A 144,179-nucleotide genomic window follows, 5' to 3' on the forward strand; every position below is an offset into this window, starting at 1 on the left:
CCTCCTTGCCGGTTCTAGAGGTAGAACACTGGAAGCACTCTCTGACTGGTCTGGATAGGGTGAAGGAGTGGTCATAGCTGCCGAAAGACGAATCCGTCCCAATTGCATAGGTTCCTCCAGAGAGGGCGGAGAATCCTCTGGTAGAAAAAGAAGGTCCCTGAATTGTTCGTGTCATCTGGTATGACCCTCTCATGCCCATTCTTGGAGTCAGCGATCGATCTTCCCTGTAAGGTCAATGAGTCCTTTGAGGGAGAGAGGGAGCTCCCTGGCCGCTAACTCATCCTTGATTCGGGGTACTAGGCCTTCAAGGAATAAGGTATTTAGACTATTCCCGTGCCAATTCAATTCTGTGGCTAAGGTACGGAACTCTATGGCATACTCACTCAGAGGACGAGATCCTTGTCAAAGATGGAGGACATAAGAGCCCATATCGGGTAATCTGCTGGGTTCTTCGAAAACCAGTTTTAAGGCTGAGATGAAGTGAGGCAGGTTAGAGAGCAAAGGGTCGGAATGCTCCCATAAGGGAGAAGCCCAGGCCAAGCTCTTACCATCCAAAAGTGAAAGAATAAAGGTTGTTTTCACTAAATCATCAGGAACAATATCGATTGCAAGGAGAAATGCATCTGGCATTGATTTAAAAAGCCTCAACAACGCTTCAGATCTCCGGAATAGCGAGGCGTAGTAGGCAGCGAAATCACAGCATGAACGGAGTCCAAAACCGCAGGTGAAGTAGTAGGTGGAGAGAGTGGAGTCTCAAGATGCTTCAAAAGATCCTGTCAGAGGGTCAGGTGGTGGACGTCCGCCATAACCAAGTCCAAGAAGGTTTGAAGACTCTGAACCTTTTGAAGAAGCGCAGGAATAGACTGGAGAACTGCCACATCTCCTGCTTGGGAGTCCAGACGAGCGTTCAAGCGGTCAATGGAGGTTGACAGTGCCTCCAGGAATCTTTGTTGCTCCTGACTCTTCTGGGCCAAACCAGGAATGGCCTGCAAAGCATTGAGCTGAGCCGAATCCATGAAGTTAACAATTTGTTATGGTTTTGAGTTGTTTGGTGGATTCCTGTGTGCTGCAGAGATGGTGACGCCCACGGGGAGGAGCCCCGCGAGGAACTGCAGTACCAGGCTAGACTCAGTGTGCACAAAAGGCCCGATACAGTAAAAGTCATGGCGCGCACAGGCCACTCTCTGGCGCGCGCGATTTAGTATCGGCCCATGGTAAAAAGAGGCGCTAGGGACATTAGCGCGTCCCTAGCGCCTCTTTTTTGACAGGAGTGGCGGCTATCAGCACGTTTGACAGCCACCGCTCAATTTTGCTGGCGTTGGTTTTCAAACCTGCTGACAGCCACAGGTTTGGAAACTGGACGCTGGCAAAATTGAGCGGCGGCTATCAAACATGCTGATAGCCGCCGCTCCTGACAAAAAAGAGATAAAGGCCTGCAGACCCAGAAGGGCGATGTGGCATGCTACGGGCGTCTTCAGCAGTCTTCAGCAGTTCGAGAACGCCCGCAACCGGGGAGGTAAGCATGTTCGGTCGTGGCTTCCGCGGTCGACGGACGTAATAGTATGGCTCAGTACTCGGTTCATCCGGCTCAAGCTGCCATCTGCTCGATTCGCACCTCGCTACATTGGGCCTTTCTCTATAACCCGCTGCCTGGGACCACTGACTTACAGCTTGCAGTTGCCAGCTTCTCTGAGAATCCATAACGCTTTCCACATATCTCTTCTGAAACAGCTCATCTTATCCAAGTTTTCACAAAAGATACTTGAACCTCAACCTCTTTCTGCAGAAGAGGACATCACCTATCAGGTAGATGACATACTAGATGTGCGGAAGCACGGAAGACGCTGGGAGTACCTCATATCCTGGGAAGGATATGGACTGGAGGAGAACAATTGGGAGCCTGCAAGTAACATCCTGGACAAGGATTTGATTCAACAGTTCCACTTGTGACATCCAAGGAAGGCAAAACCCCCGGGGAGAGGGCCTAAGAAGGGGGGTACTGCTGCACCCGTCGGTCGCAGATGGCTGCGACCTCTCATGCTCACCTCTTTTTTCCCTGCACCGGCTATCCTCGGACGAGTGGCAGTCTCCATCTGCAAATGCCGCCTTCCACTGCATCCCTGGGACAGCATGGGCACTGCCAACCACCATCTTGGATCCGGCATAACTTAGGGCATGCGCGCAATTGTGCCTCCTATGTACACATCATGGCAGGAACCTCGGGGGCGTCCGCTCTGTATGATGTCATCCTGCTGGTGTACTTAAAACTTTCATAGTTGCTGAATTACATATTTTGGTGGGACTTATTCCTGTGTCTCATTTACTTGGATGCCCTAAGTACCCGCTTCTCAGGGGCTTTTTTGTGTCCTGGCTATCTGCTCCTCGGAGGGCCTTACTATCTGGAGAATCTACAACTCACTTTTCGGGACTCTGCCTAGGACTTCTTTATAACTACCTATACAACTACCTATATACAAATACCTAACTACCTATACAACTACCTATACAACTATACGATTTATTCTCAATACCCAGACCCAAAAAAAGAGGCGGAAGCCTACTCTTAGCTGCAAAAAAAAGAGCAAAGACTAATCCCTCAGACCATGAAACCAGCTTCCAACCTCGAAATCGGCCTCTTCAAATCAAACCGTCTACAAATTTGCCTAATTTACTCCCCCCTCCCCCCCCCAGGGCTACTAGACTCAGATTCATCTCCCCTCATTGAACTCATCGCCAAACACATAAATACTGACTCCCCAGCTATCATCATGGGAGACTTCAACCTCCACATCGACACGATTCCACCTTCCCCAAACTGCGAAGCTCTTCTGTCTTCCTTCAAGGCCATGGGTTTTAAGCAAATTATCAATAGTCCCACCCACAAAGCAGGCCATACCCTGGATCTCATTTTCATAAACTCTGGCCTCACACTTACCTCTCCCCCCCCCCCCCCCCCCCCCGCACCCCAGTTCCGTGGTCAGACCACTCGATGATCACCACAGACCTCTCAATAAAGCATAACCCTACCATCTCTATCCCCAAAACCACCATTCACTTCAGAAAACCCTGTTCTATGGATGACCTCAGCTCCCTCCTGCCTACGGAACTACAAAACCTAAACCTCTCTGACGCAGACTCAGCCCTCGCATCTTGGCTTGAAATTACTAACTCCGTGGCGAATAAAATATGCCCTCTGATAACGAAAGAATTAAACCCAGCCCTTAAGAATAAAAAACCCTGGTTCACCCCAGAACTGAAGAATCTTAAACAAGAACTAAGACCCAAAGAACTCAAATGGTGCAAGGAGCCCCACCCAAGCTGCACTATCTGCCTACAAAGCTTCCATGCATACCTACAAGGCAACCATTCTACGTATAAAGAGAGATTTTTACGCCCGCAAAATACACGACTTCCTCTTTGACGTGAAGACCTTGTTCTCATACGTTTCAGACCTCACGAATCCCTCCCCACCCTCCATCCACGATGACCAAGCCCAAATTAAATCAAATGAACTTGCATCGTTCTTTGAGAAAAAAATCTCCAACCTCATAGCCCCACTTATCTCCTCCAACATCCAGCCCCCTTCCCGTACTCCTCCTCCAACAACAAGAAAGCAAACATGGAGTCATTTGAACCTACCTCATCCCTTGAAATCGAATCCATCCTCAAGAGCATGAAACCTTCTTCTCACCCGTCCGACCCCCATCCCTACAAAACTATTGCTCACAATTCCTAAAACCATCTCCAAACCACTGGCTGAAATTATAAATTGCTCCCTTTCCCAAGGATCAGTACCTAACACTCTGAAACTTGCTATCCTTAAACCGCTATTAAAAAAAACTATCTGAATCCAACTAAACCCACTAACTTTCGTCCCATCGTCAACCTCCCATTCATCGCTAAACTCATGGAGAAACTTGTCAACACCCAACTCTCAGACTACTTAGATGATCACAAGATATTCTTCTCCGCTCAGTTTGGATTCCGTAAATCATTAAACACTGAATCCCTCCTAATCTTGCTCACGGATAGCATACTTATGGGCTTAGACAAAGGACAACCGTTTCTACTGGCACTGCTCAACATCTCAGCAGCTTTTGACACAGTGAATCAATTCTCATCAACCGCCGAACTGCCCTCAGTTGGTTCAAGTCCTTCCTCAGTAACAGAAACTACAAGGTTAGTATAAGCAACAAAGAATCCCACTCCATCAGTACTACGCTTGGAGTCCCTCAAGGATCATCCCTCTCTCCTACGCTCTTTAACATTTATCTCCTACCCCTATGCCAACTACTCGCCAATCTAAAGTTAACCCATTTTATCTATGCCAATGACGTACAGATCCTCATTCCTATTACAGAATCCATCTCCAAAACCCTCATTTTCTGGAACAGCTGCCTACACTCCATCAACCTCCTCCTCTCCAGTCTCAACCTTGTCCTCAATACAACCAAAACTGAGCTCCTTCTCATCTCGCTGGACGACAACAACCTCTCTATCAACAACCCCCCCCCCCCCCCCCCACCTCCTCAACGATCTCAATGGCCCAAGTGAGAGACCTTGGCGTTATTTTGGACAACCGTCTGACCTTAAAAAAATTTGTCAACAATACAACTAAAGAATACTTTCACAAACTACAAGTTCTTAGAAAGCTTAGACCACTCCTCCACCTACACGACTTCCACACAGTTCTCCAAGCTACCCTATTCTCCAAAATCGATTATTGCAATTCTCTCCTTCTAGACCTCCCCGCTACTACCACCAGACCTCTACAGATGCTCCAGAATGCCGCCGCAAGGATACTAACCAACACTAATTGAGGAGACCATGTCACACCCATTCTAAGGAATCTACACTGGCTTCCCATTAATTTCAGAATCCTTCACAAAGCCCTCACCATTATACACAAGACTATCCACAAGCAGTCTTCACTTGAACTAGTTATCCCTCTTCACCTACACACCTCCACCAGACCGGTTAGAGCAGCATAAAAAGACACCCTCCACGCTCCTCCCACCAAGTCTTCCCTCCAAGCATCCATTAGGAAACGTGCTTTCTCCACAGCTGGACCCTCTCAATGGAATGCTTTACCCCCAGATCTACGCCGAGAACAATGCCCACTGACCTTCAAGAAAAAACTTGACTTGCCTTTTTAAACAAGCGTTTCCAGAAAAAACGTAAGTCTTGGCTTTTAAACAAGTGTTTCCTTAAAAACTTGTAGGTCTTTTCACTGACTCAAATTGCTCCATTGTTCCCCAATGGGTACCCCTTCCCCCCAATGGGTACCCTCCCCCCCCCTCACCCTTCCCTTCCTACCCGGCTTCCCATTCACCCTCACTCCTTGATACCACAGCATGTGATACATAAGATATAAGTTATTCTGGTTTTAATGAATCTCGTTCCCATTTTTACTCTCATTTAGTCACTTGGCACCTTCCCTCTCAAGGTTGTTCAGCTCTAGGTTGCTCTCACCAGGGTCCTACCCGTGTTTCTGGCCAAGTTATTACCCCCTGTTAAATGTAATTTTCTAATCTTCTAATGTTTGATGTAAATCGATATGATATGACCTGTCATGAATGTCAGTATAAAAAATAAATAAATAAATAAATAAATAAAAGTACATACTTATTGCTACTACTTCCACCATGCTGGAGAATCCCTATGGCATACCCTGTGCCTCAGGCCACTACAGTTCTCCCATCAGCGATGTCTCTTCAGCCCACTCTGCGCAGCAGAGTGCAACTTCATCATCCAGCAGTTCCTCAGGACTCCTGCACCTCTATTACCATTTACAGTACAGAATCCTCGGCGTACCCCACTCTGCGGGCCACTACCGGATCTGCACACTCAAGGTACTCTACTCTGCAAGAGGAACTCTCCAGCGTACCCCGCTCTGCGGGTCACTTCTAGATCTTACTGCTGGCATTACCATCACTACAAGAACTGTGTTTATATCCCCGCTCTGCGGGTTCTGCTATTCCTTCCTTCCTAATAAAGTCTACTTTACAGCTGTGTCTGACGATGCTGAGACCATGCCTATCAGTGTGAGTCCTGATAGGCATGATGACACCACTCCCTGTGGGCGGTGTCATCACTCACTTTGACCCACAGTTCACAAACATACCAATTCATAACAGAGACATTCAGCATTTATAACAAAATCTGGATCATCATTTGCATTTTACAATTTCATTGCTTAAACATGATAACAAATGTAGAGCGCATGCACAGGTGCTTTTTTCAAAGATGGCAGCAGCAGTTTCCCGTGGTGAAGAAACATTGAATACTGCAGAAATCCTAAAGTAGGTAATTAAGGATGATTTTTAAAAATAATTTTGATGAAAGTCATTTTTAAATCTAAAATAATTATTCATCTTCCAGAAATTATCTTGAAACAGTCTGTTGGCGAAACGTTAGTTACCATCAGCATTGGCAACACAGGGATTCGGCATTAGAGATATCCAGCCTGATATATTAGGGCATTTAACTCAACAGTTAAAGTTTCTGGGCTTTTTAGCCTTTCAACGTCTGGGAACACAGACAAGTGTCTACAAGTTCAAGCTGATACACAGTGAGAACAAGATAAGTTTCTTTTGATATTTTATATCTTTTTTGACATTTAACATTCAGCCTCATTATATTGGTCTAGCCAACCACACAAGCCAGTTTCATAAGCCTAACCAGGAAGACATTTACAGTTGTAAAAAATTGAATACTTCTTATTCATTATATATAATAAAAAAGAGAAAAAAAGAGAAAATAAAATTGTTTTATGTTTTCGATTTACAATAAAAGAGGTTAAAAATAGAGTTTTTAAAGACCTTTGCTTGATCTACCTATCTATATGCTTATGTTTTCCATGGAGAACTTGCATATAAGGTTCTGAGGTCTTTTTCCTCCTTATGATTAAGTAATCTCTAATCCATGTTGATATAATTTGCATTTTTTGTTTTAAAATATTTTGTGAAAGCTTGATGTGATTTTTGATTCCAAAATCTGTAACAGAGTTGACAGTTAGGAAGGTGTGGAAAATATGAGGAAGGATCTAGCAAAGCTCAAGGAATGGTCTAGAAATTGGCAGCTAAAATGTGATGCTACAAAATTCAGAATAATGCATTTTGGGTTCAGAAACCCAAGGGAGAAGTACAGTATTAGAGGTGAAATTCTTCTAAGCAGAAAAGAGGAGTGGGATCTGGGGGTGATTGTTTCTGATGATCCTAAGTTGGCCAGGCAGGTGGATAAGGTGATAGCAAAAACCAGAAGGATGCATGGGTGCATATAGAGAAGAATGATCAGCAGAAAAAGGGAGATGATATTGCCCCTGTATAGGTCCTTGAATAGACCTCATTTGAAAAGGATATAAACTGGTTGGACTCAGTCCAGAGGATGGCTACTAAAATGATCACTGGTGGTCTTTGTTCTAAAGCATATGGGGATAGAGTCAAAGATCTAAACATGTACATCCTAGAGGAAAGGCGAGATAGGGAAGATATGATAGAGACATTTAAATATCTCAAAGGTTTCCAAGCACAGGAGGCCAACCTAATGGAAAGGAAATTCTAGAACAAGGGGTCATGGGATGAGGGTGAAAAGGGAGTAATCTAAGGAAATATTTCTTTATAGAGAGAGTATGGATGCATAAAGTAGCTTTTCAGTGGAGGTGGTGGAGGTAAAAATGGTTTCTAAATTCAAGAAAGCATGAGATAAATACAGAAGATCTCTGAGGAGAGATGGGAATTGAAAGGACTATCTAAATTAGATGGCTGGGTAGACTAGATAGGCCATGTGGTCTTTTTCTGCCATCATATTTCTATGTTTTTATGAAAAGAAGCTGGCCATAGAGGCAAAGTCTCATAATAAAATCTTTTTAGAATATATCCGAATCAGGAAACCTGTGAGATAGTTGGTTGGACTATTAGATGATCGAGGACTTAAAGGGCCACGTAAGGAAGATAAAGCCATCATGGAAGACTAAAGGGTAGATTTAAAAAAAATACAAGTGTGCCTCCATGTGCACGCGCTACATGTTATAACATCCGGGCCGGTGCGCACAGTGGGGGGGAGATTTGCCCTATTTATGCACGACGACGAGTTTGGGCCTCCCCCAGTTCTCTCCCAGTCTGCATCAAGGAGCGGACTGGGAGGGAACTTTCCTACCCCCCTACCCTCCCTCCCTTTTCCCCAACCCCCTTTGAAGCCTCTACCTTTTCTTATTTTTTTTATTTTGGAACTTACGCCAGCTCCTGAGCTGGCGTAAGTTGCGCACACCGGCAGGCTGCCGGCGCATGATCCCCCGACACAGTGGCAAATGGCCGCTGTACAGGCGGCATCCACCTCCACCCCGCCCTGGACTGCCCCTCCCCACCCCCGGGACCACCCCTTGATAGAGGCCTGGCTCTTGTGCGCATAAGAGGTGCGCGCATGTTATAAAATACGTGCGCCGCACACACATACGCACCAGATTTTATAATCCGTGCACGTATGTGCGGGCGGCGTGCAGAAGGGGGGATAAAAATATTCAAATTCACATGGCAATGAGATTGGGGCTCCCCCAGTTCCCTCCCAGCCCGCTCCTACCCCCTACCCTAACCTCCCTTCCCCTCTCCTCCCCACCCTCTAAATCGCTTTTTTTTTTTTACTTTTTATTGTACAGGTGACTTCAGGGTCCGACCTGAATAACTTGCGTGCGTAGGCAGCGGGCCGGCGTTCAAGGCTCCAGGACAGAGATGAATGGTGCTGTCCCGGCCTGCCCCCTGGCCCGCCCTGCTCCACCCCCTGGGCTGCCCATTCCCGCCCCAGCCCGCCCATTTGGCATGGCCTGGCACTAATGCATGTATCTCCACTTACGTGTGTGTAGTAAAGAGCGTATGTTGACGGAGTATAGGTCAGACAAATCGCTGGGTACCTTGATACCCAAATATTTCATGCTACCTTTGACCCACTTCAGAGGGAAGGGGCCCTTCCAGGACAACCGTACCCTTCCACCCATGTCTAGAGTTTCGGACTTATGCTGGTTAATACGCAAGCCTGCATACTTACCATATTCCATCTGTAAGTGGAGTAATGGTTCCAAGGAGGTCTCTGGGCTGGTTAGGAAAATTTAAATATTGTTTGCAAAAGCTGTGACTTTGAACAGGTAGTGACCTTTCTGGAAACCTAAAATATCTGATGCCTGATTTATCTTTCACAGTAATGGGTCTATGCTAAAATTTATAATAGAGGGGAGAGCGGGCATCCTTGTCTAACCCCAAGGCCAATTTTCACATCTGCCGATCTGAGACCATTTGCTACAATATGGGATATCGGGTTAGCATATAAGAGGGAAATACAAGTAAGAAAATCTCTCTGGAATTCAAATTGGCCAAGCAATGAGAAAAGGTAAGGCAATGGCACTCTATCAAATGCTAATGGCTAACGCTGGTACATGTTGGAGGGTGCATGTGGAAAGGGCCATTAAGAGCTTGACCAAGTGGGAACAGGCTGCTCTACCCTTCACAAAGCCTACTTGATATCTGAAATGAGATGGGAGAGTATAATACCTAAGCCATCCACCAACACCTTAGCTAAAATTATAAATCACAATTAAGTAGGGATATAGGTCTGTAGGATGCTTGGGAGAGAGGGTCCTTTCCAGGCTTGGGCAATAGTGTAATGAGCTGTTTTAAAATGGGGTGAAAAGGATTTTTTTGAGTGCATCCATGAAAAAAAGGGTTAGTGGGTCAGCTACCTGAGTTTTTAGGAGTTTATAGAAGTCGAATGAAAATCCGTCGGGTCCAGGGGCTTTTCTAGGTTTACTTGTAGAGATCACATTTATGACTTCAAGAGACTGGATTGGTCTATTGAGGAAAAAAAAGCTGGGCATCTGAGAGTTTAGGTAGAGAAAGATGTTAAAAAAAAATACCTGTTCCTCTTTGGAGCCTCCTGTAACGGCATCTGTGTAAAGGGTTTCATAAAAGATCCGAAAACCTCACATATGTCTTTCTGGCTAGTTACTGTTTGGCCTTGAGAGGTCTTCATATGTGAGATAACAGTTTTCTTTTTATGGGAACAAACCAGATTGGCTAAGAATCTACCAGTTTTGTTTCCAAAGCAGAAGAAATTATGTTCGGAGACCTGTAGGGATTTGTTGCAATAAAAAGTTTAAGTCTTTCAAAATAGAAAAGTAGGATAAGTAATGTGTTGTAGAGGGATGATCTATCAATTTTTGTTTAGTTTCTTTAAGTTGGGCTTCCAATTGTAAAATAGCAGCATTAGTCCTACGTCTACGTGAAGCAACATAGGAGATGACTTAAGAACATAAGAACATAAGAAAATGCCATACTGGGTCAGACCAAGGGTCCATCAAGCCCAGCATCCTGTTTCCAACAGTGGCCAATCCAGGCCATAAGAACCTGGCAAGTACCCAAAAACTAAGTCTATTCCATGTAACCATTGCTAATGGCAGTGGCTATTCTCTAAGTGAACTTAATAGCAGGTAATGGACTTCTCCTCCAAGAACTTATCCAATCCGTTTTTAAACAAAGCTATATTAACTGCACTAACCACATCCTCTGGCAACAAATTCCAGAGTTTAATTGTGCGTTGAGTAAAAAAGAACTTTCTCCGATTAGTTTTAAATGTGCCCCATGCTAACTTCATGGCGTGCCCCCTAGTCTTTCTACTATCCGAAAGAGTAAATAACCGATTCACATCTACCCGTTCTAGACCTCTCATGATTTTAAACACCTCTATCATATCCCCCCTCAGTCGTCTCTTCTCCAAGCTGAAAAGTCCTAACCTCTTTAGTCTTTCCTCATAGGGGAGTTGTTCCATTCCCCTTATCATTTTGGTAGCCCTTCTCTGTACCTTCTCCATCGCAATTATATCTTTTTTGAGATGCGGCAACCAGAATTGTACACAGTATTCAAGGTGCGGTCTCACCATGGAGCGATACAGAGGCATTATGACATTTTCCGTTTTATTCACCATTCCCTTTCTAATAATTCCCAACATTCTGTTTGCTTTTTTGACTGCCGCAGCACACTGTACCGACGATTTCAATGTGTTATCCACTATGACACCTAGATCTCTTTCTTGGGTTGTAGCACCTAATATGGAACCCAACATTGTGTAATTATAACATGGGTTATTTTTCCCTATATGCATCACCTTGCACTTATCCACATTAAATTTCATCTGCCATTTGGATGCCCAATTTTCCAGTCTCACAAGGTCTTCCTGCAATTTATCACAATCTGCTTATGATTTAACTACTCTGAACAATTTTGTGTCATCTGCAAATTTGATTATCTCACTCGTCGTATTTCTTTCCAGATCATTTATAAATATATTGAAAAGTATTACCACTTTTTCAGTTTTCCAGAATAATTGAGGGTTGACCATAGGTTTTTGATTATGGGTAGAAAATTCTTCCCATCGTTTCTGCAAACATTTCTGAAAATCCAGATCCTTACATAAGAAGCCAGGGAATTTCCAAAAACATTCTGCCAGCTCCAAGACCGAAAATTGTAGGTCTATCCAAATAATTGCATGGTCTGAGATAACCTGTGGGCCAATAGTCACATTAGTTAAAGAAGATAAGTCATCTCTAGATATCAGAATATAGTCAATGTGTGATAGGGAAGCATCAGCATGAGAAATGTGCATGTAGTCCTTCTCTTCTGGATGGAGAATACATCAAGAGTCTAAAAGAGCATGTTCTGTACATAAAAAGGCTACTCCTTTGCCCTCTTTATTGGAGACAGGTGGTCCAGATGGGCATTTATCCAGCTGAGGATCATGTGTAAAGTTATAATCGCCAGCTACCACCAACGTTCCCAGAGCATGAGATACCAATTGAGAAAGGACATAAACAAAGAAACTATGAGAGTAGCTATTTGGTGCATATAGGCTGCATATAGTGATCTCTTTACCATTTAGCATACCTATTATCATCACAAATCTCTCATCCACATCATGCACCAACTTAGATACTTGAAAATTGGCAGAATTGTTAACCAATATAGCAACCCCCGCTTTCTTTCCTTTAGCAGGAGTGAAATGGCAGGGGCCAACCCAACCCTTTACTAGCTTCTGGCTTTCCACTTGGGTTCAAGTGGGTTTCTTGTAAACAAGCTACAGTGGAAGTGCATTTTTGGAGTTGATGTAGGACCTTCTGCTGTTTCATGGGGGAGCCAGCCCATTTATGTTCCACAAGATAATCCTCACTACGTCACCCAACTTAGCATTAAATAGTGGAACAAGAGAGTGGAGTAACCCACCACTTGATTGTACAAAAACCACTGCCAGTTTCTCCACCAACTGTCTAGGTAATAGGTATGCATTAATAGGTATTCTCTTGAGAGAAGATTATATGATACCCCCAGGGTAATGTACCAAGTCCTCCACCATGCAACCATCCCCAACCTTGGTCAGTTACTAAGATACTCTCTCACATTCACAGATCTCCCCCACTCAGATAAGCAAAATGTACACAAGTATCACCACAATCAGAACAAAATATAGATAGGTAAACATCCCCGCCAACCAACCCGCTCCCCTCCCTCCCATCCCCCCATCTCATCAGAAACTATGGAAAACACCATGAAACTGGGATGGGAAGTCATGTACTCAATGTGGTCGGGTGCCATGCCCCAAATGTAGTAAAGGGAAAAAAAAAAAAGAAAGAAGAAAAAAAACCTCTCTGTCAACAAGCTTGAAAACAGGTAATTGGCAATATAAAATAAAATAAACCAGCTAAAATTTTAAAATTAATATTGGCCATGTGACAAAGACCAAAAAGTAAATGGTCAGTTCCTTGTGGTGTTATGGTATAGCCTGTGAAGTAGAAAAATCAAACAGCATTAAGGAAATGGTTGGGATACTCAGAGGTTGGCTTAATCTCAGCAGAATTATGTCTGTAACCACATAGGTTAAGTATCAGTTCCATAGGTAATGTATGGGTCCGAAGTAGATCACAGACAAAGATCTAATTTCTGAAATCATTCGGTTGTGTATGGGCAGCCAACAAATGGCGCCTATCGAAGACCAAAAGCCTTATTTCCACTTCGGTTAGGGATGCTGGTAATACACTCCATGATAGAGAGTTATTCACAGGCAATTGAGTCCTGAAACATTATGCCTCCACTGCTGAGTCAAAAAATTTAAATCCATCAAAATGCCAAATCATTAGGTGAGCCGGGAATTGGAGTGAGAACTTAATCTGTTTCTTGAATAAAGCAGAACAGATCTGGGAGAATCCATGATGCATGGCTGGAACACGAGCAGAATAATCCTGAAATATCCTTACCCTCGCTGAGTTGTAGGAAAGCTCCAGCATTTTCAGGAAGGCCTGTAAGATGGCCTGCTGGGTGCAAAATTTAAGATTTTTGCAATGACTATTCATGGTCTAGGGTCCCGTTCCTTCCACAGTCCCAGCCTGTAAGCTCTTTCAATTTTTAGTGTAGAGTGGAGATCAGGAAGCTGAAGAGAGACTGGCAGCCATGATTCTAAAAAAAATCCCAAATTCCGGTCTGCAATAGATTCTGGAAGGCCAAGGAAGCGTAAATTAGATTGCCGGTTTCTATTTTCTAAATCGTGGAGTTTAGAGGACTATACTGTCACTTCGTTTTCAAGTGCTAGAATTTTGGCAGTAGTTGCAAGATCGTCGTCCTCCAGCACTGCCACCTGGCCTTCAACTTGTTCAAAACATGGGTTTAAGTCTGTCAGCACGGTTCGGACTTCGGTGATTTGCACTGAGATGGAGGCAAGTTTAATATCTAAGGCCTCTAAGACTGCAGCCTTGAGTTCTTCAGTCACATTCCCATTCTGGCCCTGGTTACATGTCGGGTCGGGTACAGTTGCCATCTTGGTATCGGCAATCTTAGTTTTCTCCTTATCTTTCTTGCCTGTTTTTATTGGCATCCCAGGAGGAGATCGCTGCATATAGTTAGCAATTGACATATAGTCCAGAAAAATATTGTGTTTGCAGACAAAAAAAATCAATTATACTTAGGGAATAGCCACTGCTATTACTGGCATCAGTAGCATGGGTTCTTCTTAGTGTTTGGGTAATTGCCCGGTTCTTGTGGCCTGGTTTTTGGCCTCTGTTGAAAACAGGATGCTGGGCTTGATGGACCCTTGGTCTGACCCAGCATGGCAATTTCTTATGTTCTTATGTAAAAGAGTTGGAGGCTGCAATGAAAGGGTATTAATGGAGCATGGCACCCGGAGCTCTTAGGAACACGTCCTCCTCTGCTCACCGCAGCACGTGAACCCTAGCTACCTATTTTATAAACATTTTGGGGTGGATTTTCAGAGCCCTGCTCGCGTAAATCCGCCCAAAAGCGGGCGGATTTACGCGAGCAGGGCCCTGCGCGCCGGGAAGCCTATTTTACATAGGCCTCCCGGCGCACGCAGAGCCCCGGGACTCGCGTAAGTCCCGGGGTTCTCCGAGGGGGGCGTGTCGGGGGCGTGTCGGGGGGCGGGCCCGGTCGTCGCGGCGTTTCGGGGGCGTGTCGGCAGCGTTTTGGGGGCGGGTACGGGGGCGTGGCTACGGCCCGGGCGGTCCGGGGGCGTGGCCGCGCCCTCCGTACCCGCCTCCAGGTCGCGGCCCGGCGCGCAGGAGGCCCGCTGGCGTGCGGGGATTTACGCCTCCCTCTGGGAGGCGTAAATCCCCCGACAAAGGTAAGGGGGGGGTTTAGACAGGGCCGGGCGGGTGGGTTAGGTAGGGGAAGGGAGGGGAAGGTGAGGGGAGGGCAAAGGAAAGTTCCCTCCGAGGCCGCTCCGATTTCGGAGTGGCCTCGGAGGGAACGGGGGTAGGCTGCGCGGCTCGGCGCGCGCCGGCTATACAAAATCCATAGCCTTGTGCGCGCCGATCCAGGTTTTTAGCAGATACGCGCGGCTCCGCACGTACCTACTAAAATCCAGCGTACTTTTGTTTGCGCCTGGAGCGCAAACAAAAGTAGGCTATTCGCACGCCTTTTAAAATCCGCCCCTTTACATATAAAAAATATAACTTGTCTGCATAAAACCCTGATTTATTCACAGAAGTAGATATATTTTGAAATATGTGTATATTTGAAATCACCAATTTGCCCTGTCCATTTCTATTTTACCAAGACTCTTCTAGTATTTCGCCCTGAAACCCCCCCCCCTCCAGTTCACTCAGAGAATCCCAACCAATGATAGCAAATAACAGTTGAGTCTGTTATCAGTTGAGCAGTAAAATAGCAGGTGTAACACTGCACAGTTGTTAAGTAAAGTATTCACACACATCTCTTATAAAATAGCATGTTACATGCATATCTCTTGGGCCCACCCTGGAATGTCTCTAGCCCACTCCTTTTTCGTGCAGGTAAATGTGCGTGCAAAAATGACAATATGTGCAATAATTTTGATGTTTATAAAATAGCATATATGTGCATACAAGCTACTTATGCATATATATGCTAATTTTCTACCTGTAACTCCTTGAATATTCACTCCAGGCAAAAGGGGTCAGTCAGAGATGTTTCCGGGATGGGGTTTTCATACCTACCTGGATAGCTGTAATTCAAAGATAATCAGTTTAATTTAGCTGGACAAAACTAGATGCTGCTAGAGCAGGCCTAATCCTGTCCAGCCAGCCCTCCCCAATCTTCTATACACAAAAGTCCCCCAATGCCCCCATCTCTCTCTAGACACCTGATAAAACAATGTGAACTCGCCTGCACCCTGATCCTACTCCCAGTCACCTAATGGCAGGCACATGATAAAAACAATTCAAATATACCCCTGATCCTTCACCCTCCCTCCTAATGGGCACATGGTATTTAACAAAATGACAAATTTATCTGTACAACACCTCAGTCCTCCTCCCTCCCTGCCACACCTGATAAAAAAAAAAATGAAAAGTGGAGTTAAACTCTCCTTCTGATCCATCCTTCTCCATACCAAGAATATTCCTTCTTCATTACCCAGAACCCAGGAAAGACACAACTAGAGCCAGCAGGAGGACTCACTGTATGTGCACGTGGCAGCTCGGCATCCCTCATTGATCTGACAAGAACACTGTTAGCCAACTCTGATGGAGGAGAATTTGGGGAGTTCTGGAGTATGGGGGAGGGGAGGGGTAGGAAGGAGGGGAGGGAGGCAGATCAGGGGGGAGTTTTAGCCCTCCCTTGTGTCACTTCTTTTAACAGGTGCAAGCAGGAAAGAAGATCTGGATGCCCACAGAGGAAATTTGGCATTTGTTAAATTGGATTCTCATTTGGTGGGAGGTTGGGGTTATGTGAGGATACATTTGAATTTTATTTAGGTTATATTATTATTATTATTATTATTATTATTATTATTATTATTATTAAAGGCAAAGATCTCCCTCTCTCCCTCCTGCCCCAAGAGCCCCCTAAATAGTTGGGAGTATAGAGCCCCTCTTCCCTCCCCCAGCCCCAAAAGGTATATGAAAAGTAATTGGTGTTCAATGTTGCCCCCAAATTCCCACTGACCCAATCCCCCAAATGTTAACAACTGGTCATCAGTCCCTGAAAGGGGCCCAGGGCACCATTTTTCATGTGATTGGGACAAAGTCCAGATTGGTCCCAGGCCACATAGTGAAGGGAAGGGTATTAAGTACCCTTGGCAAAGCCTACAGCCTTGCCCACAAGCTTCGCCCATTCCCACACCTTCTATAGACACATACAATTAAATTATTCATTTATAACAGATTTTACTTGAAAAAGAACATTCAAAAGTAATCTTTGAGGCAAAAATATCACTGACAGCATACATATTTTATTTACATGTACTGCTATGGTGCCAAGTAGAAAGCCCTTGAAAAAAGACCCTTGGAACTCTTATGGAATTGGACCTTTTGTAATGCATGATCGGTGTGAACTTGGTCCTCAGAAAGCCATGAATACACATAAATACAATTATAAGATAGTAAACCTCCCAAACCAAAGCAACCCTAACTGCCAGCACTCAAATAGTAATAACCTTATCTATGAAAAGGCAACACTGCACATTTTACATCTGGCTCTAGAATACCAATATACCTCCTGTTAGGAAAAGAAAACAGATCAGACTGCTTTAGATCCCTACACATAAATTACATGCCAGCAAAATATCTTACCTGAATCACATCTACAGAACACAGACAGACTCTAACCAAATACAGAATAAAGAGACTAGAAAGTATAATGTTGTGTTCCGCACCCGCGGCCGTCCATGGGCGTGGCCCCCTACCTCGTTCCCCGACCGGACTCTTGACCGCAGCGGGGCCGACTGCCCTGCGCCGGGCCTGGCACCCCCGCACGGCGCCGCAGGCCTCCGGGCTGGCCGCCGGGACCAGAACCGTCCCTGCTCCTCCCTCGCGGCCGACACCGCTCTCCTCTGCGGCCCGGATCCAAGATGGCCACCACCATCCTTAGGCACGAGGCCGCGCCTCTTCGCTAGATTTAAAGGGACCTCGTCCCTTTAATTGGCCACAGCTGATTCCTAATCACAGGGTCAGAGGAAGTATAAAAGGAGACTTCCTCTGACCTTTCCTTGACTTGGCAACGTCTCCTGTGAGAGTTGTTTGAGTCTGCTTGCCTTGGTGAGTTCCAGCGTCTTGATTCCTTGTTCCAGCTCGTCTTGGTTTCCTGGTTCCTGACTTTGGATCGGCAAGCGGTGATTCCTGGTATTGACTTCGGATCGGCTAGCGGTGATTCCTGGTATTGACTTCAGACTGGCTTTGGTGATTCCTGGTATTGACCTCGGACTGGCAAGTGGTGATCCTTTGGTGCATGACCCCGGACTGGTGAGCGACGACCCTCTGGCTTTCGACCTCGGACTTCCTTCTGACCATCGTCTCCAAGGGCCCAACTAAGTCCCAGCGGCCCGGGTCCCTACGGGCTCCTCCCGGGGGGACCGCGGGCTTCCAGGGGTGAAGCTCCAGTCAGCCCTTGCACCATACATTGCTGCTTGACCTCTCAAAGGTCCACCTAAGTCCCAGCGGCACGGGTCCCTCGGGCTCCCCCCGGGGAGACCACAGGCTTCCAGGGGTGAAGCTCCACCTCCACCATCACGCCTGTCTACAGTATCGAGGGTCCACCGGTCACATCTTCGGCTCCTGCCTCGCCACCCGACGGGAGAACCTTCAGGTCCTCCCCCAAGGTATTCCATGCTCCCGTCGGCCCAAGGGTCCACAAGCCTGAGCATAACATATAAATAGAAATGTCCTGAGAAGAAATGAACTGGAACCCAGAACAAGCCAATCTTTATAAGCAGAGTAACAATGAAAAACAAAAACATTACCATTTATCATAAAACATAATAAAATCAAGACATATAAAAGATCAATTGTATTAATGAAACCATAATCATAAAAAGAATAAATATTTCAAAAGAGTTAATGAATAGAATATGCAAAATTTCCCAAACACCAATAAAATATTTCAAAAGAGACATTAAACACCAAGTAATAATTAAAACAAGAATTTAAAAAATCCTTTCCTCTGTACCTGGGAACTTTTTATTTCCAGATGCCCTGAGATTGTTGTGGATTAATGGGGGAGAGGAAGGAAAAACTCAAATACAGACACACACATAACCCAAGCAGGTTCCCATTCATACACAGAAACAAGCATATCCCAGGCAGACTCCCAAATACACATCCAAATCAGTCTCCCATTCATACACACACATCCCAGGCAGGTTCCCATTCACACATACACATAAATACATCACAGGCAGGATCCCATTCACATATATACTCACACCCATGCAGGCAGACTTCTTCTTACACACAAACACACACACAGGCAGGCTTCCTTCCCTTTTCTCTCTCTCACACGCATATGCAAACAGGCTGTTCCACGACTGTCTCTGGCACTGGGCCTCTCCTCTTTTTTGGATGCTGGAGCCCACGGTCTCTCTTCATTTTGACTGGCGGTGAGTTAGGCTCCATCATTAACCCCATAATCTTCCTGCTGCTGCTGCCGCCTCCCCCCCCAGATGTGCCATCCTGTGCAAATGCATGGTATGCACATCAGGTCTGCATTTCACAATTCAAAATGGGTTATAAAGCAAGGTTCGAACCTTTCCCCCAGAATCGACCTTACCTTCTGGACAGAGAACAATGCCATCTTTTGCAACTCAAATGGTGGTGAAAGTGGAAGGAATCTCCTCTGCGGACCCTGGAGAGGGAGCTCCAGATACGCTTGGGGAAACAACCTTAAGCCCTCCCTGATTGTCCACCCCCGCCACTGCCAGCGATGTGCCATACTGTCCGAGAAGAGATACAGGTTGATGACATCAGCCCCGTGACGGGAGGGGGATCTCGAAACGGAGGGCTAAACCTGCTGCTGCAACTTTCATCTAGCATACTGGAAACAGTATTTCTGAGGGAGGCTGCAGGACCCGAGTGAATACCTTCAACGGAAATTTCCCTGGAGGAGGAAGGGAAGATCATGGAGGCAATGATGCTGGACATCCCGAGTATGGTCACGGTAGGAAAGGGGGTGGAATTGTTTCAACTTCCCCCTAAACCTGCAATGGTTACTTTGGAGGCGATGTGGGATCTGGTAGTAAGCCAGGGTGGCTTAGTGAAGGATTCCCAGAACAAATATGAAAGTTTAACTTTAAATATACAATCTCTTAATTCAAATTTGGGTGGCCAGATACAAGAAATACGAAAACGGACTAAAAAGATGGAACAATCAACAACTCAAATGTCGGCTTGTAACTTAAAGTTGGTAAAAGATTACTGATATCTATCAAGGAGAGCTGAACATTTAGAAAATCAAACATTTAAACTTGTGATTCTTGAACTTTCCACATGTATTGGGTGAAGAAATACATATTAACTTAAAAATATTCTTTACTGAAATTCTGAAATATGAGAATGAGAAGATTCCAATGTTAAATAAAGTTTTCTTCATTCCACATACCAACAAAAGAGACAATCCAGCCCAAATAGAAGTTCTTTCTAATTTAACACGATATCTTGAAAATTCTTTAGTAGAAATTATAGAAAGATCCACATTATGTGTTTCCTTTATAGTGGAAAGTGATGTTAATGATGTAATGGAATGATATTTCAAAAATATTAGCCTTCATTTCCATGAACAACCATTGAGAATATTTCCTGATCTATCTAGGGAAATTCAATTGAGGAAGAAGGATTTTTTAATAATGCGAGCCCAAGTGTTATCTTTAGGGTATACTTTTATGTTAAAATATCCCTGTAGATATTGAATTAGAGGTAATGGGGAAAGTTTTATTTTCATATTTCTGGAACAACTGAAATCCTTCATGAATGCCAGGAATGTGAATGCTATACCTGGAGAATAAACTACAAGATAATCAATATTGAAGAATCACTGTAACGTTAAGCCAATTTCTTTTTCTATTTCCTTTATCTCTCATTATATTTCTGGGCCCCATTTTAAATTTTCCTGTTCTGAAAATTGATGTAACTTAAATGTTGCTCTTAATTGATTTGCTTCTTTATTTTTGTTGTTCCATCATATTTTCATTTTTCTGTACGAAGTAAGTAATATGCTTGTTTCAATGTTAAAATTAATAAAGTGTAAATTTAAAAAAAAAAAAGGGTTATAGGCCTCAGGCTGACTTCCATTACTAATGATGCTGCTGCTGCTGCTACTGCTGTTAGTGCCTGAAGCGCATTGCCATTTGAAGCATTTGTGACCCCAGTTGAAGGTTTTATTACCCCATTTGGGGTCCTGACTATTCATTGTTGCGCTCAGGGATGGACCCTTGTCCTGGAGCAGTGGAGAACAACTCCCTGGGAGGGACCAGGAAGGAAATTCCCCCAGGGGGTGGAGCACTGGAGGAGACAGAGGCTAGGATGAGCTTCACCACTGGAAGTCCAAGGTCCACCCAGGAGGAGCCTGTAGGGACCCAGGACGCTTGGACTTAGGTGGGCCTCGCAGGGTCTCCTGGAAGAATGGAAGTCTGGCGTGCCCACAGACAAGAAGGGGAGCGTGGTCAGGCTCAAGACTGGAGGTCAGGTGGAACAAAGAGGACCAGAATAGCGTAGGTGATGACAAGACTAGGAACAGAGCCAGAATCTAGAGACGTGGTCAAGCAGGCAGAGGTCAGAGTCCAGGAGTCAGTCCAAGAAGTAGTCAGCAAAGCAGAGGTCAGGTACCTGATGTCAGATGAGGTCAAAGGCAGGCCGAGGTCAGAAGGCAGGCAGCAGGCAGATGAGTCTAGGAACAGGCTGAGGTCAGGCAGCAGGCAGCAGGCAAGCAGGTCGAGGAACAGACTGGAGTCAGGAGGCAGGCAGCAGGCAGGCAGGTCGAGGAACAGACTGGAGTCAGGATGCAGGCAGCAGGCAGGCAGGTCGAGGAACAGACTAAAGTCAGGAGGCAGGCAGTAGGTAGACAGGTCGAGGAACAGACTGGAATCAGGAGGCAAGCAGCAGGCAGGCAGGTCAAGGAGCAATCCGAGGTCAGTACCAATAAGACAGTCCAGAGGTACTGGGGGAAAGGACAGACGAATAGGAACAGAAGGACGCTGGAGTTCTAGGAAGCAGGAAAAAGGCAGGAACAAAACTGGAACAGAAGGATCCTGGAACGAGATTTGGAACAACACTGGAACAAGGTTCAGACGCAGTGACAATCTAGCATAAGCTGACCTGATTGCCAAGGCAAGGAAGTACAAGCAGGGACTTCCTTATATCCGGGAATCAATCAGGGTGCGCTGCGGAGCTAGGATCTGCCCTTGGCCCTACAAGAGGCCGGGTGGTCTGCGCCCGTAGGGGTGTGGCCAACATAGCCGAGGACACCGAGCTCCGGCGTGAGGCCTGATGTGCCATGGAAGGCCCAGCGACCGCCGCCGTTGGACGCCAGGGCCTGGAAGCACTAGCAGCTGCCACTAGGGAGGCAAACCCGGGACCTGCCATGGAACCATGAAGGTGAGCAGGCCCATGCACGGGCCAGGTGCGGATGGGGTGCGTAACAGTACCCCCCTTCTAGGTCTCCCCCTATGCAGCCGTGGTTTGTCAGGGTGAGTCCTATGAAACATTTTCAGGAGTTCCTTATCAAGGATATTGTGAGAGGGTTCCCACAAATTCTCCTCGGCCCCATAACCCTCCTAGGCTAGGAGATATTCCTATTTTCCTCGACGTCGTCGAACATCAAGGACCTCTCTTACCTGGAGAGAAGAATCAGGTTCTGTAGAGACCCATGGATGAGAGGAAACTCTATGTGAGGGCCAGGAGAGGACCAACAGCTTCAACAAGGACACATGGAACATATTATGGATACCCATGGCACGAGGTAACTGGAGTTGATATGATACAGCTCTCACTCTTCGGATTATAGAGAATGGTCCAATGTATTTCGGAGGCAAGCGATGAGAGGGAAGTCTCATTCATATGTGTTGAGCACTTAGCCACACTTTCTGGTCAGGATGGAAGAGGGGAGCCGGACGTCTATGGATGCCAGAGATACGCTTAGAGCGTTCAGCAGCTTGGGAAGGACGCTCTTTAACTTGATTCCATACTTGACGAATGGTGTGAGCCATGGATTGTGCCCCTGGAGAAGGAACGGTCAGAGGAACTGGGAGAGGGAGTCGAGGCTGCCATCCGAATACCACGGAGAATGGAGAAACATCGGTGGCTGTCGCAACATGAGTATTGTGCGACAGCTCAGCCCAAGGAAGAAGATCAGACCAGTTATCCTGCTGATCATTTACATAGGAATGAAGGAATGTCTTCAGGATCCAATTGGTCCTTTCAGCTTGACCATTGGCCTGGGGATGATAGGCCGATGAATAACTTAGGGAAATGTTAAACTTCTTACATAGGGAACACCAATACTTGGCAGCAAACTGTGGTCCCCGATCGGAGATAATCTCCTTGGGGAATCCGTGAAGGTGAAAGATGTTCTTCAGAAACAGCTTCGCCAATTCTGCGACTGAAGGAAGGCCAGGCAGAGGGATGAAGTGACCCATTTTCGAAAAACGGTCGATGATGACCCAATCACGAAATTGTTCTGGGAAGGAGTTAGGTCCATAATAAAGTCTGTCGAGATGCTAGACCATGGCTCGGTAGGTGTTGGAAGTGGTTGAAGTAAGCCCTAGGGCTTTCCAGTAGGCGGCTTCTGCTGGGCACATATGGGACATAAGTCCACATAATTTTGAGAATCCTACACCATATTGGGCCACCAATAGTGTCTTCGCAACATCTCTAAGGTCCTGGCATGACCCTGATGGCCTGCCAACTTGGAATCATGTGCCCATTTCAGAACTCATTCACATAAGCTTCGCAGAACGACGGTTTCCCAGTAGGAACTGTAGTAGTCACAGCAAGGAATATACAGGCAGGATCAATAATGAAGCTAGGAACGTTGGGGATATGTTCAGGTTCGAATAATCTGGATAGTGTGTCAGCGTGAGGGTTCTTGGAGCCTGGGCGGAAACAGAGGACGAAGTTAAATCGTTCGAAGAAAAGTGCCCATCGCGCTTGACGGGGGTTCAGGAGTTGAGCCTCTTTAAGGTGCTCAAGGTTCTTATGGTCAGTGTAGATGGTGAACTACAGCATTTAACATGATAAACCCCAAAATACTACTCAACAGACTGAAAGAAATAGGACCCACTAATAAAACAATAAAATGGTTTGAGTCATACTTAAACAATAGATGCTTTCAAGTGCAAATCAAAAATACACTCTCGGACAAAGCCACACTCCTAACAGGTGTCCCACAGGGATCAGCCCTGTCAGCTACACTCTTTAACATTTATCTCCTCCCGGTATGTCACCTACTAGCTGAGTTTTGTAAGATTTGCAGTGGCCGAATCATAGATTGTGGTAGTCCTAAAAGTAGGGTGTTACTGTAATCTGTGCTTGCGAATATCATTTTATTTTATTTTAATTATTTAAGGCTTTTATATACCGACTTTCTTGATACAAATCAAATCAACTCGGTTTACATCGAACTAAGCAGAACAATAATCAACCAATTAACAAGTGACACTTTAAAGGAGCATAAAAAGTTACATTATAACAAGGATGCCTTGCCTGTAGAACTGTGCGGAAATTGTTTAGTGTTAGTAGAGGTTTAAGTCTTCTCAGGATCATTAGTTTCGTGGGGAAAACTGGCTCAAGACAGCTCCTGCTTTTGCCAGCCATAACTTACTCCACCTCTGTCAAGGGACAAGGATCCTTTCCGAGTATACGGTGGAGTTTAGGACTTTGGCCACGGAGCTTGGGTGGTAAGAAGATTGTCTGTAAGCCATTTTCCTAGATGGACTCTCCTGTGCCCTCAAAGATGAGCTCTCTGTCCGTGAGACTCCCACATCTCTAGAGGACCTGATTCCCTTGCCGGGAAGACTGATCATCGTCTCCGGCAAAGACGCCTATGGATGTCCATACCCGAGTGTTGGCCCCTTTCCTAGTCATCGTGGTGAGCGGGGCAACTAGGGAAGAATAATTAGCAATGAAGCTCCGGTAATAATTGGTAAAGCCAAGAAAACGTTGTGGTCTGTTTGAAGAGAACTATGAATTCTGATAACTTGGAAAGGATAGGATCAGAACGTTCCCATAGGGGAGAAGCCCAAGAAAGAGCCTTCCCTTCCAGACGAGACAGGATGAAGGTCTCCTTGGTGATTTCCTTCAAGAACAACGAGGGTTGCAGTGCAAACCGCATGAAGCACTGATTAATGAAGCCACGACAGGAGTGTGGGTCCCCATTATATCTGGGAGGTACAGGAAGTGCCAATGATGCTTTGGGAAGAATAGTGCCCGAGAGGCCCACAGGAGTGGTCAAAGCTGTATCTTGTAGCTGGGAATGAAGTTCTTCCACTGAAGAGGCCAGCATTTCCAAAGCTTGATGATGTTGTTTAACTGTGGTGGCCAAACCCAGTAGGGCCCTGGAGGTGGCAGAGTCCGCCGAGCCCATGGCCTTGGCAACTTGTTGCACTTGGGGGTGGACCCTTGTCCTGGAGCAGTAGAGAATGGCTCCCTGGTAGGGACCAGGAAGGAACTGCCCCCAGGGCTGGAGCACTGGAGGAGACAGAGGCCAGGATGATCTTCACCACTGGAAGCCAGAGGTCCCCCCAGGAGGAGCCCGTAGGGACCCGGACCACTTGGACTTAAGTGGGCCTCACAGGGTCTCCTGGAAGAATGGAAGTCTGACGTGCCCACAGACAGAAGGGGAGCGCGGTCAGGTTCGAGACCGGAGGTCAGGTGGAACGAGGACCAGAATAGCGTAGGTGATAACAAGGCTAGCAACAGAACCAGAATCTAGAGACGTGGTCAAGCAGGCAAAGGTCAGAGTCCAGGAGTCAGTCCAAGAAGTAGTCAGGTAAGCAGGGGTCAGGTACCGGAGGTCAGATGAGGTCAAAGGCAGGCCGAGGTCAGAAGGCAGGCAGCAGGCAGACGAGTCTAGGAACAGGCTGAGGTCAGGAGGCAGACAGTAGACAGGCAGGTCGAGGAACAGACTGGATTCAGGAGGCAGGCAGCAGGCAGGCAGGTCGAGGAACAGACTGGATTCAGGAGGCAGGCAGCAGGCAGGCAGGTCGAGGAACAGACTGGAGTCAGGAGGCAGGTAGCAAGCAGGCAGGTCAAGGAGCAAGCTGAGGTCAGTACCAGTAAGACAGTCTGGAGGTACTACCTAGTAGAGATGTGAATCGTGTGATTGATCATCTTAATGATCGATTTTGGCTGGGGGGAGAGGGAATCGGATCGTCGCGGTTTTGTTTTTTTAAATATCGTGTAAATCGTAAATCGGGGGAGGGGGGAAAACCGGCACACTAAAACAACCCTATAACCCACCCCGACCCCTTAAAATAAATCCCCCACCCTCCCGAACCCCCCAAAATGTCTTAAATTACCTGGGGTCCAGTGGGGGGGTCCCGGTGTGTTCTTCCACTCTCGGGCCACGGGTGCGTTGATAGAAATGGCGCCGGCACCATTTTGGTTCCTGTCCCCCGACGTCACAAGCGTAGGAGATCGCTCCCGGACCCCCGCTGGACCCCCAGGGACTTTTGGTCATCTTGGGGGGCCTCCTGACCCCCCACAAGACTTGCCAAAAGTCCAGCGGGGGTCCGGGAACGACCTCCTACACTCGAATCGTGTTGCCGTGTTGCCGTATTGCAAAATGGCGCCGGCCATACGGCCATACGGCCGGCGCCATTTTGCAATACGGCAATATGGCCATACGGCCGGCGCCATTTTGCAATACGGATTGGATTGGATTATCAACGCACCCGTGGCCCAAGAGTGGAAGATCACACCGGGACCCCCCCCCCCCCACTGGACCCCAGGTAATTTAAGACATTTTGGGGGGGTTCGGGAGGGTGGGGGATTTATTTTAAAGGGTCGGGGTGGGTTTTAGGGTTGTTTTAGTTTGCCGGTTTTCCCGCCCTCCCCCTTTCCCTCCCCCTTCTCCCGATTTATGATTTTTGACGATAAATTGGGGGAATTCCTATTATATATCACCTCTAATGATTTTTGACGATTTAAAATACATCGGACGATATTTTAAATCGTCAAAAAACGATTCACATCCCTACTACCTAGGGGAATGGACAGATGAACAGGAACAGAAGAATGCTGGAGTTCTAGCAAGTAGGAACAAGGCAGGAACAGAACTGGAACAGGAGGATCCTGGAAAGAGACTTGGAACAAAATTTGAACAAGGTTCAGACGCAGTGACAATCTAGCGTATGCCGACCTGATTGCCAAGGCAAGGAAGTACAAGCAGTGACTTCCTTATATCCGGTAATCAATCAGGGCGCACCACAGAGCTAGGACCCGCCCTTGGCTCTACAAGAGGCTGGGCAGTCCGCGTGCGCGTAGGGGCGTGGCCAACACAGCCGAGGACGCCGAGCTCCGGCATGAGGCCTGATGCGCCCTGGAAGACCCGGTGGCTGCCACCTCGGGACGCTGGGGCCTGGAAGCACTAGCAGCTGCCGCTAGGGAGGCCGACCTGGGACCTGCCGTGGAACTATGAAGGTGAGCAGGCCCATGCACGGGCCAGGCATGGATAGGAGTGTGTAGCAGTCATTTGGGAAGCCTTGGCTTACATTGTTTGCCTTCAATTTCAAGGTCATGGTATCATTCATCATGCAAACATAATCCAGGAGAATGCAAGATTGAAAACAGACTTCAGAGCAAAACATGTTTTTTAGGTTCCGTTTCTTCTCTGATAAATTTGTTGAAATAATAATAATTATATTAATTCATCCAAATAACAATTTTATCTCCAATACACAAGAGATGTGAAGACATATATCATCACAGCTGTGCACCTTATTTGCCTCTACCCTGCAATTATAGTGCAGCAGGGACCAAGGCTACATATAGCAGCAGCTGCCTGAACTACACATCCATATGGATCAAGAAACACATCCCTGGTTATATGGGTGCTGGCAAAAATATTTTAAAACAGTCTCCAAATATCTTCTGCTCACACTGCAGTCAACCTGTGCTTCATGCAAGGCAAAGATATGATAAAACCATAGGCTAAACTGGAACCAGTACAGAAGTCTTGGGAAAGAGGAAATGTTTCAGCATCCCATGTTTCTGGGACTGAGTGGGGTCTTGATGATAGTTTCTGCAGTTCTTACTGAAAACAAGAGACCACTTAGATCTCTCTGTTTTCCAAATGATAATACAGCAAAGGGCTACTTCAGTGGAGGGGACCTGATCTTGGGTGGGATAATTCGGATATCTGATGCTACCATCATACCTACGGAATATTATAGAACGTCCCCTGGTGCCCACAAATGCATTTTGTAAGTAATTTTCTAACCTTATTTGCATCTCTCTGACAGTATTTTATGAATGCTTTCATGTCCTTAGAACTATGGTTCTCAACCCAGTCTTCGGGACACTGAGAACTGGGTTCAGAACCCCTGCATTAGAAAATATTAGGCTCTTCCCCTGCAAAGTTAACTGAGAGTGAGTGACAACAATCTGTAAACTGAAATCTGTGGGGGCTGTATGCTAATGGTGTTCTCTTATTTTGTGTCTAATGGAAAAATGCTTAGTAAGTAGAATCCAGTGTTTGCTAAATATGAAGGGCATCACAGAAATAAGATGATTAAGTGTACAACATGGAACACAGCCATAGGAGAGAATTTCATAGGATTCATGGAGTTACCCAAAAGCACACGCAGTAGGTGAGGATAGCCTCCAGTACCAGCATGTAAAATCTTCTCTGTTTATTGCTCGGGTTTTGCCTTTCATAGGTACTTTTGTTCCCATGGATCTTGGATCTAATATTCAAAGGTCAACTGCCTTGTGGAGTTTTTCTGTTGTTGTTAGAAAGTATCGATGGACTGTACAACTGCAAAATCTCTGTGCAGAATAAATGAAATTGGTGTGCGTTATATTCCTGCTCTGCTCTCTCCCCACCCCCATGAATGCCTTCTGTCAATGAGGATAAAAGTGTGCACCTTGTGAAAGAATGAGCATTCTTTTATATGATCAAGATGATGAAGGGGATGGAACAGCTCCCCTATGAGGAAAGACTAAAGAGATTAGGGCTGTTCAGCTTAGAGAGATGGCTGAGGGGGGATATGATAGAGGTCTTTAAAATCATGAGAAGTCCTGAACAAGTAGATGTGAATTGGTTATTTACACTTTTGGATAAAATAAGGACTAGGGGCACTCCGTGAAGTTAGCAAGTAGAAGATTTAAGACTAATCAGAGAAAATTCATTTTCACTCAATGCACAATAAAGCTCTGGAATTTGTTGCCAGAGGGTGTGGTTAGTGCAGTTAGTGTAGCTGGGTTCAAAAAAGGTTTGGATAAGTTCTTGGAGGAGAAGTCCATTAACTGCTATTAATCAAGTTGACTTAGGGAATAGCCACTGCTATTAATTGCATCAGTAGCATGGGATCTTGTTGGTGTGTGGGTACTTGCCAGGTTCTTGTGGCCTGGTTTGGCATCTGTTGGAAACAGGATGCTGGGCTTGATGGACCCTTGATTTGACCCAGCATGGCAATTTCTTATGTTCTTATGTTCTTAAGGGCAGTTATAGATCAGGGCTATTTGACTAAGCTCTTTCAAAAATCGCACCACAGTGTGTGTGCTGCCATGTTTCAAAGCAATTTGACCTCTTCCCTGCTATAGCACTCAGGTGAACGCTGGTCAGAGAAGAAATGTAAAAGAATTCAATGTGAGGATAGATCAGCATAGGAGAAGACAGTTAGTCCTGGGCTGTGCCACATCTGAGTTTACAGCTCTCTGTTTCACACCCTTCTTTCAATCATGTTAGAAGACTTATGTGGACAAACCAAAATTAAGCATTCATAAGAGCGGACGTGGCTTAATAGTTTAGTTCTGAACATTAAAAAACCAAACTTTTCTAGATATCATGGGAAAAAACCTTTGCTGACCTTCATGATATACAATTGAATGATCAAGTTCATTCTCTTTCAAATAAGGTTTGTGATCTGTTATTTATGATGGACACTGACTTCACATTACATCCCCAGTTAAATGCAGTGCTGAAATCCACATTTTATGTGTAGGGGCACACATGCTCATGCTCATTTTATATCGTGTACTTAAATACACATGTACGATGTAAACTGCATAAATCTATGCTAGAATATTCACACGTGTTTAAAAGATACATGGAATGTACTTTCAACATACCCATATAATCCCTAAAAAGTGCTACTTATCCGCCTAAGTAGCACTTCTAAAGACTTATCTGAATAAGTAAGATAGCCGGATAAGTAGCATTTGAAGACTTATCAAGCTAAGTAACACCTTTAAGACTTATCCGGATAAGCGACAGCAAAGCCACTATGTATTTATTTTTTGATTTATATTCTGCATTTTGGTACTTCTAGCTGTATAAATCTTAAAAGCGCTATTTAGCCAGCTAAGATAGCTAGGTAAGTCTTCAAACGCTACTTATCTTGCTATATTACCTGTCCAGATAAGTCTAAAAAGTGGTACTTATCTGACTCTCTGGCCTAGTTGGATAAGTAACGCTTTGTTAGACTTATCTGGTATCTGACTTAGCCGGATATGTTACGTTTTAAGACTTTTCCGTCTAAGTTGCAGCTTTGTTGCTACTTAGCAAGATAAGTCAGAACTTGTCCAGATAAGTGCCTCTTTCAAGACTTAGCTGGATAAATCATATTTTCATCCGTATACGTAGCGCATAACTTCTATACTCACATATTTTTAGAGATGTAGGCATTTTACCTCTGCAATTTACAAACATTATTGCCCCCTGAGTTGGGTTTTATTCGTTTAAATCAGGATATTTCATAACATGCATGTGACAAGGAAATTACCAATTTTACAAATTTGTCTACCAGTTCTTCATGTCATCGATGCACTCCTGGTTCTGCAGTCTACCCACACCCCTCACCCATTCCATATTTGGGATTAAAGAATGTTATTCTCCCTTCCACAGATAATTAGCTGGTGTAAATATATGCAAATAACAGATGTACAGCACTTTCCCAGGATCTAAAATAGCAACTTGAACACATAAATGTTTGTCTCTTCCAGGAGCAGCCCTGGACCGCCCTTTTATTTACACGTACACGTTTGCTCAGGCATGCTTACTTATACTTGTATGTTTGGGTTTATTAAATACCATATACGTGAGCACGTGCTATTTTACATGTGTAAGTGCTAATTTTACACACATAAACTTTTGAAAATGCACCTTAAAATTTTTGAACAAATTGGACTACTGAAATTCACTTTGGGGCGGATTTTCAGCGCCCTGCTCGCCTAAATCCGCCCAAAACCGGGCGGATTTAGGCGAGCAGGGCCCTGCGCGCCGGTAAGCCTATTTTACATAGGCCTACCGGCGCGCGCAGACCCCGGGACTCGCGTACGTCCCGGGGTTTTCGGAGGGGGGCGTGTCGGGGGCGTGTCGGGGGGCGGGCCCGGTCGACGCGGCGTTTCGGGGGCGTGTCGGCCGCGTTTTGGGGGCGGGTACGGGGCGTGGCTACGGCCCGGGGGCGTGGCCGCGCCCTCCGTACCCGCCCCCAGGTCGCGGCCCGGCGCGCAGCAGGCCCGCTGGCGCGCGGGGATTTACGTCTCCCTCCGGGAGGCGTAAATCCCCCGACAAAGGTAAGAGGGGGGTGTAGACAGGGCCGGGTGGGTGGGTTAGGTAGGGGAAGGGAGGGTAAGGTGAGGGGAGGGCAAAGGAAAGTTCCCTCCGAGGCCGCTCCGATTTCGGAGCGGCCTTGGAGGGAACGGGGGGAGGCAGCGCGGCTCGGCGCGCGCAGGCTATACAAAATCGATAGCCTTGCGCGCGCCGATCCAGGATTTTAGTGGATACGCGCGGCTCCGCGCGTATCTACTAAAATCCAGCGTACTTTTGCTTGAGTCTGATGCGCAAGCAAAAGTAGGCTGTTCGCGCGCCTCTTAAAATCTACCCCTTTATGTTGTCCTGCCAAAAGTCCAGATGCATACTTTCTAAATAATCCAAGATTCTTCAGCCAGATTAACTATTGGTTGTCAATGTGAAGATCACATCTTGCTTTGGTTGTCGGAGCTACATTGGATCCCAGTATGTTTTTGAATTTGTTTTAAAATAATAACATTGTTTCAAAATATTACACAATGAGAACTCTTTCTTCCTGAAGGAGACATTTGAGGAAAATATTTTCCACCAGACTTTATGATCCACAGATATGTCCTTGTTATCAGTTCCCTCTGCAAGAAAGTGATGATCGCAAACAACTCACAAACGAGCCTGCTCAGTGGTGAGATTCACATTGTAGAATAAGCTCCCACTAGAACTTAAGACAGAAGCTGACAAAAATAATTAAAGACTTACCTGAAGAGAGAGACCTTTTTTTATGAAAGGTTCTCAAATTATGTTTTATTCTGCATCTGACTGCATGTTCAATGATCATTGATTTTCTATATGAATGAATGTTGTGTACTAATGTAACACATTATTTATAAAATATTATTGTGTGTGTATTAATTTGTGATCTGCTTAGAAAGATTGAAAGCTGAATTAGGAAGAATAAAAGTGTTTTAAATAAATATATTATATAGTTCTGACCTCAGTCTCTAAAAGCAGTCTGGTGTCAGATATCCTGCAGAAAGCATTAGGGTTGTATGTTGTTTATTTGATTTGCTATGCTTAACATATTGAACACTTTGGATTAGCGGGCTATCAAAATAAAACAGATTGGATTGGATTAGAAGGTGAGCTGAGGAGCAAGGATTGGTATTAGGTCCATCATTGGGACAAGCAAGGGAGGAGAGCCTACAGATCAGGATTGAGTCCATGTGTATTTGAAGGTTCTAGCAAAGGTGATGCAGGTTGGGATTGGGATGTACCAGCAGATATGGGGATGGGGGAGGGGTCTCAAAACTAAAAGCACAACATGCTGCAGTAGTGAGTAGAGGAACATTGGCAGACTTTGGTGATAGGGTTCTGTAGTAGAATAGGAGAAAGTGCTACAGCTCAGGATTATGGTGAATTTGCAGAGATTTCCCTAGTTTATGCTTTCTCTCAATTTGAATATATAAATCAATCATGATGTTTTCTAATATCTGTTAAACATATGTTACTTGTTCACAGATTGAATCTACATAACTATTGGAATCTGTTGGCCTTTTATTTTGCCATTCAAGAGATCAACCAAAATTCAGAGATATTACCAAACATCACTCTGGGTTTCCATATTGCTGACTCTTGCACTTCTGCATTTTTATCACTATGTAGTACTCTGACGATCTTATCAGGGGAAATGGACCCTGTTCCTGGCTTTAGCTGTCACCATCAAGGACAGGTGGCTGGTTTCATTGGAAGCCACTCTTCAATGATATCACATGTAATTGCAACACTTACAGGGATCTATAGGTATCCACAGGTATAGAAAGAACTTGTCTCCCTATATTATCTCTAGCGTTTGCTGAAACCTTGACCAAATTGTCCTGTTCTTGTTTTGTTAGCCTTTATTAATGCTGGTGATTTCTGGGTATGAGAGCTTACTAAATTTGTATATTTGTTGCAATAATTTACCACCTAGATTTAGGACATTATTAATCCTAGTACAGCCTTTACAGGAAATTCATTTTGGTGAACACCAAAGAAAAGCATGCCTAGGATAGCACAAGATACATCAGCAGAATCGAGGTTTTACCTGGCTGGATTAGACCACATGAACACAGCAGGACTGGACATTGCCAGCCAACACAGATATCTAAAGACTTGAAGAGGTCAATATCAAAGCCATTTAGATGGATAACCATATAAATGACAATTTTTAAAATATTTGGCCATTTATCCAACTAAATTATAGCCAAATAAGTCATTATCTGGATATAAATTGGCTGCATAAAAAAGAGGTATTCCGGGGATGAGTTAAATTATCTGGCTCACTAAGGGGTAGATTTTCAAAAAACGCGAATAGGCGTACTTTTGCTGGCGCATCAGGCGCAAGCAAAAGTATGCTGGATTTTAGTAGATACGCGCGGAGCCGCGCATATCCACTAAAATCCTGGATCGGCGCGCGCAAGGCTATGAATTCTGTATAGCCGGCACGCGCCGAGCCGCGCTGCCTACCCCCGTTCCCTCCAAGGCCGCTCCAAAATCGGAGCGGCCTTGGAGGGAATCCTCTAACGCCCTCCCCTCATCTTCCCCTCCCTTCCTCTATTTAACCCACCCGCCCGGCCCTGTCTACATCCCCCCCTTACCTTTCTCCGGGGATTTACGCCTCCCGGAGGGAGAAGTAAATCCCCGCGTGCCAGCGGGCCTCCTGCGCGCCGGGCCGCGACCTGGGGGTGGGCGTGGCCACGCCCCCGGACCGCCCCGGGCCGTAGCCACGCCCCCGTACCCGCCCCCAAAACGCTGCCGACACGCCCCCGAAACGCCGCGACGACCGGGCCCACCCCCCCCGACACGCCCCCCTCGGAGAACCCCGGGACTTACGCGAGTCCCGGGGCTCTGCGCGCGCCGGTAGGCCTATGTAAAATAGGCTCACCGGCGCGCAGGGCCCTGCTCGCCTAAATCCGCCCGGTTTTGGGCAGATTTAGGCGAGCAGGGCTCTGAAAATCCGCCCCTTAGTCAATTTTCATATCTTTCCGGCTTAGGCTTAGATTTATCAAAACACATGGGATAGGAAAAGGGTTTTTTTGGTAATAGCCTATTTTCACAATGTGTGTTATCTTAGTGCTTTGTATAGGTATTACTGCAAAGTATGTTAACTTTTCACTAATATCTACACAATTGTATTTTGCTACATGCAAAGTGCTCATTTCATGAGAGAGAGAGAGAGAAAGAGAGAAACTATTTATAGAGCCCTTGTAGTAGTTAGGTATTTATGCTACTATAGGAGGCCCACCTAGCAACTCGAGGTGAGGTTTAGGTTGTAGTGTTGGTGTTAGGGGCCCTTCTTATATGCAGAGTGAGACGCACGAACAGAACAGTATACTCTTGTGAAGATTTGATGTCCTTCGGAGTGAGGAAACTCACACAACGCTGACATTTGTACAATGTTCTCTCAACCTAGCCTGAGAACTGTCTACCTGGGTATCATCAAGCTAGGTTAAGCGAACATTGCACAAATCTCATCATTGTGTGAGTTTACTTACTCCGAAGGACATCAAATTTCACAAGTGTTGTGTTTGAGGCATAGTGGACCCTTGGTCACAGTGGACATGACTCCACCCATGGGGAGGAACCTGAGAGGAACCACAGTGATTGGCTGAGCAGTTAGCAGACACAGTATGGGACAAGTCTTTATTACACTGCCATAGAGATGGTAAGGTAGGAAGATAATGCACCGATCCAAGAGGTGCCAATATGCTCAACAGGCTCAGTAGTGTAGTCTCACCCAGATGTTCACGATATGCAGGAGTCTGCAGAGCAGGTAATGCCACGGCTGGTGGGTGGAGTTGGAGCACCGGTTCATGGAGGCACTCATGGAGAGCAGGCGTCTTCCTGAATGTAGAATAGTGGAACCGAAGGTCCGTCGTGCAGGATAGTGAGGAACAGGCCCTCGAGGAGTGAGAACCCGGTAGTCCAATCCTGTAATGAAAAGAGAGAGAGACAAGACCCCCGAGGAGCGGTTGTCTAGATAGTGAGGCCCCGAAGGGTAATAGAAGCAAAAGACCCCCGTGGAGCGGGTATCCAATGCTTCAGGAGGAGCAAGGCCCTTAGCAAGTGATAGCTTCTAAGCTGGCAGCTTAGAGCAGGCAGAGTAGCAAAGAGAAGACTGCTAACTCACTGGTGTAGCGGAAGAGGAGGCTTAATATACCCGGAGGTATTGACGTCATGCAGTGGGGCCGACCCAGCGGTTCCCGCCATGACATGTACTTGAGCGTCAGAGATGTGCGTGTTCGCACCCTAGGAGGCCACGGGAGTGAGCATGGCGGATGGGGATGCCCATGCTCGTTTGAGAACGTTGAGGCCCGCGGCACTCGGCACCAGAGTGCTGCGGTAAGGCAGAGCGGTCACAGCCATCTGCAACCAACGGATGCAACAACAAAAATGCACTGTTCTGTTCGTACGTCTCACTCTGCATATAAAAGTGGCCCCTAACACCTACACTATTACCTAAACCTCACCTCAAGTTGCTAGGTGGGCCTCCTATAGTAGCATAAATAGCTGCTTACTATAGTGCCACCCCCAGAGGTGCTTTCTCTCTCTTTCCTCTCTCCTCTCCCCAGGCCCTTCCCCTACTCTCCTCCCATATCTCAGGCCCTTTCTCAGCCTAAAAATGCCCAAAATGGAATTTGCAAAAAAATAGCAAATTGCATTATGGGCATATCACATGACATCACACTGCTTAACACAATTGAAAAAGGTGTAGTTATTTTCGGCATTAAAACTGCGTTATCATGCGTTACAGCTTGGCAAACCCACCCCACTTATACAGAATTCCCGCCTCCGACTCCTCCCCAATCCCTCCCCTTTTAAAAATTTGAATCGCACCATGCATTACGGCATTTTTCGCATGCCATAACACGATTTGATAAATGACTCTGTAAGTTAGCTGTATAATTTTTAGAGATGTGAATCGTGTGATCAATCGTCTTAACGATCGATTTCGGCTGGGAGGGGCAGGGAATCGGATCGTCGCGGTTTTGTTTTTTAAATATCCTGTAAATCGTAAATCGGGGGAGGGCGGGAAAACCGGCACACTAAAACATCCCTAAAACCCACCCCGACCCTTTAAAATAAATCCCCCACCCTCCCAAACCCCCCAAAATGTCTTAAATTACCTGGGGTCCAGTGGGGGGGTCCCGTTGTGATCTTCCACTCTCGGGCCACGGGTGCGTTGATAGAAATGGCGCCGGCGCTACCTTTGCCCTGTCATATGACAGGACAAAGGTAAATGGCGCCGGCCGTATGGCCATATTGCCGTATTGCAAAATGGCGCCGGCCATACGGCCAGCGCCATTTTTCATTACGGCAACACGATTCGAGTGCAGGAGGTCGTTCCCGGACCCCCGCTGGACTTTTGGCAAGTCTTGTGGGGGTCAGGAGGCCCCCCCAAGCTGGCCAAAAGTCCCTGGGGGTCCAGCGGGGGTCCGGGAGCGATCTCCTACGCTCGTGACGTCGGGGGACAGGAACCAAAATGGCGCCGGCGCTACCTTTGCCCTGTCATATGACAGGGCAAAGGTAGCGCCGGCGCCATTTTATTCAACACACCCGTGGCCCGAGAGTGGAAGATCACAACGGGACCCCCCCACTAGACCCCAGGTAATTTAAGACATTTTGGGGGGGTTCGGGAGGGTGGGGGATTTATTTTAAAGGGTCGGGGTGGGTTTTAGGGATGTTTTAGTGTGCCGGTTTTCCTGCCCTCCCCCTTCCCCTCCCCCTTCCCCCGATTTACGATTTTTGACGATAAATCAGGGGAATTCCTATTATATATCTCCTGTAACGATTTTTGACGATTTAAAATATATCGGACGATATTTTAAATTGTCAAAAAACGATTTTACATCCCTAATAATTTTAGACCTGCTTCGGAGCAGATCTAAACTTATCTGACCGTATGTGCCAGAAAACTTCCTATTTAGCTAAATATCTTTCAAAGATATTTGGTTAAGTAGCACTGTCAGACAACAAAAAAAAGTAAAGGGGATTGTGGTCTGATTCTTAACCTCTCTTCAGGCCATTTACCCCACAAACCCCTTCTAAAATATTCAAATCTGCTATGGTCAGCAGATTTCTGTCCCCCCTCTAATCCATTCCTTTTTAGATGTAGATATTAATTCTGCTTCCTCCCCCCACTCTCTCCCACCTACCTGCAGTCGCAATAGGCCGGTCCACATGCCACATGTTCCCGGGCCTCCCATTCCACTCCCTGATACTTAAAACCAACCCCTGTCAGGAGTGAGGTCTCAACTCACCTGCTCCTGATGGTCCAGGACTGGGTCTATCTGAAGCAAAACTGGAAGTAAAAACCATCAGCCCTAAGTTTGTTATAGGAAAAAAATCTATTCTTTTATCTTTATTATAAGACTTAGCATATCACTGGCTCAAAGAAAATAATAGCACCAAAATATAAACAATGATTGTTTTGTTTCTTGCTCATAAAATATCTGTGAAATTTACTAGCACAATAGGGTTAACAGCTGTCTCCTTTACTTCAGGGCAGGCTTATGCAGTCCCGGGCGTATTTTAAAAGCCTTGCTCGCGTAAATCCGCCCGGATTTATGCGAGTAGGGCCTTGTGCGCCAGCGCGCCTATTTTCCATAGGCCACCGGTGTGCGCAGAGCCCCGGGACATGCATAGGTCCCGGGGTTTTTGGAAGGGGGCGTGTCGGGGGCGTGACCCGATGACGCGGCGTTTCGGGGGCGGGGCGCGGCGTGGTTTCGGCCTGGGGTGTTTCGGGGGCATGGCCGCGCCCTCCGGAACCGCCCCCAGGTCGAGTCTCGGCACGCCAGCAGCCCGCTGGCGCGCGTGGATTTACGTCTCCCTCCGGGAGGCATAAATCCATGGATAAAGGTAGGGGGGGTTTAGATAGGGCCGGGGGGAGGGTTAGGTAGGGGAAGGGAGGGGAAGGTGAGGGGAGGGCGAAAGAAAGTTCCCTCCGAGGCCGCTCTGATTTCGGAGCGGCCTCGGAGGGAACGGAGACAGGCTGCGCGGCTCGGCACACGCCGGCTGCCCAAAATCGGCAGCCTTGCGCGCGCCGATCCAGGATTTTAGAAGATACGCGCGGCTACGTGCGTACTTTTGTTTGCGCCTGGTGCGCAAACAAAAGTACGCGAACACAATTTTTTAAAAAATCTACCCCTCCTTGTTTAACCCCACTGCATATAGGGACTTATAACTCCAGTATTGTTTGAGAAATCAGTAGGTTGTTTGCCACAATACACAGCATGGATATCTTTATATTGAACTATCTTAGTATATTCGTGGTAGGCTTTGGGGACTCTGCTTCCATATGGAGCAATCATTTTAATTTCATTGTTTTACCAATTTTGTCTTCTACGTTCTCTAACAAAAAGAAGAAAACAAAGCTCTTATTTTCCCCAGTTGAGCTCTTGTACTTAGGTGTGTGACCAGATTTAATAGTATGTCTGCTGGTTTGAACCACAAAATTGTGTGCAGCACACAAACTGGTTGAGACTATGGCTAAAGTAAGAAAACAGAAGAGCTCCTGTGTTTTATGCTGCTTTATTTATTTTATATTTTTTTAAATCACAGATCAGTTATGGATCTATGGACCAGCTCTTCAATGACCGGGTTGAGTTCCCGTCCTTTTATCGCACTGTTCCTAATGATTATTCTCAGTTCCAGGGTCTGATTCAGCTCCTGAACCACTTCAGATGGAACTGGGTGGGGATTCTCACATCAGATGATCGGAGTGATCAGAGGGGCAGTGAGGACCTGAAGAGGGAGATTATCAGGAGTGGAAACTGTGTGGCTTTCCTGGAAAAGTTACCTTTTGTCATACGTTATACAGCTGAGCAGTTCACAAGACTTAACCAGATTGCTGACAGAGTCTATAATTCATTAGCCAATGTGGTTGTCATTTACAGTACTCAGAATGGTCTGGCATTACTAATCTGCTTGATATGGTCACAAATTATTGCTGGCAAAGTGTGGCTCATTTCTGCTGCCATCTCTTACCCAAACATCCTATTACCTTGTACCACACTGAACGGCTCTGTAGCATTTGCCAGTCATAGAGGAGAAATTCCAGGTTTCCAGGATTTCCTCCATAATCTCCACCCATCCACATTCCCAGATCCCTCCTTTCTGCAGTATCTGTGGAGGGATGCATTCCAGTGTGAGCTACTGAACGGGACTGAACATTCAGATTTACCCAACTGCACAGGACAGGAGACGCTGTCTAACCTTTCACGCTGGCAGTTTGATTTGAATAATTTTCAGTTCACTTACAGTCTTTATGCCTCAGTCTATGCACTGGCTCATGCTTTGCACAGCATGTACAGAGCCAAGTCTCAACTTAGGGGGGATCTAAAACTGGAATTTCCACCATGGCAGGTAAACCCTCCTGACTGATTCTTTTCTAATAACTATAATGTATTTTTTGTATTTATTGTAATATTTATTTTGTGTAACATAGCTACTTGAGGGAGGGACAAATTGTTAAACAATACAGAGTACAATAAATTCCTATGCACAACAAGGACTATATGCATGGTCTGCCATAAATGACCCCTGCTTTCCACTAAGAGTGCTCAGCAGTTGTTGGTAATGGGACTTCTGTACCCTGTTCTCTCTTCCTCTTTAAGCCCCACTATCTGTATTTACCAGTCAGTGGGGGAGTTTGCCGCACTATTTTGTGGCTTCTGATTACATGGAGGTCCACCCCTCTCACCTTGACTTGGCTGCATGTTGGTCAGGACTACATGACCATGCAACAATTTCTGGATCTGATACCCAGCGTGCTATGTGGTACTCAGTGCTGTTGGAGCCCATGATCTGATTGACCAATCACTGGCATCCTCTGGGAGGGGCAGGAGGGGTTTTAATGATATATGGAAGCTCATCTCTCCTTCCCTTCATTCCCTGCTCTTGAACAAACAGCTCACTCCTCCCTCTACTCTACTGCTCTCTTTGGTTGCTTTTCCCTTTATAGTGAGTGGATCATGATTTACAAAACTAAATACATCCATGTACCTGCTCCTATGGAGATAGGCTAAAACAATTATACAATATAAATATTAAAAAAGCAATGCCTGTTTCTAAATAGTCAGGCTCACAATTTAAGAATGCTTTTTTAAAAAGATGGAACAATAGGAGAGTAAACGAAGAGGGTAGCTGGGAGAAGGTGCATTTACAGCATCTCTCCTGTGCTGCTTTCTTGCTGCTGTTTCATACCTTCATTTGCTAAATCTTCTCTTGTCTCAGCTGCCAACTGGTTCAGGGTGAAGACAGATGGCGTCAACCAAAACTTTGATGGAATTTTTGATATCTAATGGCCTGGCCAAGCTCTTGGTGGACTCTAAAAGATCTGGCATGTTAATAATTACAACCTATTGGTCAAATGGCGAAAGAAAGGGTGATAGTGCAATGGGGGTCCAAGAGATACTAATGTAGACTAGAACTGATCTCTATGACCCTGAACCAGCTGGCAGGGCATGGCCCGGTAAAAGCTGCCAGAGTGGGCTGTTAGTGCGGTGAATGGAAGCCGGGTGGGGCCCTCTTCTAGCAAGCAAGCCACTCGGCAGGGAAGGTTTGCAGCCACAGGAAAATCTGGAATGGAGCAACCAAGGTATTGCAGTCCCAAAAGCAGCAATCTGAGAGCATGACTGAAGGAAGCTGGCAGGCCCTGATCCAGAATCTCCAGGAGGGTCATAGGAGCTTCAGAAAAGCCTGGCAAGGAGTCAGTAGGCCTGGGCCGAGCAAACATGGAACCAGGAAGTACGCCGAGACATCGTCAACTTCTATGTGGAGTGGAGCTTTGTGGCCTTGTCATGAAGCGGCAAAACAGAGTACTCAAGAGGGCGTACTACAGAGTAGCATGGGCTGGACAAAGAGTACCAACAACTCATGGGGGATTTGGATGAGTGGTAGGCAGAGATGTTTGGTGAGCAGACTTAGTCAAGGCAATAGTCTGAGATTGGCACCACAGAGAGTTGGGAGAAAGACGCTGAGGGTGTGAGAAGTGTAGAAATACGTCTGTAAAGAACCCTGAGAGAGGGGGGGTCACAGAGAGCCCTAAAGTGAGCAACACAAACGGCCCTGGAGAAAGCAGTAGCAGGAAGTTAGAAGTTAGCCCTACAGGCGGGTCGGATGAAGACCTTGTAGGATGTCAAAACACTACCGGGACCTCCAAAATACCTCCTGTAAGAAGCCCAGAGAGACAGAGAGGGCCCAAAAAGGAAAGAGAGAGATGCCATGGCGAGCCCAGATGGTGGTGTTGCAGAGACTCCAGCGACAGAGGATACAAGAGGGTCTCAGTACCAGAAGCCAAGAAATGGGTACAGTTGGTGATAGCAGAACCAGTACGGTAGTTCCACAGTCAGTCCTTATAGCTCCATCAGGGTGGAATTCAAACATAGAGCCAGCAAAGGACTGAATTAAAGGACTCAGGATGTGCACTACATGAACGGCACAGGGGGGTGGTAGTCATGCTGAGGTCGATGGTAACTTTAAGAGAAGGGGACTGGGAGGTCTTGGACTCTCCTGGATGGGATGTAAGATATGGGATGGGGAGGGGTATGTAAGGCAGTGCCCCTAGTGTTCCCCTATTTACCTGTGCAGGACCAGGCTAGACTCCTGATCCACCTTAAATCCACTAAGGGAGTATGTTCTGTGGGTGGAATCCTGCAGGGCAGGTGGGTCTCAGGGGACATAGCCAGAGACTGGGGAATAAGAGCTGGGATCCAGGAGAGGATATAACCAGACCAAGCCCATGTCTCCAGGAGGAAGGCAGCTCCTGTATACAATACTGTCCAAAGTCTGAGCTGAGATAAAGCAACATACTGTAACTAAAGAGGGTACACTGTCTGAGGAGAACACCATCTATGGTGGTGCATGTGTGAAGTTATAATAATGTTATGCTGGTTGACCCTTGGACCGAGGGGGAGTTGACACTATCTGTGGGGAGGAGCCCACAGCTCCCCACCATCGGTAGGTGAGGCTGGTAGAGAGCAGAGGCAGAGCTGGAGCTTCACCACTACCAGCCCTCTTTCCCCTTGCGTTGAGCCCTTGGATGCCAGGGCTGGCTGGACTTAGGTGGGGCCTCTGCAGCGAAGGAAGTCCCGGTGAAGAGATGAAGCCGGTGCTCAGGCCGAAGTCTGGAACAGTGAAGCTCATGGTCAAGGTCCAGGCAAGGGTCGAGGCAGGCTCATAGCTTGTGGTCAAGGTCCAGGCAAGGTTGAGGCAGGCATTGTAGCTTGTGATAAAGGTCCAGGAAAGGGTCAGGCAGGTGGCATAGCTCATGGTCAAGGTCCAGGAAAGGGTTGAGGCAGGCAGTGTAGCTCGTGGTCCAAGTCCAGTCCAAAGTCAAGCCAGGATCAGTCCGAGGAACGAAGGAAGGAGACATGGAACACGGAAGACCGGATGGAGCTCAGGAACTCAAAAATCAGGAACTCAGGAAGGCAATCCACACTAAAGAGAGAAGACATTGCACAGATACAAAGAGAAAAAACTTTAACAGCCACCTGTGAGATTAGAACTGAGTGAACTGTGCCAATTACCATTCAGAATCACCTTCAGTAAAGAATATTTTTCACAGTCACCCATAGTCTCCAGTGTTGTTTGTTTGGCACTCACATTCACCAAACTGATAGGAAAGGCATACCTCTACCAGGGAAAAGAATTAGTGTCACCCCTGCTACCTAGGGCCTGGAGGAGCCATCCTCCCATGTGTCATTAAAGAAGCCAAGCCCCAGGGAAAGGGACTGTGTGAAGGAGTTTGAGTTAGCCATTGGCACCAAGAGTACAAGAATTACTTTTATGGCCCCATCGGTATTACCTGAAGAGGGGGTTACACAGACATAAAAGAGAAAAAGGCTGACATGGAACAAAGAGTTTATGATTCTCAGGATGATTTGCAAGGCGTGGCCACAGAACGTGCAATGGTGAAGTTGGCACTAAAAATGTGTGAAGAGTGGCTGGAGGACCTGGAAAAGAGTTCCCACTGAAATAATTTAAGATTTATTGGCATTCCAGAGAATGCTCAGGACAGAGAACTTAATGGCTTAATGGAGGACAGGCTGCAAAGCGAGTTGGACCTAAAGACACAACATGGCTGCTTTCGAATTGAGCAAGCACACTTGCTAGGTCCAGTGAAGGAACCTGTCCACCAGACCATGATTGGTAATAGTGCAAGTCCAAAACTTTGCACATAGTCGAGATGATCCATGGTGTCTGAAGTAGAAAAAAGCTTATTTAACAGTAATAAAAAGGGAGTGATCTTTCAAGAATACTCACCTAAGCTCTCTGCACAATGCTAAGAATTTTCTCCATTGTGTCCCATGTTGCATGGTCTCAAATTGAGATGCTTCCTACTTTATCCTGTGCAGTTATGGGTCCATTATCATGGAGAAATCAAATAGTTTACTTCTACCTTTGAAGCCAAAGAGTTTGCACTTGAAATTGAGAAATCATTGCAGGAGTCTTCCTCTGGGAATCAGCCTTCAGGATGAAGGTCTTGGTGCAGTGTTGTATGATCATGTGAGATTGATGCTTTATAACTCCCAACATGTTGTCTACCAGGTTTTATAATTTGAAGGCTGAACTGCTTTATGTTCAAGATCTGCTATGAAGCATTTGTTCCAACACCTTAAAAGATGTTTTCTTCTTTTTTGACTTGTTACTACATATTTGGATCATCTGTGATATTGTACATTGGGAGGTGATTTGGCCTCAGGAGAAGTTCTGGTTAGAATATTAAAGACAGCAAATGAAACTATTAGGAAAAATTGTAATTTTTGTTTTGGACTGCAGTTTCTTTTTGGATTGGGTTTTATTTTGGCTTCAGCATAATTTATGCACAGGGAGCATTGCCAAGACTTCATACTTTCCAGTTTCTGCTGTGGTTTTATCTTGGTATGATATGTTGGGTCTAGACTATACAGTATTAGGGGACAGTGTTAATGAGAGGTCTGGAGGTTATAATAGATCATATTTGGGAGTGTCGGGAGAATTAGTCTATTAGTTTAAGTTGTATAAAGAGGTTGCAGGTTGGATGGAAAGGGTCCCTAGGTGTTGTCAGTGATCAGGATCCTTTAGATAGGGAGAGGCAGAAAGGTAGGTAGAGTTGGAGGGCAAAAGGGAGAAGTAATGTGGGAGGGGAGGGATGGGGAACTGGAAGGGTGGAAGGGTGAAAATAGGGAATTGGTGGGTTTTGTGGTAGCAGTAAAAAGTAGGGATGTGAATCGTTTTTTGACTATTTAAAAAAATCGTCCGATATTTTTTAAATTGTCAAAAATCGTTAGAGTGCGCGATACAATAGAATTTCCACTGATGTATCGTGAAAAATCGTTAATGGGTTAGTGTCCACTAACGGGAGTTATTTGGGGGGAGGGCGGGAAAACCGGCACGCCAAAACAACCCCTAAACCCACCCCAACCCTTTAAAACTAAACCCTTACCTTCCCCCACCCTCCCGAACCCCCCCAAAACCATTTTAAAATTACCTGTGGTCCAGTGGGGGTGTGGGGAGCGATCTCCCGCTCTTGGGCCGTCGGCTGCCACTAATCAAAATGGCGCCTGTCACATGGTAGGAGCACTGGATGGCCGGCGCCATCTTGTGCTCCTACCATCTGACAGGGGCTGACCAATGGCACCGGTAGCCCCTGTAACATAGTAAGGGCAAAGGCTATAGGCGCCATTTTGAATACTGGCAGCCGACGGTCCGAATGCAGGAGGTCGCTCCTGGACCCCTGCTGGACCACCAGGGGCTTTTGGAAAGTCTTGGGGGACCCTCCTAACCCCCACAAGACTTGCCAAAAGTCCGGCGGGGGTCCGGGAGCGACCTCCTGCACTCGGACCATCGGCTGCCAGTATTCAAAATGGTGCCGATAGCCTTTGCCCTTACTATGTCACAGGGGCTACCGGTGCCATTGGTCAACCCCTGTCACATATAATTCCATTACATTGGTTGAAACAAGAACAGGAAAAGGGGATCCTAGGCCTTCCAAATGTCAAATGATATGATCAAGCTGCTTGGCTAGAATTCTGTGAGACTGGCTGCTTCCCACCTCTGTGTAATCTAATTTGTGTATGGATTTACTTTATGTTATGTGTTACATGCAGCAGCAACAAACTGTTGATGGGTGTGCGAGATAGTGTTTTGATAGCTCCCATGTTTATGGAAAAAAGTTATGAGAGTTTGGGGGGGCGGAAGTTTGGAGATCTCTCCTTTTGTGTATATTCAGGGTAACAAGGACTTTCCAGTGGGAGATAATGTAAACATCTTTTTTGATCGGGAGAAATTGGGGAATTACTCATATACAACATGTTTTGGGTATTGATGGTACAATTCAGCCCTTTCAGCAAATAAAAGAGCAGTTATCTTTGAGTAATGCAGATTTTTTTTGCTACCTACAATTAAGGCATTCTGTTTGCTTTTTAAAGAGAATTTATCTTAATCTCACTGTTGGCTCTAACCAATTTTTTTTTATAAAGGAAACAGATAAAGTTTCTCAAAACTACATAAGGTTTTTCAAGAAGCAGTTATTCAATTCAAGTCTCAAATTAGCCACGTCCTGGAGTAGGGAATTTGTCTGTTTCATCTGCAGATGCTTTACTGGGTTGTTTTAAAAGAATAAGAGGCCTCACAGGGAATGTTTACTTGAGAGAGATGTGTTTCAAATGTTTATGTAGGGCCTATTTTACCCCTGATAGAGTGCACAGAGCACATTTGATAGATACTGAATTATGTGAAAAATGCAGGGCAGGCCCAGATTCTTTAATACATGTATTTTGGACATGGCCTTGAACAAAAACATTTTGGTGTAAGGGGGCTTCTTATCTTGGTCATATTCTAGACCAAAGTGTTCCCTGCAGTGCCGATATCATTTTATTTCACGACTTTTCCTCACAACTGCAACTGAGAAATGAAAGGGAAAAGATATTTGTGAGGAAAGCTTTTCTTATGGGCACAAAGTCAATCTTATCCATCTGGAAGGGTTATGATGGGCCTTCTTTTTGGCATTAGCGCAATCAACTTCATTGGTTGATGAAAATGGAAACTCTTATCAAGTTGCTCTTTTTTTGCCCATAGAAGATCTTTTTTGAATGTTTGGCATAAATATGTACAAAATGTATCCCCTTGTGCTAGAAGTTGTCTTCTTCATTTTTAAGATGGTTCCCTGCTGGAATGGCTGAGCTACTGGGAGCATCGGTGTTAACAGGAGGCTTGTTTATTTTCTCTTCTTGTGGTTGGCAAGGGTGGGATAAAATGGGAGATTGGGGGTACATGAGTAGTGCAGTGGGCTTATGGTGCTGTGTGTTTACTGTATGCATATTTCTCATTGAACTGAATGATAATGTTTTTGTTGTGCCTGTCGGTTGTAGACAGCTGCGCCCTCTGTTGCTCACCTTTTTTTTCCCAGCTCCAGCAACTCTTGCTAAGATGGCCACCTCCACCTCTGAACGCCGACCTCCCTGTCATCCCTGGATGGCGTGGGCGATTGCATTTGCCATTTTGATTCGGGAGTAACCTAGGGCATGCGCGCACGTGCCAACCCCTCTCTTATGCATGTCATGGAGGAAACCTCGGGGGCGTCCCCTCCACATGACATCACTGCCTGGGTGTATTTAAACCTACCGGACCTTCCTTCCTACAAGTTAGCAAGGACTTCCTTCCTGCTGAATTCCTTTACTTTGCAGATGCATGTTTGTTCCAGTGTTCCTGTTTGAATGCCTTAGATACCTGCTCCTTGGGGGCCTTGCCGCTTTCCGGTCACCTGCTCCTCAGAGGGCCTTCTCTGTTCCAGTCTCTGCTTCTTCAGAGTGAGTACTGCAGGTACCCTGCCTGTCCCTCCTGCCTCGCTTGTCTTCTACAGTGTGGATTCTCGGCGTACCTCGCTCTGCGGACCACTACCGAATCTACCTTCCAAGCTTGTCATCTACAGTGTGGATTCTCAGCATATCCCGCTCTGTGGACCACTACAGACCTACACTAAAGCAAGCACTTGGAGAAAGCAGATGCCAGCACACCCCGCTCTGTGGGCTGCTACTGGATATCATCTCTGGGTAATTCATACTCTGGACTGTGCCAAACTGCCCATCCCAAGGGCAATCTTCCTCAAAGCAGTATAATAAATATCCTTTTCTCTCTGTGTCCATTACTGCTGAGACCTAGCCTATTGTGCGAGTCCCCACAGGGCTCTTCCCTGTGGGGAATTTTGTATATATATTGTTACCCACATTGAACTTGTGTGAATCTGTGGGCTGTAAGATTGTAAAATAAATAAATACCCTGGTGAGGGATTGCATTGGGCATAGAATTGATATACAGTGCATGGTATCCAGACAGTCCTGAGTCTGAAGTAATTGTCTGCACTGATTTATGAGACTTAGCAGGTGAGCAAGGTCACCTAGAGAGATGCACTGTCCTTAATTGTGAGCTTGGCATTTGTGTCCAGGGTAATTAATTTCCATGGATTATGAAATCCTGACTCTAATTATGGAGGGTGTAGAGCATGATCACCCTGCAGACCCATTTCTATGCTTTCCTGTGCTCTTGTGATGCTTTATCTTTCCATGCTTTTATGGTGGTGCAGATTATGCTGTGGTGAATATCTCTACAATGTGTTTATCCTTCTGAAATGTATGTTCTCTTACTATTTTAAGTCAATGAGGTATCACATCTACTCACATTTTTTATGCTCAAAAACTATGTGCACATAGGGCCGGTAACTTTCAAACAAGTGCACGGGTACACATGGCGTGCATTCGTTGGCTCGCACCCAGAGATGCGTACATTTTATAATGTACACGTATATATATGCACATTATAAAATAGCCTGGATGCACGTACATGTGCACTCTATTTTAAATGGATACATACATATACACGCAAATCTTGCTTCTACCGCATAAATGGGGAAATTTTACGAGGGATGCGCCCCGACACCATAGCTAGTTTTCCCAGTTCATTCCCAGTTCCACATTTAAGAGCTAGAACCTGCACCCCCTCCTAGTTTAATAGCCTCACTTCTATCCTGTTAGCCCTAACCCGTAAAACCCAGCTGACTAGCCTAGATGTTTTGTTTTATGACTTACATGTCTTCCATAGCAGTAGTAAAGTAACGCTGCAGGGGATCCCAGCATGTGCCTGGGAGCATAAGTATTTACGTGCACATCTCTTGGCCAGACCACACCCATGCTCTGTCTCCTTTTGGAAACGTTTTTACTTGTGTGCGCAGTGGGAGAGATGCGTGTCCTTGGGTGACATTTCAAATCTGCTCAGTGGTCGATTTATGTGTGTATCTCGCGGTTTTGGTGCACGTTAGGCTTTTAAAATTCACCTAATACAGGGTATTTTTAAAAAGCATTCCTGCTTAAATTTGGTTTTACTCATGTAAACGCACTTTACCCGTGTAAGTGGGCTTTTGAAAATTGCTCCAATATATGCCATTGAATTGTTCATATGATTTACTCGAGTAAGTGCACCTTACATGCGAAAATGGCTTCTTAAAATTGCTATGATAGTATATTATATTTAACGTGTAACTCTTTTGAAAATTACCTCTATATTGGATATATGATTAACGACATACAAAGGGATTGAATTGGCAAAAGTTTGAAATAAGTGAGCAGTAGCCATAGTTGTCAAGGCTTCAAGTCTAGACTGAGACAGAATTTTCTAACCATTTGTTTCTCTTTGTAGCTCAACCAATACATTAAGGAGGTTCACTTTAAAACCACTGATGGATATGAGATCTTCTTTGATGACAAAGGGAATGGGCCAGCTAACTATGACATCATAAACTGGGTCCTGCTCCCTAATGGTTCCTTAAGCAGCATCTCTGTTGGAAAATTCAATTTTTCAGCTTCAAGTGGGCAGCAGCTCTTTGTGAACCAAAGTGCCATCTTGTGGCATCCTTCCTATAACCAGGTTTGGCATGTTATATTCAGTTTTCAGGAGATTATTTATGGCACTCCATAAACGTAAACTGAAACTGGAGGAGGATAGCATTGTAAGCTATCAGCTTTGCAGTCAAGGCAAGGCAAGTCACACTTTTCCAACCAGAATCCAAAACATATTACAGGGCCTTTAGCAGATATTTCTAATACAAATGCTCTCTGGACTGATATGCTTACTTCTGATATTGTTCAAATTGTTTTTTTACTGTTGCACAACTGCTAAGAAAAATGTATATTTTTGTAAACCATTATAATGGCTCTACCGAATGACGGTATATAAAACTCAACAAATAAATAAATAAACAAAATGCAGAACAATGATTTAGTGCAGTGTAGGCACAGAGGATTTTACACAAGCACATCAGGAACATCAGATGCAATATATGAAGAGAGTGAGTTTAATATAGTGGGGCAGGATTTAGATATAAATACGCAGACTAAATAGGGTTCATGACTTTAGCCAAATAATGCTTCAAATAGCCATGTTTTCACCAGTTTTCTGAAGGATGCAACTGACGTAATGTTTTAGGGCATTTCACACACTTAGAGCTGAACCAGCAAAGTTGCTTTTAATGGTGTTGATTTGAAGCCTCACAGCAACACTGGATGCACCAGGATTGGTACCATTTACTGTCCTTACAGAGCCCAGGGGTCTTTTGGGGTGATGGATGATGTGGGAGGATTTGTGATGAGATTTTGGGTGGGAGGGGGAAGGATGGGGATTAGAAAGAGCCCAGAAGATGAGGTTTATTTCTGAATTTGAGGAGGGGTGGTGGTGAGGAGTCTGCTTGAACCAATTGGCCTGCAACAGTTTAATAATCTTTTCTTTTGTGTGTGTGGGGGGGGGGGGCAGGAATTTGGACACTAGGACCCACAGTTTAAATGATTTAGCAGGGGAGGTGGTGGGGGATTGGGCATGCAGGCCCGTAAGAATTTATTTTTAGTTTCATTTTTTACACCACTTAACTGGCTACAGTTTGAATAAACCAAAATGAACTAGTGCCTAAAAAAAAACCATTTTAGACTAAGAATATACAACCTACAGGGATTTAATGTGTTGCTACATAAACTCTGGTGTCCGGGAGCTCTGCGAGGAATCTCACCAAGGTAACAGTTGGGATTCCAACATGGGCAGGTACCATTTTTCCTTTAAATTAGTGAATAAATATTTGCAGTATAGTGCTTGTGATTTACAGTCAACCGTTCTGACAAAGAACTAGCTAAAGTTTACCAGCCCAAGGCAGCTCTCCTAAATGAACAATTCAATGTTTCTTTGGTCAGTTTCTGCAATGTTTCCAACTTAACTTATACTATCCAAGGACTGTCTTTAGTGATGTCAATAATAGGTGTCTCCTTGCAGGTAGAGCCCGCCCGACACTATCAATGATTCGGTGCTGTGCACCTGCTTCAGGGACCAGAGAGCTGAACAATTGTAAATACACTAACATTATTAAACGCATATTTCCCCCAGAATAGTAGCAATATACAAACAAAAATGTACTTGTGTGACAAGACTTGCTTTACGATGCCGCCTTTTTAGTCAGATGGTGTCCATTAATGCTAATGAGCATTTTAAAGAGGCAAAGGACCAATCAACTTTCTTGAGAGGGTTGGCTCTACCCCCACTGTTAACTGATCTGGTAAAACTCATCACAGACGTGCTAGCAATCACACTAATTTTCTAGTTAAACTGCTTAGTTTGTGGTAATGCAAATGTAGTAAAGAAAAAAACCTTTTATGTATTTTTAGCTGGCAAATTCGGCTATCGTGTAGAAGGAAAAGATCGCCTGACTAGTCTTCTATTAATTCCTCCAAATACATTGCATTGCTTTTTCATAGGCCTCTCCAAGGTCAAAGTTTTGAAATCAACTATAAAGGAATCTTTTGTAAGTTCTCTTTCACGTCATCATTAGCATTGTGAGCGCTGCAATCTTGTTCTATTTCTGACGCTTTTGTATAATCTTTTACTAATGGATAAAATTGAGGAATTAATGTCACTATTTGTTATCAAATATAGTAAAGCTGACAATTGCACTAAGCTCATAGGTAAAACAATACATTTGTAGAGACATAAAAATAAAAAATAAACCCTTTTATATGTCTTTTTGTATTTTTTGTATTTTTAACCGGCTTGGTCATAAGCATACATAACGGTACATTTTTGCTATAATGGAGCTAGTCATCCCCATAGAATTCATTCTTCAAAACACTGATTATACACGCCTCATGATGATAACATCCATCAGGATCTTATTTAATGCTTAATATTATAGATCTTTAAGAAGTGCTAGAATAAGAATGTGATTGCAGCGCTCAGCAAGCCCGTAATGACAAGCAAGTAAACTTACAAAACTTCTTCTATTGCCGATTTTAAGATTTGGACCTTAGAGTTCTATGATTAAGTGAAGAAGTGAATTCAAAGGACTGAATAGAAGATCAGCAAAGCAATCATTTTCTTATACATGGCTGAGATTGCTGGTTAAAAATACAAAAAATTTTTTAAAGGTTTCTTTTTTATTTTTGTGTCTCTACAAATTTATTGTTTTATCTAGCAGCTTAGTGTGATTGTCAGCTTTACTTCGATAATAATGCTATTTATTCCTAAATTGTATGCATTAGTAAAAGATTATACAAAAGCGTTAGAAAAAGAGTGAGATTGCAATGCTCACAATGCTAATAATGACGTGAAAGAGAACTTACAAAAGATCCCTTTATAGTTGATTTCAAAACTTCAACCTTGGAGAGGACTATGAAAAAGCAGTGCAATGTATTAGGAGGACTTAATAGAAGACTAGTCAAGTGATCTTATCTAGGGATGTGAATCGGAACTGGAATCGGTTCGGTTCTGATTCAAATCTTATAATTTTTATCATCCGGCCCGATTGGTTTTTTGTTTATTGGCTGCGCCCGATACGATAAACAAAAAACCCACCCCGACCCTTTAAACCTGACCCCTTAGCCTCCCCCACCCTCCCAAACCCCCCCAAAACGTTTTAAAATTACCTGGTGGTCCAGTGGGGGCGCGGGGAGCAATCTCCCGCTCTTGGGCCGCCGGCTGCGCTAATAAAAATGGCGCCGATGGCCCTTTGCCCTTACCATGTGACAGGGTATCTGTGCCATTGGCCGGCCCCTGTCACATGGTAGGAGCCGGCCAATGGCACAGATACCCTGTCACATGGTAAGGGCAAAGGGCCATCGGCACCATTTTTATTAGTAGCAGCCAACGGCCCGAGAGCGGGAGATCGCTCCCGGCGCCCCCACTGGACCACCAGGTGATTTTAAAACATTTTGGGGGGGTTTGGGAGGGTGGGGGAAGGTAAGGGATTCGTTTTAAAGGGTCAGGGTGGGTTTAGGGGTTGTTTTGGTGTGCCGGTTTTCCCGCCCTCCCCCCAAATAACTCCCGATAGTGGACACAAACCCGATTAACGATTTTCACGATAAATCAGGGGAATTTCTATTGTATCGTACTCTTTAACGATTTTTGATGATTTAAAAAATATCCCCACGATTTCCTAAAGCTTTATGGGGGAAGGTTATTTTGTTTTGTAGTAAAAATACTATGTGAAATTATTTTCTGTAACCCTATATTTCCTAATCAAGAAACTTCTTGTAAATTTGTTTAAATATGCAATAAAAATAAAATAAAAAAAAAATATATATATATATATATCGGACGATATTTTAAATCGTCAAAAAACGATTCACATCCCTAATCTTTTCCTTCTATACAATAGCCGAATTTGCTGGCTAAAAATGCACAAAAGGTTTTTCCTTTACTACATTTGCATTACCACAAACTAAGTGGTTTAATTGAGTGTGTTTGCTAGCACCTCTGTGGCAAGTTTTACCAGATCAGTTAATAGTGCGGGTGGAACTAGCCCTCTCAACAAAGTTGATTGGTCCTTCGCCTCTTTAAAATGCTCACTAGCGATAATGGATGTCGTCTGACTAACAAGGTAGCATCGTGAAGAAAGTTATGTCACACAAGTAAATTTTTGTTTGTATTTTACTACTACTCTCGGGGAAATATACATTTAATAATGTTACTGTATTTACAATTGTTCAGCTCTTTGGCCCCTGAAGCAGGCGCAGAGTGCCAAAACACTTGGGTAAATCCATGTTACTGTGTTCCAGTAAACCATGTCTTTTTATATGCTCTACGATTTTGATCTTTAGAATAGTTTCTACTGTTTTTCCCAGCACTGAAGTCAGGCTCACTGGTCTATAGTTTCCCAGATCGCTTCTAGAGCCCTTTTTAAATATTGGGATTACATTGGCCACCCTCCAGTCTTCAGGTCCAATGGATGATTTTAATGATAGGTTACAAATTTTAAATAATAAATCAGAAATTTCATTTATTAGCTCCTTCAGTACCCTAGGATGCATGCCATCTGGTCCAGGTGATTTGCTACTCTTTAGTTTGTCAATCTAGCCTACTACATCTTTCAGGTTCACAGTGATTTGGTTCAGTTCATCTGACTCCTCACCCTTGAAAACCATCTCTGGAACTGGTATCTCCCCAACATCTTCATGAGTAAACACGGAAGCAAAGAATTAATTTAGTCTTTCTGCAATGGTCTTATCCTCCCTAAGAGCCCCCTTTACCCCTTGGTCATCTAATGGTCCAACCGACTCCCTCACAGGTTTCTTGCTTCGGGTATATTTTTAAAAGTGTTTATGATGAATTTTTGCCTCTATGGCCAACTTCATTTCAAATTCTTTCTTCGCCTGTCTTATCAATGTTTTACACTTAACTTGACAATGTTTATGCTTTATCCTATTTTCTTGAGATGGATCCTTTTTCCAATTTTTGAAGGATATTTTTTTGGCTAAAATAGCCTCTTTCACCTCACCTTTTAACCATGCCAGTAATCATTTTGCCTCCCTTCCACCTTTCTTAATGCGTGGAATACATCTGGACTGCACATCTAGGATTGCATTTTTAAACAATGCCCATGGCTGTTGAACACTTTTAACCTTTGCAGCTGCACCTTTCAGTTTTTTTCTAGCTAATTTCTAGCTAATTTTCTCAAAGTTTCCCTTTTGAAAATGTAGTGTTAGAGCTGTAGATTTACTTACTGTCCCCCTTCCAGTTATTAGTTTAAATTTGATCATGTTATAATCACTATTGTCAAGTGGCCCCACCACTGTTACCTCTCTTCAAATTCTGAGTTCCACTAAGAATTAAATCTAAAATAGCTCCCTCTCTCATTGGTTCCTGAACCAATTGCTCCATGCAGCAGTCATTTATTACATCCAGGAACTTTATGTCTCTAGCACTGCCAAATTGGTTAGCTTCCCTAATTTCTCTTAGAATTTCATCATCTGTCTGACCATTTTGTCCAGGTGGATGGTAATATACTCCTATACTCTTACCCAACACACATGGGATTTCTATTGAACATTTAGTCTCTTGTATGATCTTTATCCTGTTGGACTCTATACCCTCCTGGACATAAAGTGCCATACCTCCACCATGTTGATCCTCCCTATCATTGCGATATAATGTGTACTCTGATATAGCACTGTCTCATTGGTTATCTTCCTTCCACCAGGTCTTTGTGATGCCAATTATGTCAATCTCATCATTTACTGCTATACATTCTAACTCTCCCATTTTACTTCTTAGACTTATAGAAACATAGAAACATAGAAATGACGGCAGAAGAAGACCAAACGGTCCATCCAGTCTGCCCAGCAAGCTTCACACATTTTTTCTCTCATACTTATCTGTTTCTCTTAGCTCCTGGTTCTATTTCCCTTCTACCCCCACCATTAATGTAGAGAGCAGTGATGGAGCTGCATCCAAGTGAAATATCTAGCTTGATTAGTTAGGGGTAGTAGGGGTAGTAACCGCGGCAATAAGCAAGCTACACCCATGCTTATTTGTTTTACCCAGACTATGTTATACAGCCCTTATTGGTTGTTTTTCTTCTCCCCTGCCGTTGAAGCAGGGAGCTATGCTGGATATGGTGAAGTATCAGGTTTTTTTCTCCCCTGCCGTTGAAGCAGAGAGCTATGCTGGATATGCGTGAAGTATCAGTTTTTCTTCTCTCCTGCCGTTGAAGCAGAGAGCTATGCTGGATATGCGTGAAGTATCAGTTTTTCTCCCATGCCGTTGAAGCAGAAAGCCATGCTGGATATGCATCGAAAGTGAAGTATCAGGCACATTTGGTTTGGGGTAGTAACCGCCGTAACAAGCCAGCTACTCCCCACTTTGTGAGTGTGAATCCTTTTTTCTTCTCCCCTGCCGTTGAAGCTATGCTGGATATGCGTGAAGCATCAGTTTTTCTTTTCCCCTGCTGTTAAAGCAGAGAGCTATGCTGGATATGCATCGAAAGTGAAGTATCAGGCACATTTGGTTTGGGGTAGTAACCGCCGTAACAAGCCAGCTACTCCCCGCTTTGTGAGTGCGAACCCTTTTTTCTTCTCCCCTGCCGTTGAAGCAGAGAACTATGCTGTATATGCATTGAAAGTGAAGTATCAGGCTTATTTGGTTTGGGGTAGTAACCGCCGTAACAAGCCAGCTATTCCCCTCTTTGTGAGTGCAAATCCTTTTTTTCCACATTTCCTCTTGCTGTTGAAGCTTAGAGCGATGTTGGAGTCACAGTAAGCATGTGTATGTTTATTGAATAAGGGTATTGTCTCCAGGCAGTAGCCATCATTATGGCGAGTCACCCACTCTTCATTGGCGGCCTCTTGACTTTATGGATCCACAGTGTTTATCCCACGCCCCTTTGAAGTCCTTCATAGTTCTGGTCTTCACCACTTCATCCGGAAGGGCATTCCAGGCATCCACCACCCTCTCCGTGAAGAAATACTTCCTGACATTGGTTCTGAATCTTCCTCCCTGGAGCTTCAAATCGTGACCCCTGGTTCTGCTGATTTTTTTCCTACGGAAAAGGTTTGTTGTTGTCTTTGGATCATTAAAACCTTTCAAGTATCTGAAAGTCTGTATCATATCACCTCTGCTCCTCCTTTCCTCCAGGGTGTACATATTTAGATTCTTCAATCTCTCCTCGTACGTCATCCGATGAAGATCCTCCACCTTCCTGGTCACCCTTCTCTGTACCGCCTCCATCTTGTCTTTGTCTTTTTGTAGATACGGTCTCCAGAACTGAACACAGTACTCCAGGTGAGGCCTCACCAAGGACCTGTACAAGGGAATAATCACTTCCCTTTTCTTACTCGATATTCCTCTCTCTATGCAGCCCAGCATTCTTCTGGCTTTTGCTATCGCCTTGTCGCATTGTTTCGCAGACTTCATATCATTAGACACTATCACCCCAAGGTCCCTCTCCTGCTCCGTGCACATCAGCCTTTCCCCCCCATCGAATACAGTTTATTCGGATTTCCACTCCCCATATGCATGACTTTGCACTTCTTGGCATTGAATCTCAGCTGCCATATCTTCGACCACTCTTCCAGTTTCCTTAGATCCTGTTTCATTCTCTCCACTCCTTCTGGCGTGTCCACTCTGTTGCAGATCTTAGTGTCATCCGCAAAAAGACAAACCTTACCTTCTATCCCGTCTGCAATGTCGCTCACAAAGATATTGAACAGGACCGGTCCCAACACCGATCCTTGCGGTACACCACTTAAAACCGCTCTCTCTTCAGAGAAGGTTCCATTAACCATCACACATTGTCTTCTGTCCGTCAACCAATTTGCAATCCAGGCCACCACCTCGGCACTCACTCCTAAGCTTCTCGTTTTATTCACCAGTCTCCTGTGAGGAACCGTATCAAAAGCTTTGCTGAAATCCAAGTATATGATATCGAGTGCTCTTCCTTGATCCAATTCCTTGGTTACCCAGTCAAAAAAGTCAATCAGATTTGTCTGACAGGATCTTCCCCTGGTGAATCCATGTTGCCTCTGGTCCATCAATTCTCCGGACTGTAGATAGTTCACTATTCTCTCTTTCAGCAGTGACTCCATTACTTTTCCCACCACCGAAGTAAGGCTAACCGGGTTGGCATAGTTTTCAGAGTGTGTTTTTTGTTTGTATTAACAACCTGCTTTTCAGTTGTTCAGGATAATTTGGAAATCTTTAGTTCAAGTGATTTTTTACATATAGGCACATGGACTACGTTTGCTTTTATTGGAACCTCTCTGTTGGGATGCCTAACTTGCCTGTTTCATTAGTATCCTTCAAGCATACATTCCTCCGAACCATGCACTGCTGAGTGTCTGTCGGCTTTCCCCCTTCTTCTAGTTTAAAAGCTGCTCTATCTCCTTTTTAAAAGTTAGTGCCAGCAGCTTGGTTCAACTCTGGTTAAGGTGGAGCCCATCCTTTCAAAAAAGTCTCCCCTTCCCAAACGTTTCCCCAGTTCCTTAGAAAACTGAATCCTTCTTCCCTGCACCATCATCTCATCCACGAATTGAAACTTTGGAGCTCTGCCACCCTGGAGATTCTGGATTTCAGCTTTCTAACTAAAACCCTAAATTTGGCTTCCAGAACCTCTCTCCCACATTTTCTTATGTCGTTGGTGCTCACATGTACCATGACAGCCGGCTCCTCCCCAGTACTGTCTTTAATCCTATCTAGGTGATGCGTGAGGTCTGCCACCTTCACACCTGGCAGGCAAGTTACCAGGCGGTCCTCACGTCCACCAGCTACCCTGCTATCTACTTTTCTAATAATTAAATCACCAACTATGATGGCTGACCTAACCCTTCCCTCCTGGGCAGAAGCCCTGGGAGACTTGTCCTCAGTGCGAGAGGACACTTTGTCAGAACACTTGACTGTAAATTACAAGCACTATACCACAAAAACTGACTCGCAAATTTTAAGTAAAAATGGTACCTGCCCATGTTGGTATCCCAACCTGTTCCTTGGAGAGATTCCTCGCAGAGATATTGGATGCCAGAGTTTATTTAGCAACACAATAAATCCCTGTAGTTTGTATATTCTATAGTTTGAATATAGCCAGTTAAGATTAAAGTTCTCCATGTACACATGCTTAAGAAACTGTACACCTAACATTATATTCAAACTTTGCTGGTTAAATTTAAAAGTTATCCATCTAAAGTTATCCAGATGATATTAGGTGTACATTCATCTGGAGACTGTCCTGCTGAATATCCATGAGACGTTTTCCTGGAAAATGTAGCTGCAGATCATTCCACTCACCTCTTTTCTGGATATTATCCTGTATATAATAATAGTACAAATGAAAAAAATAAAATCAATAATAATAAAATGCACATAATACTGAATACTTAATTCAAGGGTGATTTTAATATAAAACTGTAAATATATAGGTAATGCCTGTGCTGATAATCCTGAATAAAGACCCCAGGAATCACATCTTAAACAGTTTCTTAAGTTCTACCTTTCTATGATATTAAATTTTATCAAACAATCCAGAATTCCATAAACAGGGGAACAGGTGGGGCGGGGGTGCAGGAGGGAGAATAATCTTCTAGGTCTTGTGCTTTGCTTTTACTCAGATCCTACTGTAAAGCACTCTTATGGTAAGGCAGGTAATAAAGAAAGTTGATGAGGATGGTGGAACCCATCTCCCCACTACCAGAAATTCAGCCACAAAATGGGCCAAAAATGAACTAAACAAATTGAACCAAAACTATCTTACCTGACATCACTATAGGACCTGCTCTTTTCACTGCAGAAACTGTGAGGATGTTGCAGTAAGTACACTGGGAGGGTCATTTTATAACAGAGCAGTGCAGAGTGGAGTTCCTTCTAGGCACAGACTTTAACCCAAATTCTTTATGTGAACATATGTACATAAGTTCAATTTGAATTCTCACATGTACGTGCTTTGGTACGCGAACAAACTCAGCCATAGAATTGTGATTATAACTTGTGCAGGTGAAGTTATGTGCAAACAATTTAAAATTGAAAAGAGTGCCCTACACTCAATGCCTTTCCCCAGTTCACTTCAAACTGTGTCTCATGTGTACTTTTATGTGTACTGAACATAAGAACATAAGAAAATGCCATACTGGGTCAGACCAAGGGTCCATCAAGCCCAGCATCCTGTTTCCAACAGTGGCCAATCCAGGCCATAAGAACCTGGCAAGTACCCAAAAACTAAGTCTATTCCATGTAACCATTGCTAATGGCAGTGGCTATTCTCTAAGTGAACTTAATAGCAGGTAATGGACTTCTCCTCCAAGAACTTATCCAATCCTTTTTTAAACACAGCTATACTAACTGCACGAACCACATTCTCTGGCAACAAATTCCAGAGTTTAATTGTGCGTTGAGTAAAAAAGAACTTTCTCCGATTAGTTTTAAATGTGCCCCATGCTAACTTCATGGAGTGTCCCCTAGTCCTTCTACTATCCGAAAGAGTAAATAACCGATTCACATCTACCCGTTCTAGACCTCTCATGATTTTAAACACCTCTATCATATCCCCCCTCAGTCGTCTCTTCTCCAAGCTGAAAAGTCCTAACCTCTTTAGTCTTTCCTCATAGGGGAGTTGTTCCATTCCCCTTATCATTTTGGTAGCCCTTCTCTGTACCTTCTCCATCGCAATTATATCTTTTTTGAGATGCGGCGACCAGAATTGTACACAGTATTCAAGGTGCGGTCTCACCATGGAGCGATACAGAGGCATTATGACATTTTCCGAACAGCCATTTACACACATAGGAGCACGATTTGTGCATAAATGGCTTTGAAAATCAGTCACCAAAATTTCTGAGAGCAGAACAAATAGTGAGCTTTATTTATTAAGTTATTTTCCCTTGGACTCAACATGGGAAAAAAGCCCCAGTAAATCAGGCCCAGAGTCCCTCAGAAAGAGAATCAAGTGCTAAACATGGAATATGACTGGATTTCTCGTTTTTGTCTCTCCTCAGACCCCCCGCTCTGTCTGCTCTGAGAGTTGTGTTCCTGGATTCAGGAAAGTTCTTCAGAGTCAGAAGCCGATCTGCTGCTTTGACTGCATCCCTTGCTCTGAAGGAGAATTTTCCAACAAAACAGGTAAATCTGAAATATCTACAAACAATACAGATACACACATGCACATGCTACAGCTATACATGCAAACTCAAAGCACACACAAAATATACTAGATACGTTTAGTTTATTAGTTTAGTTTATTAGCATTTTTATACCTTCATGTTATGCTCAGGCTTGTGAACCCTTGGGCCGATGGGAGGATGGTATACCTTAGGAGGAAGATCCGTAGGTTCTCCCGTCGGGTGGCGAGGCAGGAACAGAAGATGTGACCAGCTGACCCACGGCACTGGAAAATGAGGCGACTGTGGAGGCAGACGAAGAGTCAATGCATCGAGGAAAGGAACTGAGTCTTCACCACTGGTAGCCCGTGGTCCCCCCGGGAGGAGCCCGTAGGGACCCGGGCCACTGGGACTTAGGTGGGCCCTTGGAGAAGATGGTCAAGAAGAAGTCCAAGGTCAAGTGCCAGAGGGTCGTCCCTTAGCAGTCCGAGGTCACACACCAAGGGATCGTCGCTTGCCAGTCTGAAGTCACACACCAGGAATCACCGCTTGCCAGTCCGAAGTCAGGAACCAAAAACACCAAGACAAGACAGGAACAAGGATCCGAAGTAGAAGAACTCACCGAAGCAAGCAGACCTGACTAACCCAAAAGTTGCTAAGTCAAGGAATGAGCAGAGGAAGCCTCCTTTTATACTTCCTCTGCTCGGGCTCATTGAAAGTAGTTAAAGGGATCAGGTCCCTTTAAATCTAGTGAGGGGGCACGGCCTCGCGCCTAAGATGGTGGCAGCCATCTTGGATTCCAGCCGCGGGGAAGAAGCTGTTTGATGCCGCGCAGGAGGAGCAGGGACAGCTCCCAGCCCAGCGGTCACCTTGGGGGCCCGCGCTGACGCGCGGGAACAACAGCACCAGACCACGGCTCTCCTCCTGATGCTTGCCGCGGCGGGTGGTGGTCAGGTAGGGGAGCGCGCCCGCAGCCATCCGTGGGCGTGGAACACAACAGTACCCCCCCTCTTTAGGGCGCCTTCCTGGAGGCCTGGGTTTAGTCGATGGTCTCTGTGGAATTGCTCAAGCAAGCCTCGGTCTAGTATGTTGGCCAATGGCTCCCAAGTGTTTTCTTCGGGGCCAAACCCCTCCCACACTAACAGGTACTCCCATTTCTTCCTATGCTTCCTCACGTCCAAGACCTCTCGGACATTATAGGTGAGGTCATCTTCGGAGGCATTAGTTTGGGGAGTCGGAGGCGTGCTGGCAGGCCATGATAACACCAGAGGCTTCAAGAGGGAAACATGGAATGTGTTGTGTATCTTGAGGGAAGGCGGAAGGCGAAGCTGATATGAAGCGGCACCAACCTGTAGGATGATAGGAAATGGCCCAATAAATCGCGGGGCAAGCTGCGCTGATGGCAGCTTCAGGCGGATGAAATGCGTGCTCAGCCATACCTTTTGGCCTGGCCTGAGAGGCGGGTATGGTCTTCTTCGCTGATCAGCATACCTTTTTGCCGCCTGTCTGGCTTTGATCAGAGCGCGTTGTGTGGAGATCCACAGGCGGTGTAACTTGTCTGCAGAGAGTTGGGCTACCGGGGACGTAACTGAAATGGGAACTGGCAGCGGCGGGCGTGGCTGCTTCCCATACACTGTCTGAAATGGCGAGGATCCGTTAGCCGTGGAGAGATGAGAATTAAGTGCAAATTCTGCCCAGGGTAGCAGGCTAGCCCAGTCATCCTGTTTCTCATTGATGTAAATACGGAGGAACTGCTTTAAGGTTTGGTTTGTTCTCTCTGCAAGACCATTGGTCTGTGGGTGGTAAGCAGACGTATAGTCTAAGGTAACGTCAAACTTCTGGCAGAGGGCCCTCCAAAACCTGGCAGTAAATTGAGACCCTCGATCCGACAGGATACTTCTAGGTAGGCCATGTAGCCTGAAGAGTGGCACAAAGTGCGCCATTTTATTAAACCGGTCGACGACAGCCATATGGACATGTTGCCACTGGATGGTGGCAGATAGACCACGAAGTCGGTTGCCACATGAGTCCACGGTTCCGAAGGTGCTGGTAAAGGCTGAAGCAAGCCCGGGGTCGAACCGGGGATCCTCTTGTGCCGAGCACATGACTGGCAGGACTCTACGTAAGCCCGGACATCTTTGTTGACCTTAGGCCACCAGTAATATCGGCGCAGGGTCTGTAAGGTCCGGGATTGTCCTGGATGACCGGAACAGCGGGAATCGTGAGCCCACGCCAGGACTTGTTCCCGCAAGTGCAGCGGGACCAGAGTTTTCCCGGGAGGGATGGTCGTGGTGGCAGACAGAAGGATGCGTGACGGCTCAATGATGAACTGAGGTTCATCAGAATTCTCCATAGACTCAAATACCCGTGATAGGGCGTCGGCCTTGACAGTCTTCCCGGCGGGTCTGTAACGGAGAATAAAATTAAATCGGGTGACGAATAGGGCCCAACGTGCCTGCCATGGGTTGAGTCATTGTGCCCGATGCAGGTACTCTAGGTTTTTATGGTCTGTGTAGACAGTAAACTGGTGTTGTGCCCCCTCTAGCCAAAGGCGCCACTCTTCTAGGGCTACCTTTATAGCTAAGAGCTCCTTGTCGCCTATGGCGTAGTTCCGCTCTGCCGGAGAGAACTGGTGGGAGAGGAAGGCACACGGACATAGCTTATGACTTTTGGAAGTCTGACTCAGAACGGCCCCCATGCCTTCTGAGGACCCGTCCACTTCGATGACAAACGGCCGCTGCGGATCCGGATGCCAAAGGCACGGTTGTCGCAGGAATGCCTCCTTGAGGTGACAAAAGGCGACCTCCACTCCTGGAGGCCAATTCTTGGGGTCCGCACCTTTCCGGGTCAGGGCTGTCATCAGGGCAACGATGGACGCATAATGCGGTATGAATGATCGGTAATAATTGGCGAAACCCAAGAACCGTTGGAGTGCCTTTAATCCAGACGGCTACAGCCATTCCCAAATGGCTTTCAGCTTTTGTGGGTCCATACGGAATCCCTCACTTGAGACGATGTACCCCAGGAAGGGAAGAGACTCCTGTTCAAAAAGGCACTTTTCAAGTTTCGCATATAGTCTATGCTCTCAGAAGCGTTGCAATACCTGGGCGACGTGCTGATGGTGAGTGGTCAGGGAGTTCGAGAATATCAAAATGTCGTCCAGGTACACAACCATGCACTTATACAAAATATCGTGGAGTATCTTGTTCATGGTGTTCTGGAACACCGCTGGAGCATTACAGAGCCCAAACGGCATCACCAAATACTCATATTGGCTGTCTCGAGTATTGAAGGCCATCTTCCATTCATCACCTTCCTTGATGCGAATCAGGTTGTAGGCCCCTCGGAGATCCAACTTGGAGAAGATCCTCACACCTTGCAGCCAATCGAAGAGCTCAGAGATGAGGGGCAAGGGGTAACGGTCCTTGACCGTTATGGAATTCAGGCCCTGGTAGTCAATGCAAAGGCGAAGGCTTCCGTCCTTCTTCCCAACGAAGAAGAACCCAGCTCCTGCTGGGGACTTTGACTTTCGAATGAAGCCCCTCTCCAGATTCTCTCTGATATACTCTGTCATGGCCTGCGTCTCTGCAGGCAACAGAGCATAGGTGCGTCCCCGAGGAGGCTCTGTGCCAGGGAGGAGGTTGATGGCACAATCGAACGATCGATGAGGTGGAAGTATCTCGGCCTTTTGGTTTGAAAAAACATCCGCATAGGAGGCATAGGAGGCCGGCAGGCCTGGAAGACTGGTGGAGTCAATTGAACATGAGACTGGGATCACTGGAGGCAATTGCCGTGACAATTCGGCCCCCAGTGAGATAGCTGCAGGTTCTTCCAGTTGAACTGGGGAGTGTGCTCCTGGAGCCAGGGAAGGCCCAGGATGACCCGATATATGGAATACTCCAAAACATAGAACGGCATCTGCTCTTGATGAATGACCCCAGCCCTCAGCTGGACGGGAACCGTGGTGTGTGTCACACATTCCGGAAGAGGTTTCCCTTAGATCGAGGAGATGACCAAAGGAACTGGAAGATGAACTTGTGGGATCTTTAAGTGTTCCACCAGGCTCTTCATAATGAAATTGCCACCGGCGCCGGAGTCCACCAGGGCTAACATGTGGAACTCCCCATCCGCAGAGGTTAACACCACTGGCAGTGTTAGTGGAGGTGCAGGTGAAGTATGGCCCAGGAAGAGGCTTCCTTCAGGTCCTAGGCCCGGGAGTTTCCCAACCGCATCAGGCATGCGGCTATTTGATGGCCTGCTGCTCTGCAGTAAAAACAAAGTCCTTCCTTCATTCGCCGCTGGCACTCTTGTGGAGAGACGCTCCCACGGCCCAACTCCATGGGCTCATCGGCGGGTGTTCGAAGGGCTCCTGATGCGCCCTTGGGGGAAGGCGAGGGCCTTCTCACTGCTTTTACTTCTGGAAGGCAAAACGCATACGATGATCCACTCGATTGGTTAATTCTATCATGCAATTGAAGTCATCTGGAAGTTTCTTCGCTGCTAGTTCATTCTGAAGGCGCGAGGCTAGCCCTTGCAAGAAGATCCCGTGGAGGCAATCCTCTCTCCAATTTAACTCTTCGGCTAGTGTCGGAATTCTGTTGTGTATTCGGCCACTCTCCGAGTACCCTGTTACAACCGGAGCAATTCTGAGACAGCAGTGGGTTTACGGACAGGCTCATTAAATATCTGTCAGAAAGCAGACAGAAACTGATTCAAGTTTCCAAACACTGGGTCTCCTCTTTCCCATAGGTGAGAGGCCCAGATCAAGGGCTTTCCATTGAGCAGAGACATAATGTAACTGGTTTTGACCAGGTCGCTAGGAAACTGAGCAGGCAACAAGGAAAAGCGAACCTGGCACTGACTAAGAAATCCCCGACACAGCTTTGCGTCTCCAGCATATCGAGAGGGTGCCGGGAGTTGCGTGGGAATTACCTGCCCAAGATTGCCCATGGTGGCCTGGATGGCGCCTTGCTGAGTAGGGCGGCCTCCTTGAGCCACGGGCGGGGACGGCAGCATGGGGTTCATGGGCCCTAATGCCTCGAGGCGTTGGTTCAGGCCCTCCACAGCAGAGACAAGGGCATCAAGGGTCTTTTGCTGATCCTTCAGGCGCTGGGCCATTCCAGGAATGGCCTGGCGGGCAGATACCTCCGCCGGGTCCATGGACTTGGCAATCTGATATGCTCGGGCTTGTGAACCCTTGGGCCAACGGGAGGATGGTATACCATAGGAGGAAGATCTGTAGGTTCCCCGTCGGGTGGCGAGGCAGGAACAGAAGATGTGACCAGCTGACCCTCGGCACTGGAGACTGAGGCAACTGTGGAGGCAGACGAAGAGTCGTGACGTCGAGGAAAGGAAATGAGTCTTCGCCACTGGAAGCCCACGGTCCCCCCAGAAGGAGCCCATAGGGACCAGGACCGCTGGGACTTAGGTGGACCTTTGAGAGGTCAAGGAGACGAGCGTTCGGTGCAAGGACTGACTGGAGCTTCATCCCTGGAAGCCTGCGGTCCCCCCGGGAGGAGCCTGTAGGGACCCAGGCCACTGGGACTTAGGTGGGCCCTTGGAGACGATGGTCAAGAAGAAGTCCAAGGTCACACACCAGGAATCACTGCTTGCCAGTCCGAAGTCACACACCAATCCAAAGTCAGGAACCAGGAACACCAAGATAAGACAGCAACAAGGATCCAAAGTAGAAGAACTCACCGAAGCAAGCAGACCTGACTAACCCAAAAGTTGCCAAGTCAAGGAATGAGCAGAGGAAGCCTCCTTTTATACTTCCTCTGCTCTGGCTCATTGAAGACAGCTGGAAGTAGTTAAAGGGATCAGGTCCCTTTAAATCTAATGAGGGGGCATGGCCTTGCGCCTAAGATGGCGGCAGCCATCTTGGATTCAGGGAGCGGGGGAGAAGCTGTTTGATGCCGCGCAGGAGGAGCAGGGACGGCTCTCAGCCCGGCGGTCAACTCGGGGGCCCGCGCCGATGCGCAAGAACAACGGCACCGGACCACGGCTCTCCTCCTGATGCTTGCTGCGGCGGTTCGCAGTCGCAGTCAGGTAGGGGGGCGTGCCCTCGGCCATCCACGGGCACGGAACACAACGCTTCACATCGGCAAGGACTTCACAATGGTTTACAAATTATGGGGGTCATTTTCCAAGGAGTTACCGCAGGTGATAATTCCGCAAATCGCGCTAACAGCCGTTAACGCGATTTGCGAATGCAAATTTTTAATTTTGTATACAGGGGGTGGAGCAAATGTAAAGTAAGTATTTATCGTGTGCCGCGAAACACATGCTTATTAGCATAAGGTACACCCCTTTTTGGTATCGCATGCGATATTGGAAAATGAGGCCCTATGACAGCAAGAAAATACATTTTGTTAAAATAGTAACAACTAAAAACTAAATAAAAGGAGAAAAATTAAATAAATTAGCTGTTAGAGTAAAAGACGTATAATGAAATAAAAAAGACAAGCCTAAAACAAAGTATCATATTACATAAAGTATAAATAGTACTAACAAGCTTTTAAATTCAATTAATATTCCTAAAAAAATAAAAAGATAAGAACAGGTTTCAAAAAGTTAAGCACATAATAAATTCTGGTGTTTCGCAGCAAATTTCTTAAGTTTCATGTTCTGTAAAGGCTCATTTGAATAACCAAATTTTCAATTCCGCTTTAAATTGCTTTTTTCTGCTAATATTCTCAAGTACATTGGTACTTGGTACAAATCGGAAGCCGATCCAGTTCACTGTATAGCGGTAAAGAAAGCGAAGATCGGTGTATGAAAAGCCCTTTATTGGAAATGGCCTGACTCTGGCCGAGTTTCGCTCTTTAGTCGAGAGCAGCCTCAGGGGCAACTAAAAACAAATTATATATAAAATTAAAAAATTGAACACACATACAAAAACAGATAAAAATTAGATAGACAACATACATGGATGTACAAACTTCACAAACAAATCAAATCATAACATGTATATGTGATGACATCATAATGGTATACAGAGGAACACAGATTGCAAAATACGAACTGAAAAACAGAGGGGTAGATTTTAACTACTTGCGCGATCGCGTACTTTTGTTCGCGCACCAGGTGCGAAAAAAGTACGCTGGATTTTATAAGATACGCACGTAGCCACGCGTATCTTATAAAATCCGGGGTCGGCGCGCGCAAGGGGGTGCACATTTGTGCAACCTGCGCGCGCCGAGCCCAGCGCGCGCTGCCTGTTCCCTCCGAGGCCGTGCCGATTTCGGAGCGGCCTCAGAGGGAACTTTCCTTCGCCCTCCCCCCACCTTCCCCTCCCTTTCCCTACCTAACCCACCCCCCCAGCCCTATCTAAACCCCCCCACCCACCTTTGTTGGCAAAGTTACGTCTGCTGAAAGCAGGCGTAACTTTGCGCGCGTCGGCCGGCAGCCCCACTCCGTCCTCCGGTCCCGGGGGCTGGCCCGGAGGCCTCGACCATGCCCCGGGCCAGCACCACACCCCGGGCCGGCGCCACGCCCCCGGGCCCGCCCCCGAAACAGCTCAGCCCCGAAACGCCGCTTCGTTTCAGGAACGCCCCCGGACACGCCCCCTCCCGCCCCTTTTCGAAAGCCCCGGGACTTACGCGCGTCCCGGGGCTTTACGCGCGCCGGTGGCCTATGCAAAATAGGCGCGGCGGCGCACGGGGGCCTTTTAAAATCCGCCTTAGAGTGTGTATGCAGATAACAAATAGCGACAAACAGCAAAAGGTAAATAGAATCATGAAAGAGCTGGAGAGGACAACTTGGTGTTAGTCTGGGACACAGAAAAACGGGAACTATATGTTAAAAATAGATAAAAACTAGGGAGTAAAGTAAAATAAAACATGTTGAAATAATAAAAAATGAGGACATGAAAAAATGAACAAAGAAAAGCTAAAGAATGCTTACTGCATGTTAGCAGGGCTGATGCCACAAAGATTATACTCCCACTTGGTATACAGTCTTTTTTTCTAATTTTCTAAATACAAGAGTTTACATATTAAAACGTAATAAAAAGGATGAAAAAATATAACAAATAAAATATTAAAAAAGGTAAAATATTGAAAGAATATAAAAAGAGAAAATGAAAATGAAAAATATTGCAACTAAATGTTGCGGTCTCTACCGCTTCCCTCCGCTTAGGGCTCAAACCTGCCTACCTCCGCTTCAGGAATCACCGCGTTCCGCCCGCTCTGGACCCCGGGGGCTTCTCTCACTCCACGTGGCGGCCGCCATTAAGTGCCTGCTTCTCGTCAGTCTCGCGCGCGCGAGGACGCCCGTCTTGAGCGCTCAACTCCCGGAAGCCTGGCCCCGCCCGTGCTGCTGACGTCACGCCCAAGCCCCGATATAACCGGCGCTCAAACTCTCTCTCATCGCCTTGCAACGAGGTTCACAACTCCATAGTTGTTCTTAGTTGCATTCCTGGTGATCTCCACGTTTCCTGCTTCTGACTCCAGTCTGCTTCCTACTCCGCTTCAGCCTGCTGCCTGCCTCTGACCCCGGTTTGCCTCTGACTCCGCTTCTGCCTGCTGCCTGCCTCTGACCCCGGTTTGCTATGTACTCCGCTTCAGCCTACAGCCTGCTTCAGCCTCCGGTTTGCTACCGACTCCGCTTCAGCCTACAGCCTGCTTCAGCCTCCGGTTTGCTACAGACTCCGCTGCCCTGCCTTCAGCCGGCCCTCGGCCCTGTACAGCCGGTCCCTTGCTTCCCGGGTACCTTGGACTTTCTATCCTTCCTGTTTGCTCTGGTCCCGGTCTAAGCCTATCTCAGCCCCTGGACTTTCTGCCTCTATTCCAAGTCCCGAGGTCCCAGAGCCCTAAGGGCTCCTCCCGGGGGGTTCCTGGTTCCTGGGTGAACACCTCCTGCTTGTGGCTCCGCCTCCCGGCCTACCCTGTCACCTTAGGTAGGCCGGCCCAAGGGTCCACTATCTCGCCAGCAGTGTCCAACTGCAACACTAAATGTAGTAAGACAGAAATATCTCCTGTATCCCCAGCGATGCTTAAAAAAATGACTATAGTTATTTGCAAAGTATGAGTAGATAATGGTACTACGAATTTCAAATCAAATATACTCAGAGGAATATTGAAAATGCACAAGGTAGCACCTAGTGTAATGTTTGCTATGATTGATCAAGGAACCTATATAAATAAACTTGTTTACCTTTAGTTGTGCAGCAATCTGTATGAACTAGACCATGTAACTGTATTGTCCAGCACTGGATGAAGTAATCACATTGCTTGGTTTGTGTCTCCAAAATTTGATTAGAGCACAAGAAAACTAGAAAGCATAAATGGAAAATATTAATTATATAGGGATGGTGCTCTTGAAATATACAAACAAATGCCATAACACTACAGTTATCAGTGAAGAAAAAGGAAAAAAAAAGGACCACTATCAGGCAAATAGAACCACGATGAAAACTGGCACTATGTAGTCTATGTTTTAGCCGGCGTCACTGTAAAATGTACGGTAAACAACTCTGTACTATTTAATAAAGAAAGTTTCAAAATTATGTGAAAACATCAATGATTTGGTTGAAAGCCTGAATCGGGTTAGCAAATAATTTTGTATTAAAGCTGCTCCAGCTTACACAACAAACCACCATAAAGAGAAAACTGAAACCATGTAGCCTGGATATAAGTTATATGGTAAAGCCAGCTTCACTGTAAAATATTTATAAAAAATGTAAATGTCACAGGCTGGCACAAAGGCTCTAATTTCATCGCAAGGAAACTTAGCAAAAAAATAAATATGTGGTTGCTATATATAGAGATCGTGCCGAGTCAATCCAAAATCAGGCTGGTTTTAAATATAGATTAGTCAAGAGAAAAATTATATTTTGGTAGCGTAAATATCAACTAAAGACGAAAGAAGTACAACACCTCTTACAAAATAACAAAAAAACCATCCTGTGGTGTGTATTCAGAAAATTCTGCTGCTGTTGGGTGGTGGAGCGCGTCAGGGTGATATTTATAGGGGACCTCGCGATATTTAGACCATTTGCCCACCAAAAGTGAAACTAGTTAAGGCCGGTGACTTGCCTACGATCTATGCAAATGTCTCATGTTGAGATGAGAAACAAAACCTGAAAAATCTACTAAATAGTGCGGTGAAGAAGAGATATGATTAATGCATAACTGGGGAAGGAGTAATTAAACCACATATGTGGAATGCTATACTGGGTGCATAAAAATGGTGCTCTAGTACAACTTTAACAGGTCTGGAAAGATACCTTCCGTTAAGGATGTATTACGATTTCAGTTATCAAAGGAGCTATAGTATATGCAATAGATTTAAGAAAACAAACTTGAATGGCATCTATTGGATGTTTAGCAGGATTACGTTTTTTGATGAGAAATTCAATTTCCAAAGCTGAAACAGATTTGAAGGTGACCCAACTTATATCTGGCTTTGTAGGCATCTTAACTTCTTGATTTGCATTAAAATTAATATTAGAATTTAATGTGTCTATTTTTTCTTTAAAAAAAAAAGGGCAATTTCATTACATTTATCTTCAGATAGTCCATGCAGATCCTCATTATAATTACAAGTATAGTGCTTCCATATTCATTTTAAGCAGTAAATATTCATATATTTCCTTTGTTTGCTTAAGGTTGTTGTAACATCTCAGAATTAGTCAAACTACAGTTTGCAAAGGATAATAAATAGAAAATTAATTAAAGCATAGCTCCTCTGAAACCAGGGTACAACATGCAATCACAGCATAAATAGATAAACAGAGATCGATTAGCAGACTCTAAATGCTTAGACTGTGTACATTCACATTGTAACCCACCTAGTACAGTGGATAGAGCAGGATATACATTCTTTAAATAAGTAAATAAAATGAAGAATATAGTTTACTTCAATTGTCCTGACTTAGTGCTTAGAAAATAACCCCCTTAGCTAGAAACTTTATAGGGTAGGCAATCAGGGAAGGGTCCATTTGGTACTGCCTCTCCCTTTGAGGGTGCTGGGATGGCCTTCACCTGGAGGTTATTCAAGAAGATCTTTCCTGAGAGTCTGGAGGCAGTACCTTTGGTTTGTGAGTGTAGGAGCGTTTTCCCTGTTTTGTATTTTTGGCCTAATTAGAGAATCCAGGCAAGCCCTGCCTGGGGATCCAGGGCAAGACTGGCAATTTGCATTACCAGTCTACTAACTGGCTGGTTGCTTTTGGGTATTGGACAATTTCATGATAAGAAGCCTTGAGATACTCCTGGGTGTCATATGGGTATAGGCATGGGAACCTTGTCTTTGGGGGACACAGGATAAGGAAGACCTGCCATTCTGCAACCTCCTTAGGGACCAGCGGAATAGTGATGATCTGATTCAGGGACCTTCTGCTATTTTTGGACCAAATTTGTGAAAAGGATTTTTGGTTAATAGAACTTGGAGGAGAAGGAAAAACAACTGTGTGTTCCTGAGAGGATCCCTTCCATCATGGGATTCGAGTGATTCAGAGAGTTCGAGAGAGAAAGTGAGACAAGGGAGAGCAGAAATGTGAATAAGACCAGATTGAGACATATTGAGGATACCCTCTTGAAGTCTTCACCCTAGGAGAGAAATTGGGACTCTCTGTGCAGAGAGCTTCGGAGGGATTGTTTCTGCCCGAGAAAGGATACCTGCCCATCTGGGAACCTCATTAAATGCAAGACCTGGATGGTGAGTGTTCCCAGCCCTGGTAATAAGAGATCCATGCACAGATAGAGGCAAAGGACTATGAAAGGTAAAGATCATCTGTAATGCTGAGGATGGTGTTCACTGTGCCATATACACATTTTGATTCATCATCAGTAAAATATTATTTTTGGACCCTCAGAATCTCTGGTGTTTTATTGGCCCTTGAAGCTCTTACAGTGAGAAAGGAAGTGTATCTCTCCCAGGAAAAAGGGAATAGAGGCACTCCTGTCACTCCAGGCCCTGAAGGACGATCCCTTCCCCTCACTAACAAAGAAGTCAGGCCCTGGGAGAATAGAGATTTGTATAAGCTAGCTGGAGTGATCCAGTGTCAAAAGTAACAATTCTTTTATGGCCCATCAATGTTAACCCAGCACAGGGAGATGGAGTTACATATTGTCTTATGTGTTTCTGCTTTTATTGTTCATGTTCAGTTTAATTGACTAATTATGATTTTTTTTTATTGTACAACTGCCTGAATAACAGGTTTTAAAGGTGGGATATAAAATTTTAATAAATAAAAATGAAATTTACATATGCATATAATATTTAAAATCCTATCTTGAGTTTCCCTTTTTTTTTTTTAAAGTCTGAATTCTTGGAATAAAGCTGTCTATGGAAATAAGAGTTTACATGTGTTGTTTTCTATAGATGCAGAGAATTGCATGAAGTGCCCTGAAGATCAATGGCCCAGTGAGAAGAAGGATGATTGCATCCCAAGAGTCATAGACTTTTTGTCCTACGAGGATCCCTTGGCTGCAGCTTTGGCTTCCATTGCTATTCTCTTCTCCATCATAACTGCCCTGGTGCTAGCAATCTTTCTTAAATATCAGGACACACCCATAGTGAAAGCCAATAACCGGGATCTTAGCTATGTCCTCCTCTTCTGTCTCATGCTGTCGTTTCTCTGCTCTTTGATATTCATCGGCCGTCCTGGAAGAGTGACCTGTTTGCTCCGACAAGTTGCTTTTGGGATCATTTTTACAATCGCTGTTTCTTCTGTACTGGGAAAAACCATCACGGTAGTCATTGCTTTCAATGCCACCAAGCCCAGCAGCAAGTTAAGGAAGTGGGTAGGGACACGAGTCTCCAGCTCTCTAGTCCTTCTCTGCTCCTTGGGAGAAGTTGTGATATGCATTGCATGGCTGCTCATCTCTCCTCCATTCCCAGACTATGACACACAGTCTGAACCTGGGAAGATGATACTTCAGTGTAACGAGGGGTCCACCATTGCATTTTATAGTGTGATTGGGTACATGGGCTTCTTGGCTCTCTTAAGTTTCATTGTGGCTTTCCTAGTAAGGAAGTTGCCTGACAGTTTCAATGAGGCCCAGTTTATCTCTTTCAGCATGATGGTGTTCTGCAGTGTTTGGGTCTCCTACATCCCAGCGTACCTGAGCACCAAAGGCAAATACATGGTGGCAGTGGAGATCTTTGCCATCTTGGCTTCCAGTGCTGGACTGCTGGGCTGTATATTCATTCCCAAGTGCTATATTATCCTGCTCAGGCCAGACCTGAACACAAGAGAACATTTAATTGGGAAACAATATTCTAACAAAACTAAATGACAAAGGATTTCTTCTTCATAACCATAGTTTTAATGTCCCCTTAAAATACGAGAATTACTTTTTGAAGTAATCAAAATAATTTTATTTTACACTCATTTTGTCTTTATGATTTCTCACATGAGAAAGGTTCTTGTGCTGTTCAACCCCTTTTTGTTTTTCTTCACATGAGGAATAATGTTTTGGGATGGAAGGAAAGGGGACGTGTTCAAAGACAGATTAGACAAATTTGGAAAATAGATGAGTTGAATAGAACCTCACAGGATTTCATATTATGTGATTGCCCGGCAACCATCATAAATGGATGTTAAAAACATTGGAAATTACCACTACAAAACTTCCGCACCTCCTATGCAGATGAAGGTGGGACCAGGGTGGGCACGATTATTTATGTGTGAGGATTCACAATCCAGTAGGAGCACTGAGAGGAGAGGATCATCTTGCTGATAGCTGAAGAGGATCAGAAAGTATTGCTTTGGGAAATTTTAGAACTTAAAATGTTTTGGGGAAAGGTAAACTATTAGAGTATATTCTTTACTGTGTATACGTGTTTGTTATAAAAAGCAAGCCAAAAGGTAGGAAATAGCTTAGAATTTGTGTGTTTGTTATAAAAATCAAGCCAAAAAGATTCCAAATTATTCCTGTCAACTGAAAAGCAGGCTGTTAAGACAAACAAAAAACATACTTTGAAATATCTGTATGCCAATGCCAGCAGTCTAAGAAGATGGGAGAGTTAGGGCCGGAATTTAAAAAGGTTACGTGCATAAGTTATGCGCGTAACCCTTACAAAAAACCCCTGCGCGCACCGAGCCTATTTTGCATAGGCTTGGCGGCGCGTGCAAGCCCCGGGATGCGCAGAAGTCCCGGGGCTTGCAAATAGGGGCAGTCGGGTGCGTGGCCAGGGGGCATGGGGTCAGCTTGTGGGCGTGTTCGGGGGCATGGGGGCAGTCCGGGGGTGTGGCCGAGTGCCCTGACATCAGCCTGTGTCGGGGCCTGCCGCGGCAGCAGACAGCCGGAGCGTGTAAGTTACGACTGCCCGGAGGCAGGCGTAACTTCACGGATAAAGGTTAGTAGGTGGATTTAGGTAGGGCTGGGGGATGGGTTAGATAGGGGAAGGGAGGGGAAGGTGGAGGGAGGTGGAAGGAAAGATCCCTCCGAGGCCACTCCGATTTCAGAGTGGCCTTGGAGGGAACGGGCAGTGCGCGCAGGCTCGGCGCGCGGAAGTTGCACAAATGTGCACCCCCTTGCGCACGCCGACCCCGGATTTTATAAGATATGTGTGGCTACGCGCATATCTTATAAAATCCAGCGTACTTTTGTTTGCGCCTGGTGCATTTTAAAATGTACCTCTTAGAGTGTAAAGCAGTCAATGATGAGATTATTGCCATCTCAAAGAAATGGTGAAAGGATGAGAACCAATGAGATAGTGCCATAACAGTATACAAATTATATCACAATGATAGGTAGGAGCAGCTTGGTGGGGGGGGGGGGGGGGGGGGCAGGTGGTGCTTCATGGCTGAATAAGGATCCTACAAGAGACTAACAGGTAAATTTGAAAAGCTTGATGTGCGCCAAAGCCAAAAGATATGCGTGTGTCTCAAACTGACACACACTGCACGGATTTTTTAAAGCGCCAGAGTACACACATATGTCCTGGTATGCCCTCAAATAGAAAAGTAAAAAAAGGGGGCAGGTCATGGGCATGGTCTGGGTGGAGTATGAGGAGGACATGGGCGTTCCGGGAAGGTCACTTGAAATGTGTGCAATTTTACACCCACAAGCATGCACCAGAGTCCCCTGCGATGTAACTTTACTTCTGCTTTGGATGGCATGTAATATTTAAAATAAGAAAATCAGGGATAGTCAGTGGACTTTGAAGAATCGGGGCTAATAGGGTAAAAGGGAGGAAGGGTAATAAATAAATTAAAATAAAATAATTATGGGGGTTAGGAATTTGGGAACCTTTACCTGGGTAAACTGGGAACGGACTGGGGAAACTGGTAATTGTGTCAATGTGTGTATCTAACCCCCCCCCCCTCCACTTATACAGTAGAGGTGGCATTTGCACACACAAGCACGCAGCCATAGAAAATTGCACGCACATGTACACTCGTACATCTGATTTTATATCATATGTGTATATACGCGCATGTGTTATAAAAAGGCAGCATCCATTCGTGTGAGCCACCATACACACATACATATATGACTGTGTGACTGTTTAAAAGATGCCATCTAAATGCACAATAGAATCTTTATGAGGAAAAATCCCATGTGTGTTGGGGAAGAGTAAAGAAATGGGATTATACTACTGTCCACCAGGGGAAAATGATGAAACGGATGATGAAATGTTAAGAGAAATTAGGGAAGCTAACCAAATTGGTTGTACAGTAGTAATGGGAGATTTCAATTACCCTAATATTGAATGGGTAAATGTATCATCGGGACACGCTAGAGAGATAAAGTTCCTGGATGGAATAAATGACAGTTTTATTGAGCAATTGGTTCAGGAACCTATGAGAGAGGGAGCAATTTTAGATATAATTCTTAATGGAGCGCAGGATTTGGTGAGAGAGGAAACAGTGATGGGGCCACTTGGCAATAATTATCATAACATGACCAAATTTGAATTAATGACTGGAAGGGGGACAATAAGTAAATCCATGGCTCTAGCGCTAAATTTTCAAAGGGAAAACTGTGATAAAATGAGAAAAATAGGTAGAAAAAAACTGAAAGGTGCAGCTTCGAAGGTTAAGAGTATACATTGTTAAAAAAAATTCCATCTTAGAAGTGCTATCCAGATAAATTCCATGCATTAAAAAAAGGTGGAAGGAAGGCCAAATGATTGCTGGTATGGTTAAAAAGTGAGCTGCATTTACAAAAATGATTAAAACATCTGTGTGGACTCAGTTTATTCTGCACAACTTCTTCTGATTTGTTTGTATATTAGGTGCAGAATTTGCTCTCCTTCCTTTGTTTGTGGATTAAAAGGTGAGGTGAAAATAAGAAAAAGCATTGGCAAGTTCAATGTAAAACATTAATAAGGCAGTCTAAAAGAAAATTTGAAAATAAGTTGGCTATAGAGGCAAAACCTCATAATAAAAACTTTTTAAAATATATCTGAAGCAGGAAACCTGCAAGGGAGATGATTGGACCGTTAGATGATCGAGGGGTTAAAGGGCATTTACTGGTAGATTTTTTTTTTTGAAACATATTTATTTTCTCAGACAATGAAACAATATAAACAGTAAGTCATACAACAGAAACATATACCGTAGCATTATGTACAAGACAGAATACAGGAAAGGTGTATCAATACATACAAGCAAGCTATTCACCCAAGATAATATAACCCATTAGGGATGTGCATTCATTTGTGCAATTTATTTTTAGCCCCTTAGGCAGCCGTTCCGTAGACGGCGAAACTCGGCCAGAGTCGGGCTATAAGAAATATATATGTCTCCACTGCAATAAAGTTTTGAAAAAGACTGTGGCATCTAATTCCTGTTGCGCCATAGGCAGAGACAGATTAGGCATGAAGCAGAGGAGGAAACAGCGGGCACTTCAGAGAGTAGTGCAGGAGCAGCACTCTTCAGCGACAGCTAGTACTTCCTGATCCATTTCAGTGCGTCAAAGCCATGTTGCCCATAAACAAGCATCTGTTCTGGAATGGGCTAGAGTGAAAGCTGCTTCAAGAAGGACTCTCAGCCCACCCAAGCAAAGGAGACACCATCACAAATGTCAGTGACACGGCATCTCACAGAGCCCATAGAGGACATTCAGACAGATCCGCTGGCATATTGGGCACACAAGTATACTGTCTGGCAACACCTAGCCAAAGTGGCTCAGCGATGTCTGTCATGTTCACCAACCAGTGTGCCCAGTGAATGTGTATTTTCAATGACAGGGGATATCATGAGCCTTCATCGCTCAAGGCTGGCACCAGAGTTAATGGAAATGATAGTGTTTTTGAAAATAAACATGCCTTTTCTTGGGTTTTCAAATTTTCCCTGTGAATGGCAAGATGAATAAAAGCAATTTAAAGCCTTGCAGCAGCTCCAAGGTGCCTCATATGCTCCAGATAATATCAGCACATATACCTGAACTCAACCGCTGTGCCTATCCGTCCAGCCCTTACGTCACTACAAGGTCCTGACCTCAAACCCTGTGCCTTTCCGTCCAGCCCTTACATCACTACAAGGGCCTGACCTGAAATGCTATGCCAGTCTGTCCACTGTCCAGGCCGTACGTCCCAACAAGTGCCTGACCTCAAACACTGTGCCTGTCCGTCTAGGCCTTATGTCCCTACAAGGGCCTGACCTCAAATGCTGTGCCTGCTCATCTAGGCCGTACGTCCCTACAAGGGCCTGACCTCAAATGCTGTGCCTGTCCATCCAGGCCTTACGTCCCAACAAGGGCCTTACCTGAAATGCTATGCCTGTCTGTCCAGGCCTTACGTCCCTATAAGGACCTGACCTCAAACGCTGTGCCTGTCTCTTCCGGGCCTTACATCTCTACAAGGGCATGACTTCAAATGCTGTGCCTATCCATCCAGGCCTTATGTCCCTACAAGGGCCTGACCTCAAATGCTCTGCCTGTCCTTCCTGGCCTTACGTCCCTACAAGGGCCTGGCCTCAAATGCTGTGCTAGTCTGTCCACTGTCCAGGCCATACGTCCCTACAAGGACCTGACCTCAAATGCTGTGCCTGTCCATCCAGGCCTTACATCCCTACAAGGGCTTGACCTCAAACGCTGTGCCTGTCCATCCAGGCCTTACGTCCCTACAAGGGCCTGACCTCAAATGCTGTGCTAGTCTGTTCACTGTCCAGGCCATACGTCCCTACAAGGGCTTGACCTCAAATGCTGTGCCTGTCCATCCAGGCCTGATGTCCCTACAAGGGCCTGACCTGAAATGCTGTGCCAGTCTGTCCACTGTCCAGGCCGTACGTCCCTAAAAGGGCCTGACCTCAAACGCTATGCCTGTTTGTCCAGGCCTTACTTCCCTACAAGGGCCTGACCTCAAACTCTGTGCCAGTCTGTCCACTGTCCAGGCCATACATCCCTACAAGGGCCTGATCTCAAACACTGTGCCAGTCTGTCCACTGTCCAGGCCATATGTCCCTACAAGGGCCTGACCTCAAATGCTGTGCCTGTCCATCCAGGCCTTACATCCCTAGAAGGGCCTGACCTCAAACGCTGTGCCTGTCCGTCCATGCCATACGTCCCTACAAGGGCCTGACCTCAAACACTGTGCCTGTCAGTCCAGCTTGGAGCATGGATATTTCATATGTTCAATAGTTTTCATGACATTCATAATATGGGCCATTTTCCCTAAATCTTTCTTAGGTGCCAACATTAATGTTTCTAGTACTATAGAAAACTGGTGGTAGTTGTACTCTAGTTCATCCTCTGTGTTCCCATAGTTTACAGAGGCACTGTAGGATACAAAGTCAACATAGGTTGATATTGTAGATTTGGACTTGAGTAGCAGTTTTCTTATTTCTGAGAGCTCTTCAAGTTCCTTTGTCATCAGCTGAAGTGCATAAGTACAGTTAATAGATTCTGGGTATTCACTAGATACCAACAGAACCACCATACTTTCGGGGCCAACCCATTCTAGGGAGCCCTTTCCTGCGCAAAGGAAAGGGAACTCTCCCTGGGTGTAGCCAACCTATCTCTTAGTACCCGTTGACCCATGTTGAATCAGAACCGCTGTTCACATGGAAACCTCCGCTCTGCCAGCCTGTCTAGCCCCTATCAACTTTCTGCCACTCTGCCTTGCTGCCATACACCAGACGACTCACTCTACTCCTTGTGGTGTTCTTGCTACTATCATGGTTCCTCAGTGTATTGGTGCTAGTCTTTCTGCTGCTTTGTCCCTTTATCGGCGCCTTGTGGTTTTTTCTGACACTCTTTCTGCTTGCTATGTTCTCCCTTCATTGTGCTGTAGGATGTTGATGCCACTTGTCTTGCCACTGTGCCTGTCATGCTGCCTTCAAGGGTTCATGCAACTGTTATCGGTGCTCTCTTTTGAAGCTGTGGTGTGTTTTTGACACTCTCGTTGCTGCTTTGCACCTCTGTTAAAGCACTCTTGCCACTCCTGATACCCCTTTGCCCCTTTTCAGTGCCTTAGGCTATTCATGCCACTTTGGTACCACTTTGCCACAGTCTAAGTACCTTGGAGCTCTTTTCTCGTTCTGACGATTGATCCCCAGAAGTTTCATCAGAATTGATAAGAAAACCCCAATTCTGCAGCCAAAAATAGGCTGCAAATACTTCCCCCATTGACTTTAATTGGAAAACGGAAAATGAATAAAACTAATCAACAAATTGGTTTTCCCCGCTATGAAACTAATGCAACGAATTTGGGTCCCGGTGAAACGAAAAACGAATCAAAGTGAATTTTTTCCTTCTGCACATCCCTATAACCCAGTTATGTTACCATATAGTGCTAGTGGGCCCGTACGTCACCCCCCTCCCTACCTTCCCATTCCCCATTCCCCTCCCCCCTCATCCCAACCCCATTTGCCAACATATCCATGTGCCTATGCGAACATCTAGTGTGTTTTGGCATTCAAATAGTCATCAAGGTGTTTCCAGACCTTTTTCATTTCTGACCATCATTTCGCCAAGGTCGACCTTGCACTGAGATATTCCAATGTATATAACTTAATTAGTACCCGGAACCAGTGATCATAATTAGGTACTGACTCTGAGACCCAATTGGAAAGAATTACTTTCTTCCCCACTAAACTTACTTTTAGAATAAATTTAAGGCCATGTACGTCCACCCCTGGTGGGATGGAATGGATAGGGGAGTGCTGGAAAACCAAAGCATAGGGTCTTCTGGCAGAGCAACTTCTATTTGACTACACCTGACTATGATCCTCTGCCAGAGGATATGGTTAGTGCAATTACTGTAGCTGGGTTCAAAAAAAGTTTGGATGGGTTCTTGGAGAAGAAGTCCATTAACGGCTATTAATCAAGTTTACTTAGGGAATAGCCACTGCTATTAATTGCATCAGTAGCATGGGATCTTCTTAGTGTTTGGATAATTGCCAGGTTCTTGTAGCCTGGTTTGGCCTCTGTTGGAAACAGGATGCTGGGTTTTATGGACCCTTGGTCTGACCCAGCATGGCAATTTCTTATGTTCTTATGTTCATATTCCAGAGCTTCTTTTGACGCATATTGGGGATTCTGTCACCCGTGCCTGATATGCCCTGTCTGGGGTGATATAAAATTATCTCAGAAATTTATATTGCAGTTCCCTATACAGGACACTCTCGGACCAGTCGTGGATCTCTATAAAACACTGAGTATAGGCCTGCAACGATAATGAGAAATCTGGCCAATTCTGCCATTTGCTAAAGGCATCTGCCATATCTTCCTGGTCGATCTTTGTCTGCAGTACTTTACGATATGATGCAATAGATGGTTTTTGCAACTTGGTGGCCATCAGTACACTATGCAAGGACCAAAACTGTGGAGAGATTGTTGTAAACTGTTGTAAATCCAGAGGTGGATCCTTGGGCCGACCGTTGATGGAAGATGGTCAGGAGGCAGTTCTGGTAAGCAGGCAGACAGGTAGACTGGCAGGCAGGCAGGTAGACTGGCAGGCAGGCAGGAAGGCTAGCAGGCAAGCTGGTAGGCTGGTAGACAGGCAGGTAGACTGGCAGGCAGGCAGGTAGACTGGTAGGCAGGCAGGCAGGCTGGCAGGCAAGCAGGTAGACTGGCAGGCAAGCAACCTTCTTGGTAACTGTGTTGTAAGGCAAGGAAACCTAGGAGACGCCGGGTTTAAATCCCCCCAGCATCTGATGTCACAGAAGGGGGTGACATCATAGAAGGAGGCGTGTCACAACAGTACCCCCCCTCTTACGCCCCCTCCTCAAGGGTCCGGGTTTATTGGGATGGTCATGATGGAACTGGGTTAACAGGGACTTGTCCAGTATATTTCGGGCAGGTTCCCAAGAGTCCTCCTCAGAGCCGCACCCTCCCAGGCCAATAGATACTCCCATCGGCGGTTGTGGAAGCGTACGTCCCGTACTTCCCGTACTTGGTAAGCAGGATCGTCGTTCGGGGAGGTGGAGATCGCATCCAGCGTGAGCCGATGGAAACGGGAGATTATCACTGGTTGCAACAACGACACATGAAATACGTTGTGGATGCGCATGGAGGATGGCAGACGAAGTCTATAGGACACCAGACCAACTCGTTCTGCCACCTGGAAAGGGCCGCAGTATCTGGATGCCAACTTACGTGATTGTCCAGCTAAGTGGAGATTCTTGGTACTTAACCATACTTTAGTACCGGGTAGAAGTGTTGGAGCGGCACGTCGGTGGGGTCCCCGATCGGAGACAATGCTCTGTGGAAGGCCGTGAGCCCGGAAGATATGTTGCGTGAAAAGAAGTGCTAGCTCTGGTGCAGACGGAAGCTTAGGTAATGGTACCAAATGTACCATCTTAGAAATCGGTCTACGGTGACCCAGATTACTGTGTTACCCTCGGAAGGAGGCAAGTTCACCACGAAGTCTGTGGCAATGTGAGTCCATGGATCTGTAGGTATTGGTAGAGGTTGTAGAAGACCCCAGGGTCGGCCGCCGAGAGGCTTCTGTCGGGCACATACCGGGCACGAGTCTACGTAAAGTCGCACATCCTGCCGGACTCGGGGCCACCAATAATGACGGTTTAATAGATCGAGCATCCTCCCTCTGCCGGCGTGGCCTCCAATGAGGGAATCGTGGGCCCATTGCAGGCCTTTCTTCCGGTCTTTGTGTGGAACAACTATTCTGCCCTGAGTAGAGATTGTGGTGCTGGCTAATTCGATCTTTGCTGGGTCGATGACATGTTGAAGGGGTTCCTCCTTTTCATCCATGATGGCATTCCGAGAGAGCGCATCCGCTCGAACATTCTTAGATGCAGGATGATATTTGAGGGTAAAATCGAAGCGACTAAAGAATAGCGACCATCGTGCTTGCCTTGGGTTGAGTCGTTGAGCTTGGCTGAGGAACTCCAGGTTCTTATGGTCAGTATAGATCGTGATGGGGTGAGCGGCTCCCTCCAGCCACTATCTCCATTCTTCAAGTGCCAACTTAATGGCAAGCAGTTCCTTGTCTCCTATACCGTAATTACCTTCGGCTGGCATAAACCTCCTTGAGAAGTAGGAGCAAGGCAACAAATGCCTGGAGTCGGAGCTTTGAGACAGTACTGCCCCCACAGCTATATTGGAGGCATCAACCTCCACAAAGAAGGGCCTTGACGGATCCGGATGGCGCAGACAAGTGTCCAACAGGAAGGCCTCCTTTAAATCCTTGAAGGCCTTACATGCCTCGGCTGACCAAACGCGCGTGTCGGCCCCCTTTTTGGTCAAGGCGGTCAGAGGTGCGACCAGTCGGGAGTATTGCGGTATAAAGTGCCTGTAGAAATTGGCAAATCCTAAAAAACGCTGCAAAGCCTTCAGGCCTACTGGTTGGGGCCACTTCTTAATGGCGGACACCTTACTTGGATCCATGAGGAATCCCGTAGCTGAAACGATGTACCCAAGAAAAGGCAGCGACTCCTGTTCGAAGAGACACTTCTCCAGTTTAGCATATAGATGGTGATTACGAAGGATTTGGAGCACTTGCCGAACCTGTTGCCTATGAGAGGTCAAATTCTGTGAGTAGATGAGGACATCATCTAGGTAGACTATCACGCAAGAGTTCAGCAGTTCGCGGAGGACCTCATTCATGAGGTGCTGGAACACCGCAGGAGCGTTACACAAACCGAAGGGCATAACCAAGTACTCGTAATTCCACTCGTCCCTGGGACGGATACGCACTAAATTGTACGCCCCCCTTAAGTCCAACTTGGTAAATATTCGGGCTCCCTAGAGTTTATCCAATAATTCTGGAATTAGCGGAAGCGGATAGCGGTTCTTTTTAGTAATGGCATTTAATCCCCGATAGTCTATGCATGGTCTCAAGGACCCGTCCTTTTTTGCCACGAAGAAGAATCCTGCCCCTGCGGGTGACGTTGAAGGTCGGATAAAGCCCTTGGCGAGGTTCTCAGCAATGTATTCAGACTTTGCTTTGGTTTCAGGTTGTGATAGTGGATACACCCTGCCTCAGGGTGGAGTTGCCCCAGACACCAGTTCGATGGCGCAATCGAAAGGACGATGTTGGGGCAAAAGTTCTGCTTTTTCCTTAGAAAATACGTCCGTGTAGTCTGCATAATGACTGGGAAGGGTGACGCCGGTGTGAGCCAAGGGAATGTGCTGGACTGGTAGAGACTTGATACAAGATTTGACGCAGTGAGGACTCCATTGGGTAATTTGCAAATCGCTCATTGGATCATTGGAGAGTGCTGCTGGAGCCAGGGTAGGCCGAGGACCACCGGATGAACTGAGTTCTCCAGAACCAAAAACGAGATCTCCTCAAAATGTAGGATCCCAGTCTGCATGATCAGTGGTGCAGTCTCGGTAGAAATGTGGCCAGGCAGGCAGGTACCTTGTATGGAAGTAATCCGTAAAGGAGACTCCTGGGATTGTGTGGCCAGGCGGAGCTGATGTACAAGATTGGCAGCGATGAAGTTCCCTCCTGCCCCAGAGTCAATGAATGCCTGAGTCTTGAAAGACCCTCTGGGATATCTGAGGGTTATAGAAACGGTACATAGAGGAGCAGCATTCAAACAACCTAGGAGGCACTCCTCCCTTACTCCTAGGCTCGGGAGTTTCCTGCTCGCTCTTTGCACTGAGCGAGGAAGTGACCTTTGCCCCCGCAGTACAGGCACAAACCCATACTACGGCGGCGCCGCCTTTCTTCTGGTGTCAGGGACACTCTTCCCAGCTGCATGGGCTCCTCGGATGTGGCTTCCGTGGATGTGCTAGCCCCCCGTGGACCCGGTGGGCATGGGCGAGGAGAGGTTGGAGCCAGCGGAACTAAACGGCGGAGAGGACGCCCCACTTTGGCCCTCTGCTGAAGGCAGTGATCGATGCAGCCAGCCACTTCGTTGAGAGCATTGAGGTCCTCCGGAAGGTCTCGAGCCGCCAATTCGTCTTTTATCCTTGCAGCAAGTCCCTCTAAGAAGATTCCATGGAGGGCGTCGTCCCGCCATCCAACCTCCAGTGCGAGGGTACGGAATTCCAAAGCATAATCGACCAGGGGCCGAATTCCCTGCCTGAGTTGAAGCAATTCGGAGGTTGCGGAGGTCTGGCGAGCTGGTTCATCAAAGGCTGCCTTGAAATCAGCTACAAAGACATTCAAGTCGTTCAGAGCTGGGTCGTTCTTCTCCCACATAGGAGATGCCCAGTTCAGAGCCCGACCGTCCAGCAGTGAGAAGATGTAGGCCACCTTGACGGCGTCCGAGGGGAACTGGTTGGGCAGGAGAACGAACCTTATGAAGCATTGGTTCAGAAAGCCTCTGCAAGCCTTGGAATCTCCCGCGTACCGTGCTGGCGCAGGGAGTTGCGTAAGAGTGTGAAGGGTCATCATCGGAGCCGGAACCGGGTCCGGTGCTGGTGCTGGCGGACCAGCATCCATCCGAGCGGCCAGTTGCTCCACAGTGACAGCCAGGTTGTCCAAGACCTGTTGCTGCTGTACTAGCCGTTGAGCCAGTCCGGGAATGGCTTGAAGGCTAGCGAGGTCTGCCGGATCCATGGCCTTGTAAACTGTTGTAAATCCAGAGGTGGATCCTTGGGCCGACCGTTGATGGAAGACGCTCAGGAGGCAGTTCTGGTAAGCAGGCAGACAAGTAGACTGGCAGGCAGGCAGGTAGACTGGCAGGCAGGCAGGAAGGCTGGCAGGCAAGCAGGTAGACTGGCAGGCAGGCAGGTAGACTGGTAGGCAGGCAGGCAGGCTGGCAGGCAAGCAGGTAGGCTGGTAGACAGGCAGGTAGACTGGCAGGCAGGCAGGTAGACTGGTAGGCAGGCAGGCAGGCTGGCAGGCAAGCAGGTAGACTGGCAGGCAAGCAACCTTCTTGGTAACTGTGTTGCAAGGCAAGGAAACCTAGGAGACGCCGGGTTTAAATCCCCCCAGCATCTGATGTCACAGAAGGTGGTGACGTCATAGAAGGAGGCGTGTCACAACAGAGATCCGCAATGAACTCTCATGCTTGTGAATGAAGTGCCTAAGTTGCAGATACGAAAAATAATCCGAAGCTAAAAGGAAATATTCTTGTTGTAGCTCTGGGAAAGTGAGTATTTGACCTGTTTTCTTTGAAAAACACTGATATACATACTTCAGCCCCTTTTCCCGCCATTTATGGAATATGGAGCCAGAGATGGCCGTGGGAAAGAGCTCATGATCACATATGCTCAATAGGGCCATCAGTTTTGAGGGGAGATTCACCCGTGAACATAAAAAGGCCCATGCTTTGCAGCAAGCCTGTACTAAGGTTTGAATGGCCACTGCCATTGATAAGGCCTCCCTAGTGTTCTGTTACATGTGGTTGAGTGATGAAATACCCAGCCAGTCCTTTAGCTGGTTCTGTGGGCTGAAATAAGAGGTTCCAGCAATAAAATCACTCAAGTGTCGCAGCATGCATACCAGATTATATGTACGTAAGTTGGGACAATTCAACCCACCCTTGGCCACCGATTGCATAAGGAGGTATAATGCTATTCGTGCTTTCTTGCCATTCCATATGAATTATCGAAGCAAAGTGCCCACGTCTTTGCAATCTCGTTTTGTAAGCCACAGCAGGGTCATCTGCAGAACATACAACCACTTCAGTAGAATCATTTTGAATAATTGGATCCTACCCAACATAGATAATGGGAGACTCTGCCATTTCTTTAATAATTGTGCTGTGATTTGTAGCAGTGGCCCAATATTGGCCCCATAGAGATCTTTTAGAGTACTGGGAATTTTGATGCCTAAGTATTTCATGGAGGTTGCCACCCATTTTAGGTGGAAGGGTCCCTGCCAGGACTTCCTAATTCTTCCTCCCACATCCAGAGCCTCCGACTTGTCTTGGTTTATCCACAGTCCTGTAAATTTGCCATATTCAGCCTGAATGAGCATTAAGGGGCCTTATGATATCTGTGGGGTAGTGAGAAAGATTAGAATGTCATCAGCAAAAGCTGCTATTTTGAACGTATTTGAGCCGTCCCGAAATCCTCTGATTTCTTGCGTTTGGGCAATTTTTCGATGTAAGGGGGTCTATAGCAAAGATGTATAATAATGGGGAAAGGGGGCAGCCCTGCCTGACCCCTCACCACCACTGATTTGAAGCCATTGGCCACTATATGGGAAATTGGATCAGAATAGAGTAGAGATATATATGTCAGGAGATTACCATGTATCCCATACCGGTTTAGAACAGAAAACAAATAAGGCTACGACACCCTGTCAAAAGCTTTTTCTGAATCAAATCCTATTGCTAGCATGGGGATCTGCTGGTGTGGAGAAGAAGACATGGCCGTGGGTAGCTTAATTATGTGGGAGCATGCAGGTCTGTTTTTCACAAACCCGACTTGGTGCTCGGAAATAAGGTGGGGCAAGATTATGTTTAGCCTATCTGCCAATACTTTAGCTAATATTTTTAGGTCACAGTTGAGGAGAGATATTGGTCTGTATGATGCAGGGTATAGAGGGTCTTTACCTGTCTTGGGGAGCACTGTGATGTATGCCGTATTAAAGTGGGTGGGTAGAATTTTATTTTGGACCGCGGCGCCGAAAAATACTGTTAAGGGGTTGACCAGGTGTGTTTTTAATATCTTATAAAAATCAAGAGAAGCCATCTGACCTTGGGGCCTTCCCTGATTTGCTGTTGGAAATTTCATGAGAGACCTCTATGGGTAGAATTGGTCGATTGAGAAAAGTGAGCTGTGTATCAGAAAGGGAGGGCATATGCAATTGCTCGAAAAAGGCTTCTTCTTCTTTAGATCCTCCGGGAGCATCATCTGTATAAAGATTTTCATAAAAATGTCAAAAAACCTCACAGATATCTTTGCCAGAGGTTACCATATGGCCCTCTATGGTTTTCTTAGAGGGTATAAAAGTTTTCCCTCTATGCACTCAAACTAAATTGGTTAAATGTCTACCGGCTTTGTTTCCAAATCGAAAAATGTTTTTCTCAGCTGCTTGAAAAGCATGCTGGGCCCTGATGCAATAAACAGTTAAGGTCACGTAGAATGGTGAACTATGTTGTATGTAATGTCTGAGTGGGGTGGGATACAAGTGCTTTTTTGGTTGTTTCCAATTGAGTCTCCAGATTCAGGATAGTATGGTTGATTCTACGTTTGCTTGAGGCCACAGAAGATATGACTTCTCCTCTCAATACAGCCTTAGCCGTTTCCCAATATAGTTGGGAATCATGAGGTGCTGGTGGTTGTATAAATCAACATCTTCCCAGCGCTTTTGGAGAAAACTTTTAAATTCGGGGTCTGCATGTAGAAAACTGGGGAATCTCCAAAAACATTTGCAGGGCTCCTTCACAGTAAACTGCAAGTCCACTCAAATGGTAGCATGGTCAGAAATGACTTGGGGTCCAACTATTGCTTTAACTAGGGCATGGAAACCTTCCCAGGGTACCAGAATGTAGTCTATTCGAGACAATGAGGCATGAGCTCAGTATATATGAGTATAATCTTTCTCGGTAGGGTGGAGAGTGCGCCAGGAATCTATGAGAGCAAATTCAGTACAGAGAAACAGCACTCCCTTACCCTCCCAGCTAGGGCCATATTGGCCAGGAGGAGATCTATCAAACCTTGGGTCATATGTAAAATTAAAGTCTCCAGCGACTACAATATATCTACGGGCGTGTGAGACCAATTGTGAGAGAACATAAATAAAGAAAGTATGCGAGTACGAGTTGGGTGCATATAGACAACAAATCGTGACCTCTCTGCCATTAAGTGTACTTATTACCATCACAAATCTTCCATCTGTATCATGTATGGTATTAGAGCTCTGAAAAGAAGCAGATTTTTTGAGTACCAGGATTGCCACTCCAGCTTCCTTTCCCTTACCAGGGGTATAATGGCAGGCTCCTACCCAGTTTCTCTTCAATTTTTGACTCTCAGAAGCTGAGAGGTGGGTCTCCTGAAAACAGGCTACAGTCGGATTGCATTTTTTTAGATGCTGCAAGACTTTGTGCCTCTTAATAGGGGATCTCAGCCCATTCACATTCCAGGATATTATTCTAGTTATGTCACCCATTATGCGATCTATAAGGGATAAGTGGGAAAGATTTCCCTACCGGAAGGGCTATAGCCCAGACAGTTCCAGGTGGTATGATCCCTGTCAACATCCGATTTTGCTGGAAAGGCCTCCTTATGCCCTGCAGAGTAAAGTTAATGGAGGGCAAGAGATTGCCCCCTAATTGACAGTGCGTTTTCAACCCTTCTTAAAACAAAATAACATTTCTGCAGAACATACACATAATTTTTTTCAATATGACACACATCCCCCACCCCCCGCCTTACCATTCCCTCCCCCCTTTCTCTCCCATTCCCCCCCCCCCGCTCCCCCCTACGCCCCCTTCCCCCTACCAACCCCTTACCGTCCCCTTCTCTCCCCCACTCTAACCAAGTTATTATCAAACCATCCAAATTCCCATTAAACGGGGCTGGAGATTACATCTTGATGTGGGCGGGTGCTGCGCCCCAACTGCTCCCATATATAAACGCACGGAACGGAAGGAAAATAGAGATGTCCATCATGTATTATAATGCAAACGTGGTTGAACAGAAACATCTTCTGCCTTCAGATATTACAAGTTCTGTGAAAGCTTGTTCCCCGATCTCGGTATGTATCCCTCAGGTATCGCGGGTCCATGGCTGTGCCCAGTCCATCCGAGCTCCCGTGGCCAGATCTAAACATGGCGTGCATGCACCCTTAAGGTGACCGGGGCATAAAAGGATTGATCTGTAGCTCAACTATTGGAAGTCGTATGCCAGGCACACTGAAACGTTGAAGTAATCCTGAAATTAAAGAGCTCTTATTGTTCCCCTAGTCTCAACTGTGAACAGGATTCATGTCCCAAATATTCGCAGTTCCATGCCAGATCCTTCTGAGGCCAGTCAAACCTAGTATAGGTCCGAGACCCTTCACACTGATCTCCAGAAGCCATCTCCGTATTTCAAGTACTTAAAGAAGCCTTCCTCAAGAAACCCTACTTACGCCATCCCGATCCTCATCAGCCATTCATCGTGGAGGTTAATGCCTCTGATGTCAGCATGGGGGCTGTGCTTAGTCAGCACAGTGATACACATGTTCTGCACCCCTGCTCATTCTTCTCTAGACGCTTTTCGCCTGCAGAAAGAAATTACGGCATCGGCAATAAGGAATTGCTTGCCATCAAACTTGCATTCTAGGAGTGGTGTCCCTGGCTAGAAGGTGCTCAACACCAGATAATTGTGTTCACTGATCACAAGAACCTGGAATATCTATGCCATGAATAGAGACTTAACCACCATCAAGCTCGATGGTCACTATTTTTTCAACCGGTTCGATTTCCTGCTTAAATATCGTCCTGCTGATAAGAATGTCCGGGCAGACAGTCTTTCATGCTCTTTTTTTTTTTTTTTTAATTTATTTATCATTTTAAATATAATTCAAACAAATCAATAAATTTGCATTGGAAATACATGATCTGGGTATGGTTACAACAAACAAGAAATTACAAAAAGAGAACATTCTATACTTTCAACATCTGTGAAGTTAAGCTTATATCAATAAACATATTAATCATAACCAGACTCATTAGTATTAAACAAAGGTGAGGGTGACACTACTCGTTACTGAAATACACTGGGAGTATTAAACAAGAATTGGTTAAGATAGGGCTCATATATCTGCTTATCTATTTTCTTTTTATTTAACTTGTCTCAATTGGTGAAGAGGCTGGAATTTTCCTCTGGTCTATAAAACTCTTAAGTTGATCAGGGGAAAAAAAGATGAATATATCATTCTGTTTCTTTAAGACGCACTTGCACGGAAACCTCAAGGTAAAAGTAAACCCCATATCAATTACCTCTTGTCGTAATGACAAGAAGGTTTTCCTACGTAATTGTGTTGTGAAAGCTAAATCAGGGAATATCTTAATCTGTTTACCCATGAAATTGACAGGATATTTTTGGAAATAAGTTTTCATAATTTTATTAATATCATCATATATAGAGAAATTTACCAAAAGGGTTCCCCAATCAATTATTTGGGCACTAGATTCGAGAAAATTCGTCAAATCTCCTTGAAATGGCTGTTCTAATCTATCACTTGGATTTCTTTTATTAGGAATAAAGTAACAATTTACTATTGAAATTTTTTCACTGGCGGCAGAGCCAAGAATCTCTGAAATCAAAGTTTTAAGAGTGATATAGGGTAATTCCCCAATCACTCTTGGAAAATTTAGAATTCTTAAATTAAATTTCTTGGCGTTATTCTCCAGTGATTCCAATCTTCTTGAAATTACATCTCTGTCTTTTACAACAGCCACATGAAATTCCATATTACTCTTTTGGGACTTCTCTAATTCTTTTGTCCTGCCCTCTAAATCTTTAATTTGTTTCTGTGTCTGCAGTTTGTCTTGTTGAGTACCTATTATTAAACTATCCACTTTCCTTTCTACCCCTTTTATATTAACATACATTCCTTCCATCATTCCCCAAAGTGAGTCAAGAGTAACCACTGCTGGGCAGGGAGATAAGCCTAAACTATTCTCTTGGACTATTTGATCTAAATTCACTCCCAAAGGGGTTTCTAACTTCAAGGCTCCTTCTTCTACATCTACACTTCTTGAAGTTATGTCCAAGTTAGCAGAGGCTCTCTCTATGATATCTTCTACAATAGTCCCAATGGGACTTATCTCCGCAGGTCTTTGTGCTGGTGGTATAGCGATGTTGGGGCTTAGGGAAGCCTCGTCTGTAGGCACACTCTGCCCTCCCTGGATGAGTGGCACATCAGAGTCTTTAGACTTCCCCTCATTTGAAGCAGGAGAAAGGAGAAACCTACTAATTTCCTGTTGAATTGGAGATGGCATAGGTAGTGAGGGAAAAACCCGCACTTTTCCTTTGCGTTTTGGCGGCATAATTTCAAGTCAATTTTTGGAAACCGCGGTTTCTTCTAATCTATATGACACCAAAATGTCACTAGCAGTAGATGGTCCACAGAGAAAACAATATTTCAAAGGAAATAATTTAATACCTTAAACGGGTCTACCTAGATGTTCCTCGACGTCCGACGACTCCGGGCGAAGCCGGGCAAAGCCGGTTCGCCGCGCGCCCCTTTAGCACGCGCGGCTTCAGCGGCGCGCCGGCTCTGCGGCGCGCCGCTGTACCCCTCACTTAAGAGGGCTGTATCCGGGATCTGCGTCGGGGGTCCGCCCCTCACGTCGCGACGTCGGCAAGTCAGCTGGAGGTCCCAGGCAGCAGAGAATTTCCCTGCTCCGCACTCCACAGCTTCAGGTAGTTGACCCGCGGTCTTTTCTCTGCACCCTCAGCTCGTATACCGGGAGGTCCCGCTTTTAAGGGTTACTTCCGGGATCGGCGTCAGGGGTCCACCCCTCACGTCGTGATGTCGGCAAGTCAGCTGGAGGTCCCAGGCAGCAGAGAATTTCCCTGCTCCGCACTCCACAGCTTCAGGTAGTTGACCCGCGGTCTTTTCTCTGCACCCTCAGCTCGTATACCGGGAGGTCCCGCTTTTAAGGGTTACTTCCGGGATCGGCGTCAGGGGTCCACCCCTCACGTCGTGATGTCGGCAAGTCAGCTGGAGGTCCCAGGCAGCAGAGAATTTCCCTGCTCCGCACTCCACAGCTTCAGGTAGTTGACCCGCGGTCTTTTCTCTGCACCCTCAGCTCGTATACCGGGAGGTCCCGCTTTTAAGGGTTACTTCCGGGATCGGCGTCAGGGGTCCACCCCTCACGTCGTGATGTCGGCAAGTCAGCTGGAGGTCCCAGGCAGCAGAGAATTTCCCTGCTCCGCACTCCACAGCTTCAGGTAGTTGACCCGCGGTCTTTTCTCTGCACCCTCAGCTCGTATACCGGGAGGTCCCGCTTTTAAGGGTTACTTCCGGGATCAGCGTCGGGGGTCTGCCCCTCACGTCGCGACGTCGGCAAGTCAGCTGGAGGTCCCAGGCAGCAGATAATTTCCCTGCTCCGCACTCCACAGCTTCAGGTAGTTGACCCGCGGTCTTTTCTCTGCACCCTCAGCTCGTATACCGGGAGGTCCCGCTTTTAAGGGTTACTTCCGGGATCGGCGTCGGGGGTCCGCCCCTCACGTCGCGACGTCGGCAAGTCAGCTGGAGGTCCCAGGCAGCAGAGAATTTCCCTGCTCCGCACTCCACAGCTTCAGGTAGTTGACCCGCAGTCTTTTCTCTGCACCTTCCATCTTTCATGCTCTTTTACACCTGAAGATGTTCCAGACGCACCACGTCATATCATTAACCCTGTGAAGATTGTTCTGGCTACCACCCATTCAGTTCCCACGGGTAAAACAGTGGTTCCTCAGACGCTAAGGAAGAAGCTGTTGAATTGGGCTCACGACTCGCGGTTAGCAGGCCATCCAGGACAGGCCCATACTCTCACTACCCTACAGCGATACTATTGGTGGCCGTCTATGAAAAAGGACATTCAAGCGTACGTGGAGTCCTGTGCTACCTGTGCTAGGCAAAAACCTCCTGCCGGTCACCCTTAGGGTCTCCAGCCGTTACCTATCCCAGACGAACCATGGATGCACATTGTGACCGACTTCATCGCCAGCTTACCACCATCCAATGGGAACAATACTATATGGGTCACCATGTACCGCTTATCAAAAATGGCGTACTTCGTGGCCCTACCGAGACTACCATCTGCCCTAGAACTTGCCAAACTGTTTGTTTGGCATATTTTCCACCTGCATGGCATGCCTATTTTGCATAGGTTCGGCGGTGCGCACAAGCCCAGGGACGTGCATAAGTCCCGGGGCTTCGCTAGGGGGGCGTGTTGGGGGCGTGTCAGGTAGGCAGCTCGACGTTCGTGGCGTTCCGGGGGGAGTCGTGGGGGCGTGGTTCTGGCCCGGGGGTGTTCTGGGGGCACGGCCGAGGCCTCCGGAACAGTCCCCGGGTTGGGAGATGGCGCGCCAGCAGCCCGCTGGCGCGCGCAAGTTACCCCTGCCAGAGACAGGCGTAACTTTTACAATAACGGTAAGGAGGGGTTTAGATAGCGCCGGGGGGGTGGGTTAGGTAGGGGAAGGGAGGAGAAGGTGCGGGGAGGTGGAGGGAACGGGCAGCGCACACAGGGCTCGGCGCGCGCAAGGTGCACAAATATGCACCCCCTTGCGCGCGCCGACCCCAGATTTTATAAGATACGTGCGGCTTCGCGCTTATCTTGTAAAATCCAGCGTACTTTTGTTTGCGCCTGGTGCACGAACAAAAGAACGCGAGCGCGCTGTTTTTTAAAATGTACCCCATTGTGTTAGACAGAGATGTTCAGTTCACCGCTAAGTTCTGGAAGATGTAGTAGGCCAGACTGACAAACTGAAGAGTAGCAAATCACCTAGACCAGATGATATAAACCCCATGGTTCTGAAATTTTGATCATACAACAAGTAATTTGTAACCTATTATTAAAATCATCTTTTGTACCTGAAGAGTGGATGGTGACCAATGTAACCCTGATGTATGAAAAGGGCTCCAAAGGTGATCTGGGAAACTATAGACCGGTGAGCCTGACTTCAGTGCAGGAAAAATCATGGAAACTATTATAAAGAATAAAATCACAGAGCATATGGACAGACATGAGCTCATGGGTCACAGCCAGCATGGATTTACACACGTGAAGTCTTGCCTCACAAATCTGCTACATTTTTTTGAAGGAGTGAATAAACATATGGATAAAGGTAAACCGCAGCGAGGAGGACCGGAAGGCTCATCTGCATACGTCTCCCAGCATCCCCCAGGAGAGGAGTCCAGAAGTCGCCGCAAGCGATCCAGGGATTGCTGTCCACAGCCCCAGCTTCCAGAGGCCCTGCACCCTTTGCAGTAGAGGAGGACCGGAAGGCTCATCTGCATATTGATCCCAGCATCCCCCGGGGGAGGAGTCCAGAAGTCACCGCAAGCGATCCAGGGATTGATGTCCACAGCCCCAGCTTCCAGAGGCCCCACACCCTTTGCAATAGAGAAGGACCGGAAGGCTCATCTGCATACTGCTCCCGGCATCCCCCGGGAGAGGAGTCCAGAAGTCACCGCAAGCAATCCAGGGATTGACATCCACAGCCCCAGCTTCCAGAGGCACCGCACCCTTTGCAGTAGAGGAGGACCGGAAGCATGCGCCGTTAGGCATGCAAATCTCAAACTGATTAAATGATCTGGAAAGGAATACGATGAGTGAGGTTATCAAATTTGCGGATGATACAAAAATATTCAGAGTAGTTAAGTCACAAGCGGATTGTGATACATTACTGGAGGACCTTGCAAGACTGGAACATTGGGCATCCAAATGGCAGATGAAATTTAATGTGGACAAGTGCAAGTTGTTGCATATAGGGAAAAATAACCCTTGCTGTAGTTAAACGATGTTAGGTTCCATATTAGGAGCTACCACCCAGGAAAAAGATCTAGGCATCATAGTGGATAATACTTTAAAATCGTCAGCTCAGTGTGCTGCAGCAGTCAAAAAAGCAAACAGAATGTTAAGAATTATTAGGAAGGGAATGGTTAATAAAACGGAAAATGTCATAATGCCTCTATATCGCTCCATGGTGAGACCGCACCTGGAATACTGTGTACAATTCTGGTCGCCGCATCTCCAAAAAGATATAGTTGCGATGGAGAAGGTACAGAAAAGGGCAACCAAAATGATAAAGGGGATGGAACAGCTCCCCTATGAGGAAAGGCTGAAGAGGTTAGGGCTGTTCAGCTTGGAGAAGAGATGGCTGAGGGGGGATATGATAGAGGTCTTTAAGATCATGAGAGGTCTTGAACGGGTAGATGTGAATCGGTTATTTACACTTTCAAATAATAAAGGACTAGGGGGCATTCCATGAAGTTAGCAAGTAGCACATTTAAGACTAATCGGAGAAAATTCTTTTTCACTCAACGCACAATAAAGCTCTGGAATTTGTTGCCAGAGAAGGTAGTTAGTGCAGTTAGAGTAGCTGGGTTCAAAAAAGGTTTGAATAAGTTCTTGGAGGAGAAGTCCATTAATGGCTATTAATCAATTATACTTAGGGAATAGCCACTGCTATTAATTGCATCAGTCTACAACACCCACTAATTCAAGGGAAATCCTTGCTCGGTGGTTTTTTTTTGTACGGTGGCTATGTTCAAGGACAACCACTTTTTAGTTGTCCCTCTTATTAGCCCCGTATATTGCCCCGTATATTGCCCTTTATTGTTCACATTTTGTAGTCTCCTTTTTTCTTTTTTACTTTTACTTATAATATCCCTTCTCCCTGGCTGCTTATCCAACCCATATACTTATCCAATCTCATATACTTATCTAGGCTGCCACCCTCATTGTTTCCTACGGGTTCGGATTCGCCTGCCCGATATTGGCACGCAGTCCCTGAAGCAGGCACTGCGTGCCTGCTTCAGGGACTGCGGGAGGGAAATCTACTGTGACTGGTCCGGGTTCACAGTGTAAACGTTTCTTGAACAAATAAAATCAAATACAATGCTTTTACAACTAACTTCTAACATAAATACAATTCCTACCACCCCTCAAGTATTTAATACTTAGTCTTTTCTCTTATACTGTGTGTTTAGAGTGAGTGACACCTTCAGTTCATGACTCCAGCGCCTCTATCTATTCTACCTGTTTTTAAAGCTACCACGGGCTAACAACTCCCTGTCCTCCCCAGACTGAGGCTGCCTCAGGTGCATATAATCGATCTAAATTGTTACCAGTACTTACTCCACATTCTCCCACTATCCAATTTCCATGTGTGTATCTGTTTATTGTGCCCCCTATACGAATCTTAGTTGTTTGTTCTTATTTTTTATTTTTTGTTTTTCATTTTGGAACCAGCAGGTGGTATTGTAAATAAAAAATGAAAAACAAAAAATAAAAAAAACTCACAGTAAAAACGTTTTTAAATATATCCGAAGCAGAAAGCCTGTGAGGGGTTAAAGGGGCACTTAGAGAAGATAAGGCCATTGTGGAAAGATTAAATGATTTCTTTGCTTCGGTGTTTACTGAAGAAGATTTGTTTATTTATTTATTTAAAATCTTTTCTATACCATCGCTAAGTTATATACCATCACAACGGTTTACATATAGGCACATAATGCGTACTATAGTACATTCTAACAGGTGCCGCCAGAGGTCCAGTTACAATAAATCATTAAAGACAATCAATTGTTTAGTGAAGTAGGTCATGACCGAGTGTACCAGGAGAGGTACTGTTCACGGGTAAAATTCATTATACACAGTGTTACAATTATGTTTATATTGATGTAGAGTTCATAGACTACTCTACTGCACATTCCTAAGTGCAGCGCGTCGGAGCTCTTCTGCCTGTTCCTGAGGTACCCGTACTGGAGAAGGTTTTCATGGGTAATGATTCAGATGGACTGAACCAAATCATGGTGAACCTAGAAGATGTGGTAGGCCTGATTGACAAACTGAAGAGTAGTAAATCACCTGGACTGGATGGTATACACCCCAGAGTTCTGAAGGAACTAAAAAATGAAATTTCAGACCTATTAGTAAAAATTTGTAACCGATCATTAAAATCATCCATTGTACCTGAAGACTGGAGGATAGCTAATATAACCCCAATATTTAAAAAGGGCTCCAGGGGCGATCCGGGAAACTACATACCAGTTAGCCTGACTTCGGTGCCAGGAAAAATAGTGGAAAGTGTTCGAAACATCAAAATCATAGAACATATAGAAAAACATGATTTAATGGAACAAAGCCAGCATGGCTTTACCCAAGGCAAGTCTTGCCTAACAAATCTGCTTCACGTTTTTGAAGGAGTTAATAACATGTGGATAAAGGTGAACTGATAGATGTAGTGTATTTGGATTTCCAGAAGGCATTTGACAAAGTTCCTCATGAGAGGCTTCTAAAAAAACTAAAATGTCATGGGATAGGTCGCGATGTCCTTTCTTGGATTACAAACTGGCTAAAAGACAGGAAATAGAGAGTAGGATTAAATGGACAATGTTCTTAGTGGAAGGGAGTGGGCAGTGAAGTGCCTCAGGGATCTGTATTGGGACCCTTACTTTTCAATATATTTATAAATGATCTGGAAAGAAATATGACGAGTGAGGTAATCAAATTTGCAGATGATACAAAATTGGTCAGAGTAGTTAAATCACAAACAGATTGTGATAAATTGCAGGAAGACCTTGTGAGACTGGAAAATTGGGCATCAAAATGGCAGATGAAATTTAATGTGGATAAGTGCAAGGTGATGCATATAGGGAAAAATAACCCATGCTATAGTTATACAATGTTAGGTTCCATATTAGGTGCTACCACCCAAGAAAGAGATCTAGGCATCATAGTGGATAACACATTGAAATCATCAGTTCAGTGTGCTGCAGCAGTCAAAAAAGCAAACAGAATGTTGGGATTTATTAGAAAGGGAATGGTGAATAAAACAGAAAATGTCATAATGCCTCTGTATCGCTCCATGGTGAGATCGCACCTTGAATACTGTGTACAATTCTGGTCGCCGCATCTCAAAAAAGATATAATTGCGATGGAAAAGGTATAGAGAAGGGCTACCAAAATGATAAGGGAAATGGAACAGCTCCCCTATGAGGAATGGCTGAAGAGGTTAGGGCTGTTGAGCTTGGAGAAGAGACGGCTGAGGGGGGATATGATAGAGGTGTTTAAAATCATGAGAGGTCTAGAATGGCTAGATGTGAATCGGTTATTTACTCTTTCAGATAATAGAAAGACTAGGGAGCACGCCATGAAGTTAGCATGGGGCACATTTAAAACTAATCGGAGAAAGTTCTTTTTCACTCAGTGCACAATTAAACTCTGGAATTTGTTGCCAGAGGATGTGGTTAGTGCAGTTAGTATAGCTGTGTTTAAAAAAGGATTGGATAAGTTTTTGGAGGAGAAGTCCATTACCTACTATTTATTTATTTATTTATTTATTTTTAATTTTTATATACCGACATTCTTGTATAATCTACAAATCATACCGGTTTACATTAAAACAGGAGATGCAGGAAAAAAGTTATCTTTGTCAAATACATTTAACATTAATAACAATGCCATTATTAATTATCAATGCTATTAATTAAGTTGACTTAGAAAATAGCCACTGCTATTAGCAACAGTAACATGGAATAGACTTAATTTTTTGGTTACTTGCCAGGTTCCTATAGCCTGGATTGGCCACTGTAGGAAACAGGATGCTGGGCTTGATGGACCCTTGGTCTGACCCAGTATGGCATGTTCTTATGTTCTTAAAAAGGCAAAAACTCCAAGGGGGAACCCTCCCCTTGCCTTTTTCCTGATTTGATCTGTGCCATACATCTTTCACCTCAGGCAGCAGATTGCCTTGAGCTGCCCATGAGTAAAAGGGTTAGAATAAGAAATACTGTATAAATTAGGGGTTCATAACATAGCTAAAGAAAAAAAGACGAGGAAGCCCCAAGGGAAGCAAGAGAAGAGAACACGAGCGAGAGGTTCCTAACTAGGGACATAGCCCCAGGAGCAACAGTCGCTCAGCCTAATAAGGTTGAGTTGAGGGGGAGGGTTTGTGGCAGAGGGTACCAAAGAAACCCTCAGAACATCTAAAAGGACCGCGCTCAGAAGTCTGGTCCCAGTTCACCTTAAAGCACAGCATTCTGGGAACAGGGCACCTCCTCTGAGCAGGAATATAGCTTAGGCTCAGAGGAGAGGAAGGGAGTCCCTGGGAAAATGAGGAGTAAGCAGCTCCAGATAAATACTGCTCTGTTGTGTTGTTTGGGTGAAGTACTGCAAGGTAAGCAGTTTGGGATGTGCGTTAACTGCTATGAAAAATAAAGATTTGTGTAAGGAAGAGCCAGAGTCCTGCATGTATTTGGCTTCTGGAAAACTATAAACCACTCATGCTATACCACAGGGGGGAGACTGAATATTTGTTCAGTCGTACAGAAATTTAGGGGGCCAAAGAGAGGATAATATAAGCCAATAATCAGAGTGTTGGTATAGATGCATCAGGCTTTCAAGAAGATGGTCCAGTAGCCTGCATGAAGCAGACATGGTTACGACCATAAAACTGGCATTATGGCTGTATTAAGCTTTCAAGTATGCTGGGATAAACCTGCATAGAGTGGCCAAGGGTACAGGTCTAACAGAAATAGTATGGCTGCATTGGTCTTCCAAGATAACTGTATTAATATGTATTTTCTCTTTTAACTGGATAATCCCAGAATGTAGTGTTAAATCAATATTGCTCTGTGTGTCTTGCAATTTGTCTTGTGGGATCTGTGTTGCCCCAGGGCTGGCAGAAGCACTAGGTGAACTAGGCCTGGGCCTAGGGTGCTGACCATTAGGGGATGCAAACCATGTGGGGGCCACGAGCGGTGGCGCCAAAGAGGAGTGGCCCCAAATGGCTTGCGCTCAAAATGGGGGTGGTTGGAAAACTGGGGGCGGGCGTGGCGTGACTGGGTTGGGGCAGCATGATGAGGGGGGTGCAGGCACAAGGCAGAAGGTGCCTAGGGCACCTAATCCCCTTGCACCGGCCCTAGTTGTCCCTATTTCTACTTAATATTTATACTACACCATTATGTAGAATTATTAGGGCAGAAGGTCTCCACTATTTATTCGCAGATGATGTATAGTCATACCTTTCATTAAGAAGGGTAGCAACTCAATGCCAGTAAAAATAAATTCCTAAAGACTGGAAATTCAGATCCCCAACCTGATTTTAAGATGTATTGATTTATTTATTTATTTATAGGCTTTTCTTTGACGACATTCGTAAGGCACATCATGCCGGCTTACATTGAACTGAAAGGAGGAAAATACAAGGAACAGAATAACATATCATAGTTAAAGCAAATGGTGTAAAAGATCCCAAGAAATGGTTCTATTTTACGACTACATTAGAAACTAAAGAATTCCAGGGTCTGGTTTGACTAAAAGCTGTGAAGTAAAGAGCAGATCTGCAATTAGTTCTAGCTTTTACCACCTTGGGAATATCTGCCAACTCTTCTCACTTTTGTACTCATCAGATTTGACCAGGCGGCTTTCAGTGCCAGAAAAAAAATCATAGAAACTATCCTAAAGAATAAAATTGTAGAACATTTAGATAGAAACGGTTTAATGAGAAATGGCTAACATAGATTTACTCAAGGAAATTCTAGCCTCACCAGTCTGCTATGTTTTTTGATGGGGTTAATGAGCATGTGGGTAATGGTAAGATGGTAGATATAATGTATTTGGATTTTCAGAAGGCATGTGACAAAGTCCCTCATGATGGACTCCTGAGAAAATTAAAAAGTCATGGGATAAGAAGCAAAGTCCTCTTATGGACTACAAACTGGTTAAAATACAGGAAACAGAGAGTAGGACTGAATGGTCAGTTTTTTCAAAGGAGGAAGGTAAACAGTGGAGTGCCTGAGAGATCTGTACTGGGACTGGTGCTTTTAATATATTGTAAATGATCTGGCAAAGGGAACAAGTGAGGTGATCAGATTTGCAGAGAACACAAAATTATTCCAAGTTATTAAATTGTAGGGGAACCTTGTGTTGGTGGAAGGTGTATCTGGTGAACAAGGGAATGGATTTGTGTGATAAGGTTTTAGCAATGCTGCATGAAGGAATAGGTCAAACTCTCATGAGGAGACCAAAAGTTTCAATAGGATGTTATGCTTGACCCAAGGATTTCCATTAAAATCATGGATGCCAAGTAAGCCTGAAAGTACAAAGCACCATAGACATAAAAAGTCTCCAATCCTAGTAATGTGAATTGACAATTCCTCAGTGTCTTTAGGGATAGAGCTAGGATAGATGTAAAAATCCCTTCAAAATCTATTGGGTACACAAACTTTTCAGTTGTGAGTCTTTTTAGAGATGTAGCTCCCAGTCTTGATGGAGTTGAAGGTGTTTGTGTAGCTGGCAGTACTGGTAGAAAGAGTAATCTTGTCATAGCTTCCAGTGACATCTAAGGATATGGTACCATCAGCAGCAGGTAAACAGGCAGAGGATGTGGGCCACTTCCTCCTCGGCTTCAGCCCACGAGGGTTCCTCCCGCGTGTTCTTGCTTGATATGGAACTTCCTCCGATCAGGTCCTCTACCACTATATTAGTTTCAGGCTTAATCTCCTGCAGCGGGGTAAACTCAAGAGGCTCTTCCCAGGAACGTTTCTCTGCAACAACCTGGGATTCCTCTAGAGCTAGAACATTGGGTTTCAGGTGTCCCTCATCATGCTTCTCATTGCTCACTTTAGGTAGTAACGGCCCAGCCTGCCATGTAGCAACCCCATGGAACAGGATACTCACAAGTGCGATCTTGGTGTTGGTTCCTCTTGGTCTCTCTGCAATAGCATCTACATCCAGGAACATTGTTGAAAGACACCTGCAACACTGCAGGGCCATGGGCTAGGGTCTCTAAAATATATGGCACTCGACGCTCTCTGCTGAGGCCGTCATCGTGCATCCTTTCAGGGATAGCTGAATCCGACCTCAATGGTAGAAATAGCGGACATTGATGGTGGTCAACGGAGACCCAACAGCTCCCTGAGCTTTGGGATTACTATATATATGTGCAGGCTTCAGACACCATCATCAGCTGACGAGCCTCTCTTTTCAGCCAGCCAAGCCAGCTTGCTGACCTCTGCCCATCATGTAGTTGCAAGAGCCACCATGGTCACCCAGCATTGCTTGGTTTAATCTCCATCTGGATCTCATTCTCCCTCCATCTCCATGCTCTGGCATTTCAAGGTGGGGCAGGCAGGCAGGCCAGATATCCACTGATCCTTGTGGGGGGGGAGGAGTCTTGCTCTGCTCACAAACACTGACTTACACTGAGTGGCTACAGTGTGATAATGCCTTGTTCCTTCCACTGCTCCTGTGTATAACATGTTTCTTCATGACCTTTTAATGCGAACCTGCCATCTTCTTGCTCTGATGGCGGGAAATCTACCATTTTGCAAAAATAGAAAAATGTTATCAAGTCCACTAAATTTCTTAGAAAGCTAGGGATTTCTTCTTCCACACTGTCCTCATGTCCTCACCAGTGGGTCCCTGTTTTGGTGCCACTTTTATGTAGCTGGTCCCTCTTTTGGGCTGCAAACCTACATCCAAGAGTACTATGGTTCTAGAGTTTGAGTACAGTGGTGGGCAAGGTTACCTTTCTGGGCCCCTGGCACAGACACTATGCTTTATATATACCACCTCACACTCCAGCTGGATGATGCTCCCAGGCATACTAGAGTCCAAGATAGGAGCAAGGAAGCCAAAATTAATAGCAAAATTAGTTGCAGTCAACCCATTGTTCATCCATTCAATAAAAAGCTTAGCAAAAATAAACAGTTGGTGTTTGAAATAATGGCTTACTTTAACTTAAAAAAAAGTAACCAAGCCAAGATTGAAAACATTAAGAATAGCATAAAAAATATTAGAGTAATGAAACCATTGTTTCCTTGTCCATTCCAGATCTTCTTGTAAGCCTCCTTTCCCTTGCAAAAATCATCCATGTTGATGAACCCCTTCCCATGAAGCATAGAGTAACTAGAGTATAGTTCCAGCATTCACTGGTCAAATGTTAGAAAAAGACCCCAAGCTCAAAAAAAAATTAAAAATATCCGAAACAAGAAAACTCTTAAACCGTAATCCAAATCTCAACTTCTAAGACTCTTGTATTTCTTAGCCAAGAGTCTAAAACTTTTTCTCACCCTTGCTTTAGCTGTTAGCTCAGGCAAAATGATCTTAGATGCAGCCATTCAGGAGCCTAGAGAACACCCTTCCATCCAATCTGACTTTCTCTTCTTTTACAAAATATCTCCTTTCTCAAAACCAAAATCCCAAATGTCGATCCAGACCTTCAGGGATGAGGAAAAAGACCCAACAGCCAAACTCCTACTCCTCAGTCCTCTTACTTGAAATCCAGGGGTGATCTCTAGCTTCTCTCCTCTTCCTCAATTCCAACCCTCTCTCCTTCCCTCTAAATCACTGAACCAGCTCCAGGGGATTTTATACTCCACTGAAGATTTTCCCCCAGAAAGGCAGGGTTATGGCAAGCGGAGGAATCTTGAATATTAAAAAAAAAACACTCCTACTGACCATTGCTGGAACCAATATGGGGAGCAAATGTTAGTGACTGGCAAAGCCTTGTCACACTATTATAAGATATAAATTGTGGTATTTTCTCCTGAATTCTGTGTATTAAATTATTTAAATAAACATATCTATCTATATCTATATATAGGGGGATATCATGGGTTTTTTTGGCTATAGACTACCTGCTGGTTAAGTAGTATATACTTTTTTTTTTTAATTTTATCTTTATTAATTTTCAACAAATTTAAGTAATACAATCTTACTTCCAGAAAAAATTGGTTAACACATAGTATTATATAATTTAACCAAATACTGATGTTTTAACAAATAAAAAAATCAAATAATTTCAAGAATAACATACACATCTTTCATTATCCCATATATATCTTAATCTATGTGACCCCACAATAAAGGAAAAAATAAGGTGAGACAAAAGAATATCACTGGGAGAATTATATAAATAGCAAAACAAGTATAAGCTGTGTGTCCAAATCTCATTTAACTAAATGCCTTCGGGACTAGTTGTTAGGTACAGAGGGAATAACTATATTCCTAGCATTAACAAAGGATTTTAATTGTTCTGGTATAAAAAAAATGAAAGATTCATCCTTCGATCTGACCATGCACTTGCATGGATATCTTAACTGGAAGTTATAACCTAATTGTGTTACTTGGGATTTTAATTTTAGGAAGTCTCTACGTCTTTCCTGAGTAACTTGTGTAAAGTCAGGATAAATCCTGACTTGTTGAGAAAGAAAACTAATTGAGATATTCTTAAAATATCTCTGCATAATCAGGCTTAAATCAGCCTCATTGAAAAGAGTTATCAACAGGGTTCCACGTTCGAGAACTTCCTCAGTAGAATTTTCCAAAAATTGCGTTAGATTCTCTAAGGCTTCTGGCTGTATTTGATTATCCCTAGAATTTATTAATACAGGTAGAAAATTCAACTTATTAACTACTGGAATATTTTGTTCTTCAAATTTTAATACTTGCAACATATATCTTTTAAAAGTCATTAAAAAGTCTTGTCCCAAAACTTTAGGAAAATTAAGCATACGTAAGTTTAACCTTCTGTTGTAATTTTCAAGATGTTCTATTCTTCTGTTCATATAGTTATAATCCTTTACGATTTTCTCAACACAGTCAGAGTTCTTAACCAAAGATAACTCCAGTTTCTCAAAACGCTGTTTAATTTTGACAGGTTGCCTCTCCAGCAATTCCACCTTTTCTTTCAGTTGTTTTAACTCTGTCCCTTGTTGCTTATGGCATTGGCCTAGGCCAACCATTAGGTCCCATAACGCTTCCAGCGTTACCACCTCAGGCCTAGTTGGTATATGAAAGGACTCACCCAACTCCATTTGGGCAGTGTCCTCTCTCACCGTTGCTGTCCCGGCAATTCCAGCAGTCCGCGCCATCGCTTCGTGTCCACCGTCCGATGTTGAAGTTAGGAACCTCGTCCCATCTCCTTCTCCATTCAGTCCCCCCGAGCATTGCTGCGAACCGCCTGACTCGGGCAAGTCCTCTCTCTGGCCCCCACCTTCTGGGACGACTCATCCGACGTCATCTTTCGGCGTCTCAGGCGAGAGAGAGGAGCCAGACAATCCCGGGGCCTGGTGTGGCTGAAGGCAAGGAGGGCTTAAGGTTACTTCCCCAGGTGATTCCCTCGCTCCCTCGATAGGAACCTCAGCGGGGGTATCGCTCTCCTCCTGTTGACTTGGAAGCGACCGGTAAGCCGTTATCAATTTCTGATTGGAGGGCATGGCGGCTTCGGAGGAGTATAGACGCACCCTGCCTTTCCTTTTTGCAGGCATCTTCAAGAAACTTTCATCAGAATGAGAGCGTTCCTCCGGTCTGCCTCACACAGCGGCCATCTTGCTCACCCCCTGCCGTATATACTTTTTAATTGGTTAAAAAAGGCCCCTCCCCCCTTTCGCTGCATGGAGGAATCGAATAGTAGAAATAGTTTACATGGAGTCTCATACTGCTATTTCCAGACCTTCCAAAAAACTATGCTCAGGGCCGGTGCTTCAATTAGGCAAACTAGGTGGTTGCCTAGAATGCCAAGATTTTGGGGGGTGACAAAATCCTGCCAGCATGAGGTCCAGAATCGTGCTATACCAGAGCCAATCCCGTCAAAGAAGGGAGAATTGTGCTGGAGCAATGCCTCCAATAGGAGAGAGCACTGTGCTGGAGCTGCTACCAAATAGTTAAGTTAGGGAGGGGGTGAATGACCAAAGGTTTGCCTAGGGCTCCAAATATTCTTGCATCAGCCCAACTATGCTACATTCTGTCAGTCTGGATCCCGTTCATCAATAACTCCATGAGGAAGTATGAAAACTGTTGAATCCTCGTCATGCTGCTGTATGATATAAGTGGTGTGCTTTGCTGCTGAGGAGAGTAAGATTCCTTCTCTTTGAAATGGTGTTTTGGTGTTTGGTCTCTTTTGGGGGGCTTGTTTTACGGTTGGTTATTTTTGTATGTTGGGAATATACTAATAAAATGGATGGATAATTCATTATTGATGCTTTGTCTATACTGTTGAGATATAGTATCATAGTAATAACAGCAGAAAAAGACTAAATGGTCCATCCAGTCTGCCCAGCAAGCTTCTTATAGTAGTAAATGCCGCTCTATGCAGGTTACCCTCATGTTTCTGTTAAGGGTAGTAACTGCTGCTCCATGTGCGTTACCCCTAAGTTTCTGTTAAGGGTAGTAACTGCCGTTATGTGCAGGTTACCCCCAAGCCTTATGTTAAGGGTAGCAATATTTACATTCAAAACCAAGCAACTGGCAAACCCATAACAAAATTACTGCTAGCAACATTTTTACGGGGTGACCAGCCTTTTTGATAAATTCAAGCAATGCTACTTGAACAAGCTTTGCTTATGGACTTGTCCGTAGAAGCAGTCCTGTGCTTTATTCCTAATGCCTGCGTATCAGTACCTCAGACCGTAAAAGTTGGGCTCAGTGTTGGCTGTCTTCTGAATCCAAAGCAAGGAACAATGTTGCAGTTGCATCACAAGCATCAAGGCTAATTGGTTAAGGGTAGAAATCACCGTGCCTTCTGTTTTGGATAGTAACTGCTGCTCCATGCAGATTACCCCCATATGCCCTTTCCTTCATTTCCAACTTCTAGTCTTTAGGGATCCACAGTGTTTATTCCATGCTCTTTTGAATGTATTTATTGTTTTCGTTCTCACCACCTATTCCAGAAGGGCATGCCAGGCATCCACCACCTTCTCTGTGAAGAAATATTTCCTGACTTTGGCTCTGCATAGTCTCCTCTGCACTTTCATATCATGATTCCTAGTTCTATAGTTTCCAATGGGAAAGGTTTGAAGTTCATGCATCATTCAGATATCTGTATTATATGCCAATAAAAAATATTAACGAAAAAGAAAAAAAAAAAACAGACCTCCAGTGGCATCAGCCCTCGGGCTAAATATTCCTTTCTGAGGCTAATCTTTCATCTTAACCCCAAGTTCTCCTGATCCCAGGGCTGGAGAAAGGTATTAGGTGCCCTCAGTGAACCTTACAGCCTCCCCCCACCAGCCCTGCCCCACACACACACAATTAAAAATTATGCATTTACAATACACCTGGACTCAGGGCATGGGAAACTCTGTGACTGGGGCTGCTCAGGGTAGGGAAGACCTGCCCTCCATACCCTCAACGAGGAAGGAGGTGGTGGTGATTTGCTGCATGGAGGAACTCTGGTTCCTCCATGCACGTCTCTCTCTCTTGCGGACATTCTAGTGGACGCTCGTGCCTTCTTGGATACTAATGCTGGCAGCAGCTTCATCCATAAGACTTTTGACCATCACTAACAGATACCGACTGTCCCTTTGGATATTCTGCTCTCAATCTCATCTGTATATGGAGAACCTTTGCCTGAACATGTTATAAGAGCCACTGTACACCTCACCATGTACACAGGGATTCTTCATGGCGAGCAAATCAGTCTTTATGTTTCTCAAAGCAGTCAATGCAGTCATCTTGGACCTATTGTGGCTCATGTTACATCAGCCCCACATCAAGTGAGCCAAATTACAGATCACCAAATGAAGCTCTAGCTATCATGAGTGATGCCTTGCTAAAGTTTCACCTATAATTTCCTTGGCTTGGACCATTACCACAGAGCTTTCAGGTCTACCGCCACAAAACCCAGAGTACCTGATTCAATAAGGAAATTTCCCATAGACAAAATTGGAGAAAAGCCTTAATGAATCTGGCTCACAGTTTGCAGATGTGTTCAGCAAACAGCAGGTGGAGGTCCTGCTGCCCCATCACTCTTACAACTGTACCATTGACTTGGTCCCCAGCAGCAAGTTTCCACCCAGAGGCAGGGTATACTCGTTCACTGCTGCTGAAACAGAGGCTATGACCAACTACATCAAAGAGAATTTGGAAAGAGACTTTATTCACCCCTCCTCATCACCTGCCAGGCCCGGATTCTTTTTTGTATGGGAGAAGGATAGGTCGTTACATTACATCCCTGTATTGATTATTGAGGTCTTAACTCCATTACCAAGAAGAACCTCTATTCTCTTCCCTTGATCTTTGAGCTCTTTGATCGCCTAGGGGTGCAGATATTTACCAAGCTGGACCATGGGGGTGGGGGGTTGGGGGGCTTACAACATGATCAGGCTCTGAGAAGGCAATGAATGGAAGACTGCTTTCAACACGATTGCTTGCCACCTGCCCCGACCTTGGTCTCTCTCTCAAATTACATTAGTCTGCTGCCTGCCCTGACCCCAGTGTGCCATTATTCTCTTGCTCTAGCCACCACCCTAGGGACCAGCCTTAGACATGCTGGCCACAGAACCCAAGGGCTCAACCTGCGGGGGAGGTAGCTGATATAGGTGAAGTTCCATTCTGTCCTGCTACAGGGTGTATTTGCCACCTACAGGCATAGGCCTCGTAGATTTGCCTACAAGGCTGCATCAACTATGCTGCAGCACAAAGGGCTCACACCCACACCACCCTTCACAGTCTCTTTCAGTTTCTGAGCTCAGGCCCAGATTTAGGGATAGGCAACATAGGCATCTGCTCAGGTACCAAATTTTTATAGGTGCCAGGATGTTGCCACCTCTGCTACATCGGTATCTGGTCATGATGCCATGGCACAAGCCCCACAGCAGCAACCAGAGAAATTCATCATCACAGAGCCACCTGCAGTCATTACAAGACCTTGCCCCTCACATGGGTTTCAAAGGTAAGAGAAAGCCTGTGTGGGAGAAGGGGGTGAAGCACCGCAGGGCCTGTCAGACTATGACAGCTGCAGGAGGCCCCACAGTGAATTTATCTGGTTACTGCTGCTGCTGTATGGTACAGCATGCAGGTGAGGATGTAAGGGGAGGGGAGGGATTGTGACTTCCCTGAGTGGGGAGGATTTGAGCAAGTGCAAGCAAGTGGCGGGAGGAGGCTCCCAACCCTCAACCCATTGTCTGTGGGTGCACCCAACTTAAATCCAGCACTGCCCAAACTAATGTATTTCACCCATGGTACTTTTGTAACCCCTGTACCAAGGGCCCACCTTCCCAGCCCTAGGATCCTTTATCTAGCACGCCCAACGTGAGGTATATTCAGAGTTGTAAGGCCAAATTGGCTGAAGATACTTCCAAACACAATCCACAAATGTCAATGTCCACACCTCACCTGCACTCCAAAAGATAAATATTTATTGTAATCCACAAAGACAGAATTAGAAAAATCGTCAGGTTCAAATCGAAGTTCAGTATCTTATTCACTTCAGTTGGGTTCTTGATCAGATCACAAAATTCACAGTTTACCACTTTCATTTGTAATCCAGAACCTCTGTGGCTCCAGCTCCTCCTCCACTACTGCACTTCTAGGCAGCCTCTGCTGAGTGAGAGATGTGAGAGAGGCTGCCCAGAAGTGCTGTCTTTCTTTCTAGAACCCGTAAGAGGTCCTGATAGTATTTCTCCTCTGTTACAGTAGCCACCAGATTACTCTCATTTCAGAAGCAGCTCACATACAGGCATCACACTTCAGGAGCAGCACCAGGTTTGTACATCCCCCCAGTCCTTCGGGTATGGTGTCATGACCCCAGCCCTGTGATGAAATAATCAGCTGCACCCCCTCCCTAGATCCAATCCCCCCCCCCTAAACTTCTTCCCTTTCTTCTCAACCATCTGGGGGACCACTCAATTTGCCACTAGGGTCCCCTTCCTCCTGAGGGACTGTTCAATCTGTCACTAAGGTCTCTTTCCTCTCGTGGGAGCACTCAGTCTGCTGCTGGGGGTCCCCTCCTGATCTGCCACTGGGGTCCCTTTCCTCCTCTGGGGGACCGCTCCACTTCTGGATCTGCCGTTGTCCTTTGATGTCTCTTTCTTGGTAGAAGGGCTTTTCTTGGCTTGGGTTTACAGCTTCATTGTTTAGCATTCAGTGATTGAGGACCTCCACAGTCTCAGCTTTTAGTGACTTTAGCTCCACTAAGCTTATGGCCAGTCATTCACAGATGACCTAGCTTGGATGGGTCATCTTCTCTCAGGCAAAAGGTCAAGACCCAGGCAGGATGGAAGGGTGTGCACACATTCTCTTCCTGACTAATAAGGGGAGTCAGAGCCTTGGGTGCCCACTTCTCAGACCCAGGTCTCAGGCTGCCCAGTAGCAGATCGGGAGGTGACTTCTCTTATTAGTCAGGGTGAGAATATGGTTGCTTCCTAGGACTGTTTATTTTTTTTCAGTACATTCAGAATTCTCCAGTGTAGGACTTTTCCACTCATAGTTCTATATGATTTAAAGTGATATTTCACTGCAAGTTACCAACACTAATCGAGGGGGATGTGACATGCAAATTTCCTACCTGAGTATCTGAGTCATCTATTCAATTGTCATTTAAGCACCTTCATAGTACGGGATCTGGCAACTTTTTCAATCTCATTCTGTTTCCTGGGCTGGCGACTCATGTTACATAGCTGCATTGTCCTTTTTTTTCTCTGCTGCAGTTCTCTCAAATGGTAACATGCTCTTTGCCTCTCTCCTTTGGGAAGGGGGATTTCACCAGTCTCTACATACAGAAGCAGCTTCTGGGCCTGTACATCCCCTATTATGGCCTTGAGCCCTGCAATCTTCCCCCCCAAGAGCACAGTCAGCATCCAAATTCCAAACTTTGCCTTAAACAGCAAAGATTTGTAATCCACACACTTGCACTTTTGTTCATCTCTGAGCTGTTGGAAACCGCAAGCACTCCCCCAGTTTACACCCCGGTTTATAATCTACAACTAATTTCCTCTCGAGCTCAACCCACTCTGTAGGTCCTCGGGAGCACTTCTAGGTAAAGCACTAGGTGTTTCTCCTCTAACCCCTTGGCAGACACCCTGCAAAGCCTCCTGATCCCAACTCCTTCCTCAGATGATTAGTCTCTGGCCCATGTGCACATATTCCTTTTATACTGCACACAACTCTCACAATCATTGGCTAGCAGTCACACTTGCCAATCACCACACAGATTCATCTTTGTCCACCAATCTGATAGTTTTCCAGTACAAGAAATAGGATAAACTTTTAAACTTTTTAGAAAACACACGCAATACAGAGGAAGGGCTCCCATATAACTCCTTCTACTAACCATCCACTTCTAATAATTTTATAGTATAGGATAACCCTTTGAATTCTCCATTAACCATTACTCAGTAAAGCATAGTCCCAGTATAATCAGAGCAACTGCGCCATCTAGTGACCCTTTGGGGTTTCACTTTAATGTTGCAGGAAAGTTTGAGCCATCTGAAAAAGGGATGGGTCAGGCAGGTATTCAGAGTCTATGATTTCCAGTGTACAGCTGTGTCCGGTTTGAGGCCTGGTAAGATGAAAAACAAAACAGAAAATTGCACATCTCTGTTACTGATATGTTCATGGGGCTCTGGGGAAAAGAAGAATCTGTATTTTCTAACATTATCTTCTGCGTGTGTGAGAAGAGCCATTCAACTCTAGAAATTCTGTGAACTCTAATTAGAAACCACCTTCCCTTACCAGATATATCTACAGGATTGATCCTATTAAATGTGCAAATCTAGCTAGCAAATTCTTCAAGGGCTACCAGTCCTGTCCCCCATTTTCTTTTCAATATTAGGACTAAGGGGCACTCCATGAAGTTAGCATGTGGCACATTTAAAACTAATCGGAGGAAGTTCTTTTTCACTCAATGCACAATTAAACTCTGGAATTTGTTGTCAGAGGATGTGGTTAGTGCAGTTAGTGTAGCTGTGTTTAAAATAGGATTGGATAAGTCCTTGGAGGAGAAATTCATTACCTGCTATTATGTTGATTTAGAAAATAGCCACAGCTATTACTAGCAACTGTAACATGGAACTGACTTCGTTTTTGGGTACTTGCCAGGTTCCTATGGGCTGGATTGGCCACTGTTGGAAACAGGATGCTGGGCTTGATGGACCCTTGGTTTGACCCAGTATGGCATGTTCTTATGTTCTTATTTAGAAAATATGTACTTTTGCTGTGCTATTCAGTTGTCAGAATCATCCAAAAGAGTGCCGGGTCATGCACGACTGAAAATGCTAAGAACATAAGAACATGCCATACTGGGTCAGACCAAGGGCCCATCAAGCCCAGCATCCTGTTTCCAACAGTGACCAATCCAAGCCATAAGAACCTGGCAAGTACCCCAAAACTAAGTCTATTCCATGTTACCGTTGCTAATGGCAGTGGCATTTCTCTAGGTGAACTTAATAGCAGATAATGGACTTCTCCTACAAGAACTTATCCAATCCTTTTTTAAACACAGCTATACTAACTGCACTAACCACATCCTCTGACAACAAATTCCAGAGCTTAATTGTGCGTTGAGTGAAAAAGAACTTTCTCTGATTAGTTTTAAATGTGCCCCATGCTAACTTCATGGAGTGCCCCCTAGTCTTTCCATTATCCAAAAGAGTAAATAACCGATTCACATCTACCCGTTCTAGACCTCGCATGATTTTAAACATCTCTATCATATCCCCCTCAGCCGTCTCTTCTCCAAGCTGAAAAGTCCTAACCTCTTAGTCTTTCCTCATAGGGGAGCTGTTCCATTCCCCTTTTCATTTTGGTAACCCTTCTCTGTACCTTCTCCATCGCAATTATATCTTTTTTGAGATGCGGCGACCAGAATTGTACACAGTATTCAAGTTGCGGTCTCATCATGGAACGATACAGAGGCATTATGACATTTTCCGTTTTATTCACCATTCCCTTTCTAATAATTCCCAACATTCTGTTTGCTTTTTTGACTGCCGCAGCATACTGAACCGACGATTTCAATGTGTTATCCACTATGACGCCTAGATCTCTTTCTTGGGTTGTAGCACCTAATATGGAACCCAACATTGTGTAATTATAGCATGGGTTATTTTTCCCTATATGCATCACCTTGCACTTATCCACATTAAATTTCATCTGCCATTTGGATGCCCAATTTTCCAGTCTCACAAGGTCTTCCTGCAATTTATCACAATCTGCTTGTGATTTAACTACTCTGAACAATTTTGTGTCATCTGCAAATTTGATTATCTCACTCATATTTCTTTCCAGATCATTTATAAATATATTAAAAAGTAAGGGTCCCAAAACAGATCCCTGAGGCACTCCACTGACCACTCCCTTCCACTGAGAAAATTGTCCATTTAATCCTACTCTCTTTTTCCTGTTGTTTAGCCAGTTTGCAATCCACAAAGGACATTGCCACCTATCCCATGACTTTTTACTTTTCCTAGAAGCCTCTCATAAGGAACTTTGTCAAACGCCTTCTGAAAATCCAAGTATACTACATCTACCAGTTCACCTTTATCCACATGTTTATTAACTCCTTCAAAATGTGAAGCAGATTTGTGAGGCAAGACTTGCCTTGGGTAAAGCCATGCTAACTTTGTTCTATTAAACCATGTCTTTCTACATGTTCTGTGATTTTGATGTTTGAACACTTTCCATTATTTTTCCTGGCACTGAAGTCAGGCTAACCTGTCTGTAGTTTCCCGGATCGCCCCTGGAGCCCTTTTTAAATATTGGGGTTACATTTGCTATCCTCCAGTCTTCAGGTACAATGGATGATTTTAATGATAGGTTACAAATTTTTACTAATAGGTCTGAAATTTCATTTTTTAGTTCCTTTAGAACTCTGTGGTGTATACCATCCGGTCCAGGTGATTTACTACTCTTCAGTTCGTCAATCATGTCTACCACATCTTCTAGGTTCACCATGATTTGATTCAGTCCATCTGAATTATTACCCATGAAAACCTTCTCCATCATGGGTACCTCCCCAACATCCTCTTCAGTAAACACCGAAGCAAAGAAATCATTTAATCTTTCTGCGATGGCCTTATCTTCTCTAACCCCTCGATCATCTAACGGTCCAACTGACTGCTTTCTGCTTCGGATATATTTTAAAAAGTTTTTACTGTGAGCTTTTGCCTCTACGGCCAACTTCTTTTCAAATTCTCTCTTAGCCTGTCTTATCAATGTCTTATATTTAACTTGCCAATGTTTATGCTTTATCCTATTTTCTTCTGTTGGATCTGTCTTCCAATTTTTGAATGAAGATCTTTTGGCTAAAATAGCTTCTTTCACCTCCCCTTTTAACCATGCCGGTAATCGTTTTGCCTTCTTTTCACCTTTCTTAATGTGAGGAATACATCTGGACTGTGCTTCTAGAATGGTATTTTTTAACAATGACCACGCCTCTTGGACATTTTTTACTTTTGTAGCTGCTCCTTTCAGTTTTTTTCTAACAATTTTTCTCATTTTATCAAAGTTTCCCTTTTGAAAGTTTAGCACGAGAGCCATGGATTTGCACACTGTTCCTCTTCCAGTCATTAAATTAAATTTGATCATATTATGATCACTATTGCCAAGTGGCCCCACCAGCGTTACCTCTCTCACCAAGTCCTGTGCTCCACTGAGAATTAGATCTAAAATTGCTCCCTCTCTCTTCGGTTCCTGAACCAATTGCTCCATAAAGCTATCATTTATTCCATCCAGGAACGTTATCTCTCTAGCGTGTCCCGATGATACATTTACCCAGTCAATATTGGGGTAATTGAAGTCTCCCATTATTACTGCACTACCAATTTGGTTAGCTTCCCTAATTTCCCTTAGCATTTCACTGTCCATCTCACCATCTTGACAAGGTGGACGGAAGTATACTCCTATCACTATAGTCTTCCCCAACACACAAGGAATTTCTACCCATAAAGATTCAATTTTGTATTTAGTCTCATGCAGGATGTTTATCCTGTTGGACTCTATGCCATCCCGGACATAAAGCGCCACACATTGCTGCCACTTTGAGGCCTATGAAAACCAGAAACGCTATAGAAAAGCAAATGCACACTTGGCATTGCTGTATATGGGAGATTCTGGAGACGAAAAAATCTGCATTGTGTTCCAAGAATTGCAGCCAAAATTGTGAGATTTGTGCATAATTTCTTCAAAAGGAGCACCATTTCATTTTTTTTTTTTTTTGCCTGCTGCACTTGCATAGTTTGGAGTGAGACTTTGTTTTGTTTTGTTAATTCGCACATCCGTTTTTTTGTCTGGTTTAGAATATGACTTTCTCTGCATTCCTGGTGTGATTGGGCACTGGGTGTGACAGCATGTGGCACTTCTAACTGTGGGCGCTCATGACAAATCACAACACTTCACTCAAACTGAAAGAGAACTGCAGAACTCCAAATTTGTGTCACTTCAATAAATGGTGCCATATTCCTACCTGGGAACTCTCCCAGGTTTGGAATTCAAATGCCAGATCTGCAGATGAGTTATTGAGTTTTCCAGGGCCTGAGACCAGAGCTTAAATTCAACCAGAGCTGTCTGGAGTGGAGTTCCAGTAATATTTTCCCCAGTTACAGCAGCAGCAACTTTCCCAGGCTGCTCCTGCTCAGGCTTGGAGTCCTTTGCAGCACCACCTCCTTATTTTTCCTCTTCCCTCTGAAACTCTGCTCCCCCCCCAACCCCCCATCCCTGCACCCCATCCTCTCCCTTCCACCTTCCCTGTGCAGTCCCCTCCCTCCTCTGGCCAACAAGAGGAGAGGGTGCTTGGTTCTAGCAGCTGGCTTTAGCTGGCATTTCCAACTTACAGAGCTCTGCCGTCTCACAGCCCCTGCTGACCCCACATATTCAAACCTCAGCATGAACCTAGCTAGCACAAACAGCAGATGTGGCATAAAGGGGAAGGTTGAGGATTGTTGTGAAGAGAAGAGTACCCCCCCCCCCCCCAATAATAATGTCTGGTAGGTGAAGAAATGTTGTGGGGTGATTGGAAATAATACATGAGACATACAACCCTGCCTGAGATATGCAACAAAACAGTACAACAGCTGCTCCTATATGTGTTTTAGTGCATGCAGAAAGGAAGATCTTGTTTTCCATTACACGTAAGCGAGGACTACTGCAGCATCATCCTCAACACCCTTATCCCCAAATCATGAGGAGCGATCAGTCATGTATATGGAGAAAAAGCATGAATTTTCTGTCTGCAGCACACCTAAATGGTGGCAGGAACAGCGACTATGCTGGGTGTTTTTACAAAGCTTCCTCCCTGGCAAAGCGAGCAATAGAATACGAGGAGGTGGAATAATATTCAGAAGAGCACAGGGGAAGGGAGAAGACAGGGGAGAAGTGGAAAGGGAGGGCAGATCGAGTATGAGGGAAGTGGGGAGAGAGAGTATGTGATGTGGTGGGGTGGGGTGGAAGACATGCAAGTGTGTGAGAGGGATCTCTTCCCCCAGCTCTGTTCATGTGCTGATCTCAGGCTTAAGAAAACATGGAAGTTCATTTATGTATTTATATTTTGTACTTTTATTCTCAGATTGTATGCTTCCTGATGGCTCTGGTCCCAGAACTCGGTCTGCTGGGATACTGAGGTAAGCTCAGTGTCTCTGCCAAGTTAAAAAAAATCAATTTCACAATTATTGTTGGCTGCTGGATTCACAATTGCTAAACGTTAGAAAACTTCTCCTAACATTGGCCATTGGCGTTCTCAACTTTATGGTATGGCCTGACTTGAAAAGTTAATATATATTCCCAAAGACCTTTTCAGGGACTTCCCTATGAAGAAAAAGTACACCTTTGGGTACTGCAGAGGTCTTGGCAAAGGTAAGACATTCTCAAGAGTTATTCCAAATGTGGGAGAGCAACCTGCCTATAGCCCAGGCACTCAAAACACCCTCACACCAAAAGTGTTGTTCCAAAATGATAGAGGATAATAAAATCTCCTCTTCCAGATTTATGGTTAAAAAAAATATATCCATATTTACAGTCACTCGTGAACACCTTAGAAAAACAGCTCCCAAAATCCATTTGCCTTCCTTTGATTTCCAAGACTTCTTTAAGAGCATAGGTGGGATTCTCTACTGCTCTCCTTGTATTAGGATTGTCAGGAATGGGTGAACAAACACTAAAGTAATGAAAACATTAAATACTTGCATAGAAAAGGGAAAATTCTGGAAAGCTATGTATAGTGCGGAAATAAAATCCTAGATCTAGAGGCAGTTATAAGAAGCTAAATTGGATGTAGTGGCTGTCAACAGGCTGCAATCTATTCAGGGAGGATGAGGTAAGAAGAAAGGGAGGAGGCATGGCAGCTTAGATTTAATGCTCTGGTAGCTAAGATTTAATGCTAAAAAATGCAGAGTTAGGCATTCAGGATAAAAAAAAAACAACTAAGGGAGAGATATAATATTGGGGATGAAATTCATATAAGCATGAAGGAAAAGCAAGATCTGGAGTGATTGTATCTGATAATTATAAGGTGGCCAAATGGGTAGATAAAGCGATGGCAAAAGCCAGAAAGATGCTTGGCTGCTTAGGAAGAGGAATGGTCAGCATCTAGAGACCTCATCTTCAAAAGGATATAAACAGGATGGTGTCAGTCTAGAGGGTGGCTATTAAAATGGTCAGTGGTCTTCTTTCCAAAGCATGTAGGGATAGAATTAAAGATCTAAACATTTATACCCTAAAGGAAAGGTGAGATGCGGTGATATGATAGAGACATTCAAATATCTCACAGGAGGCACACCTCTTTCAATGGAAAGGAGGCTCCAGAATGAAATAACTGATGGGAATTGTAAAGCTAAATTAGTTGGGTAGACTAGTGGGCCATATGGTCTTTTTCTGCCTTCATGTTTTTCTATTCCTATATAAAGAATATATATTAAAGCAACAGAATTTCAGAGCTTACAAGGAAGGAGGATACATAGTGGGTTATTCTAGAAAGAGGTAATGGAACATCTGTTTATATTGGTGTAATATAGAAACATAGTCATATCTGGGAACTTTTGAGTTGTGGTCACCCTGAGATTGCTGTTGATTGGGAGATGGCGGGGGTGGGGGAAGCAATGGAATAATTTGTATCAGCTTTCTCTCTTCCACTCTCCCCCACCCCCACCTTTCTCTCTTCCACCCATCACAATCACCTGTCCCCCCCTCCAGAGACGATCCCTCCATAATTCCCCTTCCAGCACTCTCTTTGTTCCCACCCACTGTAAATTACAGCTCCATGACTTGTGCAGCCTCACTCTACCCTTGGCTGCGTGAGTCCCAAGTCCTTGAATGGTAGCAGGAGACTGAGTTTTATGTGTGCTGCAGCCCCTCCCCAGCTTGGAGTGTCTGCTCCAGAGTCACCTCACTTCTCTGCAGCCTTACTGAGGAAGGGGAGTGGCAGAAATGTACACAAGGAGGCCCTGAGATTTCTAGCATTTCCCCTGAGACCCTGCACCTGTTGCAAATTCCCTGAGTCTCAGGGTGAAATCCTTAGAGTTCCCAGGTTTGCCCCTTGCCCTTGAATTACCCTCTTGTATCGAGAAAATGGAAGAATCTACAACTTTATTGCACTTGTACTTCATGTGTGCCCCCTTGGACATCTCTGCAAGATACTTTATATCTAAATCTGCCCCCCCCCCCCAAAGATATGTCTGTCATAAGTACAATAACTAAATATTGGTGCTCGGGCTCTGGCCTCCTCCTTTCCCCTCCTCCCTCCAAAATGGTCTTGCTGACAAAAATCTCTCCCTCCTAAATTAGCAGATCGTGAGTGTACTCCATCATGCAGTGATCCACCACACAAATACAGTTTCTGATGTCTGCCGCCTCTCCTCCTGCCTTTGCTGTCCTCCCCCTCTCCCCCTAGACTGAGTGAGGAGACTGCGCGTCATTGTCTTTTTCACTAATAGCTCCTTCCTGTCTCCAAAGGACGTGAAAACCTAAACAAAACAGCAAAAAGCTCCTGTTCCCCCTTCTCTCCTCCCCCCTTGCCCTCAGTCACTGGCGACCCTGCGCAGACACAATTAGCTCTTTTAAGAAACCGCCAGCACAGCAGAAGTCAACAGCTTTGTAAAATTCCAACAGGAAATGCTGTGGATCACCCAGAACACAAACAGGCCCAAGCAGAAAGGCGCACTTCAACACACATTTTTTGCGCGCAGAAAATGCACGTTTCCAGATGAGAGTGCTGCTTAGTGCTCTCGCGGGGAAATCCCATGCAAATGAGGGCATTAAGCAACATTCCCCAGATGCAGAGAGACTGCATCTGGCCAAGCCAACATTTTTAGCAGTGGAAACTTAACCCCTGGTCAAAGCTGGAATTAAGTTTCCAGCGCTATGAAAAAAAAATAGTTATAAAGTTAAAAAAAGTTAAAAAGATAGAAACTCTCTGGATGCTGGCAGCCCCCACCACTTAACCAGATAATTACTGACTTATCCAGATAAGTGGAGGCAGCAGTTGGCACTTACCCAGCTAAATATTTATCTGTCTGTCTGGCAGCAGGAAGCAGCCACCAGATAGCCACATAAGCCAGTACCTATCCATCTATCTGGTGGTTGCTTCCCGCTGCCAGACAGATGGATAAGTCAGCTAAGTGGCGGCAGCAGTTGCCTGTCAGGGACGCCTCCTCCCCAAGTTAAAATGTGCTTTTGGCCTGTGACAAACACACATTTTTTTTTTTAATTCTTTATTTATTGCTTTTTAATACATAAACAAAAAGAAATATATTTTGCTTATTAGAAACACCGTGAATACTTTCATTACACAAAGCCGGTACAATTCTTTTGCCACTTCAATATATGGGGGAAAAAATAAGACAAACACACATTTTAAAGGTTTTAACTCCTGATGCATTAGCATAGCATCGGAGTTAAAACAAAAATAATAATCTGGGCTTTAAAAAATGCACTGAAAACCAGCGCAGGAGGGTTAGACCTTTATAAACATTAAGGGCCGGATTTTAAAAAGGCCCGGCAACATGCGTAAAGCCTCGGGACACTTGTAAGTCCCAGGGCTTGCAAATAGGGCCGTGGAGGGGGCAGGACGGGGGCAGGGCCAGAGGCTCCAGGTCTTGGGATCGCGCGCCGGCAGTCGGCCACATGCGCAACTTACTTCAGGGATAAAGTAAGTTTAGCAACAAAAAAAAACTCAAAAAAGGTAGGGGGAAAGGGCGGGGGAGATAAGGGAAGGGAAGGTGGGGTGGGGGGGGGGTGTAGGGAACTTCCCTCCGAGGCCGCTCCAATTTCCGATTTTGGAGCATCCTGGGAGGGAACGGAGGACGGCAGCGTGGCTCAGAGCAGGCTTGGTGCGCACCGTTGCACGCGCCGACCCTGGATTTTATAACATGCACGCAACCTTTTAAAATCTACCCCTAAGAGGATAAAAGCAGTTCAGAGAAGGGCTACCAAACTGGTGCAGGATCCTCAACACAAATGCTACACCGAGAGACTTAAGGAACTAAAAATGTGCTCTGAGGAAGAAAAGAAGGAAAAAGGAAGATATGACAGGAGCCATTCAAATATCTGGCAGGATTTCATAAGGAACAGCAAGGCAACTTTTTCTATAAAAGAAGCTCAAGGTAAAGGTGTGATGATGTAAAGTTGGAAGGAGGGAAATCCTTAGCTGTTATGGCTGTGGGCCCGGCTAGGGCTAATGAACCCCCCCACAAGAGCAGGCCAGGACTTTAGGACAGATGCAAACAGGACTAAGGATCTTTGGCCTATACCAGCCACCTCCTCTGCAGGTTGAGCCCTTGGGTTCTGGCGGCCAGCAGGACATAGACCCTGGCTGACGTAGAGGTGCAAGCAGTACAGGACTGGAGACTTGAGACAAAGCGAGTCTGGAACTGGAGTCTGGAACCAGGTGCAAGTAAGCGTGGAACTCTGGAACAGACAGACCAGGATAAAAGAAGGACTGGACAAAACAGAACCAGGAACACAAAAACCAAAGGCAACAGACTGGAAACCAGGCCAGAGAATGCCTCCAGGCAGGACTATAGCAGAAGGCTAGAAAGACCACAGGACAAGGCAAGGGCAGAAGGCCTGGGAAGGCCAAGTTGCAGTCCAATGCAGGAGAGGGCCAAGCAGAGAGCTAGAGAAACTCAATTCAAGGTAGTGAGCAAAGCCAGAGGCAGGTTAAATAGGCAGAGCCCTGCTGAGTCATGGGATCTGGGCAGGGTTGCCAGGTAGTCATGAAAGAACAAGTGCTATTTGCAGAAAAAAACAAGCCCAAAACAAATCCAAAGCATGTGAGATTAATACTTCTTTTATTAGAATATATTTATATACAGAAAACACTTTAAAAATACTTTTGTGAGTGTAATGGATCAAATACAGTGGCTTGCAATAGTATTCAACCTCCTAAATGTCAGCAGATTTGTGTGGATTACAAAAGACACTTATATGGATTGTTCCAGGCAGTATGTTTATTGCAAACCAGTATGCTAATTCCCCCCTCCCCATCCCCTCCAAACAAGTCTTAGGCCCCTCACACTCATTTCCCCCCTCCCAGTACATCTCCAGCCTCCTTCACACACATTTCTCCCCTGTAGGTACCTATTTTCTTTCATTGTTGTCAGGTGAGTGCTTCACTCCCTTCAGCATTCAGCCCTGCCATGCTACATAAAAACTTCCTCTCCTGGAGGTTCAGAAAATTGTGGTGCAAGGCAGCAAGAGTACCATGCCATGCTACGCCTGACTTGGTCACGCAACTCTGCTGGGCATCCTTCCTGAGTGCCTGGACTTCCAATTGGCTGCCCCAGTGCCTTGAGACTGCTTGTTATAGGCCTAAATGAAAAGTGGGTGGGCCAATGATAGGAAAAGGAGGGCACAAGTCCTGCTCACCAAGCCCAAAAAAATCTGATTTGGAGAAAATAAAAAGCCCAATTATGAGCAACCTGTGAATGCAAAAAAACAATACGAATTGCTAAAACTCTTGGGAAATAAGCGAGGTTGGCAATACTGGATCAGGGAGACTAGGTCTGATGTGATAAAACCCGTGCTAAAATCAGAGTTAGATTTTAACATGGGTTTTATTTTACACGCATGCTAAAATGAGTGGTCCCCCAGGATGCAGTAAGAAAATTCTTTTTCACTCAGCGCATAGTTAAGCTCTAGAATTCATTGCCAGAGGATATGGTTACAGCAGTTAGTGTAACTGGGTTTAAAAAAGGTTTAGATAAGTTCCTAGAGGATAAATCCATAAACTGCTATGATGGTAATTAATAAGCAATGCTATGATGATAATTAATAAGCAATAGCACTAATAAAATTTCTAAAGCCAATGGTAGCCCTAATATTTTGTTTAATATTGTGAAATCCCTAACCACGCTACACAAGGAAAATAATATTACCCATGATTCTTTATCTTGTAATAAAATTACATCTTATTTCAAATCAAAAGTCATTAATATATCTAACGAATTCACATAGTTACCTTTCCCCACTTATAATAACTCTGGATCCTGCTCTAAATGGTCAGAATTTACTCCTGTCTCAGAAAACACTATCCTAAATATTATAAGTAAGCAAAATCCCTCTAACTCACCTGATAATCCATGTTCTGGTGCCTTTTTTAAAGCCCTTAGTTCTCATGCTAGTAACTTTCTTAGTCTTTTAGTTAATCAATCTCTAGAAACAGGACAATTTCCGCAATGTCTAAAAAAAACTTTGATCTTACCGATCATTAAAAATAAATCAAAAAACCCAACCGACCTCAGCAACCTCAGACCAATTGCTTCTCTTACCTCTATAGCAAAACTTAGAGTCAGTAGTCCTGCATCAACTATCTGACTATTTATCAGATCATGATATTCTTCACCCAAATCAACATGGGTTCCGGAAAGGACATTCCACTGAAACTCTCCTGTTATCTTCTTTTGACACTTTATTCTGTGCTTTTGATTGCTATACAGATCACATTAGCGTCTTTTTGGATATTTCCATGGCGTTTGACACGATTGATCATCAAATTCTTATTTCTGGCCTTGAATCTATAGGTATTTCAAACAGTTTTACAGTGGTTTTCTTCTTTCCTCGCTGCACGTACTCAACAAGATAACATTGATAATTATTCCTCCAATCCATATACGATTTCCTCAGGCGTTCCATAAGGTTCATCATTGTCTCCCATCCTCTTTAATGTCTATTTGTTACCACTCTGTCACATTCTTTCCTCTTTAAATCTACATTTTAAATTTATGCAGATGATTTACAATTTATGGTCCCTTATAATTCAGCCTGGTCAGCTACTCTCTCTTTGGTTTCCTCATACTTAAAGACTATCAACACATGGCTTTCACTTAAAACTAAATCCAGTTAAAACAGAAATTGTGCATCTTACTTCTATTTCGGAATCCTCTATCAGTCCCCCTTCTCATTTTCTGTTTAATGGAACATCTATTCCAATCTCTAGTTATTCAAAAAATCTAGGAGTAATTATCAATACAGACTTATCTATGAAACAACATATTTCATCAGTGAAAAAAAATTCCTTCTACAAATTACAACTTCTAAAATGTCTTCGATCATTACTCTTCCTCCGTGATTTTTGCACTGTTCTTCAATCTCTAATCTTTTCAGGACTCGATTACTGCAACTCTCTCTATTTAGGTCTTCCCGATAATACTATCCACTCTAGGGATGTGAATCGTTTTTTGACGATTTAAAATATCGTCCGATATATTTTAAATCGTCAAAAACCGTTAGGGCCACGATACAATACCAACTCCCCCGATTTATCGTCAAAAAATCGTAAATCGGGGGAAGGGGGAGGGCAGGAAAACCGGCACATTAAAACCCCCTAAAACCCACCCCCGACCCTTTAAATTAAATCCCCCACCCTCCCGAACCCCCCCCCAAATGCCTTAAATTACTCTGGGGTCCAGCGGCGGTCCGTAGCTAAATCGGGGGAAGGGGGAGGGCAGGAAAACTGGCACACTAAAACCCACTAAAACCCACCCCCGACCCTTTAAATTAAATCCCCCACCCTCCCGAACCCCCCCAAATGCCTTAAATTACCCTGGGGTAGAGCGGCGGTCCGAAACAGCCTCCTGCTATTGAATCGCGTCGTCTTCAGCCGGCGCCATTTTGCAAAATGGCCGCCGCAAAATGGCGGCGGCCATAGACCAACACGATTCGACTGCTGGAGGTCGTTCCGAACCCCCACTGGACTTTTGGCAAGTCTTGTGGGGGTCAGGAGGCCCCCCCAAGCTGGCCAAAAGTTCCTGGGGGTCCAGCGGGGGTCCGTGAGCGATTTCCCGCTGCGAATCGTTTTCCGTACGGATAATGGCGCCGGCCATACGTGTATGGCCGGCGCCATTTTCCGTACGGAAAATGGTGCCGGCAGGAGATCGACTGCAGGAGGTCGTTCAGCGGGGGTCAGGAACCCTCGCTGAACGACCTCCTGCAGTCGATCTCCTGCCGGCGCCATTATCCGTACGGAAAACGATTCGCGGCGGGAAATCACTCACGGACCCCCGCTGGACCCCCAGGAACTTTTGGCCAGCTTGGGGGGGCCTCCTGACCCCCACAAGACTTGCCAAAAGTCCAGCGGGGGTCCGGAACGACCTCCAGCAGTCGAATCGTGTTGGTCTATGGCTGCCGCCATTTTGCGGCGGCCATTTTGCAAAATGGCGCCGGCTGAAGACGACGCGATTCAATAGCAGGAGGCCGTTTCAGACCGCCGCTCTACCCCAGGGTAATTTAAGGCATTTGGGGGGGGGATTTAATTTAAAGGGTCGGGGTGGGTTTTAGTGTGCCGGTTTTCCTGCCCTCCCCCTTCCCCCGATTTAGCTACGGACCGCCGCTGGACCCCAGGGTAATTTAAAGCATTTGGGGGGGGTTCGGGAGGGTGGGGGATTTAATTTAAAGGGTCGGGGGTGGGTTTTAGGGGGTTTTAGTGTGCCGGCTCACGATTTTAACGATTTTCACGATACTTTACACACCCAAACGGCAACAATACGATTCCCTCCCCCTCCCAGCCGAAATCGATCGTTAAGACGATCGAGGACACGATTCACATCTCTAATCCACTCATTACAACTAGTCCAGAATGCTGCAGCACGCATTTTATCAGGTACTTCTATCAGAAATCATATCTCTCCAGTTCTACAGGCTTATCACTGGTTACCAGTAAAATTCAGAATACAATATAAAATCCTTACCATTATCCACTCTCTTATTTACAATTCCTCTTCTACTTGGCTCTGCTCTTTACTCCGCATTTATAAACCCACCAGACACCTGAGATCCTTAACAAAAAACCTTTTGGACATTCCTTCACCTCAACTAGCTAGACTAGACATTACAAGGAAAAGGGCCTTTTCAGTAGCAGGCCCCACCCTTTGGAATGCACTACCTGACTCACTACGATTACTATCAAACCAAATACAATTCAAGAAATCCTTAAAACCATATTTGTTTCAGAATGCCTTCAAAACTGCATCTACCAAACTCTAATTTCGTCATATATACAACTTTGATATTCCCCTTCCATTAATCCTTATGTATACTTTGAAATTACCTTCCCTAAATTCCTTTTCCCCCTGACATTTGCAGTGATTACAAGATGACATCTGATTGTTGTTTTGATATGTTTGATTTAGTCATTGATTATTGTTTTTTATATGTTTAGAATTTTTGATAAATTATTAATTTTTATTTTATTATGAGATTTATGTAAATTTTTAGCTATTACTTTATCATATTTTATGACATATTTATGTAAACCATTTTGACTAAACTTTGTTTGTAAAAGCGGTATAAAAACACTTTTAAATAAATAATAAATAGCTTGAGATGTATTTAATGTTTGTGTACTTGCCAGGTACTTGTGACTTGGATTGGCCACTGTTGGAAACAGGATACTGGGCTTGATGGACCCTTGGTCTGACCCAGTTTGGCATATCTTATGTTCTTAATGACGTAGTAATAGACCATGTGGCCATGCTACCAAGCATAAACTTATAAACTATGCAAAAAAAAAAAAAAAAAGTGATCCTTTCCCCAACTTAAAAAAAAACTTAGCGGGACCTGAGCTGAATACCCCTACCCTCCTGAACCCTCCCCCTCAAATATGCCAAATCGCTCACCTTAAAAAAACAGTAGAGTCAAGTTTTGGGTTGGGGTGCCAAGGTTTGTCAGGCCAGTGGGCTACCATCCATACCCCCTCATCTTAAAAAACTGAAATTGCCATGAGCAAACTTCATCTTCTACCTTTCTGAACCTATTTTTTACAATCAGAACACTAAAAAAGAAACAAAAAACCTGCGCCCCAAAAGGCCCTGCCTCCTCTGACAGGCTGCTCCTTCAGCTGAAAGTCTATTGATCCCTTCACGGTGAAATTCAGTGAAAGGACCAAGCCCCCTTTCTGTAAGGTGGGAGCAGGATCCGCCTGATTGGGAGGGGAAGGAGGACGTGCAGGAGTGGGGTTTGGTGCTGTGGGAACTTTACGTCTGCCTCTGTGCAGGCGTTAAATTTCCCACAGTAAAAGGAGTTGTGCCAGGCAGCCTCCTGCTTAGTCTGCCTCCTTGCACTGCAGGGTAACAGCTAATAAGGCTTATTACCCTTAATCAGCATGAGAAGCGCTAGCCTTACCACTGGTTTTATAGTGCTGGTTTTTCTGTCACTAAAACTCCCATTACATGCCGGGGTTAGGTTAGTGCTGAAAAACCTGCACTAAATGGGAAGAAAAACCCGCGGTAAGGTCAGCGCGGCTTATTACATCGGCCTCACCGTGAAGAGAGAGGGTGATTTTCAAAGGCATGTCACTGGGTAATTGACCTGTCTGAAATAACCCTGCTTTCCCCCAGCACAGGCTTCTGTTGCACGTGACCTTTTAGCCAGGGGGGGGTGTTTGGAGGAAACAGTGCACATGTATCCCCTCTCCCTGGCTCAGTGCTCACACAAATAGTGAGTGCAAAGTATGTGAGCTCCTTCTACCCACACACTTTATGCAAGCTAATTTGTAAAGAGAAACCACCCAGGAAGTTTCTCTTTCAAAATGATCTACAAAGCATGCACGCCGAAAGTGCACATTTAACTTTCCAACTAGGGTGGCCTTACTGAATATTACTGAATATTGCCTCCACTAAGACAAAGCATTGAGGAGTTCTGAAGAGCTACAAGATTACATTGATTCTCTTTCACAAAACAAAATGGAGACTGATTCATAGGTGCAGAAGGAGACAAACAGAGAATACCAAGGCGCAGCAGTGAATTCTATGTCCTCAAATCCTGACTACCAGTTTACCCGGCCAGTTCTGATTTTCATCATTATATTGAGTTTACGTGAGCTTCTTGATTACAACTAGACTGACTACAGAAAAACTGCGAGTACCTGAGAGACTGAGGAGGAATTACTGTGAGTCAGTTCATATGAAAACGGTAGAGTTTTGGATCTGTTGGCAGATTTGTTACTGGGGATAGCGAAGTCTGATTACAAATAAGAATTTATTGTAACAACTACGCATTGTGAAAAATCTTACAGAGATTTCCTCTGAAATATAATGGACATGCAGAGAATGCATCATAGTAACTTAGGCCTAAATGGAAGTTTGCAGATATGTACCGATATATAACTTTAAATGAGTCAAAATGTCTTGCCAATATCCAATGGCTATAACAGAAAATATGGAGATGAAGTCATGAGAATGTACAAAGTAAACATGATCTTTGGGACTATGTTTTTGCTTATAACATGAACTGACCTAAAAGTGACAATCTTAATGGGGGTCATTACCTAAGAAACAAATAGGGTCATTTATCAAAATGCTATAAGGCGTTTTCGCATGTGTTAAGCACCTTTAACGTATGCGAAAACTCCTTAACACATGCGATAGCATCATAACATATGGTGCGATCCAAATCCGAAAAAGAGGAGGAGTTGGGGTGGGAGTGGGCTGGGTTCACTGTTTTGCAAAGCCCTATCGCACGGCTTTAATGCTGATTTTAGCTACACCTTTTTCAGTAGCGTTAAGCCGTGCGATAGGTTGTGTTAAGGTTTTATTGCATTTGGCGATGTGTTCTACAATGCCTCTCTCTCTCTCTCTTTCTCTCTCTCTCCCCCCCCCTCCCCCCAGTGGTTGTATGTAGGAAATACCACAATTCTGGCACTTATCTCAACGTGCGAAAAAGTTATTGCAATTTGCGGTAACTTAGTGCTTTGCATAGGTAATAGTACAAATTACAATAAACTGCCTATTACCATAAAACACGTCCCTTTTTCTATCGCATGTGATATTTAGTGCATTTTGATAAATCCAGGCCAAAGATGGTTGGAAAAACCAGAGAGACAAAGTGAGTCCTACTGATGTGGGAGTTGTTGAGTGAACTGTTGCAATGCATGTGATGATGATGTTACGGACCCCGTCCGCACCCAGCCCACGTACGGGCCTGCTCACCTCCATGGTTCCACGGCAGGTCCTGGGTCAGCCTTCCAAGCTGCAGCTGCAAGCGCCTCCAGGTCTCGGTGTCCCATGGCAGTGGTCGCCGGGCCTTCCACTGCGCACCAGGCCTCATACCGGAGCTCGGCGTCCTCGGCTCTGTTGGCCACACCCCTACGTGCGCGCGCATGGACCGCCTGGCCTCTTGTAGGGCCAAGGGCGGGTTCTAGCTCCACGGCACACCCTGACTGATTCCACAATATAAGGAAGTCCCTGCTTGTAATTCCTTGCCTTGGCAATCGGGTCGGTGTGTGTATGCTAGATTGTCACTGCGTTTGTATCTTGCTCCAGTCTGTTCCAAGTCTCGTTCCAGGATCCTTCTGTTCCAGTTCTGTTCCTGCCTTGTTCCTGCTTCCTAGTTCTCCATCGTCCTCCTGTTCTTGTTCGTCTGTTCATCTCCCCAGGTAGTACCTCTGGACTGTCTCACTGATACTGAACTCGGCTTGCTCCTTGACCTGCCTGCCTGCCTCCTGACTCCAGTCTGTTCCTCGACCTGCCTGCCTGCTGCCTGCCTTCTGACCTCAGCCTGCCTGTGAACTTGTCTGACCTCTGGAACCTGACCTATGCTTTGCTGACTACTTCTCGGATTGACCCCTGTACTCTGACCTCTGCCTGCCTGACCATGTCTCTAGATTCTGGCTCTGTTCCTAGCCTTGTCATCACATACGCTATTCTGGTCCTCCTCGTTCCATCTGAACTCCAGTCTCGAACCTGACCGCGCTCCCCTTCTGTCTGTGGGCACACCGGACTTCCTTCCTTCCAGGAGACCCTGCGAGCCCCCCCTAAGTCCAAGCGGCCCGGGTTCCTATGGGCTCCTCCCGGGGGGACCTCGGACTTCCAATGGTGAAGCTCAGCCTAGCCTCTGTCTCCTCCAGTGCTCCGCCCCCGAGCACAACAGATGATGATATCATTCATGAATTTTTTTTGACCAGTGACTGAGCAACTCAACATCATTAGTGAAGTGAATATAGAATTTTTTTATGTAATAGTGAAAATGGAGTATTGTACATATTATGAATACATTCCTGATAGATCTGTCATTTTGGGTTCTGTAAGCTTTTCATGGGTAATGATTCAGATGGACTGAATCAAATCACGGTGAACCTAGAAGATGTGGTAGGCCTGATTGACAAACTGAAGAGTAGTAAATCACCTGGACCGGATGGTATACACCCCAGAGTTCTGAAGGAACTCAAAAATGAAATTTCAGACCTATTAGTAAAAATTTGTAACCTATCAGTAAAATCATCCATTGTACCTGAAGACTGGAGGATAGCTAATGTAACCCCAATATTTAAAAAGGGCTCCAGGGGCGATCCGGGAAACTACAGACCGGTTAGCCTGACTTCAGTGCCAGGAAAAATAGTGGATAGTGTTCTAAATATCAAAATCAAAGAACATATAGAAAGCCATGGTTTAATGGAACAAAGTCAGCATGGCTTTACCCAAGGCAAGTCTTGCCTCACAAATCTGCTTCACTTTTTTGAAGGAGTTAATAAACATGTGGATAAAGGTGAACCGGTAGATGTAGTGTACTTGGATTTTCAGAAGGCGTTTGACAAGGTTCCTTATGAGAGGCTTCTAGGAAAAGTAAAAAGTCATGGGATAGGTGGTGATGTCTTTTCGTGGATTACAAACTGGCTAAAAGACAGGAAACAAAGAGTAGGATTAAATGGACAATTTTCTCAGTGGAAAGGAGTGGGCAGTGGAGTGCCTCAGGGATCTGTATTGGGACCCTTACTTTTCAATATATTTATAAATGATCTGGAAAGAAATATGACAAGTAGGTAATCAAATTTGCAGATGATACAAAATTGTTCAGAGTAGTTAAATCACAAGCAGATTGTGATAAATTGCAGGAAGATCTAGTGAGACTGGAAAATTGGGCATCGAAATGGCAGATGAAATTTAATGTGGATAAGTGCAAGGTGATGCATATAGGGAAAAATAACCCATGCTATAGTTACACAATGTTAGGTTCCATATTAGGTGCTACCACCCAAGAAAAAGATGTAGGCATCATAGTGGATAACACATTGAAATCTTCGGTTCAGTGTGCTGCGGCAGTCAAAAAAGCAAACAGAATGTTGGGAATTATTAGAAAGGGAATGGTGAATAAAACGGAAAATGTCATAATGCCTCTGTATCGCTCCATGGTGAGACCGTACCTTGAATACTGTGTACAATTCTGGTCGCCGCATCTAAAAAAAGATATAGTTGCGATGGAGAACGTACAGAGAAGGGCGACCATAATGATAAGGGAAATGGAACAGCTCCCCTATGAGGAAAGACTAGAGGTTAGGACTTTTCAGCTTGGAAAAGAGACAGCTGAGGGGGGATATGATAGAGGTGTTTAAAATCATGAGAGGTCTAGAACAGGTAGATGTGAATCAGTTATTTACTCTTCCAGATAATAGAAAGACTAGGGGGCACTCCATGAAGTTAGCATGTGGCACATTTAAAACTAATTGGAGAAAGTTCTTTTTCACTCACACAATTAAACTCTGGAATTTGTTGCCAGAGGATGTGGTTAGTGCAGTTAGTGTAGCTGTGTTTAAAAAAGGATTGGATAAGTTCTTGGAGGAGAAGTTCATTACCTTTTATTAATTAAGTTGACTTAGAAAATAGCCACTGCTATTACTAGCAAGAGTAACATGGAATAGACTTAGTTTTTGGTACTTGCCAGGTTCTTATGTCCTGGATTGGCCACTGTTAGAAACAGGATGCTGGGCTTGATGGACCCTTGATCTGACCCAGTATGGCATGTTCTTATGTTCTTAAATGTTGAAACTGTTTTAAGCTCAGCAGGTACAGTTAAAAAAAACTACTACGTTTAAGGGCTGAATCATTTGATCAGGTTTTGTGTGATTTTGAAGACCCTCTTTCTGCACTCATTTTAGAAGGGTTGTGTATTGGAGGGGAACTGGACAGGCAGAGGACAGTTAAACCAGTTCTGAATGAGATACTATCAGAACAGAATACTGAGCCTAAGGACCCTAAGGCATGCACTGACTCACTAGTGAGTGACATACTCCTAGACATAACAGATCGATTTCAAGAAGAGTTAGCTCATATAGCTGACAGCCATAAAATTGATATTAAAGTTCTGAGAAAGAGAACATCTGATCTTATAACTGGGGGTTTGGGGTCACTAGTGGAAGGAGCAATTGATGTGAGTGCTGCGAACTTCAGCTAAAGGTCAGCAGGAAGTTCCCACATGGCAGGATACTAAACTAACTCAACTTTCTGTGAAACCAGTTCATCTCAATATTCTATCCTATCAATCTCCATTCCTGCAGATGTTTCAAAGATTATAGTGGAGCACATGATCAAAACTCCCAAGGAAGGGGCACAGTTGAATCATACTTACCACAAAATTAAAGTTTTCTCTGGGAATGTCCCTAAACCAAGTAATGAAGGAGATTATGTAACCTGGCATATTCAGATTAAGCAATTAATGCAGGACCCAAACCTCACTGCAGTTGCTGAAAAAAAGAAATTATTTGAAAGTCTCCTCCCTCCAGCTTTAAATGTTGTCTCTTATATGGGTAAAAGTGCCACAGCAGAACAGTGCTTAGAGGAGCTGGATAAGGCATATGGCAATGTAACTAATGGGGAGGAACTGTTCTTCAAATATATAAGATATCTCTTTGTATGTGAGCCCACGATTTGTATAAACATAAATTGGTGATGTGGTATCATACACTTTTAGTTTACTAATGCTATAATGATTTTTACTCAATGTAGGAATGTCTATATTAAATTAGGGACCATCATACCACCCACTGTACATTCAGGGTAATATTTGCATTTGTGCACTTTGATGGGTCTTCTTTAATCATCGGTCCAAACAGTTCAGGATTTATACTTCGTTTTTTGTTTTTTTAAATATTTACTTAAAATATAGAAGATATAACTTCCCTTGTGTTGGTGTCAGAGGTCCGACGTGCGCGTTTCGCTGCTTCAGAGATGTAAATTCAGCTGACTCTCTTAGTCCGGCTCTCCCCGCATGACTCAAGAACAGGATTTAAACTGGCTTTCTCCGGTGTTGTTCACGTCACCAGTTGCTGCTAAAGGCTACTGAACAGATTAAAGGTCCCTCACAATATTCTGCGAAGTTAAGACACTTTGTGTTAGATCATCTTTATAGCATTTTTTATCAATTCTAGCTTTTTTAACCTATGCTAGCATTTTTTTAGAACGATGCATTCTCCACAGTTAGGACAACGTGGTTTTAAAGCACTTACCGGACCCAGCGCCATTTCTCTGTCTCAGCACTTGGCAGAGGAACGGCTGAGACCAGGTCTGATTTTTTTATTGAGTGCTCTGAATTCACCTGACATCAGATCCACCCCTGATTTCGGCAGGAAATCACATAAAATGGAACAATTCTATCTCTTTGTTCAGTCCACCAGGAGCAACTGATTTTAATTGAAAAATCCATTTTTGCTCACATTGTCTTAATTTCTTCACTCAATTTCCTCCTCGCCAGTGCTGATTAACAATCTCCAGTACTGTCCATTTAATGTCTTTAAATTCATGTCCAAGGTTTTTAAAATGTGTGGCTAAAGGTTCCTCTTGTCTGTCCGTGTTTAAACAACACTTATGTTCTGTCAAACGAGTTCTGACTTGGCGTTTGGTCATGCCATGTATGTCAGCGGGCATGGGCAGAAAATAGCATAAACTACATGTGTAGAATGGCAGGAAAATTCTGGCAATGTTATTACTTGGCCTGTTGCTGTGGTGATGCTTGTTTGAGAGGATCTGAGTGGACAGACCATACATTTGGCACATGATTTTAAGGGTTCTAAATTATTAGGGGGTTTGGAGCAATTTGCTCGTACAACATGGTCCTTGATGTTTTTACCCCGGGAATAAGCGAGCCTTAATGGTTGATTAAATAATGGGTGGATCTGTTGGGCAATACCCCAGTGTTTCTGAATGGCTCTACTGATAGAGGCCAACAATGATGTGTGTCTCAGAATAACAGCCTGTGGGTTTGATTCCTACTCAGGTATTTTTGGCAAAAAAAGGTATTCTCTGTTATAATGTTATAATGCCCTCCGATAAGCCTTTTTGATGGAAGACACCGGATATCCACGCTGTAGGAAACGGTTGGCCTGATTTTTAAAGTCATTGTAATCTGTGCACAGTCTCCTCAGCCGTAGCAATTGACCCACTGGTAGATTGGTTTTGAAACTGGTGGGGTGAAAACTGTCAAAGCACAGTAGATTATTTCGATCGTTGGGTTTCCGGTATATGCTTGTCATTATACTGTTGTCTTTTTGGGTAATTAGTATGTCTAGGTAGGCAACCTGTTGTTGATGGTAGTTCATTGTAAATTTGAGACAGGAGTCTAAGCTGTTTAGCCAGGTATGAAATTCATGCAGAATGGAATGAGGGCCTTCCCAGATGACAAAAACGTCGTCAATGTATCTCTTCCAGCATTTCAAATGGGGGTCCACTGGTATCCTTCAATGTATTGAGCTTCAAAACTGGCAACAAAAATGTTTGCCACATCTGGGGCCATTGCTGCACCCATGGCTGTTCCTCGAATCTGTAAATAAAATTTTCCTTCAAACATGAAGTAATTTTTGCTCAATGTTAATTCCAGTAATTCAATGATATAAGTCGTTGGAATTCTTTTCGGATGTAGATGTTGTTCTAGGGCTTTAGTGACTGCTAATAGTGCCTGGTCCTGTGGGATGACAGTGTAAAGTGATTCGATATCAAAGGTTACTAACAAACACTCTGAGGGTAACTACACTGTATCGAGGAATTGTAGCATATTAGTGCTGTCTTTTACATAGGAGGCTGATTTAGAATATATAATGTTTTTAAAAAATGCTAGCAAAGGTTAAAAATGCTAGAATTGATTTTAAAAAATGCTATAAAGATGATCTAACACAAAGTGTCAACTTTGCAGAATATTGTGAGGGACCGTTAATCCGTTCACTAGCCTTTAGCAGCAACTGGCGAAGTGAAGAACACCGGTTCAAATCCCGTTCTTGAGTCATGTGGGGAGAGCCGGACAAAGAGAGTCAGCTGAATTTACATCTCTGAAGCAGCAAAACGAGCACGTCGGACCTCTGACTCCCACACCAACACAAGGGAAGTTATATCTTCTATATTTTAAGTAAAACTTTAAAAAAACAAAAAACGAAGTATAAATCCTGAACTGTTTGGACCGATGATTAAAGAAGATCCATCAAAGTGCACAAATACAAGTATTAACTTGAATGCACAGTGGGTGGTATGATGGTCCCTAATTTAATATAGACATTCCTACATTGAGTAAAAATTATTATAGCATTAGTAAACTAAAAGTGTATGATACCACTTCACCAATTTATGAGGAACTGTTCTTCCAATTCATAGAAACTCACCAGAATGCCAAAGAAAAACCTTCAGATTATTTGAGAAGGCTTCAGGTTCTATTGCAGAGAATTTTGGAGTGGGGAGTTTCCTGTGGACTTGCCGCTGTATATGGGCCTTGGGCCTGATCTGTGTATTTCCTGACTTTGCTGGCAACATATTTCACAACCATGTGCTTTGGCAAGATTAGTACCGGAAGAAGCCAACTCCCCAGAGACGATACCTGATTGGACTAAAAAGTAACAGTCATAATTGGATATTGGAAGTAGAAAACACACCCAGGATGTGCATCAACGTATTTCTATTGGACAATGCAAAAAGTTTAAAAGTTCCAGCCCGAGAGCTCCGCATCTGAGAAGCAAGCTGAATACCCAGTTGTCACAGACCTGCGTCTCCAGGAACAACGAACTTCCTCTTTTTCCTTGTTCCTCTTTCCATATTGCCTTTGTATTACTATCAAATAAATTTGCCTTTAGATCACACAGCTGTCTGAAGTTGCTTTCCTGAATTCCCGCTGGAAAAACACCGCTGATAGGCAATTATGCAACAGTTCATACGGGGATGCTGGGAAGAGATTCTGATTACTCGGTTGCATCTGAGAGACTTATTAGAGAGCCAGTCTGAGAATCTTCCGCGATACTCTGAGCTGTTATTTAAAATCAGAGCAATTGAGGAGGAGAGAAACATGAGAGAATCTAGAAGGATACGTCATTTGGGAACTACGCAGATTAAACCTGTAAGCAGAACTTGCACAGCAAATGACATAAGCATTGCTAAGTATGTGAAGCCAGAGGCAAGTGAGTTTAAAGTGGAACCTGAGTCAAGAATATTTTCAGGACAGGAAGGTGATGCTTTGCCTGCTCCATTAGTCACTCATTGTAGAACTGCCACCCTGGAAGTGGTGAATAACTCTGCTGCAAACAGCATGATGCAAGAAAATCCTTGGGTAAAGACAATACGCTGAAAGGATAGACGCTATTCCAGGGTAGTGTCATTCTGTTATAACTGTGGAGAGGATGGCCACATGATGGGAGGATGCACCAATCCTGTGAATGCTTTTCTAGTTCAACAGAAACTGCGTGGGAGATTTGAAGGAAAAAAAAGATGTTTTTGTGAGGGACACCAGATGAAAATTCGCAAGGTCCCAAAAAAGGAAACTTCAAATAATTATACTCTGCCAAGTCCACTGCCAGATGATGTTTTAAAACATCTTGTGGGAAAAGTTTGCTCTGCGACAGCTTATTTAGATGGTGCGCAGTGCCCTTGTTTAATGGACACTGGCTCTCAAGTGACATGTATAGCACAAACTTTCTATGAGAAATAATTATCACATCGGAAGTTGCAATCTCTAGAAGATCTACTTTGCAATACAGGTGCAGGAGGCCAACCTGTCCCTTATCTGGGGTATAATGAAGTTGAAATACAGTTTCCCAAGGAGGCTTGTGGAAGTGGAAACAAATACTCTGTTCTTGCCCTGATCAAAATAACAAAACTTTGCCTCTGATAGTAGGGACATATGTTCTTAAACACCTAATATATGACTGTGAAGAAATGGCTGGCCCAAACTACATTAAGAAGCTAGCCATGAAAAAGGATTGGGTGACTATATATCAGATGTATGTTTCTCATCAGAGTTCCAGTCAGAAATTCACAGGCCTGTGATGGCCAGATTGACCAGCACCAGACCAATAGTGGTGGCAAAGCATGCGGCCAAGGAAGTGGAATGCATCTTGAAAATGCCCAAACAGGTACAAAGCTTGCCAATGTTGCTTGAGGCTTCAGAAGAAAATCCCCTCCCTGGAGGTTTACTGGTACAACCCAAACTTATCAGAACTGGCACTAAGCTCCAGCAGGAAACTTGGAGGGCCGGATGAAGCCCTTGGCTAAATTTTCATGAATATATTCCAACATGGCTTGCTGCCCAACACAGAACCCGAGGAGGTTCTGTGTTGGGCAGCAAATTTATTGCACAGTCAAAGGAACGATGTGGGGGTAGAGTGTCCGCAGCCTTTTTGGAGAAGACATCTTCGTATGAGGAATACTGTGGTGGAAGGCCCGGAAGAGAAGCAGAAGTGGTTAGGCTAGGCACAGGTGATACGGCCTCCAAGCATTTGTCGTGGCAGGAACTACCCCATCGAGATAGTTGTAATGTGACCCAGTCAAACTGAGGGGTATGCAGCTTTAACCATGGCAGTCCCAGAACCACAGGGTGTATTGCTTTATCCAGTACAAGAAATGATATGGTCTCTACATGTAGAGAGCCAGTACGAAGCTGGTTAGGGCCGTGAAGTTAGTAACCTCCCCTGGTAGAGGTTCGCCATGAATGGAGAAGAGTAGTAAGGGCACTGGGGAGCGGATGGTGGGAATTCGGAGATGTTCCACAAGTTGCCTCAGAATAAAATTCCTGCCGGCCCCAGAGTCCACCAAAGCCAGTGTGTGAAATTCTTGAGCATCTAGTTTGATGGAAACTGGCAAGGTTAATGGAGGAGAGGGTGAAGTCAGGCCTAGGAGCAGTCCTCCGGAATAACCTAGGCCTGAAAGTTTCCCAGACAGATGGGGCATGAAGCTATGGCATGTCCAGGTTGGCCACAATACAAGCAGAGACCTGATTGTTGGCGACTGCGTTTTTCTTTCGGAAAAAGTCTACTTCAACCCATCTGCATTGACTCTTCCTCTTCTTTATTCTGAGTGGTATTGGGCTTGGGAGAGTGCATATGTTGAATTTGGGGTGAGCTCGGTGCTATCCTTCTGGACACTCTAGCCTCTTAGGAACATTCTCAAAGGCGGCGATCGATGCGACTGGCAAGGTCTATCAAGGAATCCAGGGATTCAGGAAGTTCCCGGGCTGCTAGCTCATCTTTGATCTGTGGGCTTAGGCTTTCGAGGAAGATAGTCTGTAGGCAGTCCGAATTCCAGTGAAGTTCAGACGAAAGGGTCCTGAACTCAATGACGTAGTTGTTCAAAGACCTGGAGCCTTGTTGGAGATGTAGAAGGGAAGACCTGGATATGGTTCTTCGACCAGGATCGTCAAAGAAGGAGCGAAATAAGGCGAGAAAGCCAGGCAGATATCGAAGAACCGGGACAGCTCACTCCCAGAGCGGTGACACCCAGGCCAAGACTTTACCTCCCAGGAGTGACAGGATGTAAGTTGTCTTGGTGATCACATCTGGGAAGTATGCTGATTGTAGGCAAAAGTGCATATTACGCTGATTCAGGAAACCCCTGTACTTAAGAGGGACTCCTGAGAACTGTGGAGGTTCGGGCAAGGGCAGAGTAGGCCGGAGGATCAGCGTGTGTGTGGCAGGGTTAGGTTTGGCAGACACTGAGGCAGAGTCCAAATGAGTAGTCAGGTTATCTATGGCTGCTGCCAGAGTTTCCAAGAATTTTTGTTGTTCGGAAATTCATTGCACCAGGCCAGGAATGGCCTGGAGAGCCGAGATCTCTGTCGGGTCCATGGTCTTGGCAATCTGTTAGGATTCGTGGGTTAGTGGGCCCTTGGCCTGAGGTGAGAGATGGTACCGCCCATGGGGAGGAGCCCCACTGAACCTCACCATCGGGAGGCGAGGTCTGCAGCAATAGGAGAGACAGCCCAGAGACTACAGAAAGAGCAGGAGACTGGGGTGTGGATGAGATTGCCAGAATAGGTCCTCCTAGTGGTGAAGTGCTGAACAGGCCCCAAGGAGCGGGAAATGCAGGTAGGGTATGGAGGAGTGCAGAGGGAGTGACCACAAGGGGCGGAGCCACAGAGAAAGTCAGTACGGGAGGAATGACATAGGCTTACCCAAGGCGCGGGGAAGCCCAGGGGTCTCTGGCAGTGCGAGAGGGCACTTCCCCAAGGAGCAGGGGAGTGTGGTACAGTCTCTGAAATAAGCAGGATCGGGGAGCGATGTGTAGTCACAGGAAGTACAAGGCACTGCCCCAAGGAGCAGGGGGGGGGGGGCACAGCTCAGTCACAAGCACAGGCAATGGCCCGCAGAGCGGGGTACACCAGTGTGTCAGAAGTGGCTAGCCAGTAGCCACATCCACGAGTCTTCCCAGAGGAGAGAGGGTAGCAGTACACAAATTGAGTAATAGCGGTCGCAGCGTCTGCGACCGACAGTCATATCAGGGGCACTCCATGAAGTTAGCAAGTAGCACATTTAAGACCAATCGGAGAAAATTCTTTTTCACTCAATGCACAATTAAGCTCGGATTTGATGCAAGAGGATGTCATTAGTGCAGTTAGTGTAGCTGGGTTCAAAAAAGGTTTGGATAAGTTCTTGGAAGAGAAGTCCATTTAATTGCTATTAATCAAGTTGACTTAGGGAATGGCCTCTGCTATTACTGGCATCAGTAGCATGGGATCTTCTTGGTGTTTGGGTACTTGCCAGGTTCTTGTGGCCTGGTTTGGCCTCTGTTGGAAACAGGGTGCTGGGCTTGATTGACCCTTGCTCTGACCCAGCATGGCAATTTCTTATGTTCTTAAGGCTTGGATGAAGACAGAGCTGAAAAATTTGGATGAAGACAAGGCTACAAAGACCCGTCTCGGGGATGTGTTTACTGAGTTCATGGCATTCGCAATCTGTTCTGAGAATGGCAGATGTGAGCGTGAACCCCTGTGACATGACCTCCACAACCCTGGGGCTGACCATGGTTCACGTCGCTGATGGGAGCTGAAGACTCGGAACAGGAGCACTTGAGACTTGAAACAGAAACATTTGAGATTTGGAACAAGAACAGATGAACCATCAACCCATGCTGGTCTGTGGGGTAGCCCTCCGGCCACTCCATAAGCCCTTTCAGACTAATCATTTAGGAATGGCTTGAGCATAGGACAGAAGAAGGCTGAGTACTCTGGACACTCATGGCAAGACAAAGGATCTGAAGACTTGGAACACGACAAAGGCTCTAAAGACTTGGAACAAGATGAAGGCTCAGGACTTGGAACAGGCTGAAGGCTGGAACAAGAACTCCGAAGACCAGGGACAGGACTCAGAAACTCGGAACTCAGACTCAGGAAGTCAGACTCAGGAACTCGGAACACGAACTCAGGAACTTGGAACTCAGACTCAGGAACTTGGACTAAGGAACTCGGAACTCAGACTCTAAAACCAAAGAAGAGATTTCGAAGACTTGAACCAACAGCAAAGACTTGGACAGGACTTGGACTCTGAAGACTCTGGAGACTGGAAAAGGAGTCAAGAACTGGAACAAGAAGACGAAACCAACAGGAAACAGGTGACCAGGAACACGGAGGACCTTGAAAGCCAGGAACACCATGGAAGACAACAGGAGAACTGAAGACCTTGCAAAGGCAACATGGAAGTGGAGAAGTGGCCTTGTAAAGGCACAAAGCAGTGCCATCATCAGGAGGGGCCATGGGGCTTTTCCCACTGTGGTCCCTTTAAGTTTCATGCAGCGGCGCCTAGGAAGACAGCACACCGCATCGGGAGTTTACTGGCGGCATTTCACGGCCTGAAAGAGCAACAAGTTGTTTTCTCTCCTGCTGCAGGAAGTGGCAGCGAGGGTCAGGCAGTGATTGGGGTTGGCAGCACCGGAACCCTGAGGTGATATTTGCTGGCAATGGGTGTCAGCAGCATCAGCGGTGAGAGCAGAGTTGGTGTCGCTCCAGGCCGTGAAGACCAAGGGCAGTGGCAGCATCTCTCACTGCATGGCTCACAGGTAGCAGCAGTGGTCAGGCAGTGGCACCGGCATTGGGAGCTGCACTGGAAAGCAGAGGTGGCATTGGGTGAATGATGCTGCTCGCAGGGCCCTCCCATGAGCAGTATTGCAACAAAAGCATTATTTTACTCACTACTCCAAAAGTCGTAGTGGGTTACAACATAAATATGCATAAAGTTATTATCACACACAGGAAAACACAAATATTGGACATAAAAATAAGCATGATCAGCATCAAACAAAACCTCACATTGCATAGTCAAGTTATAATTACATAGGATCTAATAATACTATGATGTTAATATGGAAAAGCTAAATGAATCTGGGAAAGTAGTCAGGAATGCAAAGATCAAATAGAAGAAAAAATAAAAAATATAGTAAAACAGAGACACAAGACTTTTTCAGATGTATTAGTAATAGGAGGATGTGAAAAAGTGGCATTGTGAGATTCATAGGTGAACAGAAGGCATATGTAGAGGCTGAAAAGGAAAAAGCAAAATTGCTTAACAAATATATCTGTTTGCTGTTCACTATGGAAGAACAAATATCAGGATCGCATAAAATGAACACAAATAAGAGACTGGAAGTAAGGTAAACCTCAACTGACTTCCAGAAAAGTGTGTTCATGAGGAGATAGCTAAACTAAAGTTGATAAAGCAATAGGGCCGAATGGGCTACATCTAGGTATATTGAGGGAAGTTAGAGAAGTTCTGCCAGCTCCACAGCTAAGCTTTTCATTACATCTTTAGAGTCAGTCATGGTTCCAGAAGACTGGAGATAGGTAGATGGATATCTATTCACCAAAGCTGAGGCAAGAAGGAGGCTGGGATCTACAGGCTGGTTAGTCTGAACTCTGTGGTGAGCAAATTAATAGACTTGCTGCTCAAACAGAGGATAATGCAGTTTCTGGAATCCAGTGGATTGCAAGCTCCAAGTCAGCATGGTGTTACTAGATGATCAGATGAATATGATAAATTTATTTGATTGGGTGACCAGACAGTTGGATCAAGGGAGAGCACTAGATGTAGTGCACATGGATTTTAGTAAGGTCTTTGACACAGTTCCACATAAGTGACATGAATAATTTGAGCACCCTTGGTATGGATCCTTGTTAGGATTTGTAAGTATGTGGACCCTTTGACCAAGACGAGAGGTAGAACCATCCAGGGTTCTCCAGAACTTTCTGCTGATCTGAAATTCACTGGGCCAGGCCAGGGATGACCTGAAGGGCCGAGAGTTGGGCCGGGTCCATGTACGTGGCAATCTGTTAGGATTTGTAAGTATGTGGACCCTTTGATCGAGGCGAAAGGTGGAACCACCCAGGGGGAGGAGCCCCATTGAGCCTCACTGTCAATAGGCGGAGTCTCGACTGTGGGATGGGATACAGCACTGGGTAGAATGAAAGAGAGAGTGACTCCTGAAGGCGGACCACGGAGCAACAGTGCAGCTGCTGACATAAGACTCAGCTCAGGAACTGGAGTAGACAAATAATAATAGCACTACCCAAGGAGCGGAGGTGCTGGTAGAAGTACAGTCACTAAAGTACACTGGGTCTGTAAAGATGGTCACGGTAGTGGTCCGCAGAGAGGGGTACACCAGCGAGGGTTCCTCTTCAGATGTCACGGCAATGGTCCGCAGAGTGGGGTACACCGGAGAGAGTTCCCACGTAGAGAATGCAACAGGAACCGCAGCGTAGTACTCACAGCGACTGAAGGCAATAGCAGGTACGGAGAGGCCTTGGGGAGCGAGGCAGGCAGGAATCCATGTGAAGGCCCTCCAAGGAGCGGATAGCCAAGAGACAAGATATGGCCCCCGAGGAGCGGGTACCCGATAGTCTCCAACACGGAAGTAGGAACCAGAACAACGATGCAAAGAGATAGTCGTAGCAAGTGAACTCGTTGCCAAGTCACTGTCTGTCTGGGCTGGTAAGCTTAAGTATCCAGGTTGAGTGATGTCATCTGGTGGGGACGCCCCCGAGGTTCCCGCCATGACGTAATTAAAGCAGGTCGGGGAGTGCGTGCACCTAGGGAACCTTGCGGGTAAGATGGCGGTCGGCGGCGTCCATGCTGCTCGAGGAGGCCTGCGAATGGAGGTAGCTGGCAGAGGCCGCGAGTTCCCCTAATAGAGCTAAAGCAGCAAACAAAGAGGTGAGCAACAGCACCGCAGCCGCCTGCGGCTGCAGAGCATAACAATCCTAGAGTGACTGAATGGGTTAGAAACTGATTGACTGGGAGGCAATATAGGGTAGTGGTAAATGAAGTTCACTCTGAGAAGGGGGGCATTACAAGTGTTGTGTCATTGGGATCAATACTTGGATTGATTCTTTTCATCATTGACGTGAGCGACATTGTAGTAGGATTGTCGAAAGTTTTTCTTTTTGCTGATGATAGCAAAATGTGCAACAGGGTGGACAGCCAGGAAGGTGTGAAAAACATGAAGAGGGATCTAGTGAAGCTGAAGGAATGGTCTAGCAACTGGTAGCTAAGATTTAATGCAAAAAAATGCAAAGTTATGCACTTAGGCTGCAAAATCCCAAGGGACAGGTACAGTGTAGGGGGTAAAATTCTTCTAAGCATGAAAGAAGAGCGGAATCTTGGGATTATTGTATCTGATTTTTTAAGGTGGACAAACAGGTGGATAAGACAACAGCAAAAGCCAGAAAGATGTTTGGGTGCATAGGGAGAGGAATGGTCAGCAGAAAAAGGGAGGTTGTATTGCTAATTTGGAATACTGGGGAGTGCACCTTCAAAAGGATATAAACCATTGGAGTCAGTCTGGAGGGTGGCTACTAAAATGATCAGCATTGGGGAAAAACTTAAATATCTTAACATGCATACCCTAGAGCAGGGGTGCGCAAATGACAGGGCTGCGAACAAGCTTCCAGGGGACCACCAGCAGCCGGGAAGGAAACGTAGGAATGACCGCTTCTGCTGTCTGGGATCTAGTGAATGTCGTATCATGGGGGGAAGGTGCGTGTGGCCACTAGTGGCCAAAAAACTGAGAGAGAGGCTGTGCAGCTGCCAGTGGACTTCATCTCACCAGCAGCTGAATAGAGGACAGGACACCCTTCCCATCTGTGCAGGCCCACAGTACTGGAAATCATGACAGTAGCATTTTCACTATGCTGATCTCATGGTGCATGGGATCAGCATGGAAGAAGTGCTAGTCCCACCAACTTTCAAAGTCGCAGAGCCGCACAGAGGATGAATCAGCAAAATAGGCTTCAGAGCCAGAAGCAGCAATGAGCGATCGGCTCCCTTCCCAACAGCCACACAGTGACTGTGACAGCGGCAGCAGGAGTGAAAGAGGCTCTGAGGCTGCTGGCAAAGCAGAGGGGGCCTGCCTTCATTGTATGTATGTGTATAAATGGGAGCTTGTTTGTATGTGTGAGAGAGAATGTGTCCCTGCCTGGGGGGTCTGTATGTATATGAGAATGGGTGCCTGCCTGGGGGTTGGTCTGTGTGTGTGTATGAGATAGAGAATGGGTGCCTGCCTGGGGGTCTGTGTGTGTGTGTGTATGTGTGTGTGAGAAAAAGAATGGGTGCCTGCCTAGGGGGTCTGTGTGTGTGTGTGTGTGTGTGTGTGTGTGTGTGTGTGTGTGTATGTATGTGAGAAAAAGAATGGGTGCCTGCCTAGGGGGTCTGTGTGTGTATGTATGTGAGAAAAAGAATGGGTGCCTGCCTAGGGTGTGTGTGTGTGTGTGTGTATGTATGTGAGAAAAAGAATGGGTGCCTGCCTAGGGGGTCTGTGTGTGTGTGTGTGTGTGTGTGTGTGTGTGTATGAATGTGTGCCTGCCTGGGGTCTGTGTGGGTGAGAGCCTGTGTCTGAGAGTGTGTGGGTATGTATGAGAACATGTATGTATGTGTATGTGTGAGAGAGAATGAACATGCAAGTATATGTGAGTGAGAGAGGATAATCTTTGGGTGTCCCCCTAGCCCACTAATCCTCGACAATCTCAGGGTGACTGAAAATCAAGAGTTCCCAGGTATGGATAGCAGGGGCTTTTTTAATCCTTTTTAGTTTTAATTATTGGATATTATTTGATATGTGTGCTGTTCTGAAATATTTTATTGGTGTTTCGGAAATTTAAAAAAATGTTTATGACTTTAATAGATGTAGTTCTATTAGTCATATGTTTTGAAATATTTATTCTTTTATTAGTATGATTCTATTA

General features: G+C 45.2%; 1 protein-coding gene across 1 annotated transcript; it reads left to right on the forward strand.

Moving 5' to 3' along the window:
• The first annotated feature begins 1,452 nt into the window (after positions 1-1,452).
• LOC115083303 (vomeronasal type-2 receptor 26-like) lies at positions 1,453-73,122 on the forward strand. Its single transcript, XM_029587107.1, has 7 exons — positions 1,453-1,516; positions 1,787-1,946; positions 32,496-32,787; positions 38,577-39,380; positions 48,690-48,917; positions 59,780-59,903; positions 72,206-73,122. The coding sequence occupies exons 1-7, from the start codon at positions 1,453-1,455 to the stop codon at positions 73,120-73,122; spliced, it is 2,589 nt and encodes an 862-aa protein (XP_029442967.1).
• Positions 73,123-144,179: the final 71,057 nt, after the last annotated feature.

This window comes from Rhinatrema bivittatum, chromosome 2 (assembly GCF_901001135.1).
Source record: "Rhinatrema bivittatum chromosome 2, aRhiBiv1.1, whole genome shotgun sequence".
Lineage (NCBI taxonomy): Eukaryota > Metazoa > Chordata > Amphibia > Gymnophiona > Rhinatrematidae > Rhinatrema > Rhinatrema bivittatum.

What these genes read in the sequence shown, in the direction of transcription:
- LOC115083303 (XM_029587107.1), top strand. Translation starts at nt 1,453, where the DNA reads ATGTGGCATGCTACGGGCGTCTTCAGCAGTCTTCAGCAGTTCGAGAAC. An exon ending in TTGATTCAACAGTTCCACTT is followed by an intron (nt 1,947 to 32,495) that starts GTGACATCCAAG and finishes ACTTGTTCACAG; the next exon opens with ATTGAATCTACATAACTATT. An exon ending in AGAATTTTCCAACAAAACAG is followed by an intron (nt 59,904 to 72,205) that starts GTAAATCTGAAA and finishes TGTTTTCTATAG; the next exon opens with ATGCAGAGAATTGCATGAAG.